Consider the following 144,179-nt stretch of genomic DNA (forward strand, 5'->3'; position numbering starts at 1 on the left):
TTAGTGTCGCAGATTGCTCATTATGAGGAGGATGACATGACATCTGATGACGGAGAGATTTTTGACCTCTCAGACCAAGAGCTCTCTCCCGTACTAGGGAGGTGGAGTCTAAGTCAAACATTTATATACCTGGCCTTATACGGGCAGTCCGTGCGGCCTTGGTTATTACACATGACGATCCCCCCCGTGGCCAAATCTAAATATGCCTTCTTTAAGGATATTAAGGGTGATGCCACTATATTTCCTCTATCTGGTCAGTTAGAGGATCATTTAGAGGAGGCGTGGAAAAATCCAAGTAAGCGGTACCAGCCTCAAAAATGTTTCGCTTTTATAACAAAATAAAACTTTCACAACCTTTGGCGCTGCTTCATATAGCAGCAGAAACAGATCAAAATATAAGTCACCAACTTATAGATACAATCATATACACAAAAAGAATTGATCTTACAAGTCCACGCTATGAGATGTTCCAAATAATGAATCTTTTCACAGACTCCAATCGTTTTTCAATTAGTCCATATGCAAAAAAACACATTTAAAGAGAAACTTTTTTGTCATAAAGTTCACACTGTAAACTTTCCACACCCCCGTTGTCAGGAATGGATGGAGAGGTGATGACAGTCCCAATCCAAAGTAGGAGAAGATCTTGAGATATCCAAAGTTCCACTAAAATACACCCCCAACGTGATATTCACAGAAATGGTGCTTACATGAATAAAATGTGAAGAGAATACGTAGCGGTTTCTTTTATGGTCTCCTTTCACAATAAAGATCCACAAATCCTCAGATGGATAAAGTCCACAGCACCCCAAAAAAATGAAGGGACCACAAGAAGTCACAAAAAATGGCTAATTCTCCATAAATTAATTGAAAACACATATCAAAAAACATATACACACCCTATGTGCATAACAGCAAATCCTACTGCGGAAGATGGAACCCGGGAATACCGCTAAGTAGGTGCCATGGATCACACAGGTAAGCATAGATCACAACCAGACACTAGGACGCGTTTCGACGCTCTGTGGCGTCTTTATCAACATAAGTGTCTGCATAAGAAAGGAAATATGGATTTATGTAAAGATCCATAAAGGTATTAAACAAAAACATTTCCATTAAGGGGAATATACTATTACTCACCAAAAACGGAGCATAAAATATCATGCGGCCGCCATCTTGTTTTTCAGGACTACAGATCCCATAAGGCACTGCTGGTATTTATGCCCTATGGATGGTTTCCGTGCCCTTACAAGGAGCAAAGAAATTAGCTCCTTAATTAGACACTTTGATCACATGACCGTCTCTCGGCCCCACCGGCTCAGTCATCAGTAAGTGCCGCGCACGCCGCTATAACTCCGGCCGCAGGCACTTAAAGACACATGGAGCATATTGGTCATCACATGATCACTTCGTGTCAGTCACGTGCGGACCCATGCGCTGGTCACATGACGCACCCTCTATTGAATAGTCACTCAAAAGCGATGTAACTCAGTTGCTTAGCAACCAGAAAAAGGGTGATTAAACCCATAAATAAAAAACCTTATGCACTATTGCCGGTTTCCATCTTATCCATAAAACTTGAAATTTAAAATAAAATAAAACTTAAAATTTAACACACTTATAAAAACCACTTAATTTCAAATTCAGAGTTTAGCCCTGTGGGTTTCAGTGTCTGTAATTCATATATACAACGCAACTCTGTTTTGGCAAGTCTTATATCTCTGTCCCTAAGTCGACAATTTTCCTTAACCCAAATGAGGCCACAACAGTATTTAAGACCTTTAATTGAACTGTTGTGCTTTTCTTTGAAATGCATAGAGAAAGGGTGATTTTCGCAACCTTTGATGATGTTGCGCACATGTTCAGCCCATCTTATATTTAGCTGACGTTTGGTTTTTCCAATATATGTTAAATCACATTTACATGTCACTGCATATATAACATAATTGGTCTGGCAGGTGATAAAATCCCTAATGGGAAAAAGTTGTCCATTAATATGCACCTCAGTAATTTTGGATTGTGGAATTCTGCATGCTTTGCACATTTTGCAATCTCCGCATCTATAAAAACCTTTATTCCTTGTTAATAGGCGTCTCCCATCCATAGGTAATGCACTAGACACCAATCTATTTTTGATATTTTTATATATGATTTTAGGTTTTTTTTGTAAGATCTATTTCAGGATAACATCCTTTAATAACATCCCCCAATGCTTTTTAAAAATACCTTCAATATGTGTATATTTATTGTTAAACTGTGTATTAAAGGACACCATATAATTATCTTTATTATTTTTATTTTTATTTTCATCCAACAGGAAATTTCTATCCACCTTTTGTACCTCCTCCATATATTTTTTAAGTTTCAAGGGACTATTTCCCTTTTTAACAAAATTGCTAATCATCTCTTTAGCCTGGACTTTATATGTTAGATCTTTGGAATAGTTAAGTCTGAGTCGTACATTTTCCAACCACAGGGGAAGATGGTTACAGTTTCTATCAATATATGTATTGCAGTCTGTTGGTTTATTAAAATTACTAGTCTCAATCTTACCATCTATCACATTGATTTGTAAATCCAAAAAATTAACAGTATCATAGCTACTAGAGAAAGTAAGGACTATATTATAAAGATTCTCATTGAGATATGAGCAAAACTCCTCCAAACTTTTTTCATCACTGTCCCAAACAAAAAGGATGTCGTCTATATAACGCCACCACTGCACCAAGTTTGCGCCCCAGCCATGCCCAGACCACACATGAGACTCCTCCCACCTGGACATAAACAGATTGGCATAGCTGGGCGCAAACCTGGTGCCCATAGCCATATCGACAAGTTGTTTGTAAAAATTGCCGTCAAAGTTAAATAGTTGTGATTTAATATGAACCTTATACCGTCAAGAATAAACCTACTTGTCATTTTGTCAAGGTTTTCTCCTTCTAGAATTGTTTGTATGGCCTCTATCCCTTGTGAATGGGAAATAATGGATAATGGTGTATAACGATGATACATCAGCAGTGACAAGGAAATAATTTTCCTTCCACTCTAACTTATCAAGTTTATTTAGGACATCTTTAGTTACTTTCAAATGTGATCTTCCTTTTATAACAAAAGGTTGGAGATAATGATCGATATACGCTGACAAGTTTGAAGTAATAGAATTGGTCCCTGCCACTATAGGTCTACCCGGCGGATCGTGGATACTCTTGTGTATCTTGGGCAATAAATATAGCACAGGGACAGAAAAATTCTCATTAATTAGATACTCAGATGTTTCTTTGCTAATAGTACCTAAAACTTTATATGAATTAATCATAGATTGATAGTTTTTAAAGATATAAGCGGAGCGATCACTTCTTAATTTAGAATATGTCACTCCATCATGTAATTGTCGTATCCCTTCTTTGATGTATGAATCTTTGTCCGTTACGACAATACCCCCCCCTTGTCCGCAGGTTTAATAATTATAGTTTTGTTATCTTGCAATGATTTTAATGGTTCTCTTCCTTTCTTATTTAAATTATTTTTATATTTAAAACTTTCATTTTTTCAATATCGTCCATTACAATTTTATAGAACGTTTCAACAAAACATCCTCGACTGTGGGTCGGGTTAAAAATAGATTTTTTCTTAAAGATATTAACAGTATTAACATCTTCAGACTCCAAATTTTTACCAAAAAATCTTTTTAGGGACAATTTTCGGATGAATTTTTGTAAATTGACATATATGTCGAAATAATTAATATCGTTAGATGGTGAGAATTTCAGGCCTTTCTGTAAAACCTTTTTCTCAATTTCGTTCAGAACGTAAGTGCAGAGGTTAAAGATTTTAACGCCCTCCTCAGTATTATTTATTGTAAAGTCATTAGTTTCTGTATCTGAAACGATATTGATCCTTTTAGCTTTTTTCACAAATTTCTTTTTACCTGCTCTAAGACCTCTCTTTCGTTTCTTTTCACAAAGACCCAAAAAATGCCTATTTCTGGCCTTGTGATTATCATTTGTATTTCCTAGTGGATTTTATCACCTGCCAGACCAATTATGTTATATATGCAGTGACATGTAAATGTGATTTAACATATATTGGAAAAAACAAACGTCAGCTAAAAATAAGATGGACTGAACATGTGCGCAACATTATCAAAGGTTGCGAAAATCACCCTTTCTCTATGCATTTCAAAGAAAAGCACAACAGTTCAATTAAAGGTCTTAAATACTGTTGTGGCCTCATTTGGGTTAAGGAAAATTGGTGAATTAGGGACAGAGATATAAGACTTGCCAAAACAGAGTTGCGTTGTATATATGAATTACAGACACTGAAACCCACAGGGCTAAACTCCGATTTGAAATTAAGTGGTTTTTATGAGTGTTTTAAATTTTATTTTAAATTTCATGTTTTATGGATAAGATGGAAACCGGCAATAGTGCATAAGGTTTTTTATTTATGGGTTTAATCACCCTTTTTCTGGTTGCTAAGTGACTATTCAATAGAGGGTGCGTCATGTGACCAGCGCATGGGTCCGCACGTGACTGACACGAAGTGACCATGTGATGACCAATATGCTCCATGTGTCTTTAAGTGCCTGCGGCCGGTGTTATAGCGGCGTGCGCGGCACTTACTGATGACTGAGCCGGTGGGGCCGAGAGACGGTCATGTGATCTAAGTGTCTAATTAAGGAGCTAATTTCTTTGCTCCTTGTAAGGGCACGGAAACCATCCATAGGGCATAAATACCAGCAGTGCCTTATGGGATCTGTAGTCCTGAAAAATAAGATGGCGGCCGCATGATATTGTATGCTCCGTTTTTGGTGAGTAATAGTATGTTCCCCTTAATGGAAATGTTTTTGTTTAATACCTTTATGGATCTTTACATAAATCCATATTTCCTTTCTTATGCAGACACTTATGTTGATAAAGACGCCGCAGAGCGTCAAAACGCGTCCTAGTGTCTGGTTGTGATCTATGCTTACCCTGTGTGATCCACGGCACCTACTTAGCGGTATTCCCGGGTTCCATCTTCCGCAGTAGGATTTGCTGTTATGCACATAGGGTGTGTATATGTTTTTTAATATGTGTTTTCAATAAATTTATGGAGAATTAGCCATTTTTTGTGACTTCTTGTGGTCCCTTCATTTTTTTTGGGGTGCTGTGGACTTTATCCATCTGAGGATTTGTGGATCTTTATTGTGAAAGGAGACCATAAAAGAAACCGCTACGTATTCTCTTCACATTTTATTCATGTAAGCAAACATGTAAGCACCATTTCTGTGAATATCACGTTGGGGGTGTATTTTAACGGAACTTTGGATATCTCAAGATATTCTCCTACTTTGGATTGGGACTGTCATCACCTCTCCATCCATTCCTGACACCTGGGGTGTGGAAAGTTTACAGTGTGAACTTTATGACAAAAAAGTTTCTCTTTAAATGTGTTTTTTTTGCATATGGACTAATTGAAAAACTATTTGAGTCTGAAAAGATTCATTATTTGGAACATCTCATAGCGCGGACTTGTAAGATCAATTATTTTTGTGAATATGAATGTTTGGCTTTTGCATACCCCTTTGCAGATAATTATTTTGCCAAATGGGAAACCCCTCCACCGGTGGATTCTCATGTCACACGCCTTGTGAGGAGTGTTACATTGCCCATGCCTTCCATGTCCTCCTTAAAGGATGTCACGGATCGCAAGGTGGAACTATGCCTGAAATCCATTTATTCCCTTGCGGGGGGAGGGGGCGTGTGCTGGGTAGCCAGAGCCCTGGAGAGTTGGGCTGATAGCTTGGAGATGTCTCTAGACCCTGACTCATCACCTGAGCAGGTGGAGTTAGTGGGTAACCTCAGAGACTCAGCTACGTATATTAATGAGGCAGCTTTAGATATAGGGCTCCTCACTTCCAGAATTTCCTCAGCAGCAGTGGCTGTACGCCGCACCCTCTGGTTGCGTTCTTGGAAAGCAGACGCAGATTGCAAAAAGGGACGGGAATGCTTGCCCTTTAATGGACAGGTCCTGTTTGGCCCTGATCTGGACAAAATTGTGGCCACTCTGGCAGCGGCTAAGTCTGCGTGTCTGCCATCGGCGACAGTCCCATCAGGGTCTGGTACTCTGTCCTTTCGGCCCTATAGGGCCCAGGGTAAGTTCAAAGTGCAATCCTTTCCGAGACAGGCAGGGGCCAAGAAACCTGACAAGCCAAAGAAACAGTCTTGGAGTACAAGACGTCCAACTCCTAAGTCAGACGATAAGCCCTCTGCCTGATGGGACGGGCCTCCCCTTGGGGGACTCCAAAGTGGGAGGCCGACTTCTTCAGCTCGCCCAGTGCTGGTGTCTCACAACCGCAGACACTTGGGTAAGAGAAGTGGATTCTTAGGGGTACGCCCTCTCCTTTCGACGGAGGCCTCCCAGTCGGTTTTTCATCACGGGCCTTCAGTCACATCAAGACAAGGCCCAGGAATTCCGGAAGGTGATCCACTCTATGCTCGAGGCTGGAGTAATAGTGCCGGTCCCATTGTCCCAGAGAGGATTGGGGTAATACTCCAATCTCTTTCTGGTACAGAAACCCAATGGGTCTTACAGGCCCATCCTCAACCTCAAATCTCTCAACAAATTTTTGAGGGTTCCTCGGTTCAGGATGGAGACTCTGCGCTCCATCATTTTGGCAATGGAGCCTGGGGATTTTATGGTGTCGCTAGATATTCAGGATGCCTTCCTGCATATTCCTATTGTCTCAACACACCAGCGTTTCCTCAGGTTTGCAGTAAAAGACCAACACTTCCAATTTCAGGCACTGCCCTTTGGTCTGGCCACAGCGCCTCAAGTGTTTACCAAAGTCATGGCAGTCATCGCAGCTCACCTGCGGGCACAGGGGGTCTGCCTGTTGCCTTATCTGGACGACCTTCTGCTGTTGGCAAGGTCTCCAGAGGTCATTCAGCGCCATCTGCAACTGACAGTCTCTGTGTTGCAGGTTCACAGCTGGCTGATAAACTGGAAGAAATCATCTCTGGTACCATCATAGAGGATGCTCCATCTCGGACCCCTGTTGGACTCCCAACATCAGAGGATCTTTGTGATGGAGGAAAAGATCTCTGCATTGCAGGCAAGAGTACGCAGTTGCCTGCAGAGTCGCTGGGTGTCTATTCACTCGGCGATGAGGTTACAGGGATCCATGGTGTCGATGTTCGACATGGTGGAGTTTGCCCAGTTTCACTCCAGAAGATGATCCTCTCCAGATGGAATGGGTTGCCCCACTGGATAAAGACTCAGACAATGTTACTGTCCACGGAGGTACGTCTGTCATTAGCCTGGTGGCTGCAGACTACGCACCTGAACAGGGGGCGTCCCTTTTGGATTGTGGATTGGGTCCTTCTGACTACGGATGCCAGTCTCTGAGGTTGGGAAGCAGTCTCGGGCCCACACTTCTTTCAGGGAAGGTGGACACCAGCAGAATCTGCACTTCCAATAAATATCTTGGAACTGAGGGCAGTATTCCGAGCTCTCCAACAGGCAAGACATGTCCTCCACGGAAAGCCTGTGCAGGTACAGTCGAACAACGCCACCACGGTGGCTTACATAAACCGCCAAGGAGGAACCCGCTGTCAGGCAGCTCTGACAGAGGTGTCCCGCATTCTAGCGTGGGCGGAAGGCAATCTCCCTGCCATCTCGGCAGTGTTCATACCAGGAGTCCTCAACTGGGAAGCAGACTTTCTCAGCCGTCAAGACGTGCATCCAGGAGTGGTCTCTTCACCAGGAGGTGTTTCAGCTACTGGTGAACAAGTGGGGCCTTCCAGAGATAGATCTCATGGCCTCCCGACACAACAACAAGCGGCCTGTGTATGGGTCAAGAACAAGAGACGCAAATGCGCTTCTAGTAGATGCCCTGTCGGTCAGATGGACCTTCCAGTTTGCGTACCTCTTCCCTCCGTTCTCCCTTCTTTCTCGAGTGATTCGCAAATTCAAGCAAGAAGGCGGCACGCTCCTGCTGATAGCTCCAGTGTGGCCCAGACGGCACTGGTACTCAGATCTCAGGAGCCTATCCATAGACGCTCCGATGCTGTTGCCTCTACGTCCGGACCTGTTGTCTCAAGGTCCTTGTCATCACCCGGACCTGGGCCGTCTGTCTTTGACGGCGTGGCTGTTGAGACTGCCCTCTTGAGGTCCAGGGGTATTTCCAACTCTGTTGTTTCCACCATGCTCAGAGCTCGGAAGCCATCTTCTGCAAGAATTTACCATCGAGTGTGGCATACTTTCTTTGAATGGTGTCGACTTAGAGGATATGATCCTCAGATTTTTAGGATATCCAGGATTTTGGCTTTCCTACAGACGGGCTTAGATCACGGTCTTCGCCTTGCTTCACTGAAGGTGCAGGTTTCCGCCCTCTCAGTGTGGTTTCAGCGTAGGATTGCTACACTACCTGATGTCCACACCTTCATGCAAGGTGTACTTCGCATACAGCCTCCCTTTGTTCCACCTGTGGCTCCTTGGGACTTGACTGTGGTACTTAGGGCTCTCCAAGGACCGCCATTTGAACCACTGGGCTCAGTGAATCTAAAATGGCTCACAGCTAACAGGGGTATTCAATTTGGAGCAAAAATTTCGGAATTGGCGATAAATTATCGCTGATGACGTAATTTTCACCGATTTCAATTATCCCCGTATTCAATTTCAAAGAATTTTCGCAGGTTCGAAAAGTCTTTGAAAAAAAATGGGGATAACTTTTCACCACTGAATAGGTGGCGAAAAAAAGTGCAGAATTGGGGTTTAGGGGTGCAGGCTTAAAAAAAATAGCCTGCATCCCTGGGAATGACATTTAAAAAAAAACTGTGTCAAAAAAAGTTTAAAGAAAAAAATAGGGACACCCCAAAAAATTTTTTTAAATTGGGGTGAAAAAAAAAAGTGTATAGAAATAGGGAAATAGGTTCAGGGCTATTCTGCAAGTATGCGGCAGGTGTTTTCTAGAATAGATTATTAGCGGCAGGTGCATTTTTGCAGAATTTTGTAAAAATTACTTTAGGGACATAAAAATATGCTATTACCCATTTTCATTTACCCCAAATTTGATGCGACCACTTAAAAAAACAAAAAAAAATAACCTAAGTGCTCTTCTGCATCACTTCTTCAATGCCGGAAAAAAAAACACCTGCCGCGGCTATTTCAAACCCCGACTTTCATTTGCAGGCTAAAACGGGGGTACCCATAGTGATCCCCCATGTTTTGACAGCTTTAGGGGGGTTCTACAATTTATTCAAGGTAAATCCCGTTTTTTTTTCGCCGATCCTATTTCGCCAGCTCCCATTTTCGTAGCTTTTTAATTGAATACGGGGATAAAGTGGGCGCCCGCCCGATACTTTATCCCAGGAAAAGCTCTGATGTGGAGCGAAAAGTCCAGCACGGACTTTTCGCTCCCATATTGAATACCACTGAAGGACTGTGTTTCTTCTGGCCATTGCTTCGGCCAGAAGAGTGTCAGATTTGGGGGCTCTCATGTCGCCCTCCCATTTCAAATTTTTCATAGCGACAGGGCAGTGCTGCGCACTCGTCCTGGGTTCCTACCTAAGGTGGTATCTAGTTTTCATATCAATGAGGAAATAAAAGTACCGGCCTTCAATTCCCCAGACCTGGTGAGGCCTCCTTGTATGTGGTACAAGCCTTAAAGATTTATGTTGACCGTACCAGTTCATTTAGGAAATTGGACTCTGTTTGTCCTCTATTGTTTCCAAAAGAAGGGTTGGCCTGCCACTAAGCAAACTTTGGCAGGATGGATTCACATGGCAATTTCTGAGGCTTACAGTACATTCATGAGGGCCTGTCTGTACCATCCTCTCTTAAAGCTCACTCTATTCGGTCTGTGGGTCCTTCATGGGCAGCTCACCGTGGTGCCTCTGCAGTTCAGCTGTGCAAGGCAGCCATGTGGTCTTCTGTCCATACCTTTGTGAGGTATTATGCATTTGATACCTTCACCTCTCAGGATACTTCCTTCGGGCGGCGGATTCTCCTTACAGCACAGGAGCGTCCCCACCCTTAAAAGATACAGCTTTGGGACATCCCCAAGGTATCCTGTGGATACCCTATGGACCTTGAAGTAGAAAATAAAAGATATGGTAAGAGCTTACCTTTGTTATCTCTATTTCTACAAAGTCCATAGGGTTCCACAGGCTCCCGCCCTGTCGCACCTGTACTGCAGATGGGCTTTGATCTGGTCACCGTGTTTTCCATCTCCTTCTGGTGAGAATGTGATTCTTGTGTGTTCCAGACTTTCTTCTCTCTCTTTGTTCTCCTCCTCCGGCCTATGGCTTGTTTTACAAAACTGATTTGCTTTGGCTCGGAGTATAGGAGAGGGACCCCGCTGCATCCTGGGAGACTGAAAATTAACTCTGTGGTGTCCGATGCCTGACGTCATCACCTATACCCCAAGGTATCCTGTGGACCTTATGGACTTCCTGAGCACTGCAGAAATCCTTGTGGAAGAAGGGCCTTGGTGGGTACCAGGGATCTGGGCTAGCAATTCCCTATATGAGTGAGGTATTATATTATCACATTTAGAAATGCTGAGTTTTGGGGCACAATTTATAATTGTACAAACTATATATTAACTAATGGAGTCATTCAGTTTAAAACAAGTCAGCTGTATGCTTGCATTAAAAATGATGCGTCTCTGTAAAAGCTATGGGGGAAGGGGTCCTTTAAAATTTTGCCGTGGGACCCACAAAGTTTTAGTTACGTCCGGGACATAATAAAGGCTTCACAAGCTCTCTATGCGCAACATATGGTCTCAGCAACCCCTCAGCACCTAAACGGACAGAGTAGCTGAGCAGTCTAAAGTAGGGATGAGCTACGAACATCGGGGATTTGAGTCCACCCAAACCCTGTTCGGGTGTTCCCCATCTGACTCGGATCCCACTTCGAGGGCGAACGGCAGCCTCCTGCCGTCGGATCCTTGTGAGAGGATCCGACGTCAGGGCCCAAACACACACCCGCCACCAGCGGCTGTTTGTTATAGCAGCCAATGGGAGTCAGACAGACTCTCATTGGCTGCTGCATCCACGGCGGGAGCCAGCTGGAACTCACTCATGAGCTCCACCTTCCGGCTCCCCCCCCTGCGGGTGATGGGAGAGACGTCATGACGTCTCTCCCATAGTACAGAGAGGAGCGGACGGCTGCAGTCATGGCAGGAGCGGGGATTCAGGTACGTTTTTTTTTCTGTGTGTGTAAGGGGACACTACTACTGGGGGCATACTACTAGAGACACTACTACTGGGTCATACTAGGGGCATACTACTAGGGACACTACTACTGGGGGCATACTACTGGGGGAACTACTAATGGGGGCATTGCATAGGGGCACTATTGCTGTGGACATTGTATAAGGGGCACTACTACTGTGGGCTTTGTGTATAAGGGTCACTAATGTGGACATTGTGTAAAAGGGTCACTACTGTGTCGTAACAAACAAGAGACACTACTTTATGGTGTAATGTGAATCAGGGGCACTGTGTGCTTTGTAATGTGAATAATATTGTGCAGTTTGACTCCTTGGGCTGTAGCCACCTGTGTAAACAAGTACTGTGACTGCTGGCTGTACCCCACTGGGTGGGTGGAAGGGCCCAAAGACAATTTCATCTTGCACTACTTTTCATTTCTGCCACTGCTGTGTGGCAATGTGTCATAGATGTGCTTTATACTGTGGTGTCTGTGCCGCTGCTCTGTCGCTTAGTAACCAGTCAGCGCACTGCAACCTTTGGACAATAATGGTGAAAACAATATTATAAGCTGTGAGGTGGTCTAAATTGACTGGAAATTAATGTTATTGAGGTTAAGAATACTCTAGGAAGAAAAAAAAAGCCCAATTTATGTGATTTTAGCTTTTTTTTCCCGTCATTTAAAAAAAAAAAAAAAAAAATCCAATAAGCACACTAGTAAAGAGACCCGGGTCACCTCGGTCTGCCTCCTGCACTTCCCCATCCCATTTATGTGCTACCCACACCCCGCAGCCGAGGCCACGCCCCACAGCATTGGTCATGCCTACCACATCACTAGTCACACCCCCTCCGGCGGCACACAATGGGCCCTTCATCAGTTTCAGCTCCAAGCCTATGTGGTACTGCTTCTAGGTATAAGCAACTGTCTATATTGAAGATGGTTCCTCTTTTTAAAGGGGGTCAGGACCATAAGACAATTGGTTTGTATATGGTGCTGTGTTAATCAGGTGTGTTGTCTTACTTTTACATTATGAAAGCAAAATAAAACCATAGGTGGTCTGAATACATCTATTTTACCATGATATATTATAGCTGGTATTCACTGTGCGCATTATACTGGAAATTGGGGGATGCTTGTTTTCCCCATACAAATATTCTAGATCAGGAGTCTTCAAACTTGGCCCTCCAGATGCTGAGGAACTACACATCCCAGCATGCACTGCACATAGTTTTAGCATGCTTATATCAAAAAGGTGGCAGTGCATGCTGGGATGTGTAGTTCCACAGCAGCTGGAAGGCCAAGTTTGAAGACCCCTGTTCTAGATATAATGAATAAGCTTTTTATGTAGTATGTGAAAGATATTAATTGCATTAATAAAAAAAAAAGAGTGTAAATTGCAAGGGAATAGACTGTGGGAAAGGTGGGTTAAGCAACTGTAACCAGTGAGTTAAATTAATTATTACCTAAGCATATAAGTTGTAATACCTATACCTTTGCTGGGCCCCTTTAAGGTTCGAAAAGGACATTGTATTCATATGGTTCTAGTCTATGCATACTTCCCCAGAATGGTCAGCTTCACCTTTAGGGTCAGGTGCCTACTTGTACCTGACATTAGCAGAGATGTAGAATGGGCCTTTAAGACCTTATATGGTGTTAGCATTAGACAGTGATCCACATTAGAATAGAACGACCATTGTAAGGTGTGTAGAGATGCTAAGCATTATGGGTTACTAATCGAAATGCCCATATTCTAGACAAAGGGGCTTTGAAAGATAGGGCAACTCTAGACATCCTAGGACACGTCATAACTGTATTTCTTTGTCTTGGTTGTATATGTTGGTGCAAGAGATCAGAATGGTCCATGCAATGTTGTACCAACCAGTGCTTGGTACCCAGTATGCAACTAATATGGTATTAATGTATGGACCTGAGACTGCAGTAAGGTGCCTACAATGTAAATTAAAAGACCTGGGCGTTGTGAAACGAGGGCTCCCCAGATGAAGTAAATCTCAAGAAGATGAATCATTGGTGTTGTCTGCATACATAGAAAAATTTTGTATTTACTTTGTATGTTGTTCGTTTTTTTTGTTACTTGTAATAAAGTGTGTTAATTTGCACTCAGTTGGTTATGTATATGGCCATTCACTTCGATCAGAACGAAACCCACCTTTATACAGCAACTTACCTTTGGGTGACAGGATTCTGTTGTCTGGATGCTGCTGTCTGTATTCCAACAGCCGGGCACTGGGATCCCACACCCAACCCATATATTATACATAATATATATACACACACATATATACCTCTAATACTGTTCTCTTTGTATGGCGCAATTAATCAAGTTCTTCTGCATGCCTGGGGGATGTTCTCAATTATGAAGCGGGTGTGGACAGATCAGCTTGTAGCCAATCAGATCACTGGACTGTTTGCAGGTGAACAGAGTATTTCAGATGAATGTGCTGATCTTTTGTGGGAGGTAGTGACCCGTACAGTTGTTTGATGGCTGGGCTGCATATAGCAGAGGCACAATTTCAAGCAGGAAGCCATAGACTGCTAGACAACGGCATGGAACTGTCCCTGAGAGCACTGTCAGTGAAGTCCCTGCTGTGGGATGATTATGGAGTCACATTTCCGATATACACCTTCCCCGATGGCAATGTTTTACAGATGCAGGAGAAACTTTAAGCAGAAATTTTAGTAGTTTAAAAATATAAACTTCAGCGCTTTGTGGGGACTAATATTGGAATAGTTGTCATGTTTAAAAATGAGTATTCAGCCTAAGTGTCTCATAGGGGGGAATGCTATTCAATTCAGTGCGCTGTGTGGTCGGAGAATGCCGGTTATCGCGCCTTAACAAGTGTTAAGGCGCGTTAACCGGCATTCTCTGACCAAAGTGCAGAGCGCGCAACTGTTCGCGCCGCGCTAAGCAGAAAAACAGCTGCGCACCCGGCACTTTGGTTGGATTACTCCTTGCATCCACAGGGGGGTGCGAGAAAAAATCCTTAGCGCGCCCAGACAGCGCACTGAATTGAATAGCCCCCATAGTAAGAACACTAACAAACTAAGTGAACAGTTCATGTATCTTAGATAAATTAACTATTTGCCTCTAAAGGGGTGATTAAACCTTAGTGACGGGGGCATGGCAACCAAGCTATTTTATAAAATGTACTAAACAGATATATAAGTAGAAGCAGATTACGTCTCCAATTGTCCTCTTTAGACTATTTGATACATCTCCCCCTAAGTCTACTATAGAACACAGACAATGGGTTTTTCTGCACCTGGAATTGCGGGCTGCGAATTATAGCTGCACAGCAAATGTACGGTGTCCAATTCTGTAACATTGATCTGGACATTTACATCTATATTTCATCATTACAAGATGGCAATTTATATTTGGTATTTAAAGGCAATTTAAGACAAAGGTAGGTTTACATGGGGTACGAATAAAAGTAACACACGCTCCACTTTGACATACATCCTAAATTCACTTGTAGCCCTTTGAGCCTGTTGACCATGGCTACAGCTCTCCCCATGATCTAACCTCAAGTACCTAATCCTAATTTGACCACCACGTGTCGCCAAACTGAAAATGGTCTAGTGCCAGGATCGCCCTGTGCAGCCGGGACTACGCTGGCTTCATATGATTAACTTCTATTTATATGCTAATCCATGGAACTACAGACCCCAAGGGACCCAGCATTCTTCTGCAACTGGTCTAAAGGTTTCTTCTACTAGTGTGTAGGTCAGATTCAATTAAAGTCTCAAGTTAAAGCCATACATTAGTTCTAGCACATGGAGACCCTTGTGCTTTTAAAATTTAGGGTGGTTCAAATTCCAGGGAAACCTGTTGCGAAGGAAGTTGTCCATATTTGCAGTTTCCAAGAAAAACGGCATATCATGCAAATTTGTACTTATGCAATCCTATTGGTCACGACTTTTCGCGGGTGCAAATTCTCCATAAAATTTGCTGCATAAAATTTTCACGACCTCCTTAGCAGGTGAAAAGTTGTGCTAAACCCTTATTTATTTATTTTTTTACTAAAATGTGGGGACTTGGTCCAGAACCACTGGGACACCCTGCTTAATGACTAATTAGGCAAAAGTAAGTTTTTAATTAACTTAATATGGCCAATAATGACGTCATTTTTGGGGTGAAAAAGTACAAGTGCTGGAAAATGGGTTAACTAATGTAGGACAGGTATATGGAGGCTGCTGTATTAATGGGACAGGTGTTTTTAAGATTGCAGGTAGGTTTTATAGGTGCATTTTGAAAGTTTAAAGCTGGCCACACACTAGACCAACTTTCATCCAACCATCCAACTAGTTGATTGGTTGGAATGAAAATCTGGTAAGGAATGGGAGTAACTGATGATCAGCAATTTGCTCCTAAATGCCAGAAAACAAATGAAAATGGTCGCTCAGATAAGTTTGTTAAATGTTTGATCTAAACAATTTGTTCAAACAACAGTTTTTGTTCATTTTCCGGCGTTTGGGAGCAAATTGCTGATTGTCATTTGCTTTCATCCCTTACCAGATTTTCATTCCAACCAATCAACTAGTTGGCTGGTTGGATGTAAGTTGGTCTAGTGTGTGGCCAGCTTAAGTGTCTTAATGACAAATATATACTTATAGGCATTTTAATGCACCCCCAATTTAAAAACATTTAGAAAAAAAACAAAACTAATCATTATTTCACTGTTTTAAAAACATGCATATAACAATAATTTGACACATTTTAAGAACCCCAAACACTTATTATGGCCACTAATACACTTTTATATTGTTATCCTATATCAGTTTGGCTTTTTTTGGGGAACAGGCAGATTTACCCATTTTTACCTATACTTATCGCAACAAAATACACAATTTTTTTTTTAGCGCGAATGTGGCATACCAACTTTTGCAATAGGATTGCACAAAAAAATGCGGACACTGCAAAGGGTACAATATCTTTACGCACGTATCGCATTATCACGGCAAACTGAATTCTCCCCTTAAACTGTTCAATAACATAACTTTGGATAAGTCATTGAAGCAAATATTGGATGTTCTAATACATAAATATGCGTTTAAGCGCGAGTGTAGCTCAGTACTCTATTTCATTACTAAATAAAATAAAAAATAAAAAAAAAGGATTGAAAAATTTCAGTTTCCTATGTTCTATAAATCTAAATCTAAGACCTGAACATTAATACTGATAAAACAAAAGATATTTGATCGCTACAGAAAAAATTTCAACAACTCATCCATTACTGTGGTCAATGTATCTGGATGAATAGGCTAAGCAAATCCATCCCCCCCCCCAGGACTAAGAATGACACAAAAATTGTTACGAAAATAGAGTTTATTAAAAACACACTCCTAATTATTTTTTTCAAGAGCTTAAAATGTGTTTTTGTTTTTCTCCCATAAAAAAACAAACAAACCTAGAAACTGTTACCTTATTAAACCAGGTAATTCAAGAGTTACAGCAAAACAAGGGAGGCTTATATTTATTTTTCTTTTAATATGATGTTGAAGCATTTCGTAACCATTTTAAATAGAAGGAAAGCCAATTAGTTTACAATTCTTAAGAAGCTATTACGAGATGGCAATTAGAAGCAAATATTTTACAGCATAATGTACAAGTCTAAAGCTCTGCACGGGATTCCACCCTCAAGTCTCATTGTGCAGCTTCCGACACAGACCCAGATTCCTTTTCTGCGGTATCAGCTGGTGAGGCAAGCTTAGGTGTCTTCACTTCAGCAGGTTTCTGCTCTGAAGTTTCAGTTTTCTCTTTACTAGGTTCAGGAACAGGATTTTCAGGTTTTTCTTTGTTACCACTTACAGGCTCATGGTTTTCAGTCATATCGTGTTTTCGGTTGTCGGGGAAATCTAGTAGTCCTCTGCGAGGCTCCCTTTCTCGTCCTGCTGACCATCTGTTTCTCTCCTCAGGGTCCCTATGTCGGTCACGGTCAGGACTTCCTCTGCTCCAAATTCTTCTACCACGACCTGGTCGTTCAGGTCGTTCGTGATCTCGTTCATCAAAACGGTTACCAAAGGGTTCCCGATCATCCTCATTACGGTTACCGTATGACCTCCTACCAAACCTCTCTCTGTCAGGATTAAAACCTTGCCTATCGTTTCTATCAGGGGGAAACCCTTGCCTTTCTGGATTAAAGCCTTGTCTATCAGGATGAAATCCTTTCCTGTCAGCACCAAAACCTGGCCTATCAGGATTGTATACTGGCCTGTCAGGAGTGAATTCAGGCTCCTCATCCATCTCAGGGTTAAAATCAGGCTCCTCCTCCATCTCAGGGTTAAAATCAGGCTCCTCATTCATCTCAGGATTGAATCCATCACCTGCCTCAGGATCAAACCTGTGCCTCTCATTGCGGTCTGGATTAAAGCCTTGCCTATCACCTCTATCAGGATTAAATCCATGCCTATCATTCCTATCAGGGTTAAATCCATGCCTATCAATTCTAAATGACCTCCCTCCTCTCTCTTCTGGACCTCCATGTCCTCCCTGCCGTCCAAAGTGGCCCTGAGGTGGATAGGGACCTCTCATCCCATGAGGTGGTGGAATACCATAACCACCAGGCCCAGGAGGAGGACCTCTGTGTGCCATGTGGGGAGGCAGTTGTCGGTGTGACACTCCAGGAAATCTTTGCATGTGAGGTGGGGGAACTCCAGGTGGTCTTTGCAGGGGTATTAATCCTGGTCTTGCTCCCAAAAGACCTGTTGATGGACTCTGCAATCCCATTAAAGGTCCTGGTGGTGCTCCTGCTGAGTGTCCCTGTGGGGGGCCTGTCTGAGGACCTTGGTGTGGACCAGGACCGCCTTGGTGTGGACCAGGACCGCCTTGGTGTGGACCAGGACCGCCTTGGTGTGGACCAGGACCACCTTGGTGTGGAATAGACGGACCTTGGGGAGGACCAGACGGACCAGGAAGGCCTTGGGGCGGACTAGGAGGACCTTGATTTTGGAATAAATTTGGAGGGCCCTGGGATAGCCCTGGAGGACCACCTGTCTGAGATCCCTGGGATGGACCACCATGTGAAGCACCTACAATTTAAAAGAGACCAAATTAAAAGGTTACCAGATGTGAAATAAGAGGGCATAAAATTAAACAGGTATCTTATTCAAACTATAAACAATAAGAAATATAGCTACTTAGTAAATCTGAATACCAGTTTGAAAATCCATTTTAATATATCAGCATAGGTTAGGCCAGCGGTTCCCAATCTGTGTGCCGCGGCTACCTGGGGTGCCGTGGCCGGTGTCCTAACGAGCCTCTGTTATTTATTGTCCATGGCGGAAGACAATCGGGGAGGTGAGGTGAGCAGAGTAGGGGAATTGCAGAATGCGGGAGTGTGCGGGAGCTGGCAGTAGTAAGCAGCAGGCAGAGAGGCTGCCTGTTGCTGAATTGGGTCCTGGCTGATCTAAGGGTTCGAAGCTCAAATGCGCTGGTAATTGTTGCTACTAAAAGGTAAGTAATGGGGAGGGGAAGCTGCAATGAGAAATAGCTATACTTTAGGGAGGGGGCTACATGGGGAACGACAGTGGAGAGGTTCGGGTTGGTGAGCAGAGCCGGGGGTGGAGGGCACGCACATAGTACTGAGTGCCACAGTGTTCTACAGGGAGGGGGCCTCATAGGGAACTACAGTGAGGTGGGGGCAGGTCGGGTTGGTGAGTGGAGCCTGGGGAGGGGAGGAGTACATAGTGCTGAGTGCCACGGTGTTCTACAGGGTGGGGGCCGTATATGAAACTAGAGAGGTGGAAGGGGGGCTGCAAAAGGAGATGGGAGGGGGCTGCAAAAGGAGACACATGGAAGGGGCAACAAAGGGAACCTGGAGACACATGGAGGGTGCAAAGGGAGAGAGAGACTTAGAGATACTTATTAAGAATAAGGTTGGTGTTTTTTTTTTTTTTTTTAAATAGTTATTAAATTTTTTTTACCCAACTACTTTAAAAATGGGACTGCTCGATAATTATTTTGACTTAGGGGTGCCTTCAAAAATGATGGAGTCCTTAAGGGTGCCTCGAACTTTGGGAACCACTGGGTTAGGCTTGGTTTCATATGCATCTTTATTATTGCCAATCATACAATGTGGAACCCAGATCATAAAATATTGATTCATTCTAAAGTGATTTATGGGCATATTTTTTAAAGAGCCTGTTATGCAATTGGCCATGATCTCCTATACCCTACTTCACACCAAAGATAATATTTTGAAGGGAAAACGAGTGACTATATTTAGGGTTTTTACGAAACGGCGGGTTTCAAGAGGCACGGTACATTTGCCACTCTGTGAATGAGGCTCAGCTGACACTATTTCCTGAGCTGGTTACTGCAGTAAGTGCTACATTGCCCAAACAGAACCGTACAGTGACAGGGATTCCATCCTGATTATATTAATATATATATGTATATATCCCACATCATAAGGTATGTCCACATATATAATAATTTCCAGTCTCTTATATGGAAACAGCACAGAAGCACAGAATAAGTCACTGTACAACATGTTCTAAGGAAATCATATTGCAGATGAATTGTGAAGACATCACTAAGGCCTTAATCTGGATACAACAGGAGAAAACAACATGAAGTACATTCCTTACATGATTGAATATTATTTAGACTATACACAACATAAAAAGTACTTAAATTTTACTACATATTTTGTAAAATAAAAAAGGAATCTCCAGAACATCAAACCTACAGGTATTGTAAAAAATATTGAAAGCATCACAAATATACAATTATCAAAACATTGATTCATATTTTGGAGTGCACTAAAACACACAATAAATCACAAACATTTCTAAAAATATTTAAGTATATAGAACAAATGAACACAACAAAAAATAAATAAATATGAAGATAAGTTAGGCACCAATACATACTGCACTTCAAACCGAAAACATGTAGTATAGGAATTAAAATAAATAAATATGATTATTTTATTAGCTCTAGAAAAGTTTGTGAAGCCTGAAAGTACAAATCCCGCACTGAGTAACTATTAGTACAAAGTTTAATTACACATTCAGCTACAGATATTTTTTATTTGGCCATCCTTCGCGGTCTAAATGATCACCAGAGGAAAAGAAATACACGTATACATTTGTTTCATAGCATTACAATAAAATGTGTATAAGAGGGGAGATTGTAAATTGTAGATCAGGGATGGGGGCCCCTGGAATCATATGGTCTGGCCCGCGGTGCTTTTTTTCTGCTAGCCTCATCTGGCCAGCAGGGTGCCTAGGATGGACCCTGCAGCCTTAATCTATGCAGCAGTGCCGCCTGGACGCTTCAGACGGTCACACCACTGCCCTTACAGCTCCCCAGGGCATCCTCAAGATGCTACGGGCATTGCTGTAATCACCGGCAATTGTGGCCTCGCCCCTGTGTGACATCACACGGAGGGGTCGTGGCCTGCACTGGGCCTGTGAATAATGTTATATATATCAAAATTATTATTACCAGTTATTTATATAGCACACACATATTCTGCAGCGCTTTACAGAGAATATTTGGCCATTCACATCAGTCTCTGCCACAGTGGAGCTTACACTCTATATTCCCTACCACATGTATACACACATACACACTAGGGCTAATTTTTGTTGGGAGCCAATTAACCTACTACTATATTTTGAGAGTGTGGGAGGAAACCGGAGGAAACCCGCGCAAGCACAGGAAGAATATACAAACTGCACACAGTTAGGGCCGTATGGGAACTGAACCCATGACCTCAGTGCTGTGAGGCAGTAATGCTAACCATTAAACTGTCTGTGCTTCCCAAAATGGCCCTCGGCAGAAAAAAGGTTCCCCACCCCTGCTGTAGATGAAATCGTTAATACAATTCCTGATGTGAAGCTACTGAACAAGACCTAATGCAGTATTACTTTACACAAAAATTAGCTTATCAGTATAGATGCATAAAACAGACTTGTTTAGTATGTATTTGCCGTTTAAAATCCATCAGCCAAAGCGGCTGATGATCTTTGGCTTTGAAAGTACGGTGGTTAGTAAATACACCCCTATTAGTCAAATGTTTTCACAGTATAAGCACTATGTGATAAAAAGTCTTGTCATCAACCATCAAGCTGTACTCATCAACAGCAGTGGCTACTGTCTGACGTTTCAGTTTATTTCCAAAACTTTCCTCAGGGCATTAGTCAGCCCACATAAATATATTTTTTCCATGCAACTTAACTTGTGCGCGGAGCCTCGTAGCTCCCCCAGAGGGCATGCAATGCAAATCGGCATAATGCTTCCATGTTAGAAGCAAGATCTTCCAGACACGTTTTATTCATAGCTTAGCTCGGTGATCATCCTATACTATGGGCCCCGCTGAAGTTGAAACCTAAGTAATCAAAATGATACCTAATTGAAGGTACCTGACCGTAAACCGAACCTCCAACTATGATATTTAGGGTACAGTGATGGCAGTAGGTAGCCATCGACTTTGAAAGTGAGGTCTCTGACTGCATTTGACCAGAGAATAGCAATGCACCAGGGCTTCAGAGCAAGACCTAAGGAAATTGATGTTATCCATGGAAAGGAAAACTGACCAGTTAGGTCAGCAAAGAATCCCTGCTATACTCCAACGTCCTGTGTGCATTATCATTCTCAGGGCACATGCAGAGTAAGACAGAGGTTACATCCAACCCGCAACTTGTCCTTTGCCTGTTATCTGTTAATCTGAGTTGTATGCAGCCACGTGCGGAATCTATGGAATAGGGGTCACTGATATATGACCATTATAGATAAACACCACAGTGACGACACTGGCCAGTAAGAAATCAGAAACACTGTAGGCAACAAGACCTTACACAGTACATATCCTACAGAGCGATAACGCCTGCGGTAGCTTATATGAACTTGTCACAATCCATTTGGACTGATGCAAATTATTTTTTGAAAATGTGCTAAACTAGACACAAAGGGGGGCAAAGAAAATCTGCTATTATCAAGTCCGATGTTTAAATGATTTTCACCTTCAAGTTCAGCTGATTATTCTGTAGGGTATGTTAAATGGTTTCAATTTACATGGTACAAGTGAAGTCGTACACTTGGTGTAGGATTAGGGTTATGGAGGAGTGATCTGGATTCTAAGCCTGTGAGGACACTGGCCTAACTGGAAAAAAGGCTTTTACCACTGTCTGAGTAGTTGCGATTGGCCAATTCCACCGGTTACAGAATCACCATTTTACAGTGATAACCTCTACTCATTATACAACTGCCACCACTAATGTGAACAAATCATTGTAACCCAATAGTTCACAATAACCTCCATATAAAATACTATGAAAATAGCTTAAGTGCTATCTTGTGTAAATTACCCTTCATAACTCAGCCTACTATCAGTGTCAGTAACGGCATCACCAATCCTGAGACCTGTTACTATGTGTAATAAATTCAGCTTCTAGAAATACCTCAAAATTTTCACAATTTTGTTGGACATCCAGGGAAGACCTCTACATAAATTTGGTAAATGTCTAAATTTGTGTAACCTGTGAACATTTTAGAACAAATTAACGGACTCACTAAGTGGGTAATGAGCATGGTAACGTGTACCGACTACAATACGTTAGCTATCTGCTAATTAGGGAGGCAAATCCTGGGCTGTTTTTTCAGTCCCGAGATTGGCTTTGTTTTGAAAATATATGCCAGCCACCCAGCTCCCACGGTGACTTACCGGGCGGCGGGGCTTTACAACGCGTGCAGAGTAGAGGGGTGCAGTCAGGCGATCCAGCTGGCACAGGGCTGCGCAGCATGACATGAGGACAGAGGTCATGCTGTGCAGCCTTGCGTTCATCCGCCCACCCTCCCAGTGCACTGTACACAGCCAGGGGAGCTGGGCAGCGGTGACTAGGCAGAGAGCTGAACTCCCTCCCTAATCACCGGTAGGGAGGCCAATCCCCAATCTCGGGATTCAATTCCAGCCATTTTTAGGCCAAAATCTCGGGATCTCTATCCCAGAATTGGCCTTCCTACTGCTAATCCAACAACTACTTATATTTCCTACTATATTTTACAAAATATTTAATGACAAAGGGCCTCATTCAGCTTGGAACACTATTGCGATCGCAGCTGCGAGTTTGACTGCGATAGGATGCTTATTCATTGCAATTGCTATGCCGCTGCAGCGCTATACATGGATGCCCACTTTACCTTACACACATCTGTAATGTTTAGCAAGGCTGCGAACACATTGGTACAATAGAGTACAATCGCAGCCTCACGCAGACTTGCACTGACCTGACCTTACTCAGAAATTGCTAACTTCATCGCACGTTATCAGGCCTCAGGCTGCGTACGGCATCGCTGTGGATAATTTATGCACGCCCATACCCCCCCACCATCACCACCCACAAACTGCACTTACTGTCAATCACTCTGCGTAGTCACTACGATCACAGTCCCGATTGCAGTGGCCGGTTCGCGCTCACGCAAAACGCAACAATCGGCTGACTGCATGCGTATTAGCAACTGCGATCAGGCCCAAAATGACACAACTTGGAAAGTATCAACATGGCTCAGTACTTGTGAATAAAAGTTGACAATCATACAAACAAATTCAGATACATAAAAGTCCAGGTACATTCAAAACAAATCATGACTAACCAAGTAGTACATTCATAAAATATATAGCCTTTACTGAGCCTATGGAACAGGACTAAACAAATGATGCAACTACTTTAACAATTGTGTTGCATCCACCCAACATTTGTCATTTCTTTGTGTGAAAATAAACCTACTTCCTGCAGTTTCGGCTTCCTAATGCTGGGCATGCATTGTACAATTATCTGTCAGATATCTGTCCAATCTGGCTGGTTGGAATGAAAACCTGGTAATGTATGGGAGCAAATGACAGTCGATCATGTGGTCTTAAACACTGGAAAATGGACAAAAAACAAATTGTTCAAATTGGTTAAATTCATGTGTTTTAAGTTAACTAATTTGTCTGAATGGACATTTTTGTCTATTTTCCAGTGTTTATGAGCAAATGGTCATTTGCTCCCATACATTACCAGGTTTTCATTCCAACCAGCCAGATTGGACATTTTCCTTGCGATTTCTCTATTGTGCATGTGCAAAACTGTGAGAAAATGGTAGCAGCAGCCTTTTTCCAGGCGATTTTTGCAGCACTGACAGAGCAGACGTGGGACTCCGGAGAGGTAAGTATTAAAATTATGGGTGCAGGGTGTGCCGTGTGGGCCCCCACTGGTGCACACATTACAGATACGCCCATGTATAGAATTATCGCATCTCGTGTCTAACAGGTCTCGTCAAGTGACATCGCCAACATTCTGCAGTATGTTATGATGAAAATGCAGACATTTTTGAAGGTCAAGTTACTAGGCTGCTGGTTCTCTATGTTGTATGGGCTGTTCTTGAACTTGCCCCTAAGTTCTGCAGTCAGTGCACATTTCGCTCATAATAAGGCTGATGCAGATTCGGTTGCAAAATTGTCATCAATTACGCTTTCAAATTATTTTTTAAAAAGTGCGCAAATTAGAGTATCTCCATATGTACAGCTCCAAATGCATTCTGGTGGGCAACAACAGGAAATGTGTCCGATTTACACATCAGACACTTGCATCCATGTTGTAAGAGATTTTATGTGCAACCAATACATTCACCATTTGGCATCAGGTAAAACTACCAAAGCCTCTGTAATACACAAAAACTAATAATGCAAAAAAAAAAAAAAAAGAGTAATTGAACACTCACAGAAGAATAAGGTTCACAAGGAGCCAATCACAAGCGGTTCACTAGTGCTGGCTACATCCATCACCCGCTATTTGCGCCTGCTCTTGACTACACGCAAATACGACTTTTTTTCCCCCGGTCTAAGTGTCCACATTTCTCCACATCCCGGCATGAGTGGCAGAATCGCAGAAATCTCCACGGGCTCATTCGCTTACAGTTATGGGCCTGGGCAATGTAAACTGGCGCAGTACTCTAGATCTGTTCCCCGAGAGGTTATTTACTTAGCTACATAACTCGCAATGCTGCAAAAACTGTAATATAATAAGTATACAATGACTGCAATAATGTACAGTGGATAGTACAGATCAAGTTGTGATCTTGTTGGAGATGGTTTTTCCCAATGTAATGCTAAACTCTTATTTGCCACAAAAAAATATGAAAACCCAGTAAATAGTTGCAGCGGTATAAAATAGCATTTACTCCTAGATTTACTGAGAAGCACAGCTGCTGAATTTAATCAGATATTTCAATTTTAGTATACTCTAAAGTTATACTACCACCTATGTAAAATATTTTACTACAATGTCCCTTACCCTATACATAACCAGTTTGTTAACTAGCTTTAAATGGCTGTGGAGGGAGTGTATGAGCAGAAGGACCAATAACATTACACAATCTCTTCATTGTGGCTTGTGATTGGTTCTCTCCCTTAGCCCAAATTCTTTGGGTTTTTTTGGTCTGCGGCTGTAAAAGGGAACAGAGCAGCTTTAGGGACACCAGCTAACAGAAAGGATACTTTCAAATATTTGATCGGGTGGTAAAATAGCTTTAAACTTGGTGCCCATATTACAGACCCCACATTTCCCTTCAAAGTCTAAAACTGGGTTCACCCTATAAGATATGTTGGTCAATCCTGCAATGACTATTATATAGTGTATACCCCCTAATCATTGTTTGATGAATTGTATGGTCGCATCTTCCCATCCGATATGCTGATCAGATAGGACGATGTGATGGACAATGAGGTATAGTTACATTAAGCATATAACGATATATATAGAACAGTGACTGATCATGAACTGTGTACAGCGATGCAATATATCGGTTCATCACATCGTCATGTTGCTGGGTCGGCGAAACGCTGAGGTGTGTACCCAGCTTAAAGCATCCTGAATAACAGATGACAATCTTATATTTGAAAGTGTAATCAGTAGCTCATTTATATAGTGCAATGTGTACTGCAGGTTTAGCGACCACGTAAAACACCTGAAGAACATGTGCCGTACAGGGACAGCTTAGCAAAGTTCTGGCATGGAAAGTTACACTTCTAAAGGTGCATATCCACTACCCGATTACACAGAGCGACTGAATGATAACTGCATCTTTATCGTTCAATCGTTTGTTAATCGGGCAGTAAAATGTCGGCAACGACCAGCGATACGCGTTCACGCTAGTCGTTGCCGGCTTCGCTTGAACATGCTGGTCAACCTGACGATATCGACCATGTTCGGGGATGAGGGAGGGTGCCTACATTGAGCGATATATATCGTTATCAGTGTGGGCACTGTGCAGTGTAGTGAACGACATCGTTCAGTCTTTTTACTGTCGTGTAGTGGATACCCGCCTTAAGGTCTAGATCTACTAGGTGGCACTTATTAGTATGTACTCATTTGGACATCGAAATTTAAAACCCATATTAAATGCAAAACCACTTTAAATTTCAGAGTCAAAAAGGAAAATAATTGGGGTCTTGCAAAAGTCAATTCTTAGTAAACATAGCCCTAAGGTCCTTGTAGAGATGAAATTAATAAACACTGGAGCTACAGCTTTCTCTCTCTCTCTCTCTCTCTATATATATATATATATATATAAACATTTGTCAGCAGAGTAATTTCATATAACATCTGTAAAATAGTATAAAATAAATATATAAAGCATTGCTATTTCTAAAGTTTTTAGAACTTAAACTGTGCTGAAATGCAATGTGGGACTGTTAACAAATGTATATACAGAGTAGAATAAAGCCAGTATTATGGATATAGAATTTCTCCCTGCCTCCACTACAATTACTAGGTCATTTCTGAGCTATGGTTTACTGGGCAGGGATGATCCCGCATAGCTATATTCTGTAAAACCATAATGGGCCTGATGCAGAGTTGTACGCAAATCCGATGATTTCCGTACAACTCTGACGTGGGCAGATCAGTGTCTGCGATGGCGGTTGCAGTGCCCCTCTCAGCTACCAACCCAAAATATGGGGGGTGTCAGTCTCTTTTTCTGTCAGTTTCAGGGCAAGTGACTGTGTTCTTGGAAGCATGATCGCTGGCAGAGCGAAATCCCCGGCCATCCTGAGTAACCTGCGGGTTACTCAGATGTCCGATGGTCACGTAGTTGATCTGATGGCTGCATCGGATCAGAGAAGCCGACACAGACACAGTGGCTGTGCTACAACGTCCATCTCTGGATCAGGCCCAATATTATGTGGATGATTCAGCACAAGCTAAGAAATGTTGATCTGGTAGATAACACTAAAATAGCTCCAAAAACTTGATCAAATACCATACTTAACTTTTTTTTTGCAAGACAAGTCTCGCAAAGAAATCATTACCGATCTCTTCTGTCTTTAGATCTCTAAATCATCTAAGTGGTTGGGCTTGAAGTTATAATTTATGTAATGTACAGAATTAAGCTGCCGCAGCTCAGCACGATTTGAATGGGACTTACAGCATTACATGGGTATTATCCCAAGGCTTGTTGGATAGAGGTCGCCATTAATGTCACGTGTCTGTCATTTATACATAAGGCAGGCACAGAAACAGCGACTCCAGTTATCAAACTAGGCTGCAGTCCGAGAGCAGTTCAGCCCACAATACGTCCACAAAGCCTGGCACGGACCGAAACGTAAACTGCAGCAATAGCATACGGGAACTTAAAAATAAAAAAAAGTTAACCATTCATATTGTTTAGAAAAAAATAAGTCAGTCATCAATCATTATCAAAGCTTGAAATTACATAGTATTGTACTTTAAGTAGATGTATTCTCTCCCAGTAGAAACACTGCAGAGCTGAATGCACGGCCGTTTTGAGGACAGCTTGTGCATTTTGGCACTACATTTATATCCACAGCTCAATGTATAGAACTAGGGACAATTCAGATTTGTACGCAGATCAGACTTGTCTCTAATTGCAGCTGAAGAGGTATAACTGCATGGTAAATGGTGTTTGCACGTAGGAGTTTATAAGGGCATGTTTGCAGTATTAGGAGGTATGCCCAGTAGTGTGTAGACGTAAATACGCCGGCTTCCAGATTTATCTTTTGGACCTAGTGCAAAAGTGCAGCTATGAAACCAATCGTAGGTACAGGGGCGGCCAATCAGATTGCATACATCTGAGTAACGATTTAGTTCTGTGCACACAGTGTCAGTGCTATTACTATTGACTTGTACTGAGCTATTCAATGGTCCCTTTATGTTTATCTGTGTAACCTGTGATAATGTGTAAATAAGACATAACTCCCCCAAAATGGCAGCTCCTAATTCTTACCACAACCAGGTCCAACAGTTGAGCTTGCATGATAAATGCTTTTATCAAAGAGGAGCCCAGGCAGAAATGTAGAGTAGAGTAGGTTTGTGGTCCACTCGAAAAATCCACTTGATTACACACTTCTTACACCTAGATGGGTTTTCACTCCATTGATGCAGAACCAAGAATACTTTCAAATTGACTGAGTAAGCTGCAGGCTGGTGGGGCCGGTTTCTTGAGTACATATGGACAGTTGGACTAATCAGTAAAGTGCAGAGGGGGAATTATTGCTTTTAGGAGAAACACATGTAACAGCAGGAAAAGTAGCTAGAGACCAAGCATGCTGTTACTTTCGCAGACTGTACAAAAGTATACAGATAATAAAAAGGGTAGGTTTTTTTTTTGTATCACTTTACACAAAAATAATGCATTATATTACACATAGGTTTCTAGTTGGTGTTGTGTTCTTATTCCCACATCTTCCGCAAACAGGACGGTCAGAGACTGTTTTACAATCAGTTGATAAGTGTATAACACAAACATGAACAAACACAAACTCAAAGCAGCAATAATAGTATACCTCTCATTATTAAGCAGTGTTATGAGACAGAGTGAAAAGTGATAAGTCTGTAATAAGGTGCCAGCCAATCAGCTCCCAACTGTCATCTCACAGGCTGTGTTTGAAAAATGACAGTTGGGAGCTGATTGGCTGGCACCTTATTCACTTTCTTATTACTTTTCACTCTGTCTCCTAACACTGCTTAGTAACTAGACCCCTAAATTTAGATTGATGTACTGCAATTATATATAGTACAAACGTATTTGGATAATACTACTGCTTATTAGGGGACTTCATGTGAACAACTTTCTATTTTGTAAGGTAGAATTTGAAAAGTGTGATAGAATGTGACTCAACTCCAGGTTGCAGCACATTGGGGCAGATTAATTTACCCATAGTGTTATCCATGCGGGTAAAACTCTAGGTTTAATGCTCAGAGCGATTAAATTTTTCTGCATTTTCCCTGCACAGTAAACCATAGATTCTTGCTCTTAATGTGGACTCTATGGTTTACCCCACACGTTAAGCCCCAGAGGGTGCACTCAACATGGATTTTTCCTTGCAGCTCCTGAGGCTGTGACAAAAACAAAAATCTGCTCCCTCTGGGACTTTAGGCGCAGGGATATGGGACCTGATTGAATAGGTCCACGCTGACGATTAACCGTGGGGTAAATCCTGCGACTAATTGAACCTGCGCTAATGTGTACCAGCTTTGACCCATCTAGGGAGATGCATCAAACCTTCTAAAGAGGAAATGAGAATTTGCCCATTGCAACCAATCAGCTGCAAGCTATCATTTATCTTTTACATTATCTAAAATTATTGCTATAAGGATTGGTTGCTCCACCTATCCTCTTTAAAACATCTCCCCATTATTCCCTATTGTAGGGACATAGCTAGTGTGGTTACTGCAAATAGCATTTTGTGTTGTGATAGATTTGGGATTGCACCTATTTGTAATGTTTTATTGTATAGTTCATGTATTTAGCCAAAAGATAGCACACACATCCCCCAAAACACAAAAATTATCACTTTCCTTGAAGCAAGAGAATTATATAATTTTACGGTTTCAGTATATACAGATCACATACGCATTAAAGCATGTGTGTTCTATTACACTAAAGAGTGCTTTAATGTTATACAAACCGAAATGGGTATATAAAATTAAAAGATGCAATTTTTTTTGTATAAAGAAAATTAAAAAAAAAGTTATTAAATCCTGAAATCCATAAACTCTTATTTCACTTGCCATAATCTAAGTGTTCATATTTTTGTTTAGCTTGTTTCAGAAGGTTCAGTATATTCAGCTTCTGGTCACATGTGATTGTCCAAGTTAATAGTTGAATGTATTTATAATTGTAATTTTTTTACATTTATTTTAAAGATCCAAAGAAACATCCACGATCATGCAGACACTGTTAAACCATCAATGTTTGTCAAATCCACTGTTTATACACTCAACTTTTATGATTATACTTAAGCTTGGTACATGTCAGATATTTTTGCTCGGGCCAACAAACGGGGAGGTTTTTCGACAAAGCAAAAGCCTCAATATCTGTGCTACACAATATGCGATTTGTTTTATTATAAGTTGACTATTTTTTGGGCCACACAACACTGATTTTCCATATGTTCACCAATAAGGTGGATGATGTAGTCTTGGGATACCAGTGGAGAAATGGTCACTAGGGCACCTAACACTTGGTTGCTTAAGCTCTGCTGCTTCTGTGGGTGTTATAGTCGCTAATGTAGCAATGTATATTGTCCATATCCTTGTCCTGCATTGTACTATAAGTCTTTGGTCACCTGTTTATATACTTTGTAAGGCGCTGCGGAACACTTGTGGCGTCATATAAATAAATAAATAATAATCTGGGCAGATTATCGAGAATGGACAGGCATTGCTTGGTATAAGAAGATTGAAACAGACTTTTGGTCTTGGCCGATCGGATGATCGAAGGAATGCGCTTGTGGATGGATTTAACAGTTTATCGGCAAAATGCTCAAGTCTGCACACTATACAATAAAACAGGCCGATCACCTGATTATTGGCAAATCAGCCAATAAGTGTATAGTGTGTACCTACCTGTAGTAGTACTGTATAATCTGTCTATCAGGAATTAAATTCACAATAATATAAAATTACTTTCATTTCTACAGTATTTCTAGCAGTAGTTACAAAAGACTTGTGAAATAACTGCAGTTTGTATTTCCAAAATGCACAACCATCTACTGGATATTTATGGGAACAAAAATCCTTATTTGGCTCAAGGAGATGCAGTCACGCTAAATCTGATCTTCAAATAGAAATTAATGTAGTGAGCTAAAGTGACGCTCTAGTGGGCTAAACAAACGACATCCCTGTATTATTCTGTAAATTACAATGGTAAAAACCATCAAAATACAAATATAAATTCAGAAGTGTGCAAATAGTGTTTTACAATAATCATTGGTGCTCTAATTTCCTTTTATCATTTTCTATTATTTTTTCTTTGGTGTCCTTTCTACTGCTATATACCTTAATAATTCAGAATTACCTTAAGACCACCTTATTGCATAGGGCTTGTATTAAACACTGTTATGAGTGCCATTATTCTGCAAATATATTATCTACACTGGAGATTAATAAATGGTCTGGTGTGACCTTAAAGATATTTATTTTGTAATAGGAATGACACTATAATACATGGTATTATGTAATATTAAAGGTAAATAACTTCCACTAATCACCTTATACATACACGTGAGGCAGCGGAATCTTCCAGTTGTGTCACAATAGAAGAAAATACATTTCTAATACTTTGCATAAATAATTGTGCCAAGCCGAATTTATAATGTTGTTGGTTAACCAAGTATTGCAACATAGATTGTATACTGATTATCACTTTATAAACTGAGTATATTTGATAAGTCCCCATAAATAATATAGGAGCAAGTTCACACAGTAATAGTGGATAGGACCGCAGACATTGGGATATATTTATGATGCGGCGCCTTATACCTTTTCGGCAGGTCGGAGCTGAACATTTAAAGTGGCGCGATCATCACTGTAAAACTGGGCGTGCTTTACACCGAATGTTAGTGCGGCTTTAAATTTTCAGCACCAACCAGAGAAGCGTCTAGATTCTGTTTGAAAAATTATCAGAATTAGTCTTCCTAGTTAGATCAAATGATGTGCAAGTGAGACACTGACTGGAATACAGTAAAATCTTTCAAACTGTGGCTACACCTAATGGCTTCTCATTGTGTACAGCTTGCTGGCAATCAGCCAATTGTAGAAACAAGGGGGAAAAAAAAATACAACTGATGCGTGTTTCACAGTGAATGTTTTATCAAGACATATTAGAGATATCACTTATAAATGTATACTTCAGTGGGAAGTGAGTGGTCGTAAAACTATTTTCAGCAGTACTCAACCAGTAATATAATCTTTCTTTCCCAGACTGCTGAATATTTCTTAAATGCTACAAAAGATTTTATTCTCAGAAAAATATAAAAACCCAAAATCCACTTTCCAACCAGACAATACACAACTGACTCCATCACAATTCACTCTTAAGCGTATCATAACAAACTCCTACCTCTTCAGAGAGATTTAAACACCTCTGGATTAGTGGATTTGGGATTTTTCTCTGTTACCAGCTATAGAAGATTTAAGATCTTTAGTAGTATTTCAGAAATTTGTACAAGACCAGGAAGGGTAATTTCTGACTATTGTTTGAGGACTGCTAGAAGCAGTCTAGGGTGACACACGACCAACAGCAAGTATACATTACTGAACTGAGTCATGCTTTCATGGAGCTCGCTTATAAGACAAATATTTAGTCTGATGAAATGAAATGGATGGTTATTTTTGGCATTCCTTGGTACGGATGACAATACTTTCACTCCCAATAATTAGAGCTGCTAATGTGCCATGCTGATGGCTATAAAAAGTTAAACGGATAAACACAGTATTGCCAAACATCAGTGTTTGGACTCTTAAAAAAACAAACGGTTAGAATTCTAAAAACATCTAAAGATTAACGCAGACAATCATTTTATTTAACCAAAAGCTAAATAGAATGAGCCTGCTGCAAACAAACTAATGAATGCTACACTTTGAATTTTGTGGCAAGCAAAATAAGATCTATGAAGAGTCCAGGTGTATTTTTTTTTTGTATAATGAATCTCTTTATAAAAAAAAATATGCACCTTTTAAATTTCACAGACAAATAATAAAAACAAAAAAATAGTTATAGCTTGTATGAGCCATGGGCTCAGTTTGGTGTGATTCAAGTGCAATTACATTTTTAGGGTGAATTGCAAACTCTGCTATTTTTGTGTGCAATTTTTAATGTACATTTTGTACTATTAATAATTTATTAAAAAAAAAAGATTTGACTTTAGCACCTTGAGGAATAATCTTATGAAAGTGTAGCGTTCTTATAACAAGCAAGAGGGCTGGTGGTTGGAAATCGTAAAACCGGTCACAATTGTAGGATACCTATTGGTCCAAAATATTTTCTTGACACATTTATAGGTTATTGGCTGGCTAATGACTATATCCTATAGAACAAGTACACAGTTCTAAGAAAAAATAAAAAAAATACATAAGTAGAAAAAAAAATTTCAACATGCAGCATATTATAAATCTAGTAATAGTGACCAGAGCGCTAACTTTAGGTGTTAATGGTAGTGCCTGCATGTGTGACAACTGGTGCTTAATCTGTATCATGGTTGTATACAAGTAAACCATTTAGATAAAAGTAATTTATTAAGACTAAAAAGATGTATAAAAAATTTGCAATTATAAAACATACATAAATATACATATACTTTATATGTGCTGTAAACCTCTAACCATGAATAATCATAATTATATATACACAGAATATGCCCATAATTAAAGTTTCCCAATTCAGGGCTTTCCGTAGCTCTAATAGGTGAAAAGCCACCAAATTTAGTAAGTATACAATTCAAGGTATAGGGAAAAGGATTCAGTTAAGAAAAATAATATCCCAATGAGGGACCCTAAAAATTTAAATTTCACATTTTAACTCATTGTAAAAACTGGATTTTAAATTTGGATTTCAAATTTCTGTAGATCGGGAAAGTTTCCAACACTAGAAATTGATCTATATTAAATCACAAATACTGTGAAGGTACTAAATTATTAGGGATTAGTGCGTATTGACTCCCTATTTTTATAAGTTAGGATGTGGTGCTAATGTTGTAGCTAGTAGAATGAACTGCACTATAGTCAGAAAGAGAGAAAACACAAGCTAGTATTACGTACACTCAAGCCCTCTTCATTAAAATAGTAAACTTTATTCAAACAATTTAATATAGGTGCAATGTCTCCAAATAGTAATGTAAAATGGTATTTATAAATCAAACCAAATAGCTAGGTTCATTTGAAAGTCCTGAGTTATATATTTCTGTATTTAACATTTCTGCACACTTCCTCCTAATGGGTGAAGTCTTTTTTTTGTCTTTATTAGCAAAATATTAAAAACAAATGAGAAATATTGAAAAAAGATGCATGTAAACCTGTGATTTAAGAGAGACTAGATGTGTACATTTATAGCCTTTAATAATTTATCTGGATTAATATTCCCTTGTGATTGTGTATAAATGTTTAATTCATATCATATATTAAAATTCTATATATATTCACAATGTTTCTCATACTTTTATTTACATTTTTTCACTAAGACAATAAACATGTATCCCATTATGAGGAAATTAGCATAAATGATAATACAGGAATATATAAATCAGGATTTCCAAATAAACCTAAAAAATTTGGTTTGATTTATGAATATAATTTTTTACATTGATTAAACAATTTAAAAATAGCAAAGTTTACAATTTTAATGAAAAGGGTTTGAAGGCACTTAAAGTAGCTGGTCTTTTCTTTTTCTGAATAAAGTGCAATAAAAATTTCAGGTAAGCTCAGTTTCCTTTTCAATTTTTATAGAGTGGAATAATAAAAATTAGAAATGCCTTAAATAGTACACTTAAATCGGCGTCATGCCACCAAATTTAGTAACAGGTGCAAATAGCTCTGTAGAGGAAACAATTATGGCCACATTGTATATGGTGGGTGTAAAAAAATAAATAAATCACTTTATAGACCATAGAAGCTAATTTGCTTTATAAATAGGCCAAACAGTTGTGTACAAATTCATCATAATGGTTTCTTATGAAAATCCAGAAGTTACAGCTTATAAGCAGATCATGGTACAAAGCTTGTAAAAATAGATCACATCTTTGTCATTCCTTCAACAGGAGCAAATTCCCCAAAATACATGGAAAGTTAAAAAACTCAAAAGCAATAATAAAAAAATTAGTTGTGCTTGAATTGAACAATTGGAAGGGAAAACTTTGTGTAAGTGGTCACTGTCACCTGGGCTTGTTTATGAGTGTGGTATCCAGTGAGGCTTCTTGCCACATAAAAAAACAAAACATACTAAATAGCACACCCATGCTCATCAATCTTGTCAGCACATATAAGCGAGAATGTTGGGAAGCAAAATCTGTATGAATTATGCCAGTAAAGCAGTCAATGGGTTCCAGACAATAGACATTAATAAGGTTGACAAGGTCTACATAGACAACAGATGTTAGACACATGCAATAGGTCAACAGGGACAAAAGGTTGACACAGAATAGGTCAACATGGATGTAGGTTGACATGAACAAAAGGTCGACAAAAAAAAATTTCATGGTTAGGCACCAGGAGGGAGGGGTCAGGGATAGTGACCAAGGGGAGGATTCAGGCTATGAAAAAAAAGTGTCAATCTTTTGTCCCTGTTGACCTATCACCTGTATCATCTGTCGTCTCTTATTCTTGTCTATCTTTTATACTAAACCCAGCAGTTGCACACAACACTTAAAAGGACTGCAAAACTGCCTTTATTACATAAACTAATCCAGGGTTTCTAAATTACTTTGATCCGAAAACGGATCCCCATGAACCGTTGTTCGTGAAACTGTTGTGTACTAATGCGTTATCTAAAAGTAAATTTAATTCCTAAAAAAGGTATAGTGCAATAATTAGAATTATGTAAAATGCAAGTAAAAAAAAAAAAAAAAAGAAGTGTATATCTAGGATTTAATTCAAATCTGAGCCACGGCTATTACAAGCCATAAAAATCTGCACTGTACAAATGTTCATTTTCTATGTTCAATGTGTATATAAAATCCCTGTTGAGACATACAGTTGTCTCATATGCAATGCAGTACTATCTGGTAACATGCCAATGGACAGAGTAAAAACCAGCTTTCAGCCTAGGTGAATAGGTTAGCGGCGTAGCTGCAAAAGTTTTCAGGATGCAGTGCTAAGCGTGCGGGAGAGTGAGGGTGTGTACTAAGTACAGTAGGAGTACAGAGGCATCTCATTTTGCAGAGCACTACAAACACTAATCATCAATGAAACAAGGCTAAGGTAACCATTTTTCTTTTTTGCTGTACAGGTGCACTCAATCATTGCCATTAAACAAAAGGACTTTGGCACCAGATAGATGACGGTCCCTGCATTTGCTCACACGTTATATGAAGACACAAAAGTGGCTATACCTAACCCTATTTTAAAGAAAAAAGATATATAAATGACAACTAATGAAAAGGCCTGCTACTAAAGTGTTTGGAGACCAGACTTACATCTGTAGAGAGTGGTGGCATCACCTGGGAGTGGAGATGACACACAGAGGGAGCCATTTTGTGTGTGTGGATGTAAACAGCACATTTCAATAGTCATGCTTTCATTTAAATGCACCAGAAGGAACATAAGTAAAATTAGTTTGATTACCTGTTCAAAAGTGTTTCATAATAGCTAATGTGTATATATAACCATATGACTTCTGAGCTATTCTCCATCACTAATTTTTTAATCCAGTGCCTGGGGTTCAGAGTTGAAGCCTTGTTCAGCCATACAAATAATGCTTACAGTACCTGTGGTGAGTGCAGGATCCTCCAGAGAGGTCGCACTCTAGGCCAGTGCCACGTGACCCTTTTATTAGCTGGGTACCCAAGTATCAGAGGGCGTCTTCTGAGACTTCAAAACCGCTAGATTGCAATAAAATATACTGCTTATTGGAGATTCGGGAAGACCACAATAAACAGATTCAGGGACCCAAAATGAGCGGTTAAACCATAAGTTATACCAGTTTCTTCCTCCCCACCCTCCTCCAATCAAGACTCTGTGCACAGAACAGAGATGAACAGAACAAAATGAACAGAACACAATGAAATCATTGTTGCATTGTATTGCTGAATGCAAAGGTCTGTATGTTGATTAAAGCAATAAAAAAAAAATCCTATTGCCTGTGACTTTTTTTTTTTTTTTTTTTTAAATTATAGAAGCAAAATTTAAAATATGTCTTCCGCAATAATGTACTTTTCTTTAATGCATTACATATTCCAATAGGACATTTGTTACAGCTAATGTAAAGAAATATGCAGACAATCTCATACTGAACTGCTTATGTTATTCACTTGTACAAAACAAAAAAATTACATCAATATAGCACTACAAATTATGGGTGTGATATAAAAGATAGACAATAAAAAGGTTTACAGTCAATAGGTCGACACAAAATGATAGACTTGCAATAGGTCGCAGGGTTAAAAGGTTGACACAAAAATGGTAGACTTTTTTTGTAATGTAACCCTAACTTTGAAAACAAAACACGCATCGACAATTTGAATCTGTAGACCTATTAAATGCCGACATATACATTGTCAATCTTCTTTCTGGATACCTCAAAATATATGCCTATATATTTTTCCACCCGAAAATGCGCCTTGGACGCAAACTAAGATGCATTTTCAAGACTGAAAAGATGCTCAGCACAAACTGAGTCGCACGGGACCTGACGCACCGAGAAGGGCTGTTTGGCGTGACTGCAGTAGTAGTTTATGAGGACACGTGTACAATAAAATTACAGAATGGCTATGGAGAAAGATTGAGAATGTGCGGGACTAAAGACTAAAAAAATAAATAAATTAGAGATTAGAAACCATACTAATGCTGCATCCACTATTTTTATAGAGACAAAAGTCGGCCATTGGTTTCTAGTCAGATTATAGTGTAATATTACACAAAGATGGATTTGTAAAGAAAAGTGAATTAGGTGAGCTTAAAATTGGATTTAAAAAAAAAAAATAATCAAAAAATGGATTTGATTTAAATCAAATTTTTTGGAATTAAATAGGACTTCATTTTTTTTATTTAACCTTTTAAAAAAATGTTAAACGTTTATTTAAAAAAAAAAAAAATTATAAAAAATCCTATTTAAATCAAATAAATCTGTTTTTATTTTGTTTTAAAAATCCAATTTTATGCAACCCTGGTTAGCTAGTGTTTTTTTTTTTTTTCTACAATTGTGCAGAACCAATCCATAAATCAGATGCTCAATATTATAAATACATGGTTTTAATCAAGCAAAACAACTTTAGGTGCATACACACGTAACGATTTTGTAACCAACGATTTTCTGTCAGATTATCTGTCAGATTTTTCCTTGAAAAAGTGAACGATTTTTACAACGATGAACGAAAAATGTTCCTTCTCTTAATGAAAATCATTATGTTGGACAGACTGAAATGGACGATGAACGATAACTACATACGGGAGCGTACTTAAACGATTATCGTTATAACTCAGAAACTGAACGATTTTTTGAACGATAACGATGTCGTTAAGGACAAATCGTTACGTGTGTATGCACCTTAAGTCTGTTACCTAGTCATAGGTTACCTAATAACTCTTGTAGGGCTGCTTGAATTCTTGACATCCATTTTTTAATTATATGAGGGAAAAAAAAACCCCAAAACAAACAGGCAAAAATATTGAGGATCTAGGGTTGAATTCATCATAGATCGCAACTGCACAGTGTACGCAGATCGGTCGATGGTGCGTACACTGTGCAATGTTAACTCACGCACATGCATTGCAGTGCGCAAGTTCACATTGCAATCGCTCTGCGATAAACTCACGCAGACACAAAGCCATCGCAGACCGAGGGACGGGACGTCAGCGTTTGGGGGCTGGCGACAGGGGAGTGGTTGGGGAAACGCAGGCATGCCTGTCCGTTTGAACGCCGTTTCCTGGAGGTGCATAAATTAGCTGCTGCGACGGCATACACAGCTTGAGTACTCACTGTGTGCGACGATAGTTGCAATTTATGAGTAAGGTCAGACCTGTTGTAATTTTGCATGAGGGGCCGATGGTACAGATGTATATACAGGTCTGCGAGACCTTACGGATGTGCGAAGTGGTAGTGGCCGTCTGTATGCTGGCTATGCGATTGCAAACATTAGCATATTTTCGCAGTAGGTCTGCGAGTGTATTCGCAACAGCGATCAGCAGTGAATCAGGACCTTGAAGGGGCATAACTTCACACATATGTATAGGTAAGTGAACTGGATTTTTAGACCATTCATCCTATATTGGTGACTTTTAGCCAACTGAAACATGTCTGGAAATATTTGTAGCATCCATAAACAAGAATGTCATAGAGTCACATTTTATCACAATTGGAACCCTGAAAAAAAAACAAAAACAAAAAAAAAAAAAAAACTTACCACAAACATTCCTAATATTGCTGCTTTGCGTGTGTTCTAAAACAAATAAAAGATTGTCGATTCCACTATGCGAGAGCCAGTAACGATACAGAGTAGAGCAGTTGTGTATGTATTTACGGACATTTCCTAAAAGCACTTAAACCATCATTATCTGATATTGGTTAATAAGATACCACACCGTATATCACTTTCTAACTTCACGGGCAATCCCCTGTCATGTTAAACGACAAGATTTCTATCCCTCTGGCCAACTACATGTGTGTGTAGCAGGATCTGGCATGTGTAGCCAACTCATCTATGGTTAGATCATGCCACCTAATGAATGTATATTGTCTTAACACAAGAAATTGCCAGAAAACAGAACAGGAAAAGGCACAAAAATGTATAAAATATAGCATATTATGAAATAGCAAAAGGCATATTAAAAATAATATTTACATGTATAATATTGGTAGCAAAATGTGAATTAAAATGCCAAAGGTCTTGAGTAGTTTATTTTTTTGTTTTGCTCTTTACAGGTTGAACCAAACATGAAAAAGAATGTGAGCTATCACAAGCAGGGACACCACCTTTTGGTTTTACTATGTATAATGTTAATTTGTGAACTTGTCTAATTGTCTTATGTTGACTCTTTGTACCTTCTATCTCCTATGTGCGACACTAAAGAACCAATACGTTGCCATACTACAATAAAAAGGTGTTTAAAAAAAATAAAAAGCTGCATCTTTTCAAAATGCATATGCCAAAGATTCTATGCTTCAACATGAGTCAATATCCCGATGTAACCCATTTTTGTACCTTACTGTACCATTGTCCACATTCAGGAAAGGCTCCCTTTAGTGTGCTTTACGGAAATTATGTACAAGCAGTATGCAGTATAGAAGGTCACAAGCTTCATAAGGGAGGATGGTGATGGGGCAGAGGTAATCTTTACATGCGCCAATAAGATCCTGATTGATCTGGTTTTTGTGAGTTCCTACTTTACTTTAATGCTCATAGTATAAAAAAAAAAAAAACAACCCCACTCAAACAGAGCCCCAGTGGCCTACAACTTTTAGAGCTACCAAGTGACATTGGCTAAAGTATCTCACAAATTGGGTTGTTCTCTCACATTATAGCATGAATGGCTAGATTTAAACAGTCTCTTTTTCAAATGAAAATTAGTGTAACAGAATTTGTTGCTTGCATACCGGACAAGACTTTATGCTCACTCCAACGAACCTAGATTTTTGGCAGCGACAGAACCATGGGAAAATAGCTACACAATGCAGCCCAGGGGCTCCAGCCAGTGGGAGAAGCTTCTTAGTAAAATGTTTTACTAGGTGATGATCCATGTTAAAAAAACAGATAGACATAAAATAGTTTGGGTTTTTTATTTTGGAAATTTAAAATTCTTCTAGTAACCAGAAAAAAGTCAAGCTTTTAACTCATTGGCCTCTGTACAAGTGGACATAGTAGAATGAATTGGCATTCTGTAACACTGCACAATGTATGAGTGAAGATGTTTTCCTAAATACAGTCCTAACTGAAATTTGCAAACAAATTTAAGGCATTAGATTACAAACTGTATTGTAATGTAAGTTTCATGACTGCAAAGTACTTTAATTTCTGAGAATACCCAGTCGAACCCCTAAAGCTTGAAATATAAATAAAACTGTGTGTGATGCAGGATCCTAGGCCCCCTCCCACCTATAGAAATTAAAATTGCTTTTTGAATCTAGAAATAGTACTTTGGGATGGGGTTCCTCAGCACTGATCCCAGACACATGAAAGAGCCAGTGAACATGGTAATGTGAGCAAACCATGGGGGGGAAGCAGGGTTCCACAGGGGTAAACTCCCCTCCAAAAATCTATTAGGTAGTTGGGCGATAAGGGTATTTTTTTTTTTTTTTAAAGATCAATACAAAAAAAACTTCCACCATAGTTATGCAAAAAAATACAAGCCCTCCAACAAACCCCTTAAATTTAATTTTTTTTTTAAATATACATAACATAAAACCCTGGGTTAAAAAAAAACAAACAAAAAACTAAGGCTGCTCCTGCTCAAATTAGTGTGCCCGAAGTAAAGCAATGTCTATCAGAACAAACCAAGATAAAACAAAACCAAAAAGCAGCTTATTGTTGTCTATGGTCTGAGTAATTCCATTAGTTTCTAGTGAAGTCACAGACTGTATGCTCATAATTGGCCACAAATCAGCAGCAGACATGATTTCAATGCGGTTTCTTAAATGTTATGTCAATTATGTATGTGCTCTGTTTAAACCTGTGAATCCAAATAATTGAAACCTGAACATGGTCTACTTCACCTGCAAAATATAGCTTGTTTAAACTCTTCATTACCCCAGCTGTAGAAGTACACTTCAGCTTCCATGTTACGTGGTTTCCTGTCCTGACACTTATATCCCATGACAGCAAAAAAAAAAAAAAAATAGTTGTGGGAATGTGTCTAGTGACAAAATGGGAATGGTTTCCGTGTACTTGAGATCACAGTAAAAGCCATCATAAAAGTGGAGCAATTTCTTAACATTGAAATTTTAAGAAGGTACCTGGTAAAAGTGCCGATTCAAATCTGTCAATTCTGAGACTAGCCAACAAACCAGACTTTCCAGAAATTAGGTTTCACAACAGGTGAATTTTTTTTTTTAAATCCAAGTTCACACTTTAGAGGCTAGATCGCAGTTCACTAATAAGGAGGTACTTACCCAGAGTTTAACAGAAAAACTCATTTAAAGAAGAGTTAACATTTTATCCTTGCCCAAACCAATCTTTTTATTTACCTGTGGGACCTGATCCGAAACAGATGCAATTCCAGCAGATAATGCTGATCAATGTGTCTGAATATAAATAATATGCATTAACAAGTAGTGTTTGTGAAGCAAAGCCTATGAATACACCAGTTTAAACAATTATGTAAATATCTAATGTAACCAACCAACTTCACTGCAGACTCGCGTGTCAGTGTGTGCACAAGTCCTGATTGCTTTTGCTATTGGTGGCTATGAAATCTTGTAGCCAACAATGCGAACACCACATGAAACCCGTTTAGGACAGGAGATTCTCATTCATCTACTTGAATAAGAAACATATTTGTGCATTCATGCAAGGATGACTTGCATGAATGCACACAGAAGAGATTTAGCTGACATTTGGCTAAATAAAATGGATTATCTATCTTCATTTTATGAGCAAGAAAATCACATAAAACACCCCTACACTTCCTGAATTTCTACACACTTACATAATTAGTGAAACCAACAAGGTAACATGATTTGTCTCGAATATAGGGATTCCAAATATATTCCCTCCCCTGCACTTATGTGGCTTTGTTACAGCATGCATTACAAACCATGATCAGACTGTAAATTCTGCTATTCCTATTGTTAACTTATCATTTGACACAAGTGTAACACAAAGGGGCATATTTACTAAGTGGCACTTTCAAAACTGCCCTTGTTGGCAGTTCTGGCTCCGACATTTAGAAGTGCAAATATTAAAAGCTCTTAGTAAATATAGTCCATAATCCCTTTAAATTTGGCCACAATCTAACACCATAGAACAAGTTGGACAGTGGGGACGGTCCATGCAGTGATGCACAAGGTCCAATTGACTGCCATGTTATTTTTAAAATAAGGAGGCCAATTCCTTTATGCTCACAAGAGAGGATATTGGGCCAAATGATAAAACCACAAACTGTCTAATCAGATCATAGCATATGGACTTAAGTATTGGCTCCCACATTCCCCAAACTCTTCTGTAATTTCATACACTTAAAACGTGGCAGTTATGGAACTTGGGAAAGTAATAGCCAATCTCGCTGTTGATCCATTGTTGCAACACCCTTGAAAAAGCTAGATAGGAGAAAACATCTCATGGTGCAATGCTGGTCTCAATCTTGTGTAAAATTCTTCATCCAGCTATGAAGACACAAGAATGTTTGCGTAACATGAAACTACACAGTGTTTGTTTATTTTGTTAGTTTGCAAAAACATCACATCATAAAGGGTAAAACAGTATATAGTTAAAAAAATTTTTTAAAAATTAAACAAAAATATTCCAATTGGAATAGCAAATAAATATTTCTGAGAAACTGGGAGAGCTGAAAATTGCTGCCAAATAAAATGTTAATAGACCTTTCAAATCTGTAGTTGAGGTTTATCCAATCATGTGAGAAAGGTGGTGTGCAGTGGTAAAGCTAAATATGAGTAGTTGAGGTTTATTCAATCATGTGAGAAAGGTGGTGTGCAGTGGTAAAGCTAAATATGAGATTAGATGCAATGCTTAAATGGCAATTTCAAGAGAAAAGTACAAATGTAGTTTTGGGTGAATTTAGGTAAAATAAAGGGGCACATCCAATAGGCGACAATGAAAAGACTGAACGATATTGTCGCTCATTGTACTGTGCAGTGCCTACACTGAACGATATATAGTTCAGTGTAGGCACCCTCCATCATCCCCGAACATGGCCAATTGGCAGATTGACCGGCATGTTCGGGCGATGACTGATGTCGGAAACAACCAGCGGTAGCGCAAATCGCTGGTCGTTTACGACATTAGTGCACGATTAATGAGCGATTGAACGATAACAATATCGTTCAATCGCTCATTAATATCACCTAGTGGATGTGCACCTTAAGTTAAGCTCAAGTCCATGGTGGAGGACATTGACAAACCCAACATTAGATTGGTAACTGACAAATAATAAAAGCTCTTCCAAGCAATGGATTATATCTGTCCAAGGCATCGGAGGACCATCCAAATAAGAGCAAAAAAGGAACAATTTAGTGGTTTACAGTTACTTTACCCAATTCCACCCAAAATTGTAAAACCTTCATTACAGACAGACTCCTAAGCACCTTCGTCTGACACAACCATGTCTTTCCATTCGGGTATGGTACTTATCGGGGGCTTTGGCTCTTGCAGCCAGAAAACCTTCAGAGCCCGAGCATGAATGGCTTGTGCCACCAATAAGTGGTATTGGATTTATTTGGGATTACGGCCCAGTTGCAGCTCATCTACACTGTTGGCTCTTAGGAGCAGAGGCCAAATCTAACATTCTTGCAATTTGTACTCCAATTCTGCAGTGTTATAACAAACTATTGCATTCACTAAAAAAAAATGTATTATCCAGGGAATTGTGAATGCTATTTTCTTACCAGTTCAGTCATATTTTTGTTTTCTCGGGACTTGGCCACATCCCCAAGTACAGTCAATGCACCCCAAACATGACCCTACTTTTTACTAGGCCAACATACTGTATCGTCTGACCATGGTACTCAGTAAAACTGACATGAGAGAACAATGGAATGACACCTGCAGTGAATGATTAAGGGAATATAAATATAAAATGACAGTGTAAAATGCCCTAAACTATATTTTGTACGCTAGAAACTAACCACACTGAGCACCCAGAGTCAAATACTCTATAAGAGAAAAGAAATAGAAACCCAATGTTTATGATCATTGTTATTGGTGGTTTGGAGATTAGAAAATAAAAAAAGTTACCCATTCCTATTGACCACTTCAGTCCTCCACTCCATCTTCAGCATGTGTTTTTGATTATTTTCTGTCCAGTTCCTCTCGACAGATGGTATCCATTAATTGTTAGGCCATGACACCGATGTTTAAATGCATGTATAGTAAATGTAACTGTAAGGTGTAGTATAAAGCACAGATCGATTTTGTGATTGAAAACTCAAAAAACATTTTAAAATGTTCCCAGTACTCCCCCTCTTTTCTGCAAAGGAAATAGTTTATCACTGTAGTATCATCCAAAGCTGTCAAACGCTTTTATTTTAGCCAAGCTTTTTATTTTTAAACCAAGACAGTTAGGGGTAAATTTATTAAAGCGAGAGGTTTTTAGAAAAGATGTTGCCCATAGCAACCAATCAGATTATACTTAACATTTAACTAGCACCTTCTCTAGAATAGCTAGAATCTGATTGGTTGCTATGGGCAACATCTCTTCTAAAACTCACTTTAGTAAATTTAACCCCTTACAGTGTACTCAACACTACAACAAATGTGGAAACAGTATATGAACTAAAAGATGGATTATTATAAGTGCTTCAGTGACTGTCCCCTGACTGTGTGGCATGCTAACAATGCAAGGAATTAATTTTAAAAGTATTGTTTGGGATTAGATAAAATGACCAATATTAATTCTACAACTATTAATGGGGAGATCAGATGTATTCCTCTTTACAAGGTGCTTTGCTTCTGTGGGAAATAATGAGAAAGTGTACGATAAGCAGAAATGGGTACTTGTGTACTTTACGGACTCATTGCAGAGAGAACCCAAGTGTCCTACACTCATTAGCATTATTATCAATCATGGTAAGGTCTAAATCCCCTTCACGGAGAGGACCCCGACGACATCAGCCAGTGTCCAGCGTTATTCCCTACCACCCAAGTGAGCATAGAGGCGGAATATAACCTTGTGGAGAGTGTAGCGAGCCTGCTAGGGGACAACTTTCGGTACTTGTGTACGTAAAGTACACAAGTACCATTTAAAACATTCACTGGGTTCTCTTTGGAATGAGTCCATAAAGTACACAAGTACCCAGAAATGTCCTGTTGAAGTGGTATTTTAAAACAAAAAGCCATATATGAAGCAATAAGCTGAAATGCCCCGGCCAGTTATACCCTAACCAATAGATTTGTTAATTAAACCTTCCCCGAACACATACTGTTCCAATAGCTGCAGAGCTATACAAGTAAATGTACGGCGTGCAATGCATTAATTTTGCCTGCAGACAAAACGATCAAGGTTCTCTGCTAGCTTAATATTTAACTTTAGCAGCAGGGGTTATTCCCAGTAGGGAACATGAATTTGTGTAGAAACAGCATATTCTGTAAAGTTTTATATAGGGGGAAGGCTTAAATAAGAAAGTTTACCAAAAGCGGACAATTACTTTAAAGGATAACAGAAAAATCAGTTTTTGGTGGAGTTCAATTAGTTACAAACCTACAATACTAACTACTACTTAATATATACAAGATTAAGGAAAAGTGAATGCTTATAGCAGGTACAAAGTTAATAAAATAGACATAAAATTTCCACAAGAATAATTTTTTTTAGAGCAACTGGGGTAGAGGGACAGCGTGACGGTCAGACTGATTGCAGTCACTGCACTAGCACATTATACCTCACAGGCTGCAGTGCAATCTTTCTATTCTACACAAAGATGGTAATTAGGACTTTAATGTTATGTCGTATAAGTCAATGACTTCTTCAAGCCAAACCTATTATATGCTGGAATTAGACCAGCTCTATAGCACTCCTATATACCCCTCACTGCAACCTGAAATCCCTGTGATTTTTAGACTGGTCAGTACTTGTGCCTACAGAGCCTCAATTAGTAATTTATGACCATAAACTTTGACATCTAATGGTTAAATTAAGCCGTCCATACAATGAGGATTTACTGTAAAAAAAAATGTGGGTTGCTAGTCACTACTTGTGTTTATCGTACTCTTATGCTGAATTGATCCTTATTAATTCATCCTTAAAATATGTGAAGTTATTGTGACCATGGTTCAACTTTAGAAACAATTCTGTTTTAATATTTAGAATTATTTTAAAGGGAAAGCAGTCCCTCTCTTACCAGTCTATTTTCTACTTGTGCTTAATTAGCATTTATAATGAAAAAAGTGTAATGTGGTACTCTAATTTACCTCTCCCCTTTAATGGTTCATACACACGGTCAGATCAGACTATATCGCTGTCTGATCGCCCTGCATGTGCTGGATGATACATATCGATCATCCAGCACAGCACCAATGACTAGGTTGAACTGCATGCATGGACGATGGTCGTTATCGACCATCTGTGCCCGCGTATCGTCCGTCGTTTGGGGGTTGGAAGGGGCTAACAATGGACGATATTAACGATAGTTTATATCGTCCTACAAAATATGACCGTGTGTATACACCATAAGGATCGTGCATTACCCCATATGTAGACAGACAGTAAATGTAGATACACACACTATACACCGAAGCCTGCATTACCCTCGTATTCCGGAGCTTCCCGCTTACCAGACACTACTGTTGTAACATTTTCATGCCATTTTATAGTGCAACTTGGTACAAAAACAACATATTTACATTACAGAACTAGTGGGGCATGAGAGCTACATGGTATCGCAAGAATGCAACCTTTTATATCGTTCCTACATAGGCCGAGAACAAAAAGATCTGGCTTCTCTGCCCAAGCGTGATTTATTTAGAAAAATGAAGCAATTATAAACGCAAGTGGCAAAAGTAACAAATTTTGGAAATCCAATTTTAACATATTTACACATGGAGACCGAAACTGTATATAGGTCAAATGTCTAGTTAGAATCTGAAAAGACCTGAGACTGACACAAAAATTACTCAAATAAAAGCGAATGAAAATACAAAAAGCTACTTTGATATTTAAGTTCCATCGTGGTGTCATGATATCTCTAGGCACATATCACACATCTTTCTATTGTCTGCACTTGTTCACTTGATTGGTGCTGGATTTGACACGATGAACAATATACACAAACTAGAATTTGCAAGACCTTTAATGAGCCATTGCTGGTTTTGTCACTTACTGGCTGGTTTATGAAATATTCTCTCTATATGCAAGAACTCCATATATGAAATAAACATTTTGCATATAGCAATATATGGTGCTAGGCCTGGGAGCAGCTAATGCGGATGAACAATTCGGCAGTTATGTAACACATTACTGTTCCACAAATCAACCTGTCATACTACAGCCAAGGCCAAAAGTTGAGAATGACAAGTATTGGTTTTCACAAAGTCTGCTGCTTCAGACCTTTTTGTCAGATGTTACTATGGTGTACTGAAGTAAAATTACAAGCATTTCATATGTGTCAAAGGCTTTTATTGACAATTACATAAAATTTATGCAAAAAGTCAATATTTGCAGTGTTGACCCTTCTTTTTCAATACCTCTGCAATTCGCCCTGGCATGCCGTCATTCAGCTTCTGGGCCACATACTGACTGGTGGCCGTCCATTCTTGCCTAATCAAAGCTTGGAGTTTTGTCAAGATTTTGGGGGTTTTTGTTTGTCCACCCGCCTCTTGAGGATTGACGACAGGGTCTTAATGGGATTAAGGTCTGGGGAGTTTCCTGGCCATGGACCCAAAAATTCGATGTTTTGTTCCCCGAGCCACTTGGAGCACCTTGCCATAAGGCAAAAGTGATAACTATCATGCTGGAAAAGGCATTGTTCGTCAAACTGTTCTTGGATGGTTGGGAGAAGTTGCTCTTGGAGGATGTCTTGGTACAATTCTTTATTCATGGCTGTGTTCTTAAGCAAAATTGTGAGTGATCCCACTCCCTTGGCCGAGAAGCAACCTCACACATGAATGGTCTCAGGGTGCTTTACCTGTTGGCCTGACAGGACTGACTGTAGCGCTCACCTTACCTTCTCCTGACAAGCGTTTTTCCAGATGCCCTAAACAATCTGAAAGGGGATTCATCAGAGAAAATAACTTTACCGCAGTCCAATCCCTGTGCCTTTTGCAGAATATCAGTCTGTCCCTGATGTTTTTCCTGGAGAGAAGTGGCTTTTTTACTGCCCTTCTCGACACCAGGCCATCCTCCAAAAGTCTTCATCCTGTGTCAGGCCAACAGTAAAACATCCTGAGACCATTCATGTGTGGGGTTGCTTCTCAGCCAAGGGAGTGGGAACACTCACAATTTTGCCTAAGAACACCGCCATGAATAAAGAATAGTAACAAAACATCCTCCAAGAGCAACTTCTCCCAACCATCCAAGAACAGTTTGGTGACGAACAATGCCTTTTCCAGCATGATAGTTATCACTTTTGCCTTATGGCAAGATGCTCCAAGTGGCTCGGGGAACAAAACATCGAAATTTTTAATCCATGGCCAGGAAACTTCCCAGATCTTAATCCCATTGAGAAGTTGTGGTCAATCCTCAAGAGGCGGGTGGACAAACAAAAATCCACAAATTCTGACAAACTGCAAGCATTGATTAGGCAAGAATGGGTGGCCATCAGTCAGTATGTGGCCCAGATTTGATTGACAGCATGCCAGGGCAAACTGCAGAGGTCTTGAAAAAGAAGGGTCAACACTGCAAATATTGGCTCTTTGCATAAACTTAATGTAATTGTCAATAAAAGCCTTTGACACTTATGAAATGCTTGTAATATTACTTCAGTACACCATAGTAACACCTGACAAAAAGGTCTAAAAACACTGAAGCAGCAAACTTGTGAAAACCAATACTTGTCATTCTCAAAACTTTTGGCTGTAGAAAGAGGTGGCTACGAAGACTGGATGCAAAATAGGAATGTGGTTGCACTGTACGTGTGAACACCAAATATTGGTATTCATACAATACAGTGAGTGGAATAGAGGACCGTTAGGAAGTCTGTTCTGTTTTAGATTGATGTGTGCTGGGATTTAAAGACAAAACACTTTTCACAACTCTTCCTTTTCAAGCACCTGACCCACTTGTACTTACCCACCTATATTGCAAGACTTGGTTAGCCCAATGTGTGTTCTACCACCAGAAAAACAATTTGTAGAATATCTTAAACTACTTACATACTTGTGCTGAAAAGCGCTGTCAGGTCAAATAAAAATGCCAAAATCCTGATCCAATGCATGTAAGCCATAGATAGTGGCTGTAGTACAATGTCTAGATTGGTTTCTGTTCCTTAACAGTCAAAGCTGTTCTTAATGTCAGGTCCGCTATGCTCAGTGTGCAAGTTACAATGTAAGTGAATGAGGATTAGGTCCTGGCGCATGGAGGGTGTGTCACGACTGAATCATTACACAACGCACAGATTTCGAACCAAACTTTATTTAAAAAAAAAAGTTGACAAAACAATACATAGTGCAAAAGAACATCCTTCTAGGTAATCTGAAAGTTCCATTCTCCCAAGTAAATATTATAAAAGGTTAGTGCATCATTTAAGATCTATAGGTTTAGAAAGAACAATAAAAGTTCATCAGGCTCTGGAGTGCTGTAAACCCTACTGACCGTCAGTCTAAGCAGGTCATTGAATGTGAAATCATGTAGCCTACTCTTGTGCAATCCAAAGACTAAGTACCATGTTAATTACTAAAATTACTACATGTAGCCCTTAATGTAACTATGAAAGCTGCCCAGCTGCAATGCACGTACATGATATTGGTGAATTAGAAACAGGATTCAGACTGTCACCCCCAACTGTTAGTACTATTCTAAGGTAAGCACGGAGGCCTGTTGTCCTTAATGACAAACAAAAAGTTTTTTCCAGTTAAAGGTGATCTTATGTAAATGTTACTACTTTGTGATCACTTTCTAGGCATCCATCTCAATAAAAACGGTATTAACGTGTCACTTTTCAATATTTTCTACTGTAATCCTTAAAGACAGATTAAGGCTACATACACACACTGGTGTTAGAATTCTGCATGAGGCCTTTCAAACCCAAGGTAAGCACATGTAGATGGTTGGTAAATCATTGTGCCAAAAGATACTGTTATCTTCTTTAGTACGTTGGCCAATTTGCATCAATGGGTTTGTAATCCCAATGAGACATGGTTGCATTTTTACTTATGCATTTGGCTTTGAGAACATAAACTCATGTTTAGTCGGGCACATTTATGTGTCATTGTAAAGGTGTTCATTATACATTTATTAAACAAACCCATAAAGTAAATGCAATTTATATGCATTATAGCAAATAAAACCAAATAAGGTTTGTCAATGACCAGTGTGTAGACAGCCGTAAAAGGTCATCGTTTCCAGTAGTGTGTTTGGAAATGGCAGTGGGTGGTATTTCATTGTGCGGCACATATTATAATTACCTCACCATATTGCTGCCTAATACGTCTCAGAAAGTTATGAAAGATCTTTAAAAGAAATCTATAAATAAGCATATTCAGAATGTTTCCGGAGAAAGGAAAACCCAATGTAACATGCAAGGTATATCCCTACTTGGACAAATTCCAGATACATTGTTACACTGGATTACAGCATACATTCCCCAGAGACCCACTAACCAGTTCTGTCAGCTAATCCCTGAAAATACCGTTTTGATATTACGCGGGGATATTAACACGGATCTGCAATAAATTCTACAAGGAGAGAAGCTTACCTTTCCGTTTAGAAGAGCATCGCCTACGATTGCTTTGTTCAGTGTAACATACTGTTTGGCGACTTCTGGAGAGACTGAGGTCTCAAAAGTTCATATTGTGTTGGTTATGCCTCAAGTCTTAGGAGCAGGAACCACTGCAAAGGCGCTCCATGCATCCTCTTGCTTCATACACATGAACGTTTCCTTGGCATTTGCACAAGCTTCAGTAGCATTGGAAAATGCTATAGAATCAACTTAAAAAACAAAGCAATCTAACACACTGCTGTATGTATCTAGATGTCAGTGATTATCCGGTGTGCACGTTGACTAGGTAAAGTGATAAAATGTAAGTGCCATGACTTCTACAGTCACTAATGGGTTTCTCCACTAACCCAACACTGAAGTGGTTAGTGCAAAACATTTTTACTTGTTCATTTATGCACTTTGTATTGTAATCCTCTCCTTGTTTGTGCCCTTTACAAAACAGAGTATGTACAATATACAACGTGAGGTTAGGACTGCAACAGTCTCTGTACAATTTACAACATGGGGATAGGACTGCAATGGTGTCTGTACAATTTACAACGAGGGGATATGACTAGTGTTTGTTTTAGCACCCTGCACCCGCCACAACCCACGCAGTTCCTCTTTCCTGCGTGGGGTGGCGCTCTCTGCACTGGTGCTCTTAGCAGACTCGAATGATGCAACAAATTGCTAAGATGCAGACCAGAGTGTGCTAGAAGCACTAGAGCAGAGTGTGGCACCCCAGGCAGGAATGAGGAACTGCACGGGTTGTGACAAGTGCAGGGTGCTAGAATAAAAACTATAGGCCATATGTAATAGGGTGAGAGTTTATAAAATGACAGTTTAGCAGTAAACTCTCACTATTACATTGGTCAAGTTGCATCTTCAAAATGGGAAAACACCTGGATCAGAGTATAAATTGTGAGTTTTTCGAGCCTGAAAAATATGCACGTTTCCGGACTCTTACCCGATTACATTTTGCCCTATGATTGCAATAGTGTCTGTACAATTTACAAATGTGAGATGACTGCAAAATAGAATCTGTACAATTTATAGTGTGGGGAGATCACTGCAATACAGAATATGTAACATTTGCTATGTGAAAAAAAAATGGTAGACCCTCAACTGGACTCATAAAAAGGTACTCATTACAGGATATGGATATCAACTTCAGAAATGTTACACCCTTATTAACACCTACAGTGACTAAGGAGGAACTTCAGTTATCACAGTGATGTAGCTCCCGGATCTATTCAACTGACTGCATTACGTCCAGTACTTAGCCTGGGAAATGCACCTTACTGCAAATAAAGCCCGGGCTAAGCTGCGGTAAACTGGATCTCCTGGGTTATGTGCCAAGCGCTTTGTAGTTACCGCACGCGGTAAGCTTGCATCTAGCCCCTAGTTCAGGAAGGGCCAACCTGTGGCTCTCCAGCTGTTGTAAAACTACAAGTCCCAGCATGCACTGCTTCAGTTTTGCTATTAGGGAATGCTAAAACTGTGGCAGGGCATGCTGAGATGTGTAGTTTCACAACAGCTGGAGAGCCACAGGTTGACCAGGCCTGCTCTAGTTAATGTGGATGTCAGCTCGCACCCTCAGAAGTCTGCAAGCAGAAATCAGCGTTAAGGGCTAGTCGCCGGCTTACCATGGGAGTAATTGAACAGCTCTGCACATTTTACTCGGCAGCTACACCCCCGCAATGCTAACTGAATTCTTCCGTATGAGGCCAAGTTATGTACCAACAGGAAAAAAAAAAAAAAGCAGAAACTTAAAAAAAAAAAAAAAAAAAAAAAAAAAAGCTACTACCCATCCCCTGAAATTATCCCAGTTCTAATGCTACATTCCAGTATGATCTAAGCAGGGTGTAGATGGTTGGGTTGTTTACTTTCTGGTTATTGATACTTGTTAAAAGTGAAAGTATTCGTATAAATCAATGCCTTATGCCTCTTATTCAGTGCACGATGATGGCAGAACAAAGTATTATAAATTATTACTCTACAATTTATATATTCAGCTGGTAATTTATATATAAATTTATGAAGTTAATTGATTTAAGACTCAACTATACACATTAAGAACAATGGAAAAAACTGCAGCATCTATATTAAAGTAATAGTCTTCATATTTATTAGAAAGCCGCTACAATGTGGCTTCTCATATACTACATTAAACTCGAGAATATATATATAGGGGGGGATTCAATTAGTCCCGTTAATTTAACGGGCATGAAAAGGGTGATATCCTTGGGCTTTATTGCCCAGGGCTATTCAATTAAAGCCCCTTTTTCACCTAGGCCACTTAACACCCACCAAGCTAAGGGGCGTCAACACGACTTGTGGAATGTTCACGGGCCTATGTGTTAACATGCTACCTATTGGGGATCTATTTTCGGGTCTGACAAGACCCCGAAAAAAAATCCCCGTTAATTGCAGCCTGCGGGACTAATTGAATAGCCCCAGGGGATCAATCCGCACGGAGTAAATTACAGCAGCTAATAGAATTCCCTACATAGTGTGATAAGTACAGCCAGCTAATGAAAAGTACCCACAACACCCATTTATAAAAATAATCCCCAAACTTTAACCCTAAAATCTGAAATGAGTAAACATTGGGATATTGGTCAGATCTCTGCATTAGCCCAGCAGCATGTACCTAGATTTAAGTGGTCCTGGTGTCCAAATGAACATTAAAACATCCAAGTCTGCTTTCTTTTCTCCATTTACAGGATCATGATCACTTATTAGTGGCGAGTTGTGCAAACTCTCGGTACATCATCACCACCTAATCCAGCAAACTCTTCCAGTACTTTAAAACTAGCTGCAGAAAGGTCGGGGAGATTGTCTGGTGCCGAGATGAATTACAGAGCCCTGTGAAAAACTGCTGCATAAAGCTATGTAGAAATGCGTGTTTTATGGTTAATCTGCTAATGCCAGAAGACTTTTGCGCTGGTTGGACAAAGATTACCCACACTTACACATCAAAGCCGAACTTCTAAGGATGCATACTGGCAAGTCTTGCAATACCAGGGAAGGACAGAAATAACCTAATAGAACAGGGGTGGGTAACCTGTGAGCACTCCAGCTGCTGTGGAACTAATGATCTAAAAAAAAACTGTGGCAAGGCATGCTGAGTTGTGTAGTTCCACAGTAGCTGGAGAACCACAGTTTGCCTAACCCTGTAATAGAAGGGTCATACTTGGAACCCATCTTGTAGGCATAAGAATACTGGAGTAAATCTCACTTTATATATGTAATAGGCTTTCAGTAAATCTCTTCATTAAATCTTGAAAATAAATTGTAGTACAAAAACAAAAAGTTCTAAGACTACCTGAATAGATGACAAACCTCACTAGACATGAGACTTATGACTCCTACAGCCGAGACCATAAAACGCCTATAAATGTACATGAATGCATGTATTGCAGCACTATTTTTATCATGTATAATTCGGTACAGAAATGACACGAAAAATCAGAAACATATTTGAAGCTATATGCATGTAAGCGAACTACACCAATAACCACTACAGCATCTAAAAGGGAACCTCAGATCTCCAATTACCCAGGCACCAACATGACCAGATTTAGAACAGCTTCACCATACAGTAAACACTGATGTTAATATAATGCCTGCATGATATATAATGGCAGCCTTTAGGTGGTGTCACACTGGCGCTTTCCCAGTTTGAGAAACACTGGCTTAATTCTCATAGTGGCTTTATCTCAGCGCTGTCAGGTCAGGGCTTATAATACTACGCACCCTGCCTTGGGACTGCACAAATACTGACTTTCAATTGGGAAGTGTTAGTACTCAGTGCTTTGGACTTGTGTTTAATATGCCAATACGCACTAGTTCGACATCCATTTCAGTATGGGTCCATAGAAAAAGCAGAGTTAAAAGTACCAATGTGACACCACCCTCATGTCTGAAGAGTATCTCAACTAAAACCAATTGCGTTCAGCAGAGGTTTGGATAACACAGTTTTGAAGAAGCTCTGTAAGAAAGACTTACCATGATGTGGGTTCATTGGCCCAGGAGCATTATTTGGCCCTCCTTGTGGAGCAGGCCCAAATCCTTTCCCATCATCATCAGATTCAATATTTTCTCTTCCAGATACAAGAGGCAAAGGATTTCCTTGAGATATATCTGAGTCATTAGATGGAGCACCTGCAGTAGCTAAGAAAAGAAGATGTCATTCACAGAGCTCTGGGCATCACTTACAGTCTGTCCTCTGCACACAATCATCAGTGGTGAACACAACATTGCACCCAGTCCAAAATACTCAGCTTCTTAAAGGCTCCAAAATGTTATTATTTTTTTTTTAAATGGCAACCCTTACCAAGTGGCGAAGTGCACAAACCGCAATATATTTAGAAAAAGTTCCAGAGGAGCCTATACAAGATACAAGGCAACACATTGAAGTAGTGGCAAAACCTACTACTTACATCAAAGCCTAACCGCACCCATATCGCCATTATGTGTGGATGTAACCAAATAGCACACTGTTATTTAATAACGCTAGTGGCAGCAGTGTAAAAAAAAATGCACAGGAATCAGAGAGCATTGTCCACTACAGAGGTGTCCTCATACATCTAGCCTCCTAGCACTAGAAAGAGCCCTTCTAATCACGCCATGCCGTGACTAACGCCAAGCGTTTCTTGGTGTGACTTTTTACCTTCAAATGCATCTTATTTGCACAATGATGCGTATAGAACGCACAAGCAGCTTCTGATTAACATGATAGGGTATATCTGCATATGAAACGCTACGTTACAGGGTCACAGCCGCCATCACTGTAATGTAGCATTTCATATGCAGATACACCCGCAGACGCACACAGAACATAGGCATGCCGCAGATCATTTTTATCCGAAGCTGCTTGCGCTAGCTATTGGCACCTCTGTGCGAATAAGACGCCTTTGAAGGTAAAGTTTCACGAAAAGAAGCTCTGCGCTAATGTCTCAAGCGTTGCGTAAAACGACTTGTAGCGCATGGAGGACAGATGTATGTGGACACATCTGTACATCAGCCTAAACGTTATGCAGTGTTATACCAGGTACTGGTACAGTGTGTTCCTCACTAGCATTGTATCGGTTAACATTCTGCCCCTCAACATATGATTCCCACAAACTTGCAATTCCACTCTGCTGAAATTCAATGGAGGTCTCATCTTTTGTATGAGCCATTTAAAAGCCAAGGAGCTCTATGCAGGGAAGAATGCAGTTGTGGAAAAGCCTATACGTGATGTCTGCAATATGCACAAGGTGGACACTTTCCTTTCAGCCTGGGAGCAGATATGAGAAAAAGCATCTTAGTATAAATTCATTTCCAAGATTATACTACATCACAAAGCAACATACAATAAGAATGTATAATACAGACAAAAGTATACCCCATGGTGCTTGGAAAGGCAGGCACTTACAGGTTGGGATGCTTATTCCAGACATTGGAGGGGGAAGAGACACAGGAGTCATAGGAGTCATAGGAGGGGGTATTCCTGGAGGAGGTAGAAAGCCTAAAGAGTAAGGGGGAAAAAAGGTTAATGTTAAGTGGTTGATTGTTAAATAAAAGATTGTTTGCAGCCACTAAGCTTTGGCTGCAATTTAAAATTTCTTCTTTGCAAATATATGCAACAAAGATATCTGCATTTCTATTATCATGTAGTATTCAAATCTTATTGCTGGTCTATTGCAGTATGCTGGGGAGCTTTTTTTCTAGTCTGAAATTTCAAAGTATGAGACTTGGGCTGCATAAATGAATGCTATATAGCTGGCAGGGGGAACAGCTACACTGTTTCTGCAGATTTTAGCCTAGTTAAACCCTCCTGACCAAAACTGCATAACACAGAGAAGATTAGTAGCCATTTAAAAACATAGTATGTATGGGGGCAGCTCAAAAAAGTTGCACATGTTGGTCGTCACAGATATACGCTTTGCATAACAAAATTTACCTTATGCGATCACATAATTGTTAGATAAAAGGTATACTGGCATATGAAAACTAGAAACAGAAGAAGTTACCTAACTACACCAGTGATCACTGTCCCCTATGAAAAAAACCGTGTAACCCATATGCGCTGCTTCATAGACGGCAGGATGGACATTGGGGACATAGAACTTGTGCACTACTTGGCCATAAGATTCCTACAGGTCACCAACATTCCCTTGTGCACGTAAGAGCCTTAAGGATCTATTGTGATCTATAACCGCTGTATACACTCAGACTCTTGATTATCAAGGCTGAGGAGGATTAGATGTGTACATACAGTGTGAAGGGGATGTGATTGCAGACAGAGGATAGCTGTCCACTATTTAATAGCACAGATTGCAATGCTATAATAATCATAGGGAATCTGACAGCATTACAATTACATGAGTACTACACATGATATATTATTTGGCGCGTGACCCATATATGATTACAATATCTACACCACAATTAATAAAACTGATTTAGTCAGAGATTTGCCATATAAAATCCCATGCTGGTAATTTAATTACCATCCACCTTGACAGTACCTCAGCACTAGTGGATAAAAGGTTATATTGTGTACCTTGTCTGTAACACGTCATCCCTACTAAAAGGTGTAATATAAATCTGGGATTTATTATATAATAGAACTGAACATTGATTCATTCACAGTGCACGATCTGTGAACAATCAAACCATTAGCATTCACTCGAAGAGATTGAGTGACAAAGATCTGTTATGTATAAACCTACACTGGTCATCTAAATTCTATTTACCTTAATATCTCAGCATCAGTGGATAAAAGATCAAATTGTAAACATCCTCTGTAACATACGTCATCCCTATTAGAAGGTGCTATATTAATCTTGGATACAATAAATATTTATTGAGACGGACAGCGGCATCCCTGCACACAGCATTATTTTTAAACCACTATTTCTCTCTTTATTTTACATCACTTATTTACATATTATTTTGCAGTCTTTGTTAGAATATATATATATATATATATATGATATATTTTAAAAGCTATATTTTATTTAAATTGACCTTTTGTGCACCACAATATACAATTCTTTTGTCTTTCCATTTTTTATATTTGAATTTTTTGTGAAGTGGTCGCACCCCCTTGCCACACACATATATATATTTATTTCCAATAAGAAGGCATTAGGGGCCATATAGAGAACGAGATATAATCTATACCTTGTGCGGTTGTTTTTTGTCTTTGTTTTACTATATTCTTCCAGAGTGTCTGGATCAATTCAATTATAGACACCTGGCACTCTGCCTGCAGAAACAGACCGTGCGACTCAACCTGCAGCTTACTGAAGATGCCATTCACTGTCACATCCATGCAGTAGAAGCAGTGGCGTCACAAGGTGGGTGCGGCACGCACCAAGGTGTCACCCGCTGAGGGGTGACACCAAGGTGCAGGCTATCCCTCAGTGACAGGAGCCGGGTGCTGCACTATAGCATTAAGTGCAGCACTCGGCTCCTGTCAGTGAGTGAGCCGGCACTGCCCATGCCCGCACCTCCTGCACCCCCCACCGGCACCACCCCATTGATACATGCTTCATACATTTTGTTTACAGCGGCCACGGGCCGGGTTCGCGCAGTGAGGCCACGCCCCTCCCGTAGGTCTGCCCTGTGAGGTCACGCCCCCGACACCCCCTCCGGAAAGCCACGCCCCCATTTTGGCGGGTGCCGCGCACATGGCGTCCCTCCCCGCACCGGGTGTCACCACGGGAAGGGACGCCACTGAGTACAAGATATTCAACTAGAACCAAATGAAACTGGAAATTCTGTCCCCCCTCCCGATTTAGCAATTGTCCAATCTACCAATTTGTGCCCAAGCCCATACACTGCCGATATTTGGAAGTAGTTTCCAGATCTTTTTCATCCAAAGATCAAATCTGCAAGTCATGAAGGTGCCCATTTTCCTAGTAATCTACAGCCCCGATTAGTTTGTGAAATCCAACATGTTGGACAACCTGATTGACCGATTACGATCACGTTTTGGTCAGAATGGGCGAGCCCCATACATTGCCGGCTTATTATACAATCTGTAAAAAGCTAAATTGCCCCCAACTGATTGCTGATGTATAGACCCCATACAAGATTATGTATGGGGTCTATACATCAGCATTATAAGATTACAAGATTTTTAAACCAATTTAACACTAATTCAGTGAATTCTACCCAAATAAGTGTGATCAAATCAGACATTTTGGCAAACTTTTGCCACACAATAGTGTAGTGCTTGTCATCAGTCTAAACCAAGAACTTTCCAGTGGACAGAACAGGACGTGATTGACAAACTGACATCTGGTCTTCCAAATAGTTCTTTAAAAAAAAAAAAAAAGAAAACCCACAATAACCCCTCCGGTGACCAGCACCAAGAGGGTGAAAAAGGCTCTCCCCTTTTATAATGAAAACTACGGAGAACACAGTTATGATACTGGATGTAATTCACACATTAATTAAAAGCATATCAAATAATTCCACCATCCTGTTCTTCTATCTTAATGTAATCTCTAAGTTTTCCTGCTGCAGGAAAGATCTGTTGATCTCGCACACGACCCAGCGGCATGTCGTTATGCCCGAACCATATGTTATTCCCGCATACGATGCTGCCGGCACTTGTATGCATCAGGGAGATCCGTGATGCAAGCATCAAGAGACAGATGAATGGACGGATACTCCGTCCTCCCTCCACCCTAAAGCACAACCAGCCCAGGGCTTTTCACAGCTGGTCCTGGTTGTGAAAATACAGGGGACAAACGTCGTAGGGGTCCCCTGTATTTAGCACAATCAGCACCGGGCTTTTCAGAGCCGGCCCTGGTTGCCAAAATACAGGGGACAAAAGACGTAAGGGGTCGCCTGTATTTAGCACAACCGGCACTGGGTTCAGCCGAGCCGGTGCTGGGAATACAGGAGACCAAAAGCATAGGGGTCCCATGTATTATCCATAACCAGCACCGGACCCTTTCTAGCGGGGGAGTAATGCTACAGTCAGGGGAACCCTTTCATTGGGTCCCCCGGCCAAAGCATTACCCCTGACCGCTAGTCTGCCCAAACCAAGGATCCCCCCCCAATAAAGGGGTCCCACTCTCCAGGGAACCCCAGGCCTAGACTGATAGCCTGGGGCTATCCCCGGCACCCCTGGAGCGGTGGGTGCTGGATTGATAGTGTAAAGTGTGGTACAAATGAAAAGTAAAAAGATTGCCTTTTGCAATAGAATTGCAGGTCCCGGCAAGCCTCCCCCGCATGCTGGTACTTGGAGAACCACGAGTACCAGCATGCGGGGCATTACGAGCACGCTGGTACCTGTAGTTCCACTGGAAAATAAATATTAAAATAAACAGTACACACATAACGTGAAAGTACAAGTTTGTTAAAACAAACATGCACACTCACACTCCCTAACACTCATACTCACCTAGTATCCCTGAAGCCAATCACGTCCACTTCTCCAAGCAGATAATCCACGGGTACCTGTAAAAAAACATACCACACTTGCAACATCCTATGTGTGGATCACGTCCTCTTCGTTCCATGTAGACATCCCTGGTCTTGGCAAAACGAAAAAAAAAAAAAAAACAACGAAAATACACGGACCACCTCAGCTGAGCCCAGTGCTGGTTGTGCTAAATACATGGGACCCCTACGTCTTTTGTCCCCTGTATTTGACAACCAGGAGCGGCAATGTAGAGCCCGGGGATGGTTGTGTTTTGGGGTGGAGGGGGGGGGGTTCGTCCATTCATCTGTGACTAAATGCTTGCATCATCACGGATCTCCCTGATCCTTGCATGCAAGTGCCGGCTTTGGGGGGTGGATCACGCACGGCTTCCCTATATATATATATATATATATTTTTTTTTAAACACATATGCATGGACGGATCTCACTGATCTGTCCATACATCTGTGTCTTATTAATTTTATTTTTTTTGCAAAGATGCTTGTAGCACGGATCGCACTGGTGCATGCGTGCATCTGTGACAATGCTTGTATCACGGATCTCCCTGATCCGTGCAAGAATCTGTCTGCTATCACGCACGATCTAATGATATTAGAATCTTTAGATTGTGCATGATAGATCTTGTCTCACATCGTGCAGCTTTTGCTGCACATCGTGTCCTGGAGTGACGGGGAGCGGTCAAGGAAAATTGTTAACGAGATCGCATTGTTGCCTACATCTTTCCGTGTGTAGGGGCCTTTAGGGATAACCGTAAATATTGCAACATGTTTACAACTACCGGTCCTCTACATCTGCAAAGTATTTGTGAGGACTAGTCCCGAAAAAAAAAAAAAAAACACATCTATCTCAAACAACAACAAAAAAAAAAAAAACACACTAGACTGTCTTTATACAAATATTCTATGGAACAGTGTTTCTCACACCGGGTCCTCATGGAACCCTAACAGTACGTTCTCCACATCATGTGGCTGCAGAATAGGTGTGTTAACTGACAATAGATCTACAGGTGGTAGTAATTATTACTGAGTATACCTTGATAACATGCACTGTTAAGGTGGGTACACACTGGAAAGACATCTCTGCAGATGATGTTGTTTATACACACAACCAATATCCCTGCCTCTGGTCTCGGGTCCGTTCGCAACACCCTTCCTGCATTAATTGTACAGGCGGTCGGCTGATCGCGATATATCGTCTGTACACATTGCCTGTCATGCACACAATATATCGGACATTCAATTGAACGGCTGATATGTCGGCTAGTGTGTACCCAGCATTAGGGTTCAGTTAGGTGTGAGAAACACTGCTATAGAACAACCAAACCCTAAGGGTTTGTACAGACTAATTGCAAGGAAAAGTACCAGAGCTGCAACCTTGGGGAAATATCCTTTCCCAGAAAACCGCTGGTTACACTTGTACATTTGATATTCTCTCCTATTTTGGTCTGTGCCTTATCAAGGTGCAGCCTGTGTGATTAGCATGTATGTTGTTTACACAGCGACCAGCCATTGTTACAGCACCTATTTACTTATTTAAATGGCAAAAGTAAAAACCTGAAAAATGCAATCACTGAGCTGATCACAGTAATTGTACCATGGCATCTGCAGTCCATAAAATAAAGGCATTTATGAAATGTAACGAAAACCTGTGAATAATTCATCAATAGTTTACACAACTGATAAAAACACCTTTACAAAAAAAAAAAGTAACTACAATGCTGAAATGTCAGACTACCCTGGGAAGCAAATCTTTTGACACCACACATTGAGGACTATTTGCCAGCTCACCATGAAACACAATACCAGGCGCTGACCCTACTGTAGACAGATATATTCAACCATGTTGCCAATATCTTATTCACAGCTCGCCTACTACAAATGGGGGGATACTGGATACCTCCAAAAAACAAAAAGACTCAACAGAAAAACTATGTGGAAGGCACTAGATATAAAAGATATTGACTAATTTAATACACATATACAATATAGCATATTACACAATCAATAGCATGGATAAAAAACAATAAATTGAAAAATGAAAAATTAATTACATCAGAAAAAGTAATATATGCACTGGCAGTGTCACATCAGTGACCTGAAACATGGATATAGTGTACACAAATAGGTAAATATATGACCAAGAAATAAACAAAAATAAAAAATTAGTAAAAAAACTGTGTGGCCACAAAAGAAAATATATATCTAAAATATTTATCCAACTATCTCTTTTATGGAGAATGTTGTATTTTGTATCCTTTTTTATGCAGGTGCTTGTTGCATCATCGGCTCTATGAGGTACACGATGATTGACTAAATGCCATTGCGGGACTGCATACACTAAATGTCTAAAATGGTATGCATGCATGCTACGTATACTCTCCCAGCAACCCATATGTAATTCAATCCACAATTGAAACAACTTATTTATCCTTGCTGGAAATTGTTTAAACATTTTTTACTGCTATAAGCGGACAGCGATAATGCAACAAGTACCTGCATAAAAAAGGATACAAAATACAACATTCTCAAATCCACAGCAGGAAAAAATTTTTTTAAGTAATTGTTGTTGGAACAACTGATTTATCCCTGTCGAAAATCTTACTGCTATAAGCGGACAGCGATAGTGCAACAAGCACTTGCATAAATAAAAGGATACAAATTACAACATTCTCCATAAAAGAGAGACAGTTGGATAAATATTTTAGATATATATTTTCTTTTGTGGCCACACCATTTTTTTTACAATTTTTTTATTTTTTGGTCATATATTTACTTATTTGTGTACACTATATCCATGTTTCAGGTCACTGATGTGACACTGCCAGTGCGCATATATTACTTTTTCTGATGTAATTTATTATTTTTCATTTTTCAATTTATTATTGTTTTTTATCCATGCTATTATTGATTGTGTAATATGCTATATTGTATATATGTATTAAATTAGTCAATATCTTTTATATCTAGCGCCTTACACATAGTTTCTGTGAGCTCACCATGTAACCTACAATAACCGCAGCAGCTCATTACACTTGCTGGCAGCGCTATCGCATTGCAGCATCAAACTCCTCAATGGGGTGGTCAATGTGTAGAAAAGATTATGGTAACAGACACTGTATGAAAACCTTTAGTCAGAGGCTGTTCGAGAGAAGAGACCCATGTGCAGTCTCCGTGCAACCCCCTCCTCACTAGTGCCTGCACCAAGCAGACTTTGGCCATGAGCCAGAGTCTACTGTGCATGAGCAAGTCTCCGATAAAATGGTGAAAGCGCCATTTTCCCTGTGATTTCTGCGGTGTTCGGCAGAGGGGCAACTATATTCTATGGGTACAGGGTGTGCAGTGTGGGCCCCTGTAGACCTAGTGGCCTATGTGCACCGCACTACCTGCACCCATTATAGATACACCCATGCCTTTAGTATTTAAAGTATAATTCAAAAAGCCAATGTATTTTGTACCTATATGACGCGTAAACTTAAATACTTTGTACCATTCACTTGTTCTACATCACATCCCTGGATACGCTACAAACAGATCATTCTGCTGTTGTGTGAACACCTTACCTGGCGGCATCTGCATTGGGTTAAATCCTGGCCTCATAAACATCGGCGGGGGAACGCCAGGAGCAAAACCAGGCGGAGGTATGTTTATGGGGCCTGGGAAATGCAATCCTTGAGGCATAGGCATTCCTTGTAAAGGTGGCAATGATGGTGGAATATGTAATCCTTGTGGGAGTGGAAGCCCTTGTGGTGGAGGCAGACCCTGTGGGTGCGGCAAGCCTTGAAGAGAAGGCAACGTAGTAGCAGGCTGAAGAGTCTGAACTGCTGGCACCGCAGACAGAGGTAGGACAGATGGCATTGGCTGATGACCTGGAACAGACTAATGGAGGTAGGAGAATAAAAATCAAATTGATCACAAAACTAAAAACTACAAATATAAAAGCTGAAATATAACAAGCATGAAATTTTTTTTTTTTCTAAAGTGTTTTGCATCATATCGGATAGGACGTTTAAAATACAATAATCCCACCAATGTTCAAGAAACCCCGATTACAACAGAACAATTTTAAAATGTCTAAATGTATTAATTATCCCACAGTGCTCATCAAGTTGATGCAAAGATTACATCTTACTCCAAACATAAAACATGCCCCTCACAATCCAATTACTGTAAGAGGAACTCTGGCGAGATATACCTGAAATAGATGTAGGATCACTCCGGAGGAAGCTCTTCTATAGCTATGCCTAGTCGTGGTTCCCTCATGATAGAGCTGCTATAGGAAACACTTATTGCTGTGATAGCAGCGTACTACATAACTGAGCTGCTTGCGCTGAGGAGAAGATTCAGGGGAGTTTTGAGATGGAGACTATATGCTGCTGTTATTCCATTTCAACCTCCTGCTCATCAAATATATCAAGTTGCACAAGTACCATACAGGGAGATTGCACGCTGTAAATTAATTATAACATCTACATTTCCTCATCTGCATGTTCCCATATTTTCATGTTCTTTTGGCTGACAAACCTGCCCAGAGCTATGATTTACATCCATTACATTACATGTGCATTCCTCCTATATGCCTTTCTATCCACTGTATGAGATAATCACAGACGATATAATGTGGTGCTATGTAAACACTAAAGCTGGGTACACACTGACATATATTGGCCGATCAATTGATCTACCAACATATTTGGTGCCCGTCCGCCAGTGTGTACCAGCCATATGTCTGAACGACGTCATTCACAGACATATTACATCGGCTGGGCTGCACAGCCGGTAGACATATCGGTCTGCAGATATACCGGTAGCTGTCAGCCGATCGCCCGTGCACATTGCAGCGGCAGCCTCTGGAAGGGGGTGGCCCCACCCCCGACCAGCGGGACCCACGGCTGTCTGGAAGATGGCCGTTCAGTGTATATGAACGACCATCTACAGATATATCCTTGCAGTGTGTACCCACGTTAAGGCTAGTTTCACATACACACGGTTTTGTCCAGACAGAAAGAAGAAAAAAAATAAGAGTCCGACTGGGGGATCAGTCCCTTTCACAAGCAATGGTTTTGTGTAATATTATTGCCGTGTGTTTGAATCTCTTTTCAATCTGTCGAACTGAAAACCGTGGATGGCAGCCGCCCTAGTCAGTGGTTATCACGGCAGTAACATTGCGACCACGCAGTGTTTGTGCAGTGTGAAAGCCCTGATGCACTTGTAACTTCCACTGAAGTTAAACGGAAAAAAAAAGTCCGGGTATTTTTGCCAGACGGACAAATTCGTTGGTTGTGTGCGAAATAGCTCTAAGTACCTAATTTTCAACACGTTTACTAAGACATCACTTGCTTGGATAACCTTGTACCACTCCCTGTATCTACCATCTTGTAAAATGCACTGATTTGAATGTCAAGAGCATTTTACCTAGGGACTTCCATGCATATATATCCTCCTGAGAACCAAGAGGATTTTTTTGTGCTCACCATAAATCAAATTCCTCCTGGGGGACACTACAGACTGGGTATAGTGGGGAGGCTGAGATAATAAATAGTTAAACTATTGAAGCTGAAACACCTGCCCTCCCCCACAACAATTCTAAGCTTTCTTATCTGGCTACAGCTAGTCAGTGTCTTCCAGGAGATCTAGCATACAGCGCTGCCAGTTCAGAGATCCTCCAAGAGGCAATTACCAAAAGACACGTCTCCTCCCAAGTAAGCCACTGTAGGTCAATTAACTGCAGAGGCTCAGAAGGAGCCCACTGAAGCGCCTCCAGGACCAAACTGTGGTCTCAAGTCAGGACAGACTGAATGTACGACGGCTGCACAGTACCCTGTATGAAAGTTTGGACAGGATCAACAAGGAAGAATCACCTGTATAGGTTGGATAAAATATTCCACCATACCTTCTCTTCAAGGCTTGCCGCACCCCCAGGGTCTGCCTCCACACCACACCTGGTGGACCAGAAGTGACAGACTGAACAAGTGTCTTTCCAGATGAGGATCCAGTTTCCTCCAATTCCACAGGCTATGATGCTGGAGAGCCCTGGTTTGGAAGTGAGCAAATGGGACTTCCATCTTCCACAGCAACTGCAGAATGGACACCTGGTGGGTGCGTGTTCAAAAAAGGACCATAATAATGAATGCAGGGCCAGAATATTGTCTTCCAGAAATAAGACATGTCGACATGATGTGACCAAAAGAAGCCCCAGAAAGACCATCCACTGGGCCGGAACCAGGCTGGATTTAAGAAAGTTGAGATGTGTTCCTACAAGGTCGACACCACCATCCATGGATGTGTCCCGGATTACGCATTAATCAACAAGTTAGTCAAGAAAGGAAAAACAGCGATCACCTTGCAACGTAACAGGGCAACCATTGGGGACATGAACTTGAATACTCTGGGGGCAGTAGAAATTCCGAAAGGCAGGGCCTGAAATTGGAAGTGTACGAACCCAATGGCAAACCGAAGAAGCTAGCGGTGCTGTTCAAAAAGGCATTTGTTAAGTGATGTGAAGTAATTACATTACACCCCCCCCCCCCCCCCATCTTCCATGGAAGCAATGACAGCGTGCAAAGTTTCTGAGGGTTTATCCATTTCAGATTTAGAATGGAACAAAGACCCATCCGGTTATTATTGCACCAGAAAAAGATTGGTGTAACAGCAACCCTCGTTAGTGTGCAGGAACCGATATCATCACACTTGAGGCCAGGAGAGAGAGATATTAGGTAACTCCTGCCCTTGCTCAAATTTTCTGACAATATCCACCATCTGAGAGACTGACTCAACTCTGGAGACAAGATGATAAACTGAATTGATAGCGGATGGTTGAAACGCAATCAAGTTTGTAGAATGTTTAATTGAAACATCCTGGAACGCAGCCTTGATTATTGGATTGCTTCAAATGAAAACACTATCTTCCCTAATAGCTTCATACAACAAAGTATCAATGAACTTCTGACAGTCAAAGGTTTTCGGACTAAATTTTGAATGTCTGATTTTTTTAAGTCCCTGGCTTGTTGGGTATTGAACATGAGGCCTAAAAGTCTCATGCACTGACTGGGAATCATCTTGGACTTTTGCCAATTGATAATCCAGGCATGGGACTGTAGGACGTCAACTGCCCTTAGCAGATTTGAATGAAGAGAAACCTTAGTTTTCTTTGAAAAGTAAATTGTCTAAATAGGGAACAATCTTTATTCCTCTAGATCTTAGGAGGCCTGCCATGACCTTTGTAAAAAAAATTTGGAGGGCTGTGGCTAAACCGAAAGGAAGAGATCTAAATTGGAAATTTCTTCCTCTACTGCGATTCTTAAATAGTCATCGATAGCCTTCCCAAAGGAGCATGTGAATATAGGCATCCTTGATGTCTAAACATGCAAAAAAAATCTTGCCTCCATTCAGTTAATGACTGATCTTAACAATTCCATACTGAATCTGTCTTGTATTTAAGTCTTAAATTTAAAATGGGTCTGTGACTGCCATTTTTCTTTATACTAAAAATAGATTAGAATAAAATCCCATTTCTCTAACATTCTGGAACTCCTTTAAAGCCAGACTTTTCTGTCAATCGTTTGATAACCCTGTTGAGAAAAACCTTCTTGGTGGCGACCCTGAAAGACTGAGAATGTAACCTCTATTTTACCGGTCATCCATTTGTCTGAAGAGGACCTTCTCCACTGATCCCTGAATGACCGTATATGGGCAGCCACCACAGACACTTCCGAGGGCATGGCCTTCCCATCTTGCTGACTAACTCTGGAGTTTGGGCACAGGTTTTTCTTGGCTCATCCTTATTTGTCCTAAATCGTCTTCCTCTATTTGCAAAACCTCAGAACAAGGGCAGCTGTCCCCTGGCCCAAAAGGATGAGGCTGACTGCTACTTAAGTGGTAGCTGTAACTGACCCATAGGGCTTCGCAGATCATCCTAATGGTAAAAATTATCTAGTTCAGGACCAAGCAAGACTTTCCCTTAAAAGGTAAGCGCTATAAAAATGTATTAGTCTCTGAATCCACACACTATGACTTTAACCATAGAATGTGTCTAGCCACAACTGCTAGCTCAGAAATCTTTATAACCACGGTGGTTTTTCCCAAATAGCCTGCTCCTACTTTGAGCTGATCTGCAAAGGATAACAACAGACTTAGAGCTGTCTGACTGTAACCCCTCTATCAAAAGGTCAGACCACTTCTCCATTGCCTTAGCTACCCAAGTTGAAGCAATACTGGGTCTTAAAGCATGTCAAAGCCGGATGATTGGCTGAGACCTAAATTGTAAATAATATCTGCACGACGCCATTTTGCTTCGTCCGCACGACACCATTTTGTGTTGTCTACACGATACCTCGGGTACAGTGCTGTTATGATTATTAGAGTTGTGAGTCTGCCACTGCCCCAGGTTGAAAGTCCTCATTATACAAATACGTACATTACTACATATATGAACAACCCCGCAAAGCACGTACCATGGTGTACTCCACAAACACGTAGACGCACAACGCATACTAGCGTCTTTTCTTAAATATCCCCACACCGACATACTGCATACTTACACATAAAGGTTCCCTAACATTAAGGTTAATATTAGAGGTTTTACTTATTATCAATTATGTTGTGAAATGCAGGTATTTGATAACTAGGGTTTAGTACATGATAAGCAGACCGTGTTTGGTGCTATTCTAAACCACTGTTTATTTACAGATCTCTGGTTCCATCGGCAAGGAGATCACAACATGCGTCTGCAAATTATGGATCATAGAGAGATAGGCATTGAAACGTACTCTGTAATGTTTATTAGCCAGTTCAGACTTGTTCTTCGGCAGGAAAACGCACACAAAGAGCTGTTGGAGGGCTGAACTATTAAGATACAGTTTATAGGTCAGTTCGTATTGTAACAGAAGAACCAGGAGGAAGAACCAATGGCATTATGCCAAATCGTACTATTGTATTGCCTGGAATAGGATGCATAGAAGGAAATCTGCGTGGAATCTAAAATTTCTAATTATTAAGCCAAGGTTCAGCTACTAATTCTGACAACTATTGGGTTGAAGAAAATAATTGACATCTTTCAGTTCTTAGTTCTAAATAAAATGTCACAGTAGGTGTACTAATTTTCAATATATCTAAGGTTGAGAACCAGACCGTTTTAACCAGGTGAACTACCCTTTGAATGCTTTATTCTACATCCATTAAGGAAACAGATTTAACAAATTCAGAATCATCCTGCTGTTCTTTTTATTCCAGAGAAACATCAGAAACAGACAATCCAGACAAATGATCCATAAGCTGTGGCTTACACATCTTGGGCCCAGCTGAAGACAATTTCTTTAATGAAAAAGGATGTCCTTCCCATCCCTAAAAGCTGTAGCAATAGGAACAGCTGTGGTCTTTGACAATCGCGCTATTGGAACTTAGACAATAGGTGGAGAGCTAGATCTATCCTATTTTGGTAAAGAAAAAAGTGTCTAACCTCCGTGTAACCCAGTGGTCCCCAAACTGGGTGAAGAGGCACTCTGGGGTGACGCAGGGCACTTCCAGGAAAGCAATGAGTTGGTGCTCCAGGACCAAATCAAATTATTTATGGTCAATGTGACTGGCAAAAACAGAGCTGGTGGCTCCCAATCAAAATATGTGGACAAAACATAAGCGCAATCCTATCCGCCGCTACATAACTGACCCTAAAGGTGACAGGTAAGCACAATTTACTTAAATAACTGTTTGCTGAATTTCTCAATAAGAAACTTTGGGCCTGGTGGCTAAGAAAGTTTGGGAACCACTGGTGTAATCTGAAACTTAAGGTCTCCAATTGCAGAGAAGGGAAAGAAAGAAGCAGTTTTTCTTCATCATTGCCATAGGGGACACAGGGACAATGCTGGGGTATAGGCTGGCAGTAGAGTCTGAACACCAAACAGTTAAGGTTATTGCTCTTAAACTATATATTGCCAGGTTTCCATGACTTCTCGCTGTCCTGGATGTGTAGTGAATGCCGAACCTCCCATGCTAGATTATGCACTCCATATCGTCTTGCAGTGGATTCTTCCACGGGTGTGGTATAAAAGTTTGACAATATAAAGGTCAACATGCAATAGATCGACACGCAATAGATCAATAGGGACAAAAATGGAGTGGTAAAACTTACCTTTGTTAACTCTTTCTTCGAAGTCCATAGGATTCACAGAGAGACAATGGGGTGTAGGTGGGACCTTGGAGGACCGGACACCAACAGCAAAGCTTTTCAATGCCAGGATGCTCCAGTCCTTCCCATTATACCCCGCCCACAGCCTGAGGGCAACTCAGTTTTGTTAACAAACCTAAGGCAGGAGCAGGAAAGGAGAGAAGGAAAACTGGCACACTAAAGAATTACACTCACACGGAGAAGGAAACACGTGACCAAGAGAAGAACCCAGAGAAGCTAGGAGAGTCAGGACAGGGCCCTGTGGACCCTATGGACTTCGAAGAAAGTTAACTGTCCCTTTCTTCTTCAGGGTTCACAGGGCTCCACAGGGAGACAATGGGGACGTCCCAAAGTAGTTGTTCAAGGAGGGGGGGGGGGGGGACACGCTCCTGAGCTGATAGAAGAACCCTACGCCCGAAGGAAGCATCCTGAGAGGCAAATGTATTAAAGGCATTAAACCAGATAAAGGTGTGGACAGATAACCAAGTGGCCGCCCTGCATAGCTGTTCAGCTGAGGCGCCACACCGGGCTGCCCACGAGGGACCCACAGAGGGAGTAGAATGAGCAGATACTGAAGCCGGCACAGGAAGGCAAACTGCGTGTAAGCCTGTGAGAGAGTCATGCGAATCCATCTGGCCAGAGTCTGTTTCTTAGCTGGCCATCCCTTCTTGTGGAATCCATATAGGAGGAAGAGGGAGTCCAATTTCCTGATGGAAGTAGTATGGGCCACGTAGATCTTCAGAATACGGACCACATCCAAAGAGGCCTCACCTGCCGAGAGGTCTGGTGACTGAAAGACCGGAACCACAATTTCCTCATTTAGGTGGAAACGAGAGACCACCTTGGGAAGGAAGCCCGGGCGTGTTCTAAGAACCGCCCTGTCCCGATGAAAGATTATAAAGGGGAGCGACATGAAAGCGCCCCTAAATCCGATACCCTACGGGTAGATGCAATAGCCAGAAGAAAGTCTTAACAGTGAGCCACTTGACATCCACGAATTCCAGGGGTTCGAATGGAGGTTCCTGAAGTACTTGGAGCACCACTGCCAAATCCCATGGAGCCACAGGAGGGACATAGGGAGGCTGTAAATGGAGGAAGGTGTGAACATCTGGTAGAGTAGCCAGTCTGCTCTGGAACCAGATGGATAAAGCAGAGACCTGCACTTTCAGAAATGATAGGCAGAGGCCTAGATCCAATCCAGCCTGAAGAAAGGCAATAATTCTAGACACCTTAAAAACTTGGTCATAGTTTCTTGGAGCACACCATTGGAAATATGTATGCCATATTCTGTGATAATTCTTGGCTGAGGTCGGTTTACGGGCCCCGAGCATGGTCTGGACCACAGAGCTGGAAAATCCCTTAGCTGTTAGGAGGTATGTCTGAAGAGCCAAGCCATTAAAGACAGACGGGCCAGGTCCAGATGTAGGCATGGACTCTAAGACAACAGGTCTACCCGTAGAGGAAGTTGAAGAGGAACGTCTATGGCAGGGATGGGGAACCATTTGGTCTGGCCCTCTGAGCTTTTTTCTGCAAGCCTCATCTGGCTAGGAGGGTGCCTAGAATGGCACCCTGCAACCAAAATCTATGCAGCAGTGCTGCCTGGAGCGTCCTTAGGATGCTTCAGACGGTCACACTGCTGCCCTTACAGCTCCCCAGAGCATCCTCAGGATGCTCCGTGCATTGCTATGATCACCAGCAAATATGGCCCACCCCCGTGTGACATCACATGGAGGGGATGTGGCCTGAACCAGGCCCGCAAATAATGTTCTATATATCAAAATGGCCCTTGGCAGAAAAAAGGTTGCCCACCCCTGGTCTATGGAAAGACTATGAAGATCGGAGGACCAATGGCGTCTGGGCTAAGCCGGAGCGATCAACAGGAATGTGCCACCTTCCTGCTTGAATTTCCGAAGAAGCAGGGATATTGGGGGAAAGAGGTATACCAAATGGAAGGTCCATTTCACTGACAATGCATCCACGAAGGCTGTGTCGGGGTCCCTTATACTGGAAGTTTGTTGTGTCTTGAGGCCATGAGATCCACATCCGGCACTCCCCATTTGTCCACCAGAAGCTGAAAGACTTCTGGATGTAGAGACCAGTTTCCTGCATGCACATAGTGACGGCTGAGGAAATGTGCTTCCCAATTGAGAGCTCCTGGGATGAATACCGCTGAGATGGCAATCAGTCCATGTGAGAATGTGGGACACTTCTGCCATTGCAGCCCGACTCAGAGTGCCTCCTTGGTGATTGAGGTAGACCACTGCCGTGGCGTTGTCGGACTGTACTTGTACTGGCCTACCGTGAAAAGTATTTTGAGCCAAAGCGAGAGCACTGTAGATGGCTCGAAGTTCCAAGACATTGATTGGTAACTTTGCCTCGACTGGGGTGCAGCGGCACTGGAAGGAGTGCTGTCCGGTCACTACACCCCACCCTCAGAGGCTTGAGTCCATGGTGAGGAGAGCTCAATCTGGGATCCAAAAAGGGACAACCCATGTCTAGGTAGGGACAGGCCCATCGTCTGGGATCGAGATAGGCCATTCCACCTGGAGAGGATCAGGTGTTGTAGGTGCCTGGAGTGAAACTGAGCGAACTCCACCATTGTCTAAGGTAGACGCCATTGATCACAATGTCTGCATTGCAGCGTGAATTGACACTCGGCGACAGCGGAGCAGTCTGTGCACTCGGTGTTGTATTAAGGAGATCTTGTCTGTTAGAAAGATTATCTGAACCTGAGTGTCCAAGAGGGCTCCAAAATGTACCATTCTTTAAGAAGGTGTCAGGGATGACTTTTTCCAGTTGATCGGCCACCCGTGCATTTCTAGAAAGGCAAAATGTTACCCACAGATGGCAGTGAAGAATCTCTGGGGAGCTGGCCAACAGCAAGAGGTTGTCTAAGTAATGGAGTAGACTGATCCCTTGACGACGAAGGGAAGCCGCCATAACTGCCATGATCTTGGTAAAGACCCCGAGGGGCCGTTGAGAGGCCAAATGATAGGGCCTGAAAGTGGTAATTCTGCTGTAGGATAGCAAACCGGAGATATTGTTGATGAGAAGGCGCTATAGGTACATGTAGGTAAGTGTTCTGAATGTCCAGAGACACCATAAAATCCCCAGGCTAAATAGCCAGGATAATAGAGCGGAGGGTTTCCACACAAAACCTGGGCACCCTGATAAACTTCGCCTTAGGAGGGATAGAGCATATCCATTGGAGACCACTTCTGTTACCCAGGCATCTGATGTGGGCTGACACCAAAACTGAGCGAATTTGAAGAAGTCAGCCTCTCACCCTGCAGCTCTTAGAGAAGCTGCTAAAGTAGTCACAATTTTATCTAATTCTGGACCAAATAGGTTCAAAGAGGGCTCTGGAGTCCCTTCCTTATCCTGGAGATAACCTGAGTCTGCTTTCCAGGAACGGAGCCAAACAATATGGCGAGCCACTACCGAAGTGCCAGATATCCTGAAGGCCAGGAGAGCCGTATCCATAGCTGCTTCTCCCAAGTAGGAGGCCACATCTCTAATGTGAGATTTGTAGGATAGTTGTTCCCTTGAAGCATCAGGGGGGGAATGTCTCTTCTAGGGCCCTCTGCCCAAGTCTCAATGGCTTTTCCCACCCAGGCCGTAGCCCTAGCAGGACGAGTAATAGCTGCTGTAAGAGAGTATATGGATTTGTGACAAGCTTCTATACGCCTATCTGCAGTCTCCGTCAAGGAGGTTGCAGTATGGATGGGTAAGGTGGCATTCTTAACCAGACGTGTTACATGAAAATCCATTGCTGGGGGAACTTCCCGTTTAGTGCAATCAGTAGCTGGAAAAGGGTAAAAGGAACTTAAAAGTTTTGGAATTTGAAACCTTTCACAGGGAATATTCCATGCTTCACTCATGTGATCAGTTAGCTTATCAGAGAGTGAGGGAACACTGGTAAACTACCATTTGTCGTTTAAAAAGTGGTTTTTTTTTTTTTTTTTTTTTACTTAGGAGCGGTTTCTTCCTCTTGTATTTGTAAAATAGATTTTACAGCTCTCACAAAAGCACCCAGGGGGGTGCAAGAATAAATTCTTTAGCCGCCCAGACAGTGCAGTGTATTGAATAGCTTCAGGGGCTCCCTCCCGCGGCTATTATTCATCGCACTGGATTGAATTCGGCCCCCAAAAAGTTAAATTTTATTATCTTTGTTTTCTTTTCTGTGCCTATTCGGTACAACCGCTTTTCTCTCCCTTTTTTGTTACAGATTTGGTTGTTTAAGCTGCACCCCCATATGTATTAGTTCGACAAAATGTAATGGGGTATATACAGGGCATTTAGTTTTCTTTAACACAATTTGTGTGCAGATAAAAAATTTATATTTTCGTAACAGAACCAAACTGAAAGTGTACAATATCACCACAGACCGCAAATGCAATCGCACCCCAGCTAAAACATGGCAGCTGAGGATATAGCGGGGGCACACATCAACCTGCCGTCTAGTGACATTTTTGTCAACTGACAAGGTGTCCTAAATGTCAGAATTAGCACCCCCCCCCCGTCAGTGCCCCAGATCTCAAACCTCACAGGACTTTACTATTTTATTACACAATACCACTACACAAAACACAAGGATTCACACTTGTAGCCAAATTTGCGGATTCTAGTATAATAGTCAAAGAAGCAGCTGTACTAAGGCTGTACTTACACTAAACGATCACCCAAGCATGAAGTGGTCACAGACCCTAAAGGCTCATACACACTTAACGATATGCTCCATGAGCGATATCGTTAAGTGTTTCCCCTGCACTGCTTGGGCTCAACGTCGTTCCTGACATTGAGCACACACTGTGAATATCATTAACGATATCGTTCAGTGACTGCTCCCTCCCTCATTCCCGAACCTGACGATATCATCAGGTTGCCCTGCAAGTACGGGCGTTGAAAGACATCATTAACGATCCCCGAGAGCACGCATCATTAACGATATCTTGCATACACACTGATCGATATAGAATGAAATAGTTATCGTCTAGTGCAGCGGTCGCCGTCCTGTCGCTCGCGAGCTACTGGTACCTCGCGGCCGCAGGCATGGTGGCTCGCCAGTGATTGTAAGATTATTAGGACTGGGGACTCACTTTTGGACAATGGGTGGTTCCCTGGGGACGAGCGGCGCTGACCAATCCTGTTGCTCCTTACTCAATGGTTGAGGTCTCCCAGGACTATACAAAGAGGAGGTGGAGCCAGACCTTTAGCACCTTACCTCCTGGATGCTGTTTCCCCCAACACCACAGGGACACAGGTGTCCCACCAGGCAGCACCCAGCTTGAGGATGGCCCCCAGCCCTACAAACTGTCCCCCGGCTACACAGGCGGCCACCGGCAGCATCCGGTGTGAGGATGGCCCCTGGCTGTACAAGAACACAGGAGGCACCCGGGCAGCATATTGGGAAAGTGGACCAGGCACCCGGCTACAAGAGGAGCTGTGACGAGAAGACGCTGTCTGCCCTGTGGCTGCACTCACTGACCTGGAAGATAACTGAAGTAAGCGGGTGGGGGTTGGTGTGGTGCGCTGGTGGTGCTGTGACAGGTTTGGTGGGGCTGAGGGCGACTTCCCACAGCTGCTGCTATCAGTGAAGAGGGGTGGGCGAGCGGCCAGGAGGGGATACCACCGTCTGGCAAAGCGGTAGTGCTGGTGTTTGTAGTGGTGACTGCCTGGCCCTAACCGCCTCCTTGCCCCCAGTACTGCCCCAGCTGATATCTACCCTTACCCCCTCCCTACTCCTATCAACCTCCTCGCCCGCCCCACCACTACTGCCCCAACTGCTATCTACCCTTGCCCTCTACTTAACTCCAGTACTGCCTGTCCAAACCCACTCCTTGCCCCCCAGTACTGCCCTAGCTGCAATCCACCCATGTCCAATCCCTACCCCCAGTACTGCCTGCCCTTAACTCCCTCCTTGCTCCCCAGTACTGCGCCAGCTGTTGTCTGCACTTATCCCCGCACTTCCCGCTGACAGCTCTCAGGCATCAGAGGTAGAGTCAGGCACTTTGAAAGGGGGTGTGGGGCCTGCCCATCCACTGTCCCGTGTGCACAAAACATCCAGCAACCCCCCTGCTTCCCACATTTTATTTTTTAGAACTAAAACCAACATTCATCATAGAAAAACAACAATGCATTTATTAATACAGTGATATTTATCACTATTAACCAATTTTTCATAGAAAAACTATGCATTTATTATTAGCCAGATTTTAGTTTTTCAAAAATAAAATGTGGCTCTTCAAGACGTCTCATTTTTCTCAAGTAGCTCCCACCCAAATTTAGGTTGGAGACCATTGGTCTAGTGTGTATGTGGCTTAAGAACCGCTTGCTCAAGTACTTCAGATAAACTCCCTCATTCCACGAGTTATCATCAGAGGCGGTGAAAAGGACGTAAACTTCATCCACCCCTAGAGGACATGTGGCGAGCTATGGTCTCTGCTCGCAGGCACACGGGGCACCTGTTCCTCAGCCACACACACACCGCACACTAGGCACCTGTCTGTACACATTTTTGTGCATATTTCACTTAAAAATGCTGGCAGGTAACAATCTTTCCTACAGTGCATTCAGAGGGGGGATTTTGGAGCAATAACCACCTACATCACAGTGTAAGCTGTGAACACCCAGCTTCCACATGTCCCCTAGGATTTCAGAGATGTCCCTGTCAGTACATTCTCTTATTTTTATTTTTTTTATAAAGAGGGCTCCCTTACAGGGGCCGGTACTCCCGGTACCTGCGTGAAGTTGATCTCTGCGGCAGATAAAATGATCTGCCTGAGGGTTCAGGCTGTGCGCCAGGTCTGAAAGGCACTTAAAGGGCATCTGTGTGTAGAGGCGGTGTATGATGGCATGGAGGTGGTCTGATTCACACTTAAAAGGCAAGTGGGGATGATATGGTGGGCATGAGGAGGCTCTGATGACGTGGGAGAGGTCTGATTGGCACAAAGTGCACGGAAGGGGGTCCAAGTGTGGGGGAGGTCTGTTTGCAACTTAAGGAGTGTGTGGAGGTGGACTGATGGCAAGGGTAGGGGGTCACTTAAGGGGCATTTTACACAAAACCATGAATTACGATGGTACCCAGAAACAGTAAACTCCAAAGTTTTTAAATGATGATCACTAATTAGATCCTTCTGAGGGTCATTTTAAAAGTGACAAACTGCTTTACACAATCAGAAAGTGAGCTCTGCAATGACAGACATATGGGGCAGAAACCATAGACACACTGCCTCAGTGAAAAATTTCTCTATACAGCCGGAATTTCCAAGAGGAGAATTAGAGATGCAGGACCCACTGTCAGGGCTTTCAGGTGGGCTTTCCTGTGTGTGGAAATTCAGACGAGGAGGTGGTGTTCAGCTGTCTGGGAATAGTCCCTCCCTCAGTGTCACTTAGATTGGTCAATCTGGCCAAATAATGTTTAGCGAAGGTGCAGCCTAACCGGTCTCTGGAGATTGTTCTATTCTAGTACTTGCTTTGCTCACTCTATACAGTCATAGAGGCTGTATGAATGTCACGGACCACATCGCCAGTGAAAATTTAAAATAATTAATAAGTTACGGAGAATTACAATAAACACATCAAAAGACAGCTACAAGCATAACGACGGTTTTCTGACTCACCATTGCAGGCATTGATGGACGAATCTGGATAGACAGCAGAGGCACAGGCTGAGATAAGGGGGAGTTCTTGTCTGTCTGTGCACTGTCCGATGCTCCGCTCTGAGGTGCATCTGTGCTCTCTGCCTTCTTACTGAACGCTTTCCATTCTAAAACAAGGACACATTTTTAAATATCAAAACTGTAAACCAAATCTGACATACCAGTCTCCTCTGCATATATAGATGATTAAGTCAGTTACCTGGACACAAAGTGTCATTATCCAGCATTCCCCCTTGACAAAATGCTTCAAGATCCTCAGGCTTGACTTTACTCCACGGAATGTAGGTAACTCCTATTTCTACATCCCAGTACTGCTTATACTCTGCTTTAATTCCTTTGTTTAATGCCCAAGCAATCTAGAAAACAGTTATAATCGCACATCAGCAAACAGTAGGTTGAAATTATTATTTTTTTTTTTTTAAAAACCTATGCACAGGAACAAAATGTTTATCTATGACCATGAAGAGTAGTGTCCAGTCTTACAGAGACGGAGGTGTCCAACTCTGCCCTTATCCCATGAGGTCATTGCTGAAAAGCATTAGCATGCACCCGAGCAGAGATCAGACGATTTGGGTCCGCTCGCAGTGTGATGGGTGGCCTATTAGGCCTCAAACAACCTATCCGTACTATAAACGGTAAATGTAATTCTAAAGACCATCTGATTTTTAAAAACTGGTTATCGCCAAAATAACCTAATAATAATACTTAACCCTGCTGGTGTATGGTTTGTTTGTATTATTTTTACATGTGTTATACATGAAGCGCACCACAATGCAAAATCAGGATCTCCGCCGCATTGAAATACAAGTGAAAAAAACAAAACAAAAAACCCAAAACCCAATATTTTGCAGCTCAGTAGGACAGCGTTATAAATTGTGATCTAACAGAATAATAAGTAGCAAGTGGTTACGAAATTGTTTTATCTATGTATACATTTATATCATTCTTCGGTAATAAATGGTGAGTATTTTACCTTTATTGCCTTTTGGTTGACTTTGAAGTTTCCTCGACTCAATTTCTGCAACGCTCGGTATGCATCCATCCTGTGCACCATAACAATGTAGGCACAGCCCCGTGGAGGAATCATCTAGGAAAAAAAAAGATTGAAAGGAATATCAGTCACAAATAAAGGCATTAGCGTAACCTACACCAGGGATGGAGAGAGTTTTGTACATTCTAGGAGCCAGCTTACAAGTTTAGGCAGGTTGATGGGAATGATTGGCTCCCTCTCACTGTGGTGACTGTTAAGCTAATTGATCGCGTTTGCAGCCTAAAGACAAAAAGGAGGGGTCCAGTACCTCATTCAGAAAATCCAAATGAAATAGGTCGGTACCAATTGAAGAGTCAATACCAATTCTTTGAAAATGGCTTTAGGATTATAGAAAACACATATGGGCAACTTGGAATCACCATAAGTCACAGAAGTGTACAACACTGCCTTGGCATCAATCTTTTTAAAGTTAGGAAATAGCCACACAGATAATTTTGAAGGCTGCACAGTTAGGACTTACATTGATTGACTCAATAGCTCCAAACTCTTCTAACAGGCTGCCGACATCTTGTTGGGATGTTCTTTTATCCAGCTGTCCAACCCAGAGAGTGGTGCTGCAAACTAAACACACAATACAAAAACCGACCTGATGAAATGCTGGTAAGCCGGATCATATATACACCACAAATCAGTCAGTCTCTATTTTTATTTGAGCATTCTCTACTGTTTAAGAGAAAACTTCTGGAAAAAAAAAAAAAAAAAAAGATCATCTTTCATAAAAAGAGAGACCAGATCATTCAGGACACTAATATCTATATGGTCTGCCTGCATTATGCTTCAAACCGCGCTCCAACAACTGCCACACGAGCAAGGAGTCACCTGCTGGAAAACTATTGAGTAGCAGTTTTTCTGCCAGCAGAGCTCACACACCGCTGAAATAATCCAAAGGCCGCTGGCCGGGAAACTCACCACTAACTGCGTTAGGTTTAATAGGGGGGAGTCCTTTCATCTTGCGCTCCCGTTCTTTCTCCCGGTCGCGTTTTTCCTGTGAGCGCGATTTTGGGGAGTGACGGCGCCTTTCACGGGATCGAGAACGAGAGCGTCTATGTCTAGATCTGCGAGACCGGGAGCCAGATCTGGATCGTCTTCTCTTTGGTGATCTGTAGGAGAGACGGCAACTGATCAATTATCCATTTTTTACGTAGCTCCAATACTTTGCAATATAACTATAGAAATGAAAGCCAGAACCAACAGATCATTTATATTTAGGAAGAAAACCCAGCAGTCAGAGGATGACTACATGGGCATACAAGCATCATGCAGATTGCAAAGCTGGGATACAGAAACAAACTGCGCCATCAAGGGGGCCTTGTTTAATTTTTCAATCTCATACCTGGATACGGACTTCTGACGTTCCGGCATGTGTCGCTTGGATTCTTGTACACTGGGCTCTTCTACTTCCATGGGTACTTCCTAAATAAGCAAAATAAATGGAACATTATTCTGTTAAAAAAAAAAAAAAACTAAGCAACCCTCAATTCATTTGATACTGCTTTGAACTACTACAGCACAGCATGAACTACACGGCCTATTTGGCTGAAAGTTTTGATTGAACAGGTTTAAACCAGTGGTGCTACATATTGGAAAACTCAAACACCTAGAAGGATGTCCAACATGACATTGTTACTTTGATTAAATATGAATAAGAATATATGTATATTGTCCTGCGGTGTAACATTGGATCTTGGGGATATAGAGCCTCTAAAGACAGTTTGATGCTTATTTCAATAACTGAACTTTGGGGTCAATTCAGACTCAAATGCTAAGCCGCAATTGCTCGCATCCAAAAGTGGCCGGGTATGCAAATTCTGTGATCGCATCTCCAGAAAGTGTATGACAAATCAGAACAATCGAGAACCATCAGAGCTGCACGCAAGCACTGCAGGCTGAAATACAACCAAGTGACGTGTACAATGACGCTTCCATGCTAATTATGCACACCCATAAAACTCAGTTTTGACGCCCAGACATGCCTGGGATCGCAGCACCGCTCCTCCATTCACAAGCACCTTCCCCTGTTACCACCCACAAACGGCACTGTCACTCAAAGTAGCGCTCAGTCTTTGTGCTAAGAGAGCACAATTCCCGATCGCAGCGACTGGTTCACGCGCACTGCAATGCATACGGGTGACTATCGGACATAGTGTGCGTCCGTGGCTTGGCGTCCTGGTCTGAATCGGGTCCTATGTTTGAAACACTTATTTACTTCTGGTTAGCTCTTTTAGTTACCTTCAGTGGCATCCATACAGCTTATGAGGCTGTAGGATACCAGAAGCAGGCCTAAGGAGATACTGCTCCAGTAATTACACTCCATACCAGAGATTGAATCTGGGCTGTGGGAGTTTGGGGAACAGTGTAACCTGTGCAGACTGCAGTCAGTGTCACCTAGCAAACAGACCGCACACCAGAGACAGCTTTAGGTAGAAGTTTGTACTTTCCCCACTGGGAGCATGGAGACTGCAATTAAGTTCAGTAACTAGGGCCTGCACTCAGCACAAAAGGTACAGATACTCCAGAGCCCGGGAGGGACTGCAGTGCATGAATGTCACACACACTAGGCACTAAGCTGGCAATGAGGTGAATGTCCTATGGATGATGGCCATGAATGTGCTGGGCCCGAGGTGAGGTGTCTAATCACTCAAAGCCAGCTCCTCCGGCTCTCCTCACAGAAAACCCCCCACCAAAATAGACATTCAGATCTGCAGCTCTCCTTCTCTCTACAGGTGGGGGATATGTTTCTGAGTGGGTTAGACTCTCTCTGATGTTGCATTAAACCTGTTCCTCATCGGTCGTGTTAGATAAAGGCTTAGGAAGTGGATAAGAAGTAAAATAAGTGGCTAACTTTCAGGCAATTTATTATTTGGCCTTACTATATCTTATATTCACCCTAATGCAGTTCTGCTCACATTTTTATCAAAGAGGGGATAACAACCTAACGTCAACAAATATTCACACAGATCTTCTCAATGTCCTCTATAGCAATGCAAAACACGGCTATAGAGGAGACCAAGCATCCATGTGAATTCATACAGAGAACTGTTCCGATTATGTTAATAGATGTTGAAGTTCATGTCAAACAAAAGGAGAAAATTATCTCGTCTGACACGAAAAAAAGAGGGAATAACTCCAATAAGGGATTATTAGTGCACACAATTATAGACATTGAGAAAGCACAGGGCAGAGAGAAACATGACGCAAAGGAAGAAAAAAAAAACTTTCGGAAAACAAACACTTTTAAAGGCTGTTTTTTTTTTTCTCTACCTGCTGAGGATCCTTTGCCATCTGTACATCATTTTGCTGAATTGGGAAAGGCGTTGGTAGAAAAGACTGGGGAGATGCTAGAGACACTACTGGTGGAACCATGGTCGGGTAGGTTTGAGCAGGCATCATACCAAATCCAAGCATTTGTCCATTTGGTGGAACTGAAGTCTGCAAAGAAACCAGGTCAGTTGATAAAAGTGAAACAGAGGAGGAGTCGATTAGAATAGTCTGTGCCAGAGCAGAGGCCAGTTAAGCCGAATATTAACACGAAAAAAAAAGTTTACCTGCACATGGGGGGGTTTGGTCGGAACATACTCAAATACATTCATGTGTAAAAGCACCACAACGCACCTGATTAAGCATAGACTCCTGCGGCATCATCATTCGTTGTTGAAGAACTTGAAACTGATCCATGTTTGGCATTTGCCCCGGCATTTGTGTAAATGGTGCTGGAGGCTGGACGGCTTCTCCATGGAATGGGCTGCAGTACAATGGTAATATAATATTAAGCCAAAACATTAACAAGTCTAAGTAATTTAATTTATTAGGTACTAATTTTCAGGGCACTTACAAGGGCTGTGGAGGTGACTGAGAGGGGCTTAACACCTCTTTCTTTGGCTCATCAGGTGCTTCAGGTTCATCGTCATAATCAAATCTATCGAGCAACTAGAATGCAGGAAAAACATTAATGCTCTGCACACGATTAGGGCTGGATAATTCCAAGCTCCTCCTAAAGATCCTCACCTTATCAAAAGCAGTTTTCCTATCTGCCTGGTGTGTTGGGGCATTCATGTGAGACGTAATAGCTTGCATCTGTGCATACATATTCTCATCAATAGTTGGAGATTGTGGCTTAGGAGGCTGTTGGAAAGTCTGAAGAATCTGCTGGAGCTGTAAGAGGAGATATCAATACATAATTACTAATAAAAACCCAGACTGTATAGTTGTTGCAGTCTTAGCTTTTCCTCTACCCCAAGGTTTCATCTTTGCTACTTAGCAGTGTAAGGAACTGTAGTTATAGTCTTATATCATCTCTGTTCAAGATTATGTAACACCACCAAATCGACAGGATAAAATTTACAAAGCCCTCCTCCCAGGGCCATGCCTACCCACCCTACTTGCAGTACACAAGAGAGAAAAACAGACAGCATTAGGGCTCGCTTGAGCGTTCTAGGTTTCCTCCATCTTCTAGTCCTACAAACTTCTTACCCTGCAAGCTTGGACTGTGGCTTCAGCCTACATACAGCAAGCTAATCACAAGCAGGTTAGTTCTACTATTCTGATGTCTACAAGCACAATAACTTTCACTTCAGTAAAATATAACAAACCTCACACCACCGCTTACCTGTTGGCCTTGGCTGCTTTGAAACAACTGAGCTACAGCTGCAAAGGCATCTGAGCTGGGTAACTGAGGTACAGATACAGGAGGCCCAGAGCTGGGAGCATCTTCATTAAGCTCTAATGGTAATACAGGAGGTGGAGATCCTGCAAAACAATAGTTTGTGACCATTTGTTTAAGAGGAAACATTCATAATTTCAAAGTTTTATTTTAAGAGTTTATATCAATGCACTCTTAGGTCGGTAAAATTACTTGGTTTTATTCATCTCGCGTGTATAACGCGATACACAAAGCTGGGTGGGAAAAATAAAACACACAGTCCCAGACTTCAATACTTCAACCTTGAATCCTACATGGGTGGGATGCAAAGCTGGAGCTCACCAATCCTGGAAATGGCCATTCACATTGTCAGGAATGGGTTTTCCGAATACAATGTAACAGTGGTGAATCATGGCCGTAATCCATCTAACAATCATTTGGTTGGATGCAGGCAAAACAACCTGTGTAGGCATCCCGAGAGGATCAGGAGAGCACTCACGCAACAGAACTTAAAGGCCCTAAAGACATCCAAAGAATTAAGAGATCCCTTTTCCTCAGTAAATGGTTCCAAAACCAGTGTCGGAATTATAGGTCTTGATGTAAATGGAACTTCAAAATACCCTTAGTATGAAAACATTGTTTCATACAAATATAGCCTGAATTCATGAAAAAACAAGGATATCTGGAGGACAGAAGCTCCAGCAATGACACACCAAGCTGTGGGAATAAAACAAAACCTTTTTCCATGTGAGAAACTTCACATCCACTGTTTCAGAGTGGCTGAAAATGATCTTGTTGCAAAAACTTTAATCACTGAACTCAAATACCAAAAGACTAGGGGAGAACTAAATCGCTTCTAGAAGAGGGTCACACTTTATTCTCCAGAAGAGAACAGAAAGATTATAACTTATAAGGAACTCTATTTTAAACTATGGAATTAAATCCTCCTGCAAAAACTGGAGTAGACCAAATAACAGGAAATAAATTGAAAATGTCTTCCTCAAATTCTAAGTGACCTATGATTTCTAGACGCAGTGATAGTTTTGGTGGAAAGAGGTTTCCTAGCTCTGAGCACTTATTACTGCACTGTCAGAAAACTATTTTCTACAATGTTTTAAAGCAGTAGCTTCAACACTATTAAAGCCAGTCGTTCTATGCCCCGATAGTAACTGGCCTGCAATTTAAGTCATATCTGAAAAAAATTGCGGACCAAGCGATATCCTGAAAATGCTGCGCTAGCAGCATCCAGAGTCCTTCCTGTTATACTTTGAAGATCCGGTTTGGGTCTGCTTAGGTTGTTTATCTGCAACCACCATATCAGTGAGAGAAGAATCTGTGGTGAAAGGGATGAGCTGGAACAGATTTAGAAGAGATTTGTCCCATCTCAGGAGAAGTTCCCTCTGAAAATCAGTAGAGTGGAATTAGGATAGCGGTACCACTTTGAAAGTGGCTTTAATTGTTCCAAAGAGTCTCATGCATAGGTGAATTTAAACCATTAGTTGCTTCAACACAAACCGATAGAAACTGTGTGGTGGGGAGAAAGAACCGCTGTATAACTATCAGAAATCACTACTAGAAACACTATCCTCTGGGATGGAATTAGGTTGGACTCCAGCATATTGAAGATCCATACATGAGACTGCAATACCTTTTGAGTTATTCACAAGCTCTCGAAGCAGATGGGGAAGGAGAGGGAGGACACATCTGTACTCTAGACTCTGATGACAGACAGAAGAAGGAATTTTAATGGTTAATTTCAGAATATGATGTTCCAGACAAATAGGAACATAAAGGGCTCGATTCTATCCTGCGCGAAGTGAATAGCTCCGGGAATCAGCTCCCGGAGCTATTCAATACACCGCGCAGCTAACCCCGACTAAGGATTTCTGCTCGCACCCCTCCGAGGATGCAAGCAGAAATCCGACAGAAGTCCCGGCGCGAGGCTGTTTTCTGCTCATCACGCCTGGAAAACAGCATCACGTTGGGAAGTTAGGTCGGGGAATGGCCGTTCTCGCGCCTTACACAGGGTGTTTAGTCGCGGGAAAGGGGATTCACCGACTAAACACTGCACACAATTGAATAGCTCTGGGAGCTATCTCCCGGCGCTATTATCATCGCGGGCAATTGAATCGAGCCCTAAGATAGGAGTCATTTATGTCAAGGACACAATGAATTCTCCTTGTTTCATACCAGAGCTTCCAAATTTGTATATTCTGAGATGTGCATCAACAGAGTTTAAATTGAGAATTGGAAGGTAAGGGGCAGATTCAGTTCAGCGAGCAGCTGATGGCACCGGGAGGGAGCTCTCGGAGCTATTCAATTCAGCGTGCTGTCAGGGTGACTAAAGGATTTCTTCTCGCACCCTCCTGAGGGTGCAAGGAGAAATCCTATTAAAGTGCCAGCCACGAGGCTATTTGACGGCTTAGAGCGGGGCTAACAGCCTCGCAGCTGGCACTTTAGTCAAAGAATGCCGGTTTTTGCAACTAAGCACCCAGGTTAAGTCACGAGAACCAGCAATCTCCAACTTGTAGTCGTACTAAACTACGAGGATTGAATTGAATAGCTCCGGGACCAACATCCCTGGCTCCGAATTGAATCGCTCCATATGAGCTGGTTTTTAAACTAGAAAAATGTTTGAGTTGAATCCCATTTACCCTTCTCGCTCTCTGGGACAGAAGTACCTGCTGCTTCCAAGACAAGACCCTTCTCTTTGTCTGCAAGTAAAACTATAGTGAAGACACGGCAAGGTGGTGTACTGAAGAGGTCCATCTTATAGCCCCCTCCTTGAGATGATCCCCCTGACCGAAGAACAGAAGTGGTCTCTGACCATTTGTCCCTAAAAAGGCAGATGGGTGCCCACCACAGCAGCTCCTGGGTGAGAGGAAAACCAGTCATGCTGATGGCCTGTCAGTGGTCTTAGCTGCTGAATGACAGACCATCCATGCATGCCAACCTCTATATTGGCCTCCATGAGGGGTAGCAAATGGTCCTCTGTGCTCTGGTTCTACCTGAAAGGTGAAAGTATCAAAATGACGGCCCTCAGGACATTGGTGCTGCAAGAGCAATCATTTTATCTAGCTCTGATCCAAAGAGGTTCTCAATCTTTTGGATTAAGACTCACCTTGCCAGGTATAAAGCCACAAGGCCCATCTAGCTTCAATTGCTGATGCAGATATTCTGGAATATACTAGACCTGCATCACTGGTAGCTTCCTTAAGATAGTTAGCAGGATCTGTCTGATGTGTCTGACCAAGTGCCAGTTGAAAGACCATGTGCCAACATTTCGGTCCATCTTCCATCACTTTGTTCACACAAGCGAAGACTGAAATGGGATTTTTGTACTTGCCATAAAATTATTTTCGCGGTTCGCATGGGGGAACACCGAGGTACATGCACAGGTGCAAAGAGCCTGGGCATTTAAAAAAAAATAAATCAATCAATGGTCATACCCAAGGCTCCTCCGCCCTATACCCCGGCTACTGCATGTAACCTATTATTTTCAAACAAAGCTCAAAGACAGGTGGTGTACAGGAAGGAAGTGGAAGTAAAACACTGTTCCAACAGAAAAATGTATGGAAACAAACCACAGAACACCACTGGGAAGGCAAAGTATGCGCCATGGTAGATTTCCTTGTGACTATGGAAACAAGGCTCGCAGTCAGTTGCAGTAGGTTGGCTTAAATAAGAGGACATGAAAAAAATAGTACAGGCTTACAGTAGCCTGACATAACTGCTCTGGGCACTTGAAAAACTTTCTTGGAGAAGATACCAGGGTATAGGTGGGGGAGGAGCAAAAGAGCAGTGTTTAAAAGTGCCAGACTCCTGAACCCAGTATTCTCCAGGGGAAGGAAAAAGTAGTGCATGTGTGTGTTTTGTGTGATTGCAAGCTCCTCTAGGTCAAACACTGAAAAGGATGATTATCTATAAAGAGCATTGTAATATGTAGGCAGTGTATAAAGGTTAATAAAGCATCGATGTGCAACCTTTTTAGATCTTTTTGACCAACATATTGCTAAAAACTTCCGCTGCTGTACATGATGTAAATTCTATCTCAGCCTATTAAATGCAATATTAAGTTGAACTACAAATCTGTAATAGCAGAATATCCTCATTTCACAGAAGTCTTACCTTCTTCATTGGCAGAGCTGTCTGCCAGTAATTCTGCTGCTGCTGCACCTGCTGCCATGTCTAGTAATGGCTGGATGATTTCAATTTTAAACACTCCGTTTTTTTGCCACAAGTTCAACACTCGGACGATCTTACTCTAGAAAATTGGTTTAAGAAAGAGTTAGCTATAACCAATTTTTTAGTAACATTTGTTGACGGCTCGAGATTTACCAATTAATCATTTTGGGATCGAATTCAGTTTCTTAAGCTGGGTATACACTAAACAATATATTGTACGACATAGCGTTCCGAGGCAGATCAACAACAATATATTGTACACATCGTTTAGCGTGTGCGCCCTATGCGTCGTCAATCACATTGTCACATCTGCTGTTCACATGGTAGATGGGAAGATGCAATGAAGGACATGGTGCAGTTACATGCAAGTAACGACACACTGCGCTGTCGTATGTCTTATCAGTGTGTATGCAATGTATCGTTTAGAGGATATTTAAAGCGAAATTACAGCACTGCAGACTTAATAAATTCAAGTGACTGAGGAAACAGACACTATATTAGACACCATATAGTCCTACGCCATTTCATAAACTACCTCAAATCAAAGCTCAACTTTGCCTATAATTTCTATCATGACCTTCTGGGGTCGAGTTAAAGGCAATTTGCCGCCGAACATCCAGCAATGTTTCTGCTGTGCACATGTTGGCCCATTAAGGTAGGCTCCATCTCTGAAACATTTTCTGTCACGAAACATAGTTTCTTTAGACTAGCTACACATAAAGACTACAATGAAATGTGAGGAGTAGATAACCAAATTATCACCATATATATATATATCCATTACATAAACCATTACAGATATATTCGCTTGCAATACCTTCTCCTCTGTAGGGCAGAGATACAAACACTGGAAAGTAGCAGTTAGGTTTTTTGTGAATCTTGGACCAAATACATCTTTGTCAAATCCAAACTGATGGCGAGACTGACGAACAATTGAATCAATGACATACAATCCAGGGACTTTATACTCTGGTTTACACTAGGAAGATAAAAAGAGAGAACAAAACTCGTGAGTATTTCCAGAGACAATTTATAAATATTTTCTGGCAGGTGGTGAAAACAAAAAAACACAAAACAGAATCTGAAATTGTGCAACCATGAGATATTACGACATGAGATACAGCTTTCAAATCTGAAGGCAGATCGTGTCTGAGAAGCTGTATAAATTAAAAGGTAGATTTGTATTCTGAAGAAATTAAAAAAGACAAACCAAAATAAGTTTCTGGGAAAAAAACACAAAAAACGAGAAACCCACTCACTTTTTTGATGAACTTTTCCACAATTTGGACCACATGTTTGTAAAGCTATTGGCAGAAGGAGAAAAAAAAAATCAAAAAAAAAAATCAGCAACTGAAGATCACCATATCCCCTATTCACAAATAACTGCACATAATAACTGATATCTTAAACAGTACATAAACAAAGGGTATAAAATATTCACATTTAGTGAGAGAAAAAGGCTTTATAATTTATTCAATAAATGAGTCAGATGAACATGGGACCAAAGGATTTCTAGAGATGGGGGCCTTGATCAGGAGGTCATCGATGTATGGGATTGTCACCACCAGTATAATATGTATAGTTTGGAGCAGAGATGGGAAAGGGGGGATATGATAGACACTTTCAAATATATCATGGGTTTTAACAAAATGCAGGAGGGAGACATTCTTCAGAGGAAGAGAAGTATTAGAACACGAGGACATGCACTGATACTAGAGGGAGGTAGTTTCAAAAGAAATTTGAGGAAAAATTACTTCACAGAAAGGGTAGTAGATAAGTGGAATAGTCTCCCATCAGAGGTGGTAGAGGCCAAGACAGTAGAGCAATTTAAAAACATGCTTGGGATAAGTATAAGAATATCCTTACAAAGAACTGAGGATCACATAGGGTTGAGGTTACCAAAAAGATAAAAAAGGGAAGACTAGATGGACCAAGTGGTTCTTATCAGTCGTCAAATTCTATGTCTCTAATGGCCCGTACACGGGACGATCAGACAACAATCAGATCTCGTTGTCTGATCGTCCTGCATGTGCTGTATGTTCAGTATCGAACATCCAGCAACATGCACCAACCCCCAAACGACTTAACGACAGGCCAACCTGGTCGATATCGACCAGGTTGGCCTGCTTGCACGGGCGATGGTCGATACAGACCATCCATGCCCGCGCATCGTTGGAGGGGGCTATAAAAAAAAAAAAAAAAAAAAAAAAGGACGATATAAATGATCAAGCGATATCATTTATATCATCCTTTTTATTTGATCGTGTGTATGCACCATTAGTCCAATGAGCACCCCAACAATATGACTTGCTTTAGACATAAGCACAACCTGGTAATACAGTATGTGGACACAAACCGCACAAGTTTTCCCGCTAGGTTTTAGCTGGGCGCCGCGCCCTGCCCGATTTTAAAGAGGAAAAACGCTCCTCTAAAATTGCCTGCTCTGTGCCATCACTACCCTCGAGCAGCAGTATCTCGTGGGTGGGAAACGTTGCGGTTACCGATCGTAGCTCGGTGAATAGATGCCATGCGCCCGACATCTACGCACAGTGAGGGGAGAGCTTGGGGGAAGCCCATCACCTCCGTGAGTGCTTGTCACGCCAAGTGTGACGAATTGCGGAGCGTGTGCCAAAAGCAGATGATGCCCTGCTCAACCCCCAGGCCGGCAGGATCACTACAAACAGCTATGTTTTTATATAGGTTGTTTTTTCATACAAATCTGCTTTACCTATACAAGTTTTCAAATATTTTAGTTGGGGACGATGATCTGGTCCCTAAACTTTTAAGCTGACTCCTCAACTTTAAAACATTTTGGTGACCCCTGAAAGTATGTATATAGAAAATTAGATATCTGAAGTTTATGACAGAATAGAATAAATTGAAACAAATAGGATTCTTGTATCCGTTTAACACATGGTTGCGATATTGACCAATAGAAGGCATGAATAGTTTCTGGATTTGTGCACCCAGCCTTCCACAGTAAATATTATCAAAGTTACAGCCTTCACTGTGCACACCACATTAACAGTGGCTGCCAAATATAATTAAAAAACCTACAGTAATGAACGCAAAGCAGAAATGTAAATAACTGGTTTTACCTTAATGGCCTTTATTGCAGCCTTAGTAATTAGAATCATTTTTGCCCGAGAAATGGGAGGCTTCATGTCCATGAGCGAAAAGAGCTACAAGAAAAGAAAAAAAAAATAGACAACTTTAGCACAACCAAGGCAAGTAATCAAGATTTATTTTTTTATTCATTTTCAGAAAAATTTTAATATATTACATTTAGCATAAATATATATGTGTGGTTTCTTACATTGGTTACATCCGATATTTAAAATGTATTGAATTTCAATACAAAAATTTAATAGCACACATGTTGGGTACACATTACATATTGTATGTCAGAACTTTATATCGGCATGTCAATTTTGTAACCGCTGAGCTCATATGCAAATATTATATAACAGCGGTCACAATACATGGAGGTATATATGGAAATGGTACTAATAAACGCTTCTCTGATCATTCCAGCAGGGTATCTATAAGATTTTTAAGTAATCAAAATATTAAGACTACTAATTTCTAAAATGACAACTATTTGGTTACTATTCAGCAAATATGCTAAATTTGAAGCCGAATTTAATAGACAACTCCAGTAGTTTTCATTAGCTAAACAATGCTCCTATGTTCACCAAATGGTAGGGTTCTGCACTAGGGCACTGCAGACAACACAAGCTCCCCCTCAGAGCTGACACACAGGTATGGCCAGACACTCACTACAGCACCATGGCCAGGAAAAGGTGGTTAGAAATCAAACACTGCTGACCACATGTGGAAATAGAAGCATGAATTTACTGCTCGATGTGACACTTGTACCCTCCAGAGAAAACTGATTGACAAGCAGAAATCCACTAAATCGCAGGCTTAGCGAGTCAACAATTTAATAGCTCCGGGCACTTACCCCGGGAGTTACATCCCTGCGATGCTATCCGCATTCCCCCCATACTTTTTTTAATGGTGCATAGATAAATTTTATTTTATGAGGTGGTAGGATCAAAATACAGCAAGCTGTGTCCAGGTCCAGCCACCTCATAACAAAAGTAGTACGAACAGACGTTTCTTATTGCATTTGATAGTCTATTACTATTTACTAGACCCAAATGAATGCAGACACAAGTCGCTAGATGGAAGACATGCAATGTATACTCGAGGCATTATTTCTTTAAAATGGTACGTGTTACAATGCACATTGCAACTTTATTTGATCTTAAAACATTAACCGGAAATGATCTTTAAGGCGTTTCCATTTTAAAATCTCTAAATACATGGTACATTGGCATTAAACAGTGGGGGCCGGCGGGAATTCAGTTACTGCAGGACTTATGCAGCATACACACTTGGCAATATTAATGAGCGATTGAACGATTACGACATCGTAATCAATCGCTCATTAACAGTGCACTATAATGTCAGAAACGACCAGCGATGCGCGCTCCCGCTGGTCGTTTCCGACAACTATCATCGTCTGAATATGTAGGTCAATCAGATTGCCACGTTCAGGGATGAGGGAGGGTGCCTACACTGAACAACATATCGTTCAGTGTAGGCACTACAGGGGATCAGGAACGACTGTACGATTACGATGTTGTAATTGTACTGTCTTTCCTAATCGCCAAGTGTGTACGCTGCTTAACTGTGAGCTTATAGCTCTTGAGTTAAGTGCCTGGAGCTATTTAATCATATTCTGCTGTAAACCCGGTTTCTAATGCACAGTAAGGCATAGATTACGGTTTACGTGCCCTGAGCTTGCAATTACCACACACAGTAAACCCATGGTAAGCCCCAAGGGTGCATTTAACAGATTACTGTCTGCACCCTTCTCATTAAGTGCATCCTCAGGGTTAACCGCAGGCAGGAATTGAATAGCTTTGGGCTCTTATCTGGTGAGCTAAAAGCCCGTGGTAAGTCCCACAGCAAACTGAATACTCCCCTCCCACCCTTTGGGCGGAATTCAATGGTTTCCAGGCCCCATCGCTCCCGACCGAGCTATTCAATTGTTGCTCCTGTCGGGCGCGATCAGCTGCCAGCGCTCAATTTCAGCTCTCAGCCCTAGAGGGGTGCGAGCTGAAATCGGTGGAAAGTGACCTGTTGGGGTGCCCAAACAGCACTTTTTGCGATTGCGCCCAGCACTTTGGACGGGGTTAGGCGATTTACGCGGCTAAACCCTACCACTTTGGGCACGATCAGCGCGAAAAGCTGTAACAATTGAATAGCGGCCAGAGGTCTCCCGTCTAAAGTGGCCGCGAAAACAATTGAATTCCACCCTGTGTGTCTAAGACTTCATGTTGTTTGCAAGCACATTCCCAGGATTTTGTGGACATGAAAAAATGTAAACACACCAGGAAAAATAAATGTTATTTTAGCTTTCCAAGGGGGCGATTCAATTGTTTTTTTTAAGTCTCGGTAATCAATGGACAACCACTGTTACAAAAACTATTTAATTGCGTGCCCCATTAATAATCATGCTTATTGCGTCTAATCAGACTGGGTTTAGCTGCATACAACGGCTAAAGTCAGGTTAAGGCGCCAAAACCACAGCCAATTCACACATTTCTGCTCGCCTCCTCAGGAGAGGTGAAGAGCAGAAATTTTGGCGCCGGTTCACACCCGAACAGAGCAACAATTGAATTGCTCCGTTGGGCGCCGGTCACTGACAGCCGCTGGCCAAAACATTTGAATCGCTCCCAAAAGGTTTATAAAGACCTTAATTTACAGTTATGAAATTTGCCAATTTAAAAAAAAAAAACCCTCAACTAGTGACCAGGCAACGGTGTATCAAAAAAAACAAAAAACCCTTTGTAATGCAAGAACATTGTGTAAAGTGCAAACAAGCACAGCTGAAATTACGTAACTATTACACAAGACAAATATGAGGAAGAGAATGGGGCAGACACAAAATTAAATTCCTGACATTTACTCAATGGAGGGGAACTCAACTGTTTTATGCGGCATGCTAATTAGCGCCTGAGAGAGCAAGTCAATTGTTGCTCCGTTCGGGAGCAAATGCCGCTGCGGCACATTTCTGCTCGCAGCCTCCTCTGGTGGCGAGCACATATATGCGATGTCCATGGTTTGAATACACAAACTGCTGTTTGCACGCCCTAACCAGGACGCAGACTAATTGGGCACAACAGGAGCAATAACAATTGAATTGCTACAATGGGCGACCATTACCGCTGCTAAAAAAAAAAAATTAAATGCCCCCATTAAGCCTACAAGCCAATAAAACAAAAATTCTTCAAACAGAATTCATGTACAAATACACAGAAAAAGTTTGCTAACCCAAATTTTGCACTCACTCAAGTTCTCTCACATATGGGTAAAATGAGGAAAGAATTGGAAGAAAAGGGAAAAAACAAAACGTATTAGTTATTGAATAAATAATGTTATACAGGTTTTGCACCAAACATCGTGTTCTCCCTGGTGGAAAATACAAACCATCACCAGGAAAAACTTCAGGAGGTGCTACCTGGTGAAATCATCGATACATGACAAAAAGACAACTTGCACTGTCTATATTTTCCTGGTATGTCTCTCTGAAGGCCGATCAATATCCAGGTAAGTAAATTATCAGAGTCCTTCCAGATATAAATAGAATGTTTTATTCAGACAGATGGATTCAGGAGGGGGACACTGTTTTGCTGGACATAGGTCTCGTGAAGATCCATGAGAACAGCCATCATGGACTATCTGGATTCCCTCAGACTGTTTGTATGGACATAAATAGTAACTCTATTCCAGTTGAGTACAGTCCCCTTCCCTGTGGGATTTTTAAACCTTTGGCGGAATAAAACATTCAAAAACCTGGAAGTACTCTGATAATTTACTTATTGGGATATTGATTGTCCTTCAGAGAGACGTACCAGGAAAGATATACTTAAGGCTCTTCCCCCTCTGCGAAAGGGTGGGTGTGATTACCTACACTTGACAAAGGTTTTACCATAACGAATACTATTTTTTTTCCCCATTTTACCCATATGCGAGAGAAATTGAGTGAGCGCAAGATTTGGGTTGTTCTCAAAACATTTCTGTGTATTGGTATTTTAAAATTGGGGTGATAGGGGATACACTTATGATAACATAATGCAGCTTATAGCGTGGCCAGTGGTTTTCTACACATTTCTATTCATTAAAATTCATGTACATTTACGCTTCTAATTGGACAGGAAAAGTAAGATGCACTGAGACATGGCCCCTAGGCTGAAATAATTCTACAGAATAAATCAAATATATACTAAAGCAGCCTAAAAAAAAGAAGAAAAAAAAATGAGCATTTTCAGGGCACAAAGCTAGTTAGCCATTGCCCTGGTTGGGAGTACAGCAGGTTAGAGCTGGAAAGCATATGAATAATGCCACCTTTGCTACCTACCAATTTTGTGACACTGACAGATGTGCCCCAAGAGCCAGGTAGTGTCTGTGCTTCAATAACTGCTCCTGGTCTATAGTGTCAAGGGGTTGGGTACGTGATGCCAGCGGTCAGAAACGCGGCACTGGAATCGTGACTGTTGAAACCCTGTTGCCTGCAGGCAAGTAATGTAACCCCTTCTCCTAACCCTACCCCAACTATCCCGCAGCCTAAACCTAGCCCACCCCGCAACCTACCCCTAACCCTCTCCCTAGTGCCTAACCCATACCGTAGGGATCGCAGACACCGGTGGGAATGTGAGCGCCAGCATTCTGCGCGCCGGGAGGCCAACTACATCAAGTTTTGAGTGATTGCACAGATAGAAATGCACATCTTCCCTGGGTTCTTACAATCACCAGCATTTGCAATCTAGTATGGTTACCGTTTAAAAACGCCAAGGAGTTTCTCTAACCGCAAAAAGAATTTCAGTGCATGTGTCCTGTAAGGTCATTGACCAATTGTAAGATTATAACACGTCATTTGGCAAATCCATTTTTTCCACATAATCCAATTGGATTAGCAATTAATTTTATCACTAAAATTGGACTGAGTTAAATGTATTATTTATCCACACATTTGTTGAAGTTTTAAGAATCATACAACTGTCAGAATGAATGACCCAATCGTAATGTGTGCCAGTTTGAAGAACAAAGCTAATTTAAATATAATCCAAGCATCGAGTCAAGGTATAGGTAATTAAAACTGGCGCCACCCACACTACAACCTGGATATTCAACAATTAGTGGGCAATGATTTGACTAACAGTGGTAGACAAAAATTTTCAGCAAGGAGCATTTTAATATCTGTAGTAATCTTGGGAGATTTACAGGTTTATCTTAACTAGCTCAATATAACCCTTAATGATGTTTCGGAACATCAGGCGTCACCATGGGGCAAAGACAACTGTCTGATGCAGTGATGGGCAACGGTTTTGAGCAGTTGCTGGCCACAACCTTTACAAATATTTGCCTGTACAAAATAACCGGATAGACTCCTGGCCTGGGTCTTTTCTTAACTGGATTTCAATTATCAACTGCAAAGCATTACTATTATTATGCTGATGGGGAACTGGCAAAATCTAATACAATTGCAATTTAACTAGTTTGCAAAAAAAAAAGGATTCCTCCTAAATCAGGAGTGGGCACTTATTTCAGCTGGGGGGGGCACTTGGCAGGTCTTGGTGAATGGTCAAGGGCTGCAAGATGTGGACTGGACCTGAAAGCCAGAAGGGCAGTATTCTCCCGGTTATGTATGTAATAAATAAATACATACATTTCAACAAAAGAATGCATGTCCCATCTAAGATACTGAATGACTTGATGGAAGTTAATGCAGCCCGTCTCCTCTCCAGCTCAGATCTCTCTTTCCCCTCTCCTGGCAGCTCACACCTTACATTACATTTTGAATAACAGTCTCCAGTGGCTCTATTCTCCGTCTCTATTCAAAAAGTTCACGGTTTGTGCCGCCGGGCCCTGCAACCACAGCACAATGCCAGAGAAGTGTCTGCAGTAATAATCATCGGGCTGGACCCAACTGCCTTGCAGACCGCATGCATTTTGCCCAGCCTTGTCCTAAATGGTCTCTTGGTAGGCACAAATATAGGGGGCGATTCAATTAGCTGCGGTACTCACAGTGTGGTTTCAGCTGCAGTGTTGAGACCTGGAGCTATTCAATTAATGCTCTGCAACTAGCCCTGAGGTGCATTTAACACAGATTTCTGCTTGCACCCTCCTAAGGTGTGAGCAAAAATCCACGTTAAATAGTGCTCCAGGAGCTAGATGCAATGTTACCGCAGGTGGTGGTAATTGCATAGCTTCAGGCACTTAACCTGAGAGCTATGGCTTACAGCGGGAAATAACTGAATAGCTCTGGGCACTTAGACTGGTTGCTAAAACCCTACATTAAGTACCACAACTAATTGAATCACTCCTATAGAGCGCAAGAAAACATCCATTTTCCCATACAAAAAAAAAGATAAAATCTAGACTGAGCATCACTTGAGAACCTTGCTGTAACTTATAGCCTGAAACATTGCAGGAATGTATTTGTGATGCAGCAGCTGACAATCACTTGACCCAGAACAAAACCATACTATTTGCTATGATGATGAGATAAGCAAATATAAATGTAAAAAAAAAAAAAAAAGTAGGTTCTATACAGTTGTGGGCAAAACATTGCAAGCAATGAAATCAAATAATTTTGTTGCCAACCTCTATTAACACACATGCAATGTGATTTTCTTATAATATACCACTGTTAAATCAACGATAACTTCATATAAGAGGCAAATCTTCATATGTCAAATTTTAAAAACCTTTTCAACATCTACTGAAAAACTTGTGATGCACTAAGCCTGCTATTCTAACATACATGCCCGATACTAGTCTAAAGCTGGGTACGCACTAAGCGAAGTGTACCCAGCTGATGTCGAAAGCGATGGGACGCAGCGGTAGTCCCGGCATCGGCAAGTGCATAATCACTTGGCGATGTCGGGAGCGACATCTCAACGATGTCACTTTTTGTACCTGCAGCAGGTCCAATGAGCAATGTCTCCGACAATGCGCGGGAGCACACATGATCAGATACATTGAGGGTACACACTAGACGATTTGCACAAATTGTCGTTCCGATGCGTCAGAATCAGCCAAATCGCGCAAAATATAGTCTAGTGTGTGTAGTCACCTTAAGACAGCTGCTGCAGATGCTGTGAGCAAGATGCCGCGCATGGGCACGTTATCACGTCCAAAAGGCACAGGACTAGCCGTTTCTGGCGCATTAAGCATAACTTTAGATGGGGTTAGTCGCTTCACATGTTGCACCCAAATAGATCAGGTTTAGACATGTGTAAAAAACTGAAATAATTGATTATCACCTCATCAGTTTAGACGGGCGATTGGGCACACAAAGCAATTAAATTCTTAATTCTCCCACATTGAATCAAATTAGTTTTTAAAATAGGTTAAAAAACAAAACAAAAACAAAACATGTATTTACACCTGTACTACTTATCTATTAAAGGCTTCAGGACTGCCAGCAAGTATAATCTCAAGAGCAGAGATCTATACACATTTATAGCCAACAGGTGGCCACCAGCACTTAACCCCCATTCTAATTCGTACTCTGCTATGAGACTAAGCAGCTGAGGGTGGTCATACAGCATATAAAGGCCCCAATACATCACCAATTGATTGCAGCAATTGTGCAATCGATTTTGTATAGAAATCTTTCCCTTTTTCAATTGCAGAATTGCCACAATCAATTGCAAATTGCTGCAATCAATTGCTGATGTATGGGGGTCTTTAGTTGGAAGAGGGAGGGTCTCACTCCAGCTTCTGTGGGCCCCAAACTAACTAATAAGGAAAGAAAATTTAGAAGTGGGTCTGATTTGCAGCAAGTCTGAGATCAGAGAGCATGCAGGGAAAGTTTAGAGCACAGGCGGCCAGACTTTTGGACTCTGATCTACTTGTAAAGCGATAAACCTTTCGTGATCTACCGAGCCCTGGGAAAGGGGGCATGGCATGCAAGGGGTGTGGGGTCTGTCCTGGAGAAATCACACATCGTATCCCCAATTCAATTTATGCCACACAGAGTCACAATCTTCTTCACATTACAATGCACATAGGGGGGATTTCAATTCAACGCGATGTTGAATAGCCACGGGAGGGAGCTCCCGCAGCTATTCAATACACCGCGCTATTTGGGTGGGCTAAGGATTTCTTCTGGCACCCCCTGGGGATGCGAGGAGAAATCCGACCAAAGTGCTGGGCGCGCAGCAGTTTATCTGCTTAGCGCGGAGCTAACAGCGGCGCAACCAGCACTTTGGTCAGAGAATGTTGGTTAACGCGCCTTAACACCCTTGTAGTAGGGTGCCATATTCACGACACAGTAGTGCTTCTTATACACAATGCCCCCTAAAGCAGTCCCCCTTATGCAGTGACCCCTAAAGCAGTCCCCCTTATGCAGTGACCCCTAAAGCAGTCCCCCCTATGCAGTGCCCCCTAAAGCAGTCCCCTCTATGCAGTGTCCCTTAAAGCAGTCCCCTCTATGCAGTGTCCCTTAAAGCAGTCCCCTCTATGCAGTGTCCCTTAAAGTAGTCCCCTCTATGCAGTGTCCCCTAAAGTAGTCCCCTTTATGCAGTGTCCCCTAAAGTAGTCCCCTTTATGCAGTGTCCCCTAAAGTAGTCCCCTTTATGCAGGGTCCCCTAAAGTAGTCCCCTTTATGCAGGGTCCCCTAAAGTAGTCCCCTTTATGCAGTGTCCCCAGTAGTAGTTCTCCCTCCCAGGGCAGAACAGCCCCCACAACCCTGTGCAGAACTTACCTGACCTCACACTGGGGACTGCTCCACGCTGTCAGGGCTCCCGCTGTCATTGAATGGATCAAACTGGATCCAGCAGGCGCACAGGCTCCTCACATCGCGGGTGATATCATGACATTACCTTCGCACTGCATCTCTTGCCTCTGAAGCGATCAGAGGCTTCTTTAGCCTCTGATCGCTTCAGTGGCCAGCGCTCCCAGTAATGCAGGTTGCTGTAGGCAAGATGGTCACGATCTACCGACAGGAGCGCCGCAAGCTACCAGTAGATCGCAATCGACTTTCACCAGGCCTAGTTTAAAGCAACTGGTGGATCAGAGGCGCATATAGAATAGTAAGTAATATTATGGGATGAATGACATTGGGATACGGAGGTAAATTTTGTGCATATGGTTTTTGTTTGCGAGAGAGTAAGGCATGGCATGTTTGTATATTCAGTTGGTAAGTGTATTTACCACTGTACCAATATTGAATTACTGACGTTTGATGTTAAAAACCTACAACCTCTGGATACATATGCCAGTGTACCCACTCTTTCCAAGAAAAAGCATTACATAAGTCTGTGATGGCCCCCCCAAAAAACTTCCAAAATGCAAACCAGCCTGCGCACAGACAAATAGAGCTACACAGGCGGGAGGCAATCGGGAAGCGGACTGCCTAAATACCGTCAGCCGGCTTCCCGACTGTCTTACCCGGCAAGGGTGAAATGCCGGGCGTCTAGATGTAGACGCCCGCATTTCCCCGACGCCGGAAAACCGGCACCCGGCATCACGATCGTAGTGATGCCGGGCGCCGCGAGCGGACAGCCGCGGGGGGGGGGGGGGGAGGGTTAGGTTTAGGGCTCCCGGGGGGGGACTTAGGGTTAGGCACCCCTCCGGGAGGGTTAGGCTAGGGGGAGGGAGGGTTAGGCACCCCCGGGGGACTTAGGTTTAGGTAGCGGGGAAGGGGGTGGTTAGGGTTAGGCACTTAGAGGGGGACTAGGGTTAGACACTTGGGGGGGACTAGGGTTAGGCACTTGGGGGGGAAGTTAGGGTTAGGCACCCCTAAGGAGGGTTAGGTTAGTGGATACTTACCTATCCACGATCGGGATTTCCAGCGCTGTCGGGTTTCCGCTGCGTCGCTCTCTGCTTCTGTCGGGCTGCCGCTGACGGGAATCGAACCGCCTGCCATGCGGCCGACGGTATTTCATACCAATTCCACACAGGCTGTGCCACACAAGAATTACAACAGTCCAATCCCCATGGAACACTTCTATATTCACAGTGCACCAAATACAAGAACAGGTTTATGACATTTGGTGGATAAATGTAATACATACATCCCTGTGCACCACTACTACTCTTGCCAGAAGTATTAATAGCACTGAATGCTATGTCTATAGTGTTGAATGTTATGACTGTAAAGACTACATGCAGGTAAACAAAAAATAATAGTTGCATCTCTGAACCCACAGTAGGGAACCATCATTCGTAGCTCAACTCCAGCACAATGCAGAAAGAAAACATAGGAGGCGATCCAATTGTTTTTTTTGTGCCCATCGGCAGTATTAAATTGTTATGCCGATAGTCGCGACTGCGCTCATTGCTTATTGTGCTTTTCACACCCAAATGCAAGAGGGTTTAGCCACGTAAAGCGGCTAAACTGTCTGAAGTATTAGGTGCGACAAAAATAAATAAATTAAAAAAAGATGATGTTTAGGTGCCCATGAGACTGACCTTTCACCAAAATCCCCTTTTTTGACTTGCCCAGCACTGACGGAGATGCTGGGCTGTCCCCGAGCTCTCCCTGCAGTGTGAATAGATGCTGTGCTATACACTCACTGGCGGAGCCAAGCAGGAAGAGCAGACAGCCGGAGTGAGCAGAGACAGCTCTGCGACCTCTCAGTGGCACTGTTGATTTAGTGAATTGCTAATTACAGGTCAAATAGCAGGCAGGGAAAGGATGTAGTTTAATCGGGTAGGCCATCAGATCTGGTAGCCTATGGAACCATTTATCCTTTCAATGCTCATCTTGCATCAGTACCTTCGGCTCCACCTTTGCCCACTGTGAGTGCCCTACCTTAGAGGAGCTCAACATAGATAATGGCCGGGATCCTGCTGAGCCGATTCATCCAGCAGTGACTGCTGTCAAGACCCCACACTCTGCATAACTGCACTCTGATTGGGCTGTCCTGGGTGTCTTCTCTGCCGATTACCACCATGCTGGCCAGCATGGTATCCTCTGGCCCATGGTGGTTCCGCTTAGACACGCCCACACTGCTTCTCTGTGCCTGCACATGCTGCTTCCCTCCCAGGGGGAGGACAGCATATTTCTCTACCTCCCCTTCCCGAGCTGCTCACCAACCAGAAAACCAAAGTAGTATTTTTTCATTAACAGTGCACTTTACCTGTTCTAGCCTGCAGGTATCGAACTTAAGAGAGACATTTTTAATGGCCCTTGATGGTGTATGTGGGATGGTCTAATAGCATATGGGGACATTTAATGGTCATTGAAGGGGCATGTAAGGGAGTCTAATGGGCATTGAAGGTGCATGTGCACTGGTCTGGTGGCATGTGGGGTTTTCTGAAGGACTGTAACAGGTCATGTGGGGAGGTTTGAGGGGTGTTGAATGGGACATGAGGGGGACTGAATGGTAAAGAGTTGTAATATAAAATACTATGCTAACTTTAGGTTCGAGTCAATAGATAGATAGTAAAAAGGTCGATAATGTCTAGATAGGCAACAGACGTTAGACAGGCAAATGGTCAATAGGGACAAAAGTCGATACAGAAAAGGTTGACGTGGATGAAGGGGGTGTGGGGGTTAGGGATAAGAACTTAGGCTGGGTACACACCTAAAGATTTTCTGTCCAACCATCCAACTAGTTCAGACCTGGCCAACCTGAGGCTCTCATCTGATGTGAAACTACAAGTTCCAGCATACCCACCCATGGATCAGCTGCTAAAAGCATGCTGGGATTTGTAGTTTCACAACAGCTGGAGAGCCACAGGTTGGCCAGACCTGAACTAGTTGATTGGTTGGAGTGAAAATCTGGTAATGTATGAAAGCAAATGACAATCAGCAATTTGCTCCCAAACACCGGAAAATGGACAAAAACAGTTTGTTAAATGTTTGATCTAAACAATTTGTTCAAACTTGTCTGCCGACCATTTTCATCTGTTTTCTGGCATTTAGGAGCAAATTGCCCATCATTTACCCCCATAAGTTACCAGATTTTTATTCCAACCAATCAACTAGTTGGATGGCTGGACAGAAAATCTTTAGGTAGCGTTCCCACTAGGCTGTTTTAGCGGGGTGCGGCGCCCTGCCCTCCATCTGGAGGGCAAAAAGCGCCCTGCCCTCACAGCCTGCGGGTGCAGTCTTCACCCGCGGGACGCAGTGTCCCGCTGGATAAATGTGCGGTGACCCGGTCACCGCCGGAGAATAGACGCCGGGCGTTTAAGTGTAAGAGTACAGGTAACCCCTACAAATATAAACAAAATGGAAGAACCAATGAAAGTTAATATTTCCTTAAAAAGAGAATACCTAATAAAAGTTACATATGAAATTATATAACATTTGTCTCCTGATTTTAAGGGCTCCATTTCCACCTGAATAACAGCAAGAGCCTTGCCTGCTCCTATAGAATCTTCTAATATGTACCTCCTAACACTACTTACTACTTGTTTAAACAATTAGAGGGTGATTCAATTGTTTAATAGGACGCCTAAACTATTGGGCGCCCGACAGAGCAATTCAATTGCTGCTCCATTCGGGCGGGCATATCCGCAGTTAAGATTTATGCTCGCAGCCTCCTGAGGTGGCAAGCAGAAATGTGGCATAAGTTGGCTGTTTGGGCATCCAAAGCAGGACTTTAGACAGGGTTAGATGTTATAAGCAACACAACATCATGCCTTTGGGGGTGCACACCCAGCATAGGCACCCAAATTAAGGCACAATTGAATTGCTCCATAGGACGCCCAAAACACAACTGAATCACCCCCTTAGTGCACAAATCAATTCAACGCGAATTGAATAGCGCTGGAAAGGAGCTCCCGGAGCTATTAAATTCAGTGCGCTAAATTGAATAGCTCCGGGAGCTCCTTTCCGGCGTTTTTCAATTTCCGTTGAATTTAATCGAGCCCAAAGAAACAGCCATGCTACTATTTAGTTCACTATGGCTTTACTTAGCGTTCCCGCTAGGCTGTTTTAGCGGGGCCCGGCGCCCTGCCCTCCTTCTGGAGGGCAAAAAGCACCCTGCCCTCCAGGAGGAGGGCAAAAAGCGCCCTGCCCTCACAGCCCTGGGTGCCGTTCTCACCCGCGGGACGCAGTGTCCCGCGGGTGGAGAGACATGCGGTGTCACCGCCGGAGAATAGACGCCGGGCGCATGCGCCCGGCATCTAGTCTCCCTTTGTGCAGCGCTTGGGGGCTGCCCGGCATGTCCATAAGTGCCGGGCACGCCCCCAAGTGTGACGAAAAGGGGACGCTTCTTATAGACATGCCCCCTTTTCATGACCACGCCCCCTTTTGGGCGCGTGCGCGCTTAATGTTGCCCTCTCTAGCTCCGGCGCCCTGCCTGCCGCCGGAGCTAGAGTGAACACTATTTACTCATTTATTTATTTTTAATAGCAGAAATTTCTATGCAATGACAACAATGCTGGGTACATACTATGCAATGTATTTAGTTCAGCCGACGAACGACATATGGCATAGTGCATCTGCGTACAGACAATATGTCTGAACGACATTGTTCACAGACATATCAGGTCGGCCCTGCAGCACAGCCAATACAGATATCTTTCAGATATATTGGTGCATCTGGCTGTGTGTACGGGTAACCTGTCAACCGCCCGTACAATGTCTGCAGAGACCGCCGACACTGGCATCACAAGTGGGTGGGCAAATATAAATGCGCACCCAGTTATGTCAGCCAAGACACATCCAGCGGCAGATTGGCAAGTGTGTATATGCTTGCCAATCAGCCACCCAGTCTGCAGATCCATGGGTTGGCACACAAATATTAGTGAGGTGGGAAGAATGAGCATTGAGGACAGGGAAAAATAAATGAGCAGGATCTGAGCAGTAGTTTGGGCATCAATAGCCCAAATAAGCACTAACCAAAGTAATGGATGAGGGTCTCGCCTCACACAAATCTTACTTTTTCTAATTAAAACCGGCAGGTACCACCACACAATTATTTGAACTTTAAACAAAATATCTATGAAAATTTTTTTTTTATAATAATTAGAGTTATGGTAGACATACCTAGATAACTCCTTTTCTTCGAGGTCCATAGGGTCCACAGGGATACCATGGTGATATAGTGTTCCTTCTAGCTCCGGCGGGAGGCAGGGCGCCGGAGCTAGAGAGGGCATGCCCGCGTCCGAGAAGGGGGCGCGGTCATCGGAAAAGGGGGCGTGTCTATAAGACGCGTCCCCTTTTCGTCACTCTTGGGGGCGTGCCCGGCACTTACGGACACGCCGGGCAGCCCCCAAGCCCTGCAGACAGGGAGAATAGATGCCGGGCACATGCGCTCGGCGTCTATTCTCCGGCGGTGACCGGGTCACCGCATGTTTCTCCACCCGCGGGACACTGCGTCCCGCGGGTGAGAACGGCTCCCGCAGGCTGTGAGGGCAGGGCGCTTTTTGCCCTCCTCCTGGAGGGCAGGGTGCTTTTTGCCCTCCAGAAGGAGGGCAGGGCGCCGCGCCCCGCTAAAACAGCCTAGCGGGAACGCTAGTGATATTATGGTTGCAGAGATCCAGGCACTAAACAGTTAAAAACTTCAGCTCCCAGAATACCTTGGGTCCTCCTCCATATATACCCCGCCCCTAGTCACAGGTCTTCTGCCTTGAGGATTGTTAACAAGACTGGAGAAGGAAAGAGTATTTCTGGTGTACGATTGCTCTTCCTTCTCATACAAGATGAGGGAATCCGTGACCAAAAGAAAAAATCACCCAGGCAACCAGGTGCATCAGGGTGGGTGTCCTGTGGACCTCGAAGAAAAAGTCATCTAGGCAAGTCTACCATAACTCAAAATTTTCTTCTTCAGGGTCCATAGGGATCCACAGGGATGTCCTAAAGCAGTTCAACTAGGGTGGTGGACGCTCCTAAGCAGAATGGAGTACTCGTCGTCCAAAAGGAAGCATCATGAGAGGCAACAGTATCAAAGGCATAGAACCTAAGAAAAGTGTGGACAGAAGACCACGTGGCCGCCTTACACAATTATTCAGCAGAGGCAACACGACTAAATGCCCAAGATTGCCCTACAGACCAAGTAGAATGTGCTGTCAGCGTGCTTGGGACAAGGAGATCAGCCTGTGCGTACACCTGAGAGATAGTCATGCATAGCTAGCTCGCCAGAGTCTGCTTATTAGCTGGCCATCCTCGTTTGTGACAACCATACAATAAAAAAAATAAATACAGAGCACGAACTACATCCAGGGAAGCTTCATCTACAGAAAGATCTGGAGCCTGAAAAGCTGGAGCTACAATTTTCTTCAGTCACATGAAAATGATCCCTTGTACGAAGAACAGCTTTATCCTGGTGAAAAGTCAAAAATGGGAAGCAACAAGAAAGCACTGCCAAATCAGAGACTGCATACAGAAGAGATAGCGAGGAGAAATATACATTGTCCAGAGGTTCAAATGGGGGAGCTTGTAGCCCTTTAAGAACCAAAAGACAAAATCCCACGGTGCTATCGTGGAACAAAAAGGAGGCTGAACTCCTTGAAAAAAATTCTGACATCTAGCAATGTTGCAATCTTCCTCTGCAACCAGACTGACAGTGCAGAAACCCACCTGTAAAAAAGCCAGTACCCTGGAAATCCTGAACACCTTAGGATCATACTTCCTATGGTAACACCACTGACCAAAAGGATGCCAAACTCTGTGATAGATGCGAGCAGATGCAGGCTTTCGTGTCGTTTGAATTACAGAACTGGCAAAACCTTTTGCTCTAAAGATGGAAGATTTAAGAGCCACGCCATCAAAGCCAGAGGAGGCAAGTCCAGATGCCGGCAGGGACCCTGCATTAGCAGATCCTGCCATAGAGGAAGAGGATACAGACTGTCTATTGATAAGATTCTGTAGGTCGGTGAACCAATGACGTCTGGGCTAAGCCGAAGCCACCAGTATTACTGTTCCGCCTTCCTGCTTGAATTTCTTGAACTCTTGGGAGGAGGGAAATCGGAGGAAAGAGATACGCCAGCTTGAAGTCCCATCTTACTGCCAGTGCGTCCACAAAGGTTGCTGATGAGTCTCTGGACATGGACCCGTACCTGAGTTCTATTTCTAGTAGACCCCACTCAGTGATCGCAATGATTGAAAAAAAAAAATTGTGGGTCCTAGGGACCACTTACTTTAAAAAAATATGGGTCCTAAGCCACTGTTTCTGGGTCACATTACCTATTATGGGGGGTGGGTGAGGGAAGGCAGTGCTGGGGATAGAGGGTGTAAGTACATACCATGTTGGGGAGCAAAGATGGGTCTTCGGGCAGGAAGTTCTGGAGGTAGGGAGGGGGTAAGCGTAGATTGCAAGTTGCACAGAACTGGGCACAAGGAGGGGATTAGGGGCATGCAGTACTGAGGGTAGGGAGGGAGCAAGGGTAGATAGTCTGGGGAAAGGTGCAGAAAAGTTTTTATTGGTAGGAGCATAGTAATGAAGCATAGAGGGCTGTCCACGCGGCTCTGTACACACCAGGTGCCGGGGGCTGTCCAGGGGCTTGACACACGCCGGGGGCTATTGACAAGCTGGTTGCCATGGCCTGACCTGTAGTGCCACAGCATCTAGGAAAGGTGCTGAAGAACTGTCTCCACCTCTTTTTATAGTTCTCCCTGGCCTGGCCAGGGAGACATCAATCATTTAATAAAAGCCAGGGGATATGCCACAGCGGAGCGCGTTCCTGGGGACCCACATATTCTGCAAAAGGGAGTCCCCTGGCCTAATTTCCTGATAAAATACGCGCTATAGTGCATATTTGCCATCACTGCCTATTTGTTACCAGGAGCTGAAACACTCCCGGATGGAGAGCCCACTCTCCGTCGTATATGTCCTGGTATATTGCCGAGATGGGCGGAAGATGACGTTCTGCCCAAATCAGAACCTTTGTAATTTCTTCATGGCTGCGTAACTTCTCGTGCCTGCCTGTTGATTGAGGTAGGCCACTGTAGTCACTTTGTCGGACTGGATAGACTTGCCCTGGAGCAGGTCCTGTGCCATGACAAGTGCTTTGTATACTACTCACAGTTTCAGAATGTTTATTGGCAGATGACTTTCCCGATTTGTCCATCTGATACTGTCACTGTCCACAATCTGCAAAGACTGGCTTCGGTGGTGAGAAGCACCCAATCTGGAATTCAGAATGGGCACCCTTTGTTCAGATTATCCTTTCTTAGCCACCACCGGAGGGAGTGACGAACCTATGGAGTGAGGATGATCCTCTGGGACCTAATTAGATGATATTGTTGTTCCACTTGGAGAGAATCAATTATTGCAGAGGCCTGGAATGAAACTGAGCATACCCCACCATGTCGAAGGTGGATACCATTAAGTCCAAGACCTGATTTGCCAACAGAATGGATACCCTTCGCTTGTGCAGCAACTTGTGTACTCGCAATGATAGAGCCACAATCTTGTCCTCTGGCAGAAAGTTTTTTTTTACCAAGAATCCAGAAGAGCTCCCAGATGTACCATCTGCTGTGTTGGAGAAAGCGATGAATTCTTCCAATTGATGATCCAGCCGTGCTTTTGTAGGCAGGCTATGGTCAGTTGAAGATGGTTTTGTAAAACAACCAGAGTCTGCACCAATATCAGAAGGTCGTCCAGATATGGTAGTATTCTGACTGCCTGACGCCCGAGATAGGCCGTCGTGACTACCATTATTTTGGTAAATACCCGGGTAGATGTAAAAAGGCCAAAGCGTACAGCCCGAAATTGGTAATGTTGCTGAAGGACAGCAAACCGTAAAAATTGTTGGTGGGATGGTGTAACAAGAACATGCAGATATGCATCCTGAATGTCCAGGGAAACCATGTAATCCCCCGGCTCAATTGCCAAAATAATTGACCGTAGACTTTCCATACGAAACTTGGTTACAAGGATAAACCTATTGAGGGTTTTTAGATTTAGTATAGGACAATGAATCCCATTCGGTTTCTGAACCAGGAGTAGATTGGAATAACCCCTTCCCTGTTGCGACACAGGAAACGGGGCTATTACCACCGCCTGCAGCAGGGAGTGAATGGCCTCCTGAAGGGCCAAGGCCTTGACCGCATCTAATGGAGGATCTGTGCAAGAAAAACTGCTGGGGAGGATGACTCCTGAAAGTGAGGGCCTTCTCCTGAGAGACCACTTTTCGGACCCAAGCATCTGTTTGATGCCAATAATCCACAAACTGAAGAAGTCGGCCTCCCACCCTTGGGATCCCCCAGGAGGAGGCCCGCCCCATCAGGCCGAGGGTTTGTCGTCCGGTTAAAGCTGGGCTTGCCGTGCCAGACCTCTTTTTTGGCGCCTTGTTGTCTAACGAAAACTAGTCGGCTTAGAGGAAGACTGTCTCCTTGCTCATCCCTGAGGACCAAAAATAAACCTGCCTAGACTTTATAATTGCAGTAGATGGCAGACCTGCCGACTTTGAAGGCGCTAGAGTAGCTATTATTTTATCCAACTCTGCTCCAAAAAGTACCTTCCCATAGAAAGGTAAGACTTCCAGTGCCTTCTTTGATCCTGTATCAGCCTTCCAGGATCTTACCCAAAGGGCCCTGCGTGCCAATATTGAAGTTGTTGATGCCTTAGAAGCTAAAGTTCCAGCATCTACTGCAGCTCCTCCCAGATAGGAAGCCACTTCCCATATCTGGGAGATATTCATCATCTGTTCTCTGGTAGCATCTGGTAGGGAATCTTCCAATGCCCCCATCCATTCTTCAACAGCTTTGGCTACCCAGGCTCCAGCCATAACTGGACGAGTAACAGCTGCAGATGTTGAAAATATTGCCTTAAGACATGCTTAAAATTCTGTGGAATCCTTCAGAGAAGATGCTGACTGAATAGGCAATGTAGCATTTCTGATTAAATGCGTCACATGAGCATCCACAGTAGGAGGTACCTCCCACTTAGTACACACAAAAGCTGGGAAAGGATAAAACAATGTTATTCTTTCATTCACATAAAACAGTTTGTCCGGATTACCCCATGCCTCATCCATAAGCTCAGTGAGCTGTGCAGATACAGGAAACTCCGTTTTGGCTACCTCCCAGTGGTGATTAAATACTGGAACCTTCTTACCATGAGCTGGATCATCATCTTGAATATCTAGAATTGATCTAACCGCCCTCACCAAAGGAGGAACATCCACTGTGGGCAGATGATCCTCCTCCCCCGAGCTAGCCCCAGGAGAGGGACCCTGCGTATCATCTGATGACACATCTGAATCCATATGTTGGGCAGACTGATAAAAAGATAACTTGCGCTTAGGCGCCTTAGTAACTACCGGTCTACTTTCAACATTAGATGGTGCCATACTCTGACTAGAATGGCTATAAACATCCAGGAAGGATGCATAGGAGGTGCAAACATAGCATACCCCAACAAGAAGGCATTGTGGGAGTACCCATATGATCCACAAACTGCTTCATTACCTGGGACAAAAGAGGATACCCAAGATGGCTCTTGTCCCGGGACAGGTAAAGTGGACTGGGGAGGTGGCTCTTTATAAACAAACACACAAACCATCCTTTAAGCCCTGAGGGGACAAACAGGCTATACATGAATTACATGAAACCGGCACAGGGGGCTCCCCCTTCTGTTTCCCTTTACCTTTTGACATGTTCAATCAAGGTAATAAATGCAATGTAATATGACAGCCGTAACAAAATCTTAATGAATGAAGTACTCAAAGAAAAACCTCCACCACAAAAAACTGAGTTATAAATGACAGACAGAAATAAAAGACTGTCAATACAGCAGCTAGCAAACAGTCACATACAATGCATATGTAATATAATTACAATCGCCTCTAAATCAACTACACAAACACCAGGAACGGTAGGATATAGAGCACTATATACCTTAACCAAGGGAGAGGTATACAGGGAGACTGACCCAAACCCTCCTGAGACCAACAGCTACAGCAGAACACTGGTAGTGGACCGTGAGCGTCTCAAATACACATGGAGGGAAGGCGGAGCAACACAGACAGGCAAAACCCTTCGTAGAGACTGCGTCTGGGTCAGTGCTGCCAGGGGAGCGCCTACCTCCCCTAAGCTGCATCAATCAGCCAGGTACGCTGGCCTCATGGCAGCAGATGAGTCTGCTGCCAATCCCCAGCGTCAGATGATAAGGCCCCGGCGGTCTAGTGAGGATGCAGACACTCCCGGGCATTGACTACAACGGCTTCCGATGCATCTCCGGTGCCGGAAGCCAGGACTGCCACGCGCGAAGGCGCGCCCGCCCCCCCCCCACCGACATCTCCATGCATCCGATTGCAGTCCGGGTCCCAGCATCGCTGCTAGCAAGTTCAGCCGAGACCCGCCAGAATCACCAACCCTGTTACTGGTGTTGCAGCCTGGCGGAGGCAGATGGAGTCGCAGAACATGTGTTAATTCGGACGCTTAGTACCATCAACTCAAAAACATAGAAATTAAATAAAACATAAAATAAAGCTTACGACTGCCTGAGCAGTCCCGTTAAAAAGGTGCGTCTTAATCCTGCCGCACCAAACGAGCAACTGGAGGCCTGTGGCTAGGGGCGGGGTATATATGGAGGAGGACCCAAAGCATCCTGGGAGCTGAAGCTTTAACTGTTTGGTGCCTAGATCTCTCCAACCATAATATCCCCATGGTATCCCTGTGGATCCCTATGGACCCTGAAGAAATATATTTTTATGATGATATGGTGTGCATGCACTGATAAAAATACTAAATTATGATAGTTCAGGACACGCACACACAAAGACATACAGCCGTTTTTTAAATTAAGATCAGATCATGTCTGAAAAACCTGTCAGATCAATTAGCCCGACTGTGTACGCATTATCAACAGACATTTTCATAAGCTGCCATTTTGTAGGCAGGAACAAAACCTAAGAGAATACAGCACATTAGGTCACTAGGGACCTCATGATTACTGGCCAGGTCACATGACAATTAGTCAGTCATGTCAAAAATTCCTAGCAAATCAAAACTAATTCAGTCATCAATATAGATGCTTGCACTGTGTAGGAGAAATTTCCATTTCAGTATCATTAATGTAAGAAGCAATTGCAAAACATAAATTAATATGATCCCATTGCAAGGATAAGTTTCAGTGCAAATGCATAGCAATTCATTATACATAGCACACACAAAAAAAGGCAAAACAATTGCAGAAGTAGAGTAGCAAACATGTCAAAGGAACTAGGTCCATATATCATTCAGGTACAGAACGTATTTAATAGACTACTAATAGATGTATGATGTTTTGGTAGACTACGGTTTAATTGCCAGATGAGAAACACAGGGCCTCATTTTAAGGGTATTCCTGATCACATTGTTAAAAAAAATGTGATCAGGAATACAGATACCCAAAACTAGGAAATTTCATTTTAGGTGCCACTCTAATACTTATTTTTTAAATGCCATTTGCTGGATACATACTTTGCTCAATTGCCTCACACTGTGCTTCCCACTCGGCATGTTTTAATTAAGCGGAGTGGCTGCTGGGGCCCCATCTCGAATAAACTTGCCAATCAGTTAACTAATGTTACCATGGGGCAACAAACCACGATGTAGCTTGGTTCAATAAAGAGGGGGATTTAATTCAGCACAAGTTGCCTCCAGGCATCTTGTGTATTGCCCAATTTTGGTAGCCCTGGCATCATAATCTTTTCTGTGCACCTCCATGGGGTGTGAGGCAAACCCCACAATGAAGAAGGCGTGATTTGCCATGCATGAACCACATCTGTCTGGCTGAATGGATTTCCATCATATTAGACATCGGGGTAAAATTGGGGTCATTAATCAAGGTGAGGACACCAGCAGACCTAGCACACGGAAGGTAGCAAATAAATGTAGAGATTTGTATTTTGGGCCTTCATATTCAAAACAAACATTTTGGGTTGCTATCCTTTAATAAATTACATACAGATGTGTCCACATACAGCCATTTTCAACTGTGCCAAACAGCCTCATTTGAAGCGCCACTGACTTTGCAACCTATGCAGAGTACACACTAGACGATTTTTTGTAACGATTTGGCAGATTCCGACACATCGGAATGACAAATCGTTCAAATCCTCTAGTGTGTGCCCCCACTATGTCACTGATGATGCTCGCGCCCGTGGGTCATCAGCGACATCCCTCGTCGGACTTATATGCAGGTCTGACAGGGGATGTCGTTAGCGAGGGCAATGCTACCGAATGCAGCGTGGCACCCACCGTTGGTGCCCGCATTGGCAAGTGCATACACACTTGGCGATGTCGGGCTGGGTACACATCATTAAGTGTGTACCCAGCTTTAGCCATGTGTACCGCCAGAGACTTACACAAAGTATGCATCTTATTCACATCACTAGTGCGAGAAAAGCACAATGCATGAGTAGCCTGAATTCTGACACTGCATGCAGCTTTTATGTGCAAATCATTCACAAAGCTGGAAAATAAAAGGCAATAGACAGAGGTCTGCTATGGGGGGTGACCCGCAACATGCCTCACACTACGAATAGTTATGCTTAATCTGCGACTTTATATGAATTCCTTTTCTAAAAAGTACTGAACCTAAAGCTGGGTACACACTATAGGATGTGTGTCCCCAGCGACAGAACGCTGCAATGTAACAATACATTGCACGGTCCGCACAGACTATACAATCTGGTGTACGACGGCGCAATGTATCGTTATATACTGCATATAGCGGCATGGAGCTCAATTCAATTCAGCGCGAAGCTTTACAGTCCTGGGAGGGAGCTCCCGAAGCTATTCAATTCAGCGCGCTGTTTGGTCCGACAGTTGCCAGTTAAGTCGGAGACTGCCAGTTCTCGCGACTTAACCTGGTTGTTTGGTCGCGGGAACCAGCATTCTCCAAATAAAGTGCCGTACGCAAGGCTGTTAGCTCTGCGCTAAGAGGGCAAACAGCCCTGCGTACCGCACTTTTGTCGGATTTCTACTCGCACCCTCAGGAGGGTGCGAGAAGAAATCCTTTAGTCGGACCAGACAGCGCACTGAACTGAACAGCTCTGGGAGCTCCCTCCCGGGTCTACTCAGCATGGCGCTGAAGAATTGAATCGAGCCCATGGAGTCATCCATTGCATCGTCCCCATCTGCTGTGCAGAACAGCAAATGGGACCATGAGATGCACGACCATTGTGAGCGTCGGATTGGGCGTACGCACTGTATGATGGATTGTATACTGTGTACCCAGCTTAAGTATCTAGGACACTATGGGCGGAATTCAATTCAACGTGAATTGAAAAGCGGCGGGAAGGAGCTCCCTGAGCTATTCAATTCAGTGCGCTGTTATGTCGGAGAATGCCCATCCTTGCGCCTTAAACATGATTAGACGCGACATTCTTAAACATAAGTGCCTGGCATGATGCTGGTTCCACCGTACTAAAGGCAGAAAACGGCATTGCGCCAGCAGTTTTATCAGATTTCTGGAGTGCGAGAGGAAATCCTTCAGTCGGGCTTAACAGCGCACTGAATTGAATAGCTTTGTTAGCTCCTTCTCGGCACTATTCAATTCATATTGAATTGAATTCCACCCTATAAGTGAGTCTGTGGTTGCAATGCGAATAGGACACAACACATGAAAAAGCCTGCAACTGCGTCTAAGTCATACCATACGAAACAATGGCTCTAAAAGGTGCGTACACACGGGACGAATTTCTCCCCGAACGAAATCGTCCTGTGTGTCCCCGGGAGGGGCGTGCTCACGACACTGAGCACAAACACTGAACTAAATCAAGAACGATTTCGTTCAGTGCCGGGCTCCCTCCCTCATGCCCAAACATGTTCAACCTGACAATATTGTCAGGCTGAACATGAGGTTCGGGCGATGAACGGCAACTAGTTAACGGTCATCGTTTTGGGGCTGAAAATTGACAATTTTCTTTAGACGACTGAACGATAACGACATAGTCATCGTTCAGTCGTCCAAAAAAAAAAATCACCCCATGTGTACGCACCTTTAGTGTATGAGGACGCGTCTGTATCATGCAGATTCCCCCTAATGTGAATCACGCACCCTCCCGAATGATGAATCACCAGATGCTCCCACTTTAGCTACCCTGTTGCATTTCACTAGAACAATCATGGGACATTCTTAGTCCTGCAGCTAGGCCTCAGTAAAGCGAACTGTCCATTAGAAAGCACATGGAGGGTGACACCACGGATACTGTACAGGGCCTGTGCCGTGTGGACGTGTCCTTCCTTCTTGCAGGGACCAGCCCCACCTGAGCTGGCTCACACCCACCCCCCGCTCCTTGACCTTCCGCACGGCCTTACCTCCTGGTTGAACGCGTTCACCGCGTCCATGCTGCTGTTGCTGCTCTCTCCCGTGTGAGGGGCGAGGTTGTTGGGGAGGAGGAGGGGTCAGGAGAGACTGCGCGTCTCGGTGGCTTCTTTGCCTGGGCTGCCCTTCTCGGGGATCGCTACCGCTGCTGTGTCCGCTCCAGCATGTCCCAGTTCTGGGGGAAGGGGTGTGAGTGAGAGGGGGGGCCCCGGGGTGACGGCGAGGTAACACCTGGTAGGAGACGGGGCTTCGCTGCCTCACCGCCGGAACAAGATGGTCGACCGTAGGCAGCGAGGGGCACCATGGGTAGTCAGCAGCAGCCGGCGGCCGCCCTCGTCGCCGCTACGTCACCAGCTTCCCGCCTTTCCTTTGCTCAGACAGAGCCTGAGGAGGAGGGCGCCTCTTTAGTGCCAGCCTGCCTGCCAGATTGCTGAGGTGGTGTTGTTTACATGGAGAACACCTCTAATAGTGGCATATACTCGGAGACTACCTCTAGTGTCATGCTAATGTGGCATTTATTTGCAGAACTCCGCTAGTGCCAGGCTAATGAGGTGCCATTTACCTGGAGAATGCATCTAGTGTGGCATGAGAATGTATCTAGTATCAGGTTACTGAGGTGGCATTTACCTGGAGAATGCAGCTACTGTCAGGTTTCTGAGGTGGCATTTGCCTGGAGAATGCAGCTATTGTCAGGTTATTGAGGTGGCATTTACCTGGAGAATGCACCTAGTGTCAGGTTACTGAGGTGGCATTTACCAGCAAGTGTGCAGAATGGGTCCTGCTAAAACACACAGGCAGAGGCATTTAAGGGGCTGTGTGGGGTCAGCCAGCATTCCCGGAAACGGGTTGTTTTCGCCCCCGTTTTAGGGGAGTGGCAAGCCTGAGTAAGTGATGATCCCCGTCGCAGTGCAGCAGTGGGATTGCAAATGCAGCAGGGGGTGTCATACACCTGCTGCATATGCATTATTGCAAGGATCTCAAATGCAAAGCTGCTTGCGTGCAGTTTCGAAATTGCGAACCTTGCTGAATCAGGCCCACAAATCGGAATTATATATCTTAAATATTGTATGGTGTGTACAGCCGATCTGTAATTTACCGCCTTGTCCCATCTGCCATGTAGACAGCAGCAACTCTTCCAACTTCTTCGAGTAGCTGCCTTTTTTTGTCTTTCTGGCTCCTAATCTTCAAATGGGCTCTCAAGACCCATTTGTTCCTCAGTGCTTTCCAGCACTCATCCTAACCCACTACTCTATGCTCCTCCCTCACTATCTAGTCCATCTGTGTCACCCCTGTTTGTCTGACCCTCCCCTTAGAATGTAAGCTCTCGCGAGCAGGGCCCTTTTCCCTCACGTGCTGCTTCTTGCCTTTTACTTTCATTTACAATGGCACCTAAAACTTGGTTACTGACACCCTGCTGCTTATTTATGTGTTATGCAGCATTGTTTATAAATCATGTACTTGTCCTGCATTGTCTGTACTGTTAATAACTTGTCTTGTGTGCTCATTTGTTTCTGTACTTTGTAAGGCGCTGCCGAACCCTTGTGGCGCTATATAAATAAAGGATAATAAAAATGGGATGATGCAGAGAAAGACAGATCAGCTATAAACACTTGGATAATGAAATGAACAATGCAATGCTGTTACATGCAGCATGTAAACCTACATTGCACCATCGTACGCCGGACTGTGCAGTGTGTACTGTGCGCACAATGTATTGCTCTACGTCTGCTAAATACCTTGTCTCCCACAGAAGGCAACCGGTCATGCTGTTATTCAACTAGGGAATGAGTACCAGCCTCTTTTCTTTATCTATCTTGATTTTTATATGTCATGGGAAAGGGAGCAACTGTATCTAATTTTTTTGTTTTTCCTAATATATTGCGGGAGGGGGAGCCAGTCCCTTACTTTGCCAGGGGTGCTTGGACCCTTGGGTACACCCCCTGGCTCTCAGTGCATCTGGCATCTGTGTCCTTCGGCTATAGGGACACGTTAATGAGGGTTCTGGACGATGGGACATTGGGGTGGGAGGGAGTGCCAGGCAGTAGGTTGTACGGAGATGCGCCATCTTGGGGAGAGTGCCTCAAGTTTAATCATAAGGTCAGGATTTAAAACATTTTATTCTTGTGAAGGCCCCATCCGGCTCAAAAATTTTTTCTGGGGAGAACACTGCAATGAATTACCATCAATGTCTTCACCATACCGATGGTCATCCCTGTTCTATTACTGGCTTGTGGGCCAATGAGATCGGGGGGGGGGGGGTGTCGGTGTTGGAGCTGTGCTCCGTGTCTTGGCACCTTGTAAAAAAAAGAAAAACTATTCAGTTATGTTCTTCCATCGATGGGGGGAAACCATATGGTTCTCCCCCATCGATAGGAAAAACATTCCACATCCATAAACCATCCATTATTATGAATAAGCGATGGCCATACCTACATTGAGGTTAGCAATTCCTGAGTAAGGTCAGAGCTTGTACAAGAGTGTGTGAGGCTGCAATGGTACTAGATGTTACCGATGGTTTTGCAGTCTTGCTAAGTATTACGGATGTGTGTAAGGTAAGGTGGGTGTTCTTATGTTGTGCTGCGATGACATAGCAATTGCAGTGGATTAGCATATCTTCGCAGTGAGACTGAGTGTGTAATCGCTATTGTATTCGCAATGAATCAGGCCCTTAGTACACTATGGGCCTGATGCAGGGATGATGTAATGCCGATGTTTACAGTTGAGCAATTATTGGTAATCTGCGCATGCGTCAGGGAAAAACAGTAAAAATGGCTCAGGCGTCTCAGTTCCCCCAGCTATTCTGCACAGCCATAATGAAAGAAAAGGAGGGCCAAAATAAGATACTTTTTCTTTTTTTTAATTGAAGCAGTGGGATGGGATATCGAAAGGATACATTGGAAGGTATCAATGTTTTTAACTTTGGATATAAAACTTTGTTTAGCCCTAAACATTGGTTATGGAACATCAATGTTAACAGATGTTTATATATATTTTTAAGTAAGCTACCTACTAAAAAATATACACTAATAAACTTCTGAAATCATACTTAAGTTTATTTGATGGAGGCTTACAGTATATAAAGTCCAGCAATTCAAAAAAACAGCGGTCCTCAAAGGATTTAAAAATGGCAAAATTCCTTTATAAGATCTGTAAAGAGTTGGTACTTCTTAGGCAGCATACTACAAGCAGTCCCCCTGAAACATTGGCATTAAATGGGGTATTTGTGCTGCTGGGAAGCAGGCATCTAGCACCACGGCTGTGTCAGCGGTTGCCAGGCAACAGCACACTTGCCACAATTGGTGTTGCTGGAAAACTGACATAATTTTTAGCGCCTCGTGGTCCCAGCGGTCACTTGCTGAGTTGGTATCTTCTCTATTTAGAGCTGGGTAAGTAGCATCTATTTGTGGCTGCAGGTTTTATATTTTGCTACATTATTGTCTTGGGACGTACTTTATATATACTGAAACATCGACTTACCAGGGCTCGACAAATTTTTGTCAAATCTAGGAGCAATCTTAAAAGTTTAGGAGCCAGACTATCGTCCATTACCAAAATATATGAAAGCTTGTATAGACCACCACACATGCCCCTTCAGTGCCTCAACCTCCCCACATGCTATCAAATCACCACACATGCCTCTTTAATGGTCATCAGATTCTGCAACATGCCCATACCAGCCCCCAATTCAAAATATGGCGCACAATAGGGCCCACATTCAAATTAGAATACACACTAGGGCTCACATTCATATGCCACACAGTAGGGATCAAATACATATGCCAAACAGTAGGACTAAATACATATGCCACATAGTTGGACTAAATACATATTATGCCAAGAAGCTGCACCAGCAACATCCAGGTCCCCTGGTGATCATTCTCCTTCACTGTGCTAGCAGTGCTGTAGCAGGAAGATCCGGATCCCAGACAGTCACCCACTTTGCATAATTTTTCGCGCAGAATGGAGGAGGTGGAGCCACACTGATTGAATGTGGTGGGCATGCACTCCTCCGTCCTTGTGACAGACATGCAACATTGGATGTCCCACCCAATCAAGACTGTAATCACCTCTGGAGGACAGTTTTTTCCCCCCCTTTTCAACTAGCTTTATTAGTATCTGACCCTTGGAAATCTTTGGGCCTGATTCAGACCCACTCGCGAGCGGCTGTCCGCTCGCAAGTGGGTCGATGTTCTGCACTGAGCATGCGCACGACGGAGGGAGCTCCGTCGTGCGCATGCGCCAGACGCGTCGAGCGAAGGACTTTCCTTCGCTCGTTGTATCTGATCAAAGGGGGCGTGCTGTCGATGTTGATTGACAGCACGCCCCCTTTGGTGGGCGTGCCTCCCTGACGAGGGCGTTCTAAGGGAACGCCTACCGTCAGAAGCCGGCCCACTGACATCACTAGTGATGTCAGTGGGAGTGATTTTGGCTCTGATAGAGCCAAAATCACTCCGGGCCTTGCGGTTGAAAATCTCAGGCTCCGGCTCGCAGTTTCGATGGTCAAGACCATCGCGGCCATCAAACTGCACGCTCGTATAGGCTGTGGGTGGTGACCCACAGCTATACGAGCATCCAGGAGGACGCTCCATAGTTATGGAGGACGGCCCTCATTTAGAGCGTGCGCTCTGCTCAGAGCGTACGGCTCTGAATGAGGGCCTTTGTCTCCATGACTAAAATCTTAGTCGCCATGGTGACCTTGCCCCCGGGATTTGTCGAGCCCTGGCTTACAGTAGTGTTTGTATGTACTAATGGTAGTTTACATACACTTATTTATTTGAGTGCTGTACCTTTGTGCCTGGATTTAATTTGTGTGTGCACATATATGTGGCAGTGAGCTGGGGATGGGGCTGTTTTATGTGCTGCTGATTGGCTGCCCAGGGTGTCTTTCACTATATTAGCCCCAGCACCATGCACGAACAAAGCAGTGTGTGTAAACTGTTTACTGAAATGTCTGCATCACACACATAGTAATTGGAGCAGCCACAACAAAAACATTGGGAAACATCATGGCAGAAATCTAGCGATGGTGATGAAACATTGGATCCTCACCATTGCAGGGTTAAACATCGAACATTGGAACCATCTGACCGAAGTTTCCAATGAAACATTATTATTATACTTTATTTATATGGCGCCACAAGTGTTCCGCAGCGCCTTACATAGTACATAGAACTAATAGGTGAACAAGAAACAAGTACATTACAGTGCAGGACAAGGACACGACTTATATACATTGCTGAAATAGTGATTAAAGCACTCACAATAAGCTGCCGGGAATTAGCAGTCCCGTGTTAGGTGCCCTAATGGGGAGTAGAGAGTAGATGAAAATGTAAAGAGAAGCACATGAGGGAAGAGGTCCCTGCTCTAAGGGGAGGGGTAGACAGGCGTGACACAGAAGGGGAAGATAGGAAGGAAAGAGCATGAGGTGGGTTAGGATGAGTGCTGAAAGGCCTTGATGAAGTAATGGGTCTTGAGAGCCCGTTTGAAGATTTTTAGAGAGGTGGAGAGTCTGATAGGGAGAAGGAGAGCATTGCAAAGGTAGGGAGCAGCACGGGCAAAATCTCGGATCCGGGAATGGGAGGAAGTAATCAGTTGGCAAGAGAGGCGGCATGCATTAGTTGAGCGAAGTGGACGGGTGGGAGTGTGAATGGAGAGAAGGTCAGAAATGTATGCGGGAGAGGATTTGGTGAGGGCTTTGTAGGCGAATGTAAGAACCTTGAATTGGCATCTGAAGGGGAGCCAGTGTAGGGCTTGAAGGAGAGGGGAAGCAGATGTAGAATGTCTGGAGAGGAAGATGAGCCGAGCAGCAGCATTGAGAACCGATTGTAGTGGAGAGAGGTGAGAGACTGGGAGGCCAGCTAGGAGAAGGTTACAGTAGTCCAATCTGGATATGACCAGTGAGTGGATGAGGGTTTTAGTGGCATCCTGGGTGAGGAAGGGTCTAATCCTGGAGATATTTTTTAGGTGAAAACGGCAGGACTGTGAGAGGTGCTGAATGTGCGGTTTAAAGGAGAGGGATGAGTCTAGGATAACTCCAAGACAGTGCACTTTCTTGAAGAGGTGAGGGTAAGGAGTTTAGCTGCAGAGGATTCTGTGGGAATTTCAAATGATTCCCATCCCTAAGATGCATGACACAATTAAAAATGTTTTTGAAACGAACCGTATCACAGATATACTTGGTTACAAAACAGTGTAACAAAAACAAGTGGTTATACTATAGCATATAAAAAACATGTATCTAAAAAGCAAAGGGTAGAATATACAGAGAAGTGAACACAGAGGTAACACATCAGGCAACTGGCTGTTTAGAAGAATAAAAACAAAAATGTCATGCACCGGACACTTAAAGCCACCTTTTTACCTCTCCGGTGCCTGTCCCGGCTAGCACTGCTGTCTGCTCATGCTATGCATCACTCCCGGATAGCACAGAGGTCCGCTCATGCTGCACATCGCTCCTGGCTGGTGCTGAGGTCTACTCCTGCCCCGTCTGCTCAGTGGCCTGTCACAGAGTGGCTCTCCGCAGTCACTTGCTCACAGAGTGTCTCCCCAGCATGATGGTATACAAACTGCACACCACAGTTCCCTCCAGAACAACAGTATGGGCGCAGCCATGTTTATACTCTGTCACCTGACACTCTTACTCCACTCAGAGCACTTGACCCAGACCAGCTGATCGCTGCATCCAATCCCTGGGGATCCACCACTATAAATTAAATTCCCTGACTGGCCTTCATTGCCAGTACAACGTCGCTTCTTGCTGAAGTTAAATCTCAGTACATAGCTCCCAGGTACTCTGTATCTGAACGGTCCCAGGGCCTGATTCAGGTTGGTTCGCAAGGCTGCGGTCACACGCACCCGCTCGCTGCAAAAATATGCTAATGAATGCAATCGCACAGCAACCGCAGCTCTATACCAAGACGCCCACCACATTAAGCTGTCCACTTCCCATGACAGGCAGCCAGGGGGAGGTGTCTCCTCCCCCTGGGACTGCCAGTCTGGGCAGCCCTACAGCTGGTGTTCGCGGCGCCATCGCTGCTCATGCGCATGGGTCAGTCCCGACGTCTCCCAGATTCATTGAGCAGGCACCGGGACCCAAGCCAGCGGCAGTTCCCATCAGGTAAGAGGGCAGGAGCCGCTGCTGAATTTAATTCCATCAAGTTCTTCAAATCAACATCGGTCTGAAGCTGATCCAGCTCTCAATCCAGCATCATTGGTCCCAATCCAATTCTGCTCATTCATTCAGTATTATATATTCAGTTCCATTCCAACCTGCTGTTCAGTAAAGACTTTCTATTCCTGTTCTCACATTCGGGCCCATCATCCACTGCTGTATCTCTACCTCCTCACATCTATACATGAGGAGGTCCTGGCTCAAAATACCTACTGTAAGTTCATCCATGCCTCTCAAATCTCATCAGTCTCCCACGCCTGTTCCAACACAAAATCAACCCTTAGACGTGATAGGTTGTACTGGCCAATGGATCCAGCCGAGAATCATGGACAAGCTGCTGGGTTTACACCTGATCTTGTTGCTCGCCTAGAACACCAAAAGGCGTCACAGGGTCAGGTGGTACAGTTCCTCCAAGAACTGACTAACCGGCTGGATAACATCCAATCCACTCTGAGAGACGAGCTGCCACTTTATCGATTCCGATTTCTCTGGTTCCAGTTTCCTTAGTGGCACTCTATCTGCACATACCCCTGCAAAATTTGATTGAACCCCAAAAATTGCAGTGTCATCTGCATCTTCAGAACTTCTACGTCTATGCCAGGGTTCAAATTCTGTAGGCCCATGTCTGGTACAGTTTAAAATACTGGCATCAGCACTCTCTTGGAATGGTGGAGCATTCTATGCAGCCTACTAGAACGGCTTATCTGACAAAATTAAAGTTGTTCTTGTTACTCGTGAATCTCCCGGACAAATTAGAGGACTTGATCTCCCTGTGCACCAAGGTGGAATAACGTTTTAAAGAGCGTGCTATTGAGAGAGGGAGATTCATTCATTCCAAGCCCCGGGTGACAGTCTTGCCTCAGTCAGTTTCTCCTCCCAAATAGGAACCTATGCAAATCAACCGTTCTCGCCTGTCACAGGAAGAACGCGAATGGTGACAGTCTGAGAATCTCTGTTTATATTGTGCTGCTCCTTCTCATCAGCTCAACAAGTGTCCGGGAAACTCCCGCAACCTAATTAGGGCAGACTAGATGGGCCAAGTGGTTCTTATCTGCCGTCAAATTCTATGTTTCTCAGCAAGGAAAGGCTAAGTTAGGAGAAGTTAATTCCTCTCCAAAGAAAACCGATTGCATTCTCTCAGTTTCTCTTCAAGTAGCCAAGTGCTTCAAGCAATATATAGAAAGTACTAGTGATTGTGCGCACCCTCTGGGGTGTAATGACCTCTAACTAAGAAAAATTATTTTCTATTGTTCTTTTGCTTCGAAAGTCCACTTCTTATAGTATTATATAATCAGGGTTTTTTTCCCACTCTGAGTTCTTGCCTTTATTCCAAATATCCACTTATAACAGTTTTTCTGTAGTGTAATGTAACACACTGTCCGCATAGATATGTAAGCAAGGAGAGAAAATATATATAGTGAAGTATTGTGTATTTAATTTACCAATTTCATTAAAAATACATCCATAAAATGCCACCAAATAGCAGACACAGCAGCGTACCAGATAGAGGGGGTGTTAATATTACACACCCAAATTTGCATATTTCACATAGATGGAATGCATAACATCTCACCCCCGGCTTGCTTCCCACAGGAGCGCAATAGAAGGAAGTGAATGTCACTTCCTGTAACTCCGGCGTCTTGGTTACGCCGAAACAGGAAGAAGCGTGCGTTCCACGTGGTGCAATGCACGGCGGACTGAGGTGAATATTAGGTGTTTTTCAGAGATCATAAAGCTACAACGTGAGAAGAGGAACAATGAAGGGGGAATTTGGAGCATAATGGGATCATAGGTGAGTGCCTTAAGTGATTATGATTACTGTCGAAGCTGGATTACTGGCTGAGACAAGATCAGTTTAAAATTGAATTACAGCGACGCCATCTTGCGACTGGCCGCAAGACTCCATCTTGGAAATGAAATCGCAAGACGCCATTTTGCGAATGGCCACCCAAGCACCATTTTAGATAAACTCACCCTTTAGTACATGTGGCGATATTACTATTAGCATCATGCGATTGCACCTCTCACCATTTCTCATACACACATTAATACGCACAATTGCGCTGTTAACTAGTCGCATATTAGCGAATGCATAAGATCCTGTATGAAAACGCTGAATATTAGCTTCATGCACACGCATCTGCCCCAAGTTAACTAGCGTCTTTACATCAAACCCCACATACTCACACATTACATACTCACATACAAGGTTCCATAAGCTTTAAGGTATAAGATTCAAGTATGCACATTTACTATAATTGCTATGAAATAAAGATTATTTTGTAACTAAGGTTTTATACGTGATAAATAAGCCATGTTTGGTATTGTACTGATGCGTACTCTCAACAGTATTCCGGTAACATCGATGTAGGGATCGCAACATGCATTCTCAACTTATGGACCGCAGAGACTTCAAGCAACAAAATGTACATTATATGACCAACTGATTTGCATGAGGCGGGAAACCAGAGACCACCAGTTGTTAGAGGCTGGACTGTGTCTATTTGAACCAACCTGTTAGATGCCTTGTAACATATGCCCTCTCCTTTAGGACCAATGGTATTAGCAACAAACTTCTCTATTGTGTTGTCTATCTCTGGGGGGTATAAATATGTGTGCTCTGACCCTGGGTTCCTAGTCTTCGTGCTGAATGCTGATTGACGAGGGGTTTCTTGCTGATGCCTACATCTGGTCCAGAGCGCTGCGTATGTATAATTGTACTTGGGTCTGTATAATACCTTTGCACTAAATTGTACTTATAACTAGCGTGTAACTGACTATACTTTTACTTGAATAATACTTTGTGCTTTGGAACCACAGGTTCTAGGTCTGGAGTCTTTAATTACTGTATAACTGCGTACGCAAAATAGTGTCATCCTTAGAGGTTTATAGGAAGGATATCAAAAGGTATAGGCAGGGGTGTATAGAGGTTCAAAGACAGTATAATTAGTTGGGGGCTCGTAGTGAAGTCACTTACCCACTCACACAGCACATACGGTTATCGATATCTCACCAAAGGGTGGAGTGGCCACATGCAGGGTTTACCTGCTACCGCTCGGTGCTGAGAAATCGCTACCCGTTTTCGTGTGAGCCAGGGACGCTGACTAGAATCCAGGGACAAGAGAGGAAAAAGTTTGTTTTCCTTTGTTGATAGAACCTAACATTTAAAGGGGTGCCGCAGTATTGAACACGCGGCTTAGTCGCAGTTTTGTGCAAAGTAAAGATGCACTTTTGTGTACGCAGCTAAAGGTTGTCATACGGTTGTGTGGTAGTCGCATTATTGTGTATGCGACTGGTCACACAATAGCGTATACGTACTTCAGGTTGTGCTGCCACATGTTTAAACAAAGCCGTTGAGGTTTACATTCTTTTCAATTGTTATCAATATCTGGGTTAACGTGTATTTTTCTGCGCAGGAAAAAAGTGTGTAACTGTGAGTGTTTAGGCTGTAACATGGGACCTAAATATTAAGGGTATCATAGGACCCTTAAGTGCTAGGCGCAGGAGTTGGCCTGGTGACTCGGTAGCAGCTTACCGTTTACTTTACACAAAGCAGGTGTATGATTTGTTGTTTTTGTCAGGGTTCAGCCCCCAGCGTGATTATAGCGTTCAGTAATCAATGTGTGTGATCTGTTAGGCTTATTTGAACACTATAATTCAACCGCATAATCTTGGCTAGATTGTGATTGTGAGCTGATGGGAGAGTGGACGAAATCAACTGGAACACAAAGGGTACTTTGCTGCCCCCTAGCAGTTGAAAGGTAGTCAAAAAAGGATTGCTGAGCGGAAGCGGCCTTTACTTCCGTAGGTGAGTGGAAGCGTCTAGAAGTCCTCCATAAGGTTTGCGAATACGCCTTTTTTCCAAGACGTTTGCAGGTAAGTGAAAGTATCTTGACTGTCTTTCACCAGTTTAAATCTTTATTGAAAAACGTAGGAGTTGTCTCAGAATGGGAGCCACGCAAACAATAGAGATGTTAGACAATGATGTGCTGCTAATGGAAGCGCCGCTTGGATCGGCCCGTTGTATTATGCATACTAAGTACGGTACTTATGCAATAAGGTATTGTGATGTATGGTTTAAAATGACGATGAAGAGTGTTAGACCGTTTCCCAGAATTGGTAGTTTTGATAAAGATGTATTACATAATGTCCGGGATCACATCAGTCTGATGCGCTCCCGAGAGAAAAAGGTCAAATATTATGAATGTTTAAAGTTGTGGCACCATGAAGGGGATGCGTGGCTTAAAAATGCGCAAGCGATGCAAACTAGCGTTGCGAGCGCATTGCCAGAGAATGCATCCGCGACGCTGAATTGCAATGCGGGCGAGCCGCAAAATGGCGCGCACGTGCAGCAAGGTAGCATTGCGGGAGGTATTGCTAGCAGTTCACGCGCACCACCCCCACCTTATGTGGATGGAGGTGCAAGTACAGTTATCAAAAATACCCATAAAAATTTAACAAGCAATTTGTACCCTCTCTTAAGCAACTATAAAGAAAATGTTCATGGTGTGGATGATGAGCCTATTGTAATGTCTGCCATTTCCCATGCTGTACAAATGATAGATGCTACGCCACGGCAATCATGAGTGGTGCCGCCATCTCCATCAGTAACAGCAAGGGAAGTGCTAACACCCTCTGCACCCGTAGAGGAAGTTGTTAATACCATACTTAGCAGCAACAGGTTAAACCCCCAGCAAGGTAACAAGGTCAAAGGTAGCAGCGCTACCGGTCTGCATCCATTCAGACAATAACTGTTCCGAATGGAAATGCAGATACGAACGGTGTAGTGCCCACGAGGGAAGTGGTAATGCATTGTCCTTGGACAAGAGCAGAACTAAATTCCATCATAAATGATTTCCCCGATCCCAAAAAGGAACTAGCCAAATGTCAGAGATTTTTGAGGAATTTGGGTAGTTCTCATGAGCCAACTAATAAAGATTGGCATGTGGTGTTAAGGGCCTGTCTATCACGCAATACTGACGTGACAAAATTTATCACAGATTGTGTATTGGATGGTGACGTTCCCTTAACAGACCAAGTAAACCAAGGTAACATTTCCCGCATTGTAACTCATTTGGGTATATATTTTCCGGTAGTAGTTAACTGGAACAAAATTTTCATCATAAGGCAAAAGGAGAGTGAATCTGCAGAAGAGTATTGCGACCAGGCTCTGCAGGCTATCACCCAGTACACTGGGATGGAAGATATTAAAGATAGCACTCACCACAGGGGAATGATAGTCACGGTACTCATGGACGGTCTTAAGGAAAACTTAAAGACTCGGGTTCAGACCTCACAACCTGGCTGGAGGGGAGTCACAATAGATACACTCATAGAATCTGCCATAGAACATGATAAGAACATCTCAAAGAAGAGAGAGACCCAGAGCAAAAAACTAATGGCTGTCAGTATTCAAGCTCTAGAAGGAATGACGGTAACATCACAGCCAACAGACACACTTGCATCTACACACACACCTACACCTGAACAGTTATATGCCCTCACTAATCCCACACAACAGCAAACACAGCTCTATTTTACTAACCCTACACAACCACAGGTCCCACACTACTCACAAACTTCATATCCCCCACAATACCCTTATCCTCCATATCCATACCCATATCCACCACCTTTTCCCCCTGCTCAAACCTCACAACAACCCGTGTCTTCATCCGATCCACGAATATGTTTTAATTGTAACCAGCCAGGACATTTAATTAAAAACTGCAGAGTGAAAAGGGTAGGACCCCCAAAACAGAGAGTACCTGGATATCCCCATAAGGGATATGCACAGAGAACAGCAAATGTCCAGCAGGCACCAGCTCCAATTGTGGCCGTTAATGCTTTATTGGAGAATGGTAGCCAACGCTAGGGGTCAGGTCATACCTGTAACCTGTAGTCTACAGATAACCAGGTTAACGGGAAGTACTAGGGGAGAACCGGTCATGATGGTTGATGTAGCTGGTACTGAATATCCTTTTCTTGTAGACACAGGGACGACCAGGTCAGTGATAAAATCTCCCGTTAATTTACAGGTGACCAACGAGACAGTACCAACAATGGGTGTAACAGGTAAAGTGGAACATTATCCTTTAACAAAGTCCACAGAGGTTACTATTGGGCCGTTGCATACCAGGCATTCTTTTCTTTTGGCTGCTGCGGCTCCTACTAACCTGCTGGGCAGAGACTTGTTATGTAAGATGGGATGTGTTATATATTGCACCTCTGATGGTGTATTTTTAGATATCCCCAAGAGAGTTGCGCATGAGGTGCGGGATATGTTGGACACTCCCCAAAGGATAATGTATCACTCTACCAGTTTAAATGAAAATCCATCCCAGATAGATCAAATGTTGTCCCAAATTCCAGATTCCCTTTGGACTAAGGATGGACAGGACACTGGATTAATGGCAAACGTAAACCCCGTAATGGTAAATTTGAAAAGCTGTAGGCAAGCTCCAAAAATTCCCCAGTACCCACTAAAAGAGGAGGTAGAATTAGGGGTTTTTCCAATAATTGAACGGTTATTGCAACAGGGAATTTTAGTCCGTACCGCTAGTGTAGCCAACAGTCCCATCTTTCCGGTGAAAAAGAGTGGTGGGAGGAGTTATAGGCTAGTACAAGACCTTAGAGGTGTTATTAAGGTAGTAGAGAGCCAATTCCCCGTAGTGCCAAATCCTGATGCAGATACCACCAAATGCAACCCATTTCACTGTCATTGACCTCTGTTCTGCTTTCTTCTCTGTGCCTCTCCACCCTGACTGTCAGTATCTATTCGCATTTACATACAGAGGTGTGCAATATACATGGACACGGTTGCCCCAAGGTTTCATAGACAGCCCCAGTATCTTTTCCCAGGCATTACACGACTGTTTACAAATTTTTCAACCTGCCAATGGATCTGTTCTAATTCAATATGTGGACGATTTATTGCTATGTTCTGATTCGTTTATGTCATGTTTGAATGATACTAAACTGTTGTTGTTTCATCTCTCGCATACAGGACACAAGTTGGCTAAGAACAAACTACAGCCGCGCCAATCCAGAGTAAAATATTTGGGACACTGCCTAACCCAGGGGTTAAGACATCTCACAAATGATAGAATCCAGGCCATACAGAACATGAAACTGCTGCAGAATCAACAGCAAATTTGTACCTTCTTGGTAATGTGTGGATACTGTAGAATGTGGATCCCAGGTTTTTCTATTTTGGCCTTGCCTTTACAGGACTAAATCTCTTCATCAAAGCCCGATCGTGTCATACACACAGAGGAATCAGAGCAGGCTTTCCTTAATCTTAAGGATAGTCTGACAAAAGCACTTGCATTGGGAATACCTAACTATGAAAAACTTTTTGATTTGTATTGTACGGAAGCCGATGGTTGTGCTGCAGGTGTCCTTACACAAAAACATGGTGATGCCAGAAGGCCCGTAGCATACTACAGTGCCCAATTGGACACTGGCGAGATCACTCCCCACCTGTTTGAGAAGTGTAGCAGCTACCGCTCTATTGGTGAGTAAAAGTGAGGACGTAGTATTGGGTCATGATATGATTGTATACACTCCCCACGCTGTATCTGCTCTGCTGAACTCTGCTCAAACCAGACACGTCGGCTAGGTTTACCAAATGGGAACTAGCTCTGATCGCACCTGCAAACATCACTGTTAAACGTTGCAGCACGCTGAATCCAGCAACGTATTTACCATATGTACAACATGATGTACAAAGGGTGGAAGGAGACGGGTTGCTGGCGGGAGGTGAGTTCAGCAGACATAATGATACACACGATTGTATGGAATATCTGAATCAGACCTTTACTGCTAGACCTGACATACACGACACACCTTTAGAGAATGTAGATGTGACTTTTTACATGGATGGGAGTTGTCATAGACAAACAGACACAGGTGAATTATGTACAGGTTATGCTGTTGTAAATGACACAGACATCATAGAAGCTAAACCTCTTGATCCTCCTCACTCAGCCCAGGTGGCAGAGTTAGTAGCACTAACTAGAGCGTGTGAACTGGCAGCAGGCAAATCTGCTAACATTTACACTGACTCGAGGTACGCGTTCGGGGTGGTGCACGATTTCGGGGCTCTATGGCATCTGAGAAATTTTATGATAGCAGCAGGCACACCAGTTGCACATTCCCAACACATAAAACATCTTTTAGAAGTAATCCAACTGCCCAAAGCGGTGGCAGTAATCAAGTGTAAAGCCCATACATGTGAGGATGATCCGGTGTCACTGAGCAACAACAGAGCCGATGAAGCTGCAAAATGGGCAGCAGGGTTAAAAATATTTTCCTCACTGAAAAAATTATGTCTTTCCAAACAATTGATATGCTGAAATTAATTGAGATGCAAAATTTGTGTTCAATCCAGGAAAAGTCCATTTGGAAGTCCAAGGGATGTGGGCAGGAGTCCTCCGGGCTCTGGAGGGACAGACAAGGTAAGCCAGTAGCGCCCAAGGCATATTACCCCAGCCTGGCTGAGGCAGCACATGGTCTGACTCATCTGGGAAAGCAAGGTGTGTGCAAGTTGGTGAGAGCATACTGGTGTGCACCAGGTTTTTCTTCACAAGCAGAAAAGATAGCAATGTCCTATCTGACCTGCTTGAGGAAGAACATAGGGAAAGCGATCCCTACCGAACCATCCCACATTCCACCGACTGATGGACCTTTCCAGGTGATACAAATTGATTTCATCCAATTACCACCCTGCAGGAATCTTAAGTATGTATTAGTGTGCACTGATGTATTTTCTAATTGGGTTGAGGCCTACCCAGCGGCCACTAATACTGCTGCGTTTACTGCCAATAAAATAGTTCAGGAATTTGTATGCAGATACGGTATCCCTAATATCATTGAGAGTGACAGGGGTACTCATTTCACAGGTGATGTTTTTCAAAATATGTGTAAGCTGATGGGTATTAATAGTCGACTTCACAACCCCTACTGACCGCAAGCCATTGCCAAGGTAGAGAGGATGAACGGGACTATTAAAAATAAGTTGAGTAAAATCATGGCAGAGACTGGACTAGGATGGCCAGAAGCGTTACCTTTGTTCCTACATAGTATAAGGACCACTCCTAGACCCCCTCTAAATCTGTCCCCATTTGAAATACTGTTCGGTAGACAACCTCATTTGATTATAAGTCCACAGGAAGACTTGAAGGGTAACAATGAGGTAACTGTAAAGTATCTTATATCAATGAGTAAGCAGTTAAAACAACAGCAGCAGAAACTGAAATTGTTGTCCAATGATATGCCTGAAACTAACTGTTATGATGTTGAACCAGGAGAATATGTTATGATCAGAAATTTCTTGCATTCAGGTTGTTTGACTGATCGTTGGGAAGGTCCATACCAGGTGCTGCTGACAAGTACTACATCTTTGAAGGTGGCTGAGAGAGATACCTGGGTCCATTCCACTCACTGCAAAAAGGTCAATCAACCGGTGGAGAAATAAGTTGAAGACAAGGCTGATAGCGTGGACCTGTCGCTCGCGAACTTGTCCCTGGAGGATTGAAAAGGTCGTAGTGAGATACCTGAACTAAAAGAAATTTGCAGGTCTTGTTGTAGCAATGGATGGGCCTGCTGTGTTCATTTTCATATTCTCTTTTAGAGTGTTCACCATCCTGGTCAGTACGGGAATGTCCGGTTTCTGTGAAGGGGGACCGAATGTGGAGAAGGGAGTCGATTGCAGTGCTGATGGAGTGGAGTCAGAAGGAGTGCAATGCCAACCAGGGGAATGTCTGACCAATCTTAGTACTGTTATTGTTAAGAGAGCTGTTATTCCGGATACTCGGGGACGGTGTGGAGGTTTATTGTCTGAAGATTCCTGTATTTGTGAGCTTTGTGGGTCCCTAGTTGATGAGAACTGTATCCAACGGTGCCAGCCTAAATATAACCCGTACTGGGGTGGGTATCCTTTAGAGGATTATCATAGCATGGTAGGCAAAGTGTTAAATCAAACTGATTGCTGGGTGTGTTCACATGTGCCACAGGGACAGCATAATGTAGGGTTGGTATATCACGGAAATTTTAGAATTACAAAAAGGGAAAACATTGGATGGAAAATTCCTATCATCCAAACAACCTCATTTCCCTTCCTGGGGACTGGCTACGAGTGGAGCCAGGTATTAACCTCCTCTTCCCAAAGCCCCAGGGACAGCGGGCTGCGGCAGAGCGAAAAAGCTCCAGCATCCCTGGGGTTAAATGCATGCCAGGGGAGCGCGCCTTCTCTGTTTCACAGCCGGCGCCTCCCCCGCTGCACAGTGCCTCTCCATAGCGGTTTGGCGGACTGTGTCAGCGCTCCTCCCCGGGCCCACCTCCTTGGCGGCCATTTTCTCTGGAAGTGACAAACGCTGCTGGACGCTGATACTGGTGGCATCGCGGTCCGGGTCCCCCCGCATACCTCTCCTCCTATTAATGTCAGAGTATGCAGCACTGTTTCCTACCAGGCTCTGTGTCTGAGTAGTTGATCGTAGTGCTGGTAGTGCAGGATGTTATTTCTGCATTGTATGTGACTATTGCTAGCCCTGTCTGCCTGTACTTTCACTTCTGACTGTCAGCCATTTTACTATCCCTGTTCTTTGCTAAAGCCCTTACAGTGTGGTGTTGCAGGGTGTTTGTTGCTTCACAGTAAAAGGTTTTTTTACTGTGTGGGGAGTCACACTACATTTAGTCATCATGTCTGTGTGATTTTCCCCTCCAGCTAAAGTGTACCAAATGTAATGTACCATTTGCGGAGGGAGATGGGAATGCTGAGGGATTGTGTAGGGCATGTCATGTGTTATCAAGCCCGATCTCAGTTACTGTGCCTGTGCAGGAACCGCCCTGGGCTTGTTTTGCTAAGGCACTTACAACCCTTGTGGGCCAGTTGGCACCTCCCCCTGCATTCTCCCAGATGGGGTTAATGCAGCAGTCCGTGGTCTCATCACCCATGCAGGAGTTCCCAAGGCAATTGATGGTACCCCAGTGTCTCCCGCTTTTGTCCCCCGAGGTCTCGCAGGAGCCTGCGTGGGTGAACTCATTGTTCAATATGGTGCAACACATGTCGGATGTATTGCAGGGAGAACCCTCTTTACGGCTGCCTAAGCGATCTTTCCTCTCTCACACGCCTCAGTATGATGAGGATGATGTGTCATCTGATGACGGAGAGATTTTTGACTAATCGGACCAAGAGCCCCTTCGTACTAAGGAGGCGGAGTCCAAGTCTAAAGTGTATATACCTGGCCTTATACGGGCAGTCTGTACAGCTTTAGTTATTGAGGATGAGGATCCCCCCGTGGCTAAATCCAAATACGCCTTCTTTAAGGATGTTAAGGGTGATGCCACTGTTTTTCCTCTATCTGGTCAGTTAGTGGATCATTTAGAGGAGGCGTGGAAAAATCCGGGGAAGCGGTACCAGTCTCAAAAACGTTTGGCCTTTGCATACCCCTTTGCGGATAATTACTTCTTAAAATGGGAAACACCTCCACAGGTAGATTCGCATGTCACACGCCTAGTGAGGAGTGCAACATTGCCAATGCCCCCCATGTCCGCCTTAAAGGATGTTATGGATCGCAAGGTTGAAATATGCCTGAAATCCATTTATTCCCTTGCTGGAGGGGCGTCCAGACTGGCTATGGCTGTGTGCTGGGTGGCTAGAGCCATGGAGCGCTGGGCTGATAACTTGGAGATGTCTCTGGACACAAATAGCGAGCGCCTCTGAATCAGGGCCTAAGTCTCCTCACTTCCAGAATCTCCTCGGCAGCAGTGGCTGCTCGCTGCGCCTTATGGTAGCATTCTTGGTAAGCGGACGCAGATTCCAAAAAGGGATTAGAATGCATACCTTTTAATGGACAAGTCCTGTTTGGCCCTGATGTGGACGCTCCTGCTGATAGCTCCAGTGTGGCCCAGACATCACTGGTACTCAGATCTTCGGAGTCTCTCCGTAGACCCTCCGATGCTGTTGCCTCAATGTCCGGACCTGTTGTCTCAAGGTCCTTGCCATTACCCGGACCTGGGTCGTCTGTCTTTGACGGCGTGGCTGTTGAGACTGCCCTCTTAAGGTCCAGGGGTTTTTCCAGCTCTGTAGTTAACACCATGCTCAGAGCTCAGAAGCCAGCTTCTGCAAGAATTTACCACCGCGTGTGGCATACTTTCTTTGAATGGTGTCACCCTAGAGGCTATGATCTTCAGGTGTTTAGGATATCCAGAGTTTTGGCTTTCCTACAGGCGGGCTTAGATCACGGGCTTCGCCTTGCTTCCCTGAAGGTGCAGGTTTCTGCCCTGTCTGTATGGTTTCAGCATAGGATTGCTACTCTTCCAGATGGCCGCACCTTTATGCAAGGTATACTTCGTATTCAGCCTACCTTTGTTCCACCAGTGGCTCCTTGGGATTTGGCTGTGGTCCTTGGAGATCTCCAAAGACCGCCGTTTGAACCACTGGGCTCAGTGGATTTTAAATGGCTCACAGTTAAGACTGTGGGCCTGATTCAGAGCCGGACGCTATTTGCGGACGGTCGTTCAGAAAAAGGGGCTGGCTATTTAAATTGAGCGCTAGCACTTTGCGGTCTTTTGACTCCTCTATGTCTGAGCGAGCGTTCGAAACATGCGCTCGCTATTTTGTAAGGACGCCCCTTGGCCGCTCGCATCATACGTCATCTCCGCTATTTATTAGATTAATCGAGTACATCAAAAGGCGTATGAACTGCTCGCTATTCTTGTGGTAGCATTTTCCTACCGCAATCATGCGAGCAGTTCAGGCTAAAAGACAATCAAGTGACGTGGTCGATGACGCTGCTTTGTTAATTATGCACACCCTTAAAACGCCCGTTTTGACCGTTTGGCACACCTGCGTTCGGATCTCCACTCCCCGTTTTCAAGCACCTTCCCGTTACCACCCACAAACGCCTCATCCTGTCACTCAAATTAGCAGGCATTCGCTATTTTGCGAGCACACGATTTCCGACCGCACTGATTGGTTGGCGCATGCACATTACAACCCATACGCATGCGCAGATGTGCGAACATCGCTCAGAGCGAATGAGCGGCCGCTTACGAGCGGCTCTGAATCAGGCCCTGTGTTTCTTCTGGCTATTGCCTCTGCCAGAAGGGTGTCAGATTTGGGGGCTTTGTCATGTCGCCCTCCCTTTCTGATTTTTCATGAAGATAGGCCGGTGCTTCGCACTCGCCCTGGGTTTTTACCTAAGGTGGTACTAGTTTCCACATCAATGAGGAAATCATAGTGCCGGCCTTTAATTCCCCAGACATATCGGCTGGTGAGGTCTCCTTGGATGTGGTACGGGCTTTAAGGATTTATGTTGACCATACCAGTTCATTTCAGAAATTGGACTCTTTATTTGTCCTCTATGGTTTCCATAAAAAGGGTTGGCCTGCCACAAAGCTAACTTTGGCAGGATGGATTCGCATGGCGATTTCTGAGGCTTACATTCATGAGGGCCTTCCTGTTCCATCCTCTCTTAAAGCTCATTCCACTCGGTCTGTGGGTCCTTCATGGGCAGCTCGTCGTGGTGCCTCTGCAGTTCAGCTTTGCAAGGCAGCCACGTGTTCATCTGTCCATACCTTTGTGAGGTATTAGGCATTCGATACCTTCGCCTCTCAGGATGCTTCCTTCGGGCGGCAGATTCTCCTTCCAGCACAGGAGCGTCCCCACCCTTAAAGGATACTGCTTTGGGACACCCGGAAGGTATCCTGTGGATACCCTATGGACCCTGAAGTAGAAAATATGAGAGAACTTACCCTTGTTATCTCTATTTCTATGAAGTCCATAGGGTTCCACAGGACTCCCGCCCTGTCGCACCTGTACTGCAGATGGGCTTTGCTCTGGTCACCGGATTTTCCATCTCCTTCTGGTGAGAATATGATTCTTGTGTGTTCCAGACTTTCTTCTCGCTCTTTGTTCTCCTCCTATGGCTTGTTACGTAACTGATTGCCTTGGCTAGGAGGCCGGGTATAGGAGAGGGACCCCAGTGCATCCTGGGAGGCTGAAAATGTAACTGTGGTGCCCGATGACTACCGCCATCGCCTATACCCCCAAGGTATCCTGTGGAACCCTATGGACTTCGTAGAAGATAACAAGGGTAAGTTCTTACCATATCTCATATTATTAAGCAGATAGGGCCACCAGAGGTATACACCTCGATAAAGCCTCTGTTGGTGGTTATACAGATGGACAGAGATCCAGGTGGACACAGTGGGGGACTGTTTTTCTTGCACATGACCAGAAGTGTTCCAATCAGGGGCGGATTGGGCCACCGGGATATCGGGACAGTTCCCGCTGGGCCGGTGCTGACCCACAGGTGCCCCAGTCCTCCCTCTTACAATCAGGGATGCAGAAAGGCTGGGTCAGCCCTGCAGTATGTTTATTACCAGCCCGGAGTATTGGGCGCCTGCCACAATACATCACACAAATCTGCACAGCGCGCCCGGCTATCTTTTCCTGCTCATTAGCGGCAGTCACAAGGCCAGTTGCCAGGCGCCGCACCCGCGCTGCATTGTGTGAAAGATAGTGGCAGCCTCTGCTGCCCACAGATCTTTCTTTTTCCATTCCTCCTTGCTCCACCTCCTGTACTGTGAGTCTGTGTGGAGAGACATCATAACGTCTTGATGTCTCTGCCCATGCGGCGTAGCCGGGGGAAAGTGACCGTGGCGTTAAAGTAAAACTGCAGCAGGCATCAGTCTCTGGGTGCCTGGAGGGCACGCACAACATCCTCCCCACACCGCTGGGCATGACCCTGCAGCCGGCACCCGCCTGCTCCAGGCATAAGGTAACAGAGAAACCTCAGCAGCACGCAGAGAAGAGGAGCCTATGAAGAAGGAACGTGCGGCCCTAGACCGACCCAGTTGTCCCAACTACAGTCAGCCAAATAAAGGTGAGTTACATTAGGTATAAATGTACAGTATATTGGGGCCTCTCCTGCAGGTGATATACAGTATGTCCATACATAGCTGCATTTAGGGAAAAGTGTTAAGTTCAAGTGTTCCCCCGGGATCTTTATTCAGAATAAATATATATATATTTTTTCCAGTTCTAATTTCTGTGCACCCTTCCTGTAAAGAGTTTCCTGCAGTATGTGGGAACCATTGTCCAGTTCTATTATAGTTATTATACCTGCTCTATTACCTTTTGTCCTTTGCGTAGATAACTGTAAATATTAGACAGGCTTAATGAGTAACACTCAAGGGAAGAAACTTGTATGCCCTCATACACTATAGGCTATGTTTAGCTTACAAAAATAATTTTGTTCCCATAAGTATCCATCCCTGTATTTAAGGCCTCTGTGTGGGGTTTGTATGTTCTTCCAATGTTTGTGGGGGTTGGATCCCACACTGCAAAACATACTGGTAGGTTAACTGGTTAATGACAAAAATAAATAAATAAAAACAATAACCCTAATGTGTGTGCATGTGATAGGGAATATAGATTTTTAAGCTCCACTGGGGCAGGGACGTACAGTATGTAAATGACTAAATATTCTCTGTAAAGCACTGTGAAATGTGTGTGCTATACAAATAATAAATACAATAATAATAAATTATTATATAAAGGGTAGGGGAGTTATGGGTATTAAAATATATTATATAAGGGATGGGGGTGTTTGGCATAAAAAAATGTTTTATATATTGGAAAAAAACATGATTAAGCACAATAATCTATATAGAGAAGAGCACTGTAAATTAAAAGAGGAAGTGCTGAACTGCACAACAGGGAAGGGGTTGGGGGTTCACAAAATCATAAATATATATAGGGAAAGGGGTGAGGTGCCACAAAACAATACATTCTATGGAGCCTATTCATCAATTGATAAATGGCCCGATTTCCATGTGGAAACACTAGTTTCCACATGTTTTAGCTACTGGGCCATTCATCATCAGGGGCCCGATAGGACCCCCTGATATTCACGGGAACAAGCGCCATCTTCAGACGGTGCTTGCTCTAGTAGCCCGCTCCTTCCTATAGGATGGAGTTCCGGGGATGCGAAGAGGGATCCCTCCGCTGCCATCTCACGGACTCTTCGGCGGCTTTGCACATGCGTGACCTCGGGTCGACGGAGAGGAGGTAAGTAATGCAGCTACATCTGTTGCGATACTAACCGAGGGGACAGCTGCTATTCGGAGCAGCTGTCCCCACACCGGACCAATGATGAATTGCTCTTGTATAATCTATCCCCCGCTGCGAGTTGGATACTTCAGTATCCCTCGCAGAGAGTTCAATACTTAATCATCGTAGGCCGTACGGCCTCCGTTGATGAATAGGCACCTATATGAGTGAGTTTCTGTGTGGCTTAGACAAAATGGTCAGCATGTACCCAATCACAGCATGCTTATTGTTATATCAGAGCAGCAATTAAAGTGTGGACAGACATTAAATAATGAATGTAAACCTGTACAGCCATTAACATGATAAAAACAAAAAACAGCACTGTTCATTTTATTCTCTCAATGTATATATGTTTCAAATATTTAGCTGTGATAGAGAATTAATTGGTTCTTAATTGAAATATAATGCACAACATTTATTTAAAAAACACAAAGAAAAAGGGTATCAAGAAAGTTTAAAAAGGTTATTAAAAATAATATTTCACAATTATCTCGCATTGGACACATAGGTGTGATTTTGAGTCATACCCATCTGCAACCATTTTGCACAATCACAGCAGCCTCCTTACAAGCTTATACCCGTGTATGACAAATATCAGTTCATCTGTTTGTTGGTTGCCCTCCTGCCCACTGTTTTTCCATCCACAGCTGCAACCGTTATCATTAAAGGTATTTCTCTGGGTGGGTGTTGTAATTTGTGAGAGGTACAGTTTGGTCCACTGATACGCCCTACAAGAGGGAACCCATATTTACTGTATACTGTCAGATTCTAGTGTAGCAAAAAATTGCTAGTTTTAGTGTGAAAATAACTATTTTTTTAAAGAGGGAAATCCCCGCCCCGTCAACAGACCCTTTTCCCTATATAGGGCTGCTTTCAGAAATTTCCCGTGCTGGTTTTCCATCCCAATCCGCAACTGGTTCGAATACCTATACCTGGGAGGTAGCTGCCAAACTTCATACATGCAAATTTGGTTGTGTGATATTAACACCCCCCTCAATCTGGTACACTGCTGTGTCTGTTATCTAGTGGCATTTTATGGATTTTTTTTAATGAATTTGGTAAATTAAATAAACAGTACTTCACTATATATGACATTTTCTCTCGTTATTTATATATCTATGCGGAGGAGAGTGTATTACATTACACTATGGAAAAACTTTTCTAAGTTCATATTTGGAATAAAGGCGGAAAACTCTGATTATATTGTATAATACTATAAGAAGTGGACTCTTGAAACGAAAGAACGATAGAAAATAATTTTTCTTATGTAGAGGTCATTACACCCCGGAGGGTGTGCACAATTGCAAGTACTTTCTATATATATGATTATTTGAGTTTTGTGTGACCACCTCAGCATTTGTTGTCGCACTATTGTGTTGGAGTGCAGGTTTTTCTAGACTTTGTAAAGAGTTTCAAGCAAGTCTCTGCTTTGTTGGACTCAGGCACAGCTGGTAACTTCTTCACACCTGAAGTGGTCCAGTGATGGGCATTACCAACCGAGAGTCTGCTTCATCCTATCAACCTCACAACGATTGATGGAAGCCACACCCTAGAGGGTACCATTAGCCTTCAGACGCAACCTCTGCGAGTCAGGATTGATGCTCTGCACTCTGAACTTTTAAATCTTCTTGTCATACCCAGTGCATTCCATAGTTCTGGGCTTGCCCTGGCTCCATCTGCATAATCCTCAAATTGGCTGAAGAACCTCACAAATCACCGTTTGGGGACCTTCCTACTTCGATTCTTGCCTCCAAAATGCTCTTCTAGTATTCTCTGAAGTACCATCCGGATACACCTCCTCATCAAGAATTCACTGATGTTTTCAGTAAATCTGGTGCTGATATTCTTCCTCCTCACCGTGAATGGGATTGTCCAACTGAATTAATCCCTGGTAAATCTCCCAGAGGGTGAATTTATCCTCTAGCACTCCCAGAAACAAAGACCATTACTGACTATATCCAAGAGAATTTGGAAGAAGGGTTCATCCGCCCTTCCACCTCTCCCGCTGGTACGGGCTTCTTCTTCATAAAAAAAAAGGATGGAGGTCTGTGCCCTGCATCGATTACAGGGGACTGAATGACATCACCATTAAAAACTGCTATCCTCTCCCACTGATTACAGAGCTTTTTGACCAAGTTAGCGGAGCCACCATCTTCACCAAATTGGACTTGCGAGGAGCATATAATCTCATATGTATTCCAGCACTATGTCATTGAGATCTTTTGCGATCTGTTGTACAGACATGTTGTTGTCTATCTTGACGATATTCTCATAATTGCCAATTATGTGAAAGAACATTGCCGGCAAGTAAAGGAGGTTCTGACACAACTCCGTTCCAATCATCTCTACTGCAAATCGGAGAAATGTGTCTTCGAGGTCAAGTCTATTCCCTTCCTGGGATATATCGTTACAGGTTCTGGTCTCAAAATGGACCCAGAAAATCCAAGCAATTCAGGAATGGCCGCTTCCTAATAATCTCAGGACTGTACAGCGCTTCCTTGGGTTTGTGAACTACTATTGCAAATTCATAAAGAACTTTTCCACCATCATTGCATCTATCGCCGTGCTCACCCGGAAAGTTGCCGATCCATCCCGATAGTCACAGGAAGCAAAGGAAGCCTTTCAAAAAAGAAGTTAATTTCAGCTCCTTTTCTTTGTCAACCTAATGTCTTACAGGCATTCGTCTTGAAAGTTGACGCTTCTTCCAGAGGAGTCAGAGCTGTGCTCTCTTAACCCGCTCCCGATGGTCTTCTCCAACCCTGTGGATTTTTCTCCAGAAAATTCACTCTGGCTGAGTGCAACTACTCTATTGTGGATCAAGAACTTATCACTATTAAGTTAGCCTTAAAGGAGTGGCGCTGCATCCCCTTTCCATTCTCACAGACCTTAAAAACCTCTTATAACTTAAGACAGCCAATTGTCTGAATCCGAGGCAAACCAGATGGGCACTCTTCTTCTCACGATTTAACTTCAAATTGTCTTTTTGTCCAAAATGAGACTACATCCGCTGAGAAGCATCTCATCATTGATCCAGTGGCCTTCTCTGCAGCCGGAGTAGAATCCTTACCACCTGTTGGGAAAACTCTTGGCAAGCCCACATTACGCAAGAAACTGCTACATTGGGCTCATGCTTCCCGCTTTGCAGGTCATGCAGGCATACAAAAGACGTTCAAGTTTATTTTCAGGTTTTACTGGTGGCCCTCTCTCAGAAAAGATGTTCAAGACTTCATTGCCTCTTGTAACAAGTGCGCCCAGCATAAAGTGCCTTGACAGTCTACAACTGGGCAGTTACTTCCCCTCTCTGTTCCACATCAGCCGTGAACACATCCGTCGATGGACTTCATTACCGATCTTCCGGTATCAAACAAATTCAACACCATTTGGGTGGTAGTTGACCGGTTCACCAAGATGGCTCACTTTATACCCCTTACCAGCCTTCTGTCAGCTCCCAGGTTGGCTCAATTATTCATACAATAAATCTTCAGACTCCATGGACTTCCTTAGGAAATCATCTCTGACTGGGAAATGCAGTTTGTTGTCAAGTTTTGGTGTTCCTTGTGTTATTCACTTCAAGTAAAACTCAATTTCTCCACTGCCTATCACCCCCAGTCCAATGGTCAGACGGAAAGTGTCAACCGAGACCTGGAGTCATTTCTTCATTTATTTGTATCCTCCTCTCAGGACAACTGGGCTGAACTGCTTCCTTGGGCGGAATTTTGTCACAACAATCAATACCATTCTTCATCTGGTTCCACGCCCTTTTATGCCACCTATGGTCTTCACCCTCGAATTCCTGAGTTTCAGCCTCTTTCTGCTTCACAGATTCCAGCTGCTGACCACACCTTGCAGCACCTCTCCAAGGTTTGGAAAGAGATTCGCTCCTCCCTTGTGAAGGCTTCTGAGCGGTTCAAGAAGTTTGCTGACAGGAAGAGGAGAGCAGCTCCCAGTCTCAAGGAAGGTGATCGAGTTTGGCTCTCTACACGAAATCTGCAGTTAAAATTTGTGACCCGCTACTGTACATTGGGCCATTCGCCATTGAGTGTGTAATCAACCCAGTTTCATTTAAAGTCAAGCTACCTCCCTTCCTGAGGATACCAAATTCCTTCCATACTTCTTTATTGAAACAACTCATACTCAACTGGTTTCATTCAACACTTCCAAAGGCACCCAAAGTCCAGACTCATCGTGGAGTTGAATACGAAGTGGCAAAGATTCTGGACTCTAGAATCTGTTGGACATCTCCAATACTTAATTCACTGGAAGGGCTATGGCCCAGTAGAACATTCCTGGACTTTTGTCTCTGACATCCACGCTTCTCAGTTGATCAGAGCATTCCATGCCAAGTTTCCACGAAAGCCTAAGAGGTGTCCTGGGGCCACCAGTCAAAGGGGGGGGGGGGGGTGTTGTCATGTTCCAGACACTTACAACCACCTTTTTACCTCTCCAGTGCCTGTCCAGGCTAGCGCTGAGGTCCGCTCGTGCTGCACATCGCCCTCGGCTGGTGCTGAGGTCTACTCCTTCCATGTCTGCTCAGTGTCCACGTCTCCCCAGCATGATTGTATACAAACTGCACGCCAGAGTTCCCACCAGAACAACAGTATGGGGGCACAGCCATGTTGGACTCTGTCACCTAACGCCCTTCCTCCACTCAGAGCGCTTCTCCCAGACCAGCCGATCGCAGCATCCTGGACCTCATTCAGAGTCGGTCGAAGCGGCCGCACAGTCGTATAGAAAAAGGGGCCGGATATGCAAATGAAGCACACGCATGTTGCGTCCCTAAGGTTGGATCGGTAGCTGGCCGACCAAGGGGTGGATGCGGTCAGATCGCT

General features: G+C 43.0%; 1 protein-coding gene across 1 annotated transcript; it reads right to left on the minus strand.

The window, feature by feature from the left end:
* Window positions 1-16,525: 16,525 nt before the first annotated feature.
* Window positions 16,526-116,413, minus strand: SCAF4 (SR-related CTD associated factor 4). Its single transcript, XM_088481646.1, has 20 exons — window positions 116,053-116,413; window positions 91,922-92,005; window positions 90,083-90,127; window positions 89,641-89,802; window positions 88,767-88,902; window positions 84,606-84,745; window positions 84,005-84,151; window positions 83,832-83,926; window positions 83,612-83,741; window positions 83,261-83,428; window positions 81,333-81,412; window positions 80,909-81,099; window positions 80,460-80,560; window positions 79,922-80,035; window positions 79,148-79,304; window positions 78,910-79,055; window positions 64,689-65,004; window positions 57,099-57,191; window positions 55,688-55,852; window positions 16,526-18,246 (listed from the first exon to the last, which is right to left on the minus strand). The coding sequence occupies exons 1-20, from the start codon at window positions 116,080-116,082 to the stop codon at window positions 16,862-16,864; spliced, it is 3,885 nt and encodes a 1,294-aa protein (XP_088337772.1). The 5' UTR covers window positions 116,083-116,413; the 3' UTR covers window positions 16,526-16,861.
* Window positions 116,414-144,179: the final 27,766 nt, after the last annotated feature.

This window comes from Taudactylus pleione, unplaced genomic scaffold (assembly GCF_031769625.1).
Source record: "Taudactylus pleione unplaced genomic scaffold, aTauple2 ptg000276l, whole genome shotgun sequence".
Taxonomy (NCBI): Eukaryota; Metazoa; Chordata; class Amphibia; order Anura; family Myobatrachidae; genus Taudactylus; species Taudactylus pleione.

Excerpts from the sequence above, each read along its gene's own strand:
- SCAF4 (XM_088481646.1), bottom strand. The coding sequence starts at position 116,082 with ATGGACGCGGTGAACGCGTTCAACCAGGAG. Across the intron at positions 65,005-78,909 it reads GTCCATCAATGCCTGCAATG|TCTGTTCCAGGTCATCAGCC; the intron begins GTGAGTCAGAAA and ends TACCTCCATTAG. Across the intron at positions 18,247-55,687 it reads GCCAATGAACCCACATCATG|GTGCTTCACATGGTGGTCCA; the intron begins GTAAGTCTTTCT and ends TTTAAATTGTAG.